This window comes from Corylus avellana, chromosome ca5, assembly GCF_901000735.1.
Source record: "Corylus avellana chromosome ca5, CavTom2PMs-1.0".
NCBI classification, from domain to species: Eukaryota; Viridiplantae; Streptophyta; class Magnoliopsida; order Fagales; family Betulaceae; genus Corylus; species Corylus avellana.
Genome location: NC_081545.1, coordinates 26,939,439 through 27,074,411, shown reverse-complemented (window position 1 = coordinate 27,074,411; position 134,973 = coordinate 26,939,439). Strand labels below are relative to the sequence as shown.

General features: G+C 36.1%; 15 protein-coding genes and 1 pseudogene across 17 annotated transcripts; 11 read left to right on the top strand and 5 right to left on the bottom strand.

Annotated features, from left to right (window-relative positions):
- The first annotated feature begins 10,707 nt into the window (after positions 1-10,707).
- Positions 10,708-12,848, top strand: LOC132182055 (protein neprosin-like). The gene is made up of 7 exons (XM_059595262.1): positions 10,708-10,863; positions 11,275-11,361; positions 11,450-11,638; positions 11,749-11,907; positions 11,989-12,042; positions 12,190-12,330; positions 12,447-12,848. Exons 1-7 carry the CDS (start codon positions 10,708-10,710, stop codon positions 12,846-12,848), a joined length of 1,188 nt encoding a protein of 395 aa, XP_059451245.1.
- Positions 12,849-21,490: 8,642 nt separating this feature from the next.
- LOC132182054 (mannan endo-1,4-beta-mannosidase 5-like) lies at positions 21,491-24,508 on the top strand (annotated as a pseudogene).
- Positions 24,509-30,773: 6,265 nt separating this feature from the next.
- LOC132182941 (cytochrome P450 89A2-like) lies at positions 30,774-32,442 on the top strand. The gene has a single exon (XM_059596311.1). The coding sequence runs from the start codon at positions 30,874-30,876 to the stop codon at positions 32,401-32,403; it is 1,530 nt and encodes a 509-aa protein (XP_059452294.1). The 5' UTR covers positions 30,774-30,873; the 3' UTR covers positions 32,404-32,442.
- An 11,456-nt stretch (positions 32,443-43,898) lies between these two features.
- LOC132183050 (mannan endo-1,4-beta-mannosidase 5-like) lies at positions 43,899-47,096 on the top strand. The gene is made up of 5 exons (XM_059596444.1): positions 43,899-44,254; positions 45,291-45,485; positions 45,882-46,004; positions 46,105-46,310; positions 46,580-47,096. The coding sequence occupies exons 1-5, from the start codon at positions 43,910-43,912 to the stop codon at positions 46,980-46,982; spliced, it is 1,272 nt and encodes a 423-aa protein (XP_059452427.1). The 5' UTR covers positions 43,899-43,909; the 3' UTR covers positions 46,983-47,096.
- An 809-nt stretch (positions 47,097-47,905) lies between these two features.
- LOC132180973 (SCY1-like protein 2 A) lies at positions 47,906-62,486 on the bottom strand. The gene is made up of 14 exons (XM_059593992.1): positions 61,797-62,486; positions 60,861-60,965; positions 59,808-59,918; positions 58,829-59,011; positions 57,327-57,453; positions 56,874-56,935; positions 56,659-56,745; positions 56,356-56,442; positions 54,336-54,449; positions 53,705-53,833; positions 50,693-50,755; positions 49,553-49,714; positions 49,314-49,432; positions 47,906-49,227 (listed from the first exon to the last, which is right to left on the bottom strand). Exons 1-14 carry the CDS (start codon positions 62,286-62,288, stop codon positions 48,294-48,296), a joined length of 2,775 nt encoding a protein of 924 aa, XP_059449975.1. The 5' UTR covers positions 62,289-62,486; the 3' UTR covers positions 47,906-48,293.
- A 5,042-nt stretch (positions 62,487-67,528) lies between these two features.
- Positions 67,529-69,366, top strand: LOC132180868 (DNA damage-repair/toleration protein DRT100-like). Its single transcript, XM_059593845.1, has one exon. The coding sequence runs from the start codon at positions 67,582-67,584 to the stop codon at positions 69,031-69,033; it is 1,452 nt and encodes a 483-aa protein (XP_059449828.1). The 5' UTR covers positions 67,529-67,581; the 3' UTR covers positions 69,034-69,366.
- A 3,176-nt stretch (positions 69,367-72,542) lies between these two features.
- On the top strand, positions 72,543-72,851 carry LOC132182052 (molybdopterin synthase sulfur carrier subunit). The gene has a single exon (XM_059595261.1). The coding sequence runs from the start codon at positions 72,543-72,545 to the stop codon at positions 72,849-72,851; it is 309 nt and encodes a 102-aa protein (XP_059451244.1).
- A 1,040-nt stretch (positions 72,852-73,891) lies between these two features.
- On the top strand, positions 73,892-78,060 carry LOC132182905 (C-type lectin receptor-like tyrosine-protein kinase At1g52310). 3 transcript variants are annotated; one of them, XM_059596272.1, is made up of 6 exons: positions 73,892-73,970; positions 74,138-74,222; positions 74,315-74,351; positions 75,411-75,836; positions 75,963-76,533; positions 77,245-78,060. In XM_059596272.1, exons 2-6 carry the CDS (start codon positions 74,148-74,150, stop codon positions 77,774-77,776), a joined length of 1,641 nt encoding a protein of 546 aa, XP_059452255.1. In that variant the 5' UTR covers positions 73,892-73,970; positions 74,138-74,147; the 3' UTR covers positions 77,777-78,060. The 3 variants fall into 3 exon arrangements, with proteins under 3 accessions (XP_059452255.1, XP_059452256.1, XP_059452254.1); XM_059596273.1 differs by having other exon boundaries at positions 73,939-74,051; positions 74,315-74,345; XM_059596271.1 differs by having other exon boundaries at positions 73,939-74,051.
- A 2,463-nt stretch (positions 78,061-80,523) lies between these two features.
- LOC132182309 (uncharacterized) lies at positions 80,524-83,710 on the bottom strand. Its single transcript, XM_059595512.1, has 2 exons — positions 82,431-83,710; positions 80,524-80,856 (listed from the first exon to the last, which is right to left on the bottom strand). The coding sequence occupies exons 1-2, from the start codon at positions 83,325-83,327 to the stop codon at positions 80,725-80,727; spliced, it is 1,029 nt and encodes a 342-aa protein (XP_059451495.1). The 5' UTR covers positions 83,328-83,710; the 3' UTR covers positions 80,524-80,724.
- A 1,769-nt stretch (positions 83,711-85,479) lies between these two features.
- Positions 85,480-93,535, bottom strand: LOC132180543 (histidine--tRNA ligase, cytoplasmic). The gene is made up of 7 exons (XM_059593418.1): positions 92,118-93,535; positions 91,340-91,519; positions 90,778-91,035; positions 89,606-89,740; positions 88,958-89,239; positions 86,609-86,749; positions 85,480-86,158 (listed from the first exon to the last, which is right to left on the bottom strand). Exons 1-7 carry the CDS (start codon positions 93,462-93,464, stop codon positions 85,859-85,861), a joined length of 2,643 nt encoding a protein of 880 aa, XP_059449401.1. The 5' UTR covers positions 93,465-93,535; the 3' UTR covers positions 85,480-85,858.
- Positions 93,536-95,805: 2,270 nt separating this feature from the next.
- LOC132182051 (probable protein phosphatase 2C 2) lies at positions 95,806-99,228 on the bottom strand. The gene is made up of 5 exons (XM_059595260.1): positions 98,611-99,228; positions 97,838-97,999; positions 97,400-97,570; positions 97,119-97,298; positions 95,806-95,949 (listed from the first exon to the last, which is right to left on the bottom strand). Exons 1-5 carry the CDS (start codon positions 99,226-99,228, stop codon positions 95,806-95,808), a joined length of 1,275 nt encoding a protein of 424 aa, XP_059451243.1.
- A 4,150-nt stretch (positions 99,229-103,378) lies between these two features.
- Positions 103,379-116,729, top strand: LOC132181324 (bifunctional aspartokinase/homoserine dehydrogenase 1, chloroplastic-like). The gene is made up of 18 exons (XM_059594498.1): positions 103,379-103,615; positions 105,015-105,082; positions 105,192-105,566; positions 107,213-107,301; positions 107,411-107,714; positions 107,941-107,993; positions 108,074-108,288; positions 108,433-108,520; positions 108,601-108,714; positions 111,466-111,564; positions 111,880-112,074; positions 112,538-112,620; positions 113,942-114,167; positions 114,470-114,615; positions 114,825-114,960; positions 115,504-115,587; positions 115,675-115,767; positions 116,148-116,729. Exons 1-18 carry the CDS (start codon positions 103,476-103,478, stop codon positions 116,391-116,393), a joined length of 2,754 nt encoding a protein of 917 aa, XP_059450481.1. The 5' UTR covers positions 103,379-103,475; the 3' UTR covers positions 116,394-116,729.
- Positions 116,726-119,423, bottom strand: LOC132182050 (protein PARTING DANCERS). The gene is made up of 8 exons (XM_059595259.1): positions 119,357-119,423; positions 118,501-118,625; positions 118,337-118,425; positions 118,170-118,265; positions 117,982-118,076; positions 117,858-117,898; positions 117,651-117,734; positions 116,726-117,043 (listed from the first exon to the last, which is right to left on the bottom strand). The coding sequence occupies exons 1-8, from the start codon at positions 119,421-119,423 to the stop codon at positions 116,888-116,890; spliced, it is 753 nt and encodes a 250-aa protein (XP_059451242.1). The 3' UTR covers positions 116,726-116,887.
- Positions 119,424-120,757: 1,334 nt separating this feature from the next.
- Positions 120,758-123,692, top strand: LOC132182299 (uncharacterized). Its single transcript, XM_059595502.1, has 4 exons — positions 120,758-120,922; positions 121,021-121,074; positions 121,354-121,405; positions 123,343-123,692. The coding sequence occupies exons 1-4, from the start codon at positions 120,855-120,857 to the stop codon at positions 123,562-123,564; spliced, it is 396 nt and encodes a 131-aa protein (XP_059451485.1). The 5' UTR covers positions 120,758-120,854; the 3' UTR covers positions 123,565-123,692.
- Positions 123,693-125,478: 1,786 nt separating this feature from the next.
- Positions 125,479-131,426, top strand: LOC132183406 (uncharacterized). Its single transcript, XM_059596836.1, has 7 exons — positions 125,479-126,045; positions 127,591-127,643; positions 128,657-128,749; positions 128,839-129,062; positions 130,028-130,094; positions 130,718-130,828; positions 131,205-131,426. The coding sequence occupies exons 1-7, from the start codon at positions 125,604-125,606 to the stop codon at positions 131,226-131,228; spliced, it is 1,014 nt and encodes a 337-aa protein (XP_059452819.1). The 5' UTR covers positions 125,479-125,603; the 3' UTR covers positions 131,229-131,426.
- A 1,367-nt stretch (positions 131,427-132,793) lies between these two features.
- LOC132180312 (uncharacterized) lies at positions 132,794-133,650 on the top strand. The gene is made up of 2 exons (XM_059593095.1): positions 132,794-132,875; positions 133,012-133,650. The coding sequence occupies exons 1-2, from the start codon at positions 132,819-132,821 to the stop codon at positions 133,603-133,605; spliced, it is 651 nt and encodes a 216-aa protein (XP_059449078.1). The 5' UTR covers positions 132,794-132,818; the 3' UTR covers positions 133,606-133,650.
- Positions 133,651-134,973: the final 1,323 nt, after the last annotated feature.

Here is a 134,973-nt window from a genome sequence, read left to right as displayed (position 1 = left end):
GGAGTCACTGAGTACCATGATAGATAAAGCTAATGGGATGGGGGTTTTGACGGGGATTCCTACTTCTAGGAGGGGCCCTTGGGTAAGCCACATTTTTTTTGCAGATGACAGTCTCTTATTTTGCAAGGTTAGTGTTCTACAATTGGAAAGCCTGACTAATATTCTTCAACTTTATAAGCTGCATCAGGGCAACGACTTAATAACAATAAAACATCTCTGTTCTTTAGTAAGAATACGCTTGTGGAGGAGAATGAAGCATCCTGGCAAAGGCAGGCATACCATGCACCTATCCAAAGGTATGACACCTATTTGGGTCTTCCAGCTTTGGTTGAAAAATCCCGAAAAACAGCATTAAAAGGCATAATTGATCGGGTGTGGAAGAGATTACAGGATTGGAAGTTGAAATTCTTATCCCAAGCAGGTAAGAAAATTTTACTCAAGGCGGTAATACAGGCGATTCCATCTTATTGCATGAGTATTTTTCTATTGCCAAAATGCCTTTGTTCGGACATGAATTCCCAAATGTGAAAATTTTGGTAGGGTAATCAAGAGAATGAGACCCGAATGAATTGGTTGAGTTGGGAAAACATGGGTATGGCTAAAGCTGTGGGAGGTATGGGTTTCAGGGATTTCAATTTCTTTAATAAGGCTCTGTTGGCAAAATAAGGGTAGTGACTGTGGAAGCATCTGGATAGTTTAGTGGCGAAAATTATGCAAGCAAAGTACTACCCAAATGGGTCTTTATTGGAGGCTAAGGTGGGTGGTAGGCTGTCTTTTGCTTCTGCATAGCTCTTGTGAATTGTTAGAAGAAGGCTTACTATGGTGCATTGGGAATGGATCGACGGTTCGGATATGGAAGGATAGGTGGCTTCCTAATCCATCTTCTTTTCGTGTTGTATCTCCAATCAATGTCCTCAATCCATATGCTACAGTGAAGGAACTTATTGATGAGGATTTGCATGGGTGGGACGTCCAAAATTTGGAAAGAATTTTCACTAATGAGGAGGCCCAAATGATTCTTACAATTCCCATTAGTAGAACAAATAAGCCGGATGTTATGATTTGGAGAGGTACAGCAAATGGCGTTTTTTTCAGTCAAAAGAGCTTATCATATGCAAATGGAGGTTGCAGCTAGGGAAATGGCAGAGAACTCCTCACGAAAGGGAACTACTGGAGTTTGGAAAAAACTATAGGTTTTGCCAATCCCAAATATGGAAAAAAAATTTCTTTGGCGGGCTTGTCACAATATCCTCCCTACCCGAGAAAATCGGCCAAAGAGGAAGATAATAAAGGATCTAGTGTGTCCGATTTGTGGGTTTATGGTTGAAACTGGATTCCATATCTTATGGCAGTGTCCAACGACGATTAATGTTTGGGGTATGGGCTTAGTGAAATTCCAAAAAAGCTATTATGCAGGTCCAAGCTTCTTGGAAGTGGTGGAAGATATGTTTCGGAAATGCACTCAAGAGGAGATGGCCCTCTTTGTTGGCCTAGCACGACGAATATGGATGAGGCGGAATGATATACTGCATGGCGGTGCTTTTTCTCATCTGACAACATTGCTAAAATTGGCATAACGGGCACTGGAGAGGACGCTCAGGGTAGAAGGAATGCAGCTATGCCCAAGGATGATTTTGGACGTTTGAATCCCTGGTGGGCTTTGGATCAGGGCTGGTTGAAAGCATATTGGGACGCTTCCCTTGATAGTATGACTGGACGTATAGGTTGTGGCGAGGTGATTAGGGACTTTCGTGGGAATGTGGTAGGGGCAAGATGCATTTCTTGCAGGGGGAACTTTTCAACAGCGGCAACTGAATCTATGGCTGCCTTGCTGGCCATAAAGACGTATCGTGAGATGGGGATTACGCATGTTCAGCTGGAAGGGAGATGCCAAAAGTGTCATTGAGGCTGTCAATTGTGAGGAGGCAGATTGGAGTAGACTGGGGCACCTATTAGCCGACATGAAGGTGAAGCTTCAGCTTTTTACTCAATGGAAGATGTGTTTTGTGAAGAAAGTAGGGAATCAGGCGGCACATCGCTTGTCTAGATTTGCCGTAAAACAGGGAGTAGATAATTATTTGGAGCGAGCCTCCTGAATGTATTCGTGATACTATTTTGCTTGAGCAAATTGCTCTAGCACAGAGATTTTATTAAGAAGTCGATAATTTTCTCAAATATATATATATATAATCATTATTTTCATTATTTTTTGAAAATTTTATAGCATTTGTAATTAATGCAATTGGTATGAATGTATTAAGTTGTAACTGCCAAGAACTTGGGAACCCTCGGACAATTCGTGACCTTCGCCATTTGGTTAAGGAAAAGGACCCCGTTTTGGTTTTTCTTATGGAAACCAAAATGCAAAATAAAAATTGCGACTATATCCGAATAAAATTGGGTTTTGATTATTTGTTTGGAGTTGATAGTGTGGGTCGTAGTGGTGGATTACTATTGATGTGGAAAAATTCTTTAAATGTTGCCGTCCAAAATTATAGCCGCCAACATATAAATGCGGTGATTGGTAGTTGTGGTATACAACCCGAATGAAAATTCACCGGGTTCTATCGACACCCAAATACTGTAAAACGGAAAGAATCTTGGGCTCTTCTTAGACATCTCAACTCCCTCCAACCCACTCCATCGGTTTGTATATGGGATTTTAATGAAATAGTGAATCTAGCGGAGAAAAAAAGGGCTCATTATTCGACCTAGGGGGCAAATAGAAGCATTTCAACATGCTTTGGAGGATTGCCGACTTCATGATCTAGGTTTCAAGGGCCCAAAGTACACTTGGAATAATGGGCATCCGGGTAATGAGTACACTTTGGAAATACTAGATAGGGCGGTGGCCAATATGGAATGGAGTGCCTTATGGCGGGATGTGGGAGTGGATGTATTGACTTGTTGTAGTTCAGATCTTCTTCCGATTCTTCTTACTATAAACAAGAGGGAGACACCTAGAAGGAAACAGTGGAGGCCTTTTCGATATGAAGTGGGACGGTCCAAGAATGGAGATTTTCAAAAAAATGTTCATGAGGCATGGGTGGTGCGATATCCTTGTAAGGAACCATGGATGGTTTTCAGATGCAAGTTATAGGGATGTTAGAAGATCATCAAGCAATGGGTCAAAAAACAGCAACCACTGTTAGAGAGAACTATTCTTGAGAAGACAACAGAATTACAAAAAATTCAAGAAGCGGCAAATCCACTCAATACACAAGCTGAAAAGGTGCTCAAAGAAGAAATAAATGTCATGCTAGAACAAGAAAAGATCAAATGGCGACAAGGAGCAAAGGAGAATTGGTTGAGAGATGGTGATCGTAATACCAAATTGTTCCACGCCTGCGCAAATCAGAGACAGCGTCAAAACCGGATTGAGCAAATTGTTGACCGCATGGGTCATACTTGTAGATCCCAAGAATGGGTGGAGAAGGCATTCATTAACTTTTATCAAGACTTATTTACATCGGCGTGATATTGATGATTGCACAGGGGCTATTGAAGGCAAATTGTCGGCAGACATGAAGACTTTTTTACTTGCTACATATTTAGAGGATGAGGTCCATAGAGCTTTGATGCAAATGGCACCCCTAAAAGCGCCAGGTCCTGATGGCTTCTCGACAGATTTCTATCAAGAGCAATGGAAGACAGTTGGCAGGGAGGTATGTACTATTGTGTTACATTTTTTTAAATGGAGCTGCTTTGAATGCTAACATCAATGAGACACATATTGCTTTAATCCCAAAGAAGACAGATCCTGTTTGGGTATCTGATTTCAGGCCAATTAGCCTGTGCAATGTCATTTACAAAATCATTGCAACGGTATTGGCAAACCAACTCAAGTTGGTCCTTCCTTATGTCATATCTGCAAATCGGAGTGCCTTCATTCCGGGAAGGCTAATTTCATATAATATTGTAGTAGCTTATGAAACTCTACACTCTATGCATACTAGACTATGGAGTAAGCTACATGGGGATTAAGCTAGACATGAGTAAGGCATATGACCGAGTGTAATGGGCTTTTCTCGAAGCAGTGATGCGTAAAATGGAGTTCTTGAAGAGCTGGACTAGGTTGATTATGAGTTGTGTTCGCTCAGTCTCCTATGCTATTCTTGTCAATGGCCAGCCCGCTGGAGACATAAAACTCTCAAGAGGGCTTAGGCAGGGGGATCCATTATCCCCTTACCTTTTTCTCTTATGTGCGGAGTCACTCTGTGCCTTATTGTCTCGAGCTGAGAAAAATGGAGTGCTAACAGGGGTTCCTACTTCTAAAAAAGGCCCCCGTTTGAGTCATTTATTTTTTGCAAATGATAGCCTAATATTCTACAAAGCAAATTCGGTCGAGTGGAGAAGATTAACCAAGCTTCTAGAAAAATATGAAGTAGCCTCAGGACAAAAGCTCAACAAGGAGAAAACTTCCATCTTCTTTAGTCGGAATACAAGTCTGAAAAAGAGACAGGAAATTACTCAACTTTCGGGACTCCAAGCTACTCATAACTATGAAAAGTATCTTGGGCTTCCAACCTTAGTTGGGAAATCGAGGACACATGCTTTTGTAGGTATAAAAGACTGAGTTTGGAATTGCCTTAATAATTGGAAGACTAAGTTTCTGACGCAAGCAGGGAAAGAGATTTTAATTAAAATAGTGGCGTAAGCTATTCCAACATACTGTATAAGTGTCTTTTTATTGCCTATAGCTCTCTGCAAGGAACTACAAGGAATGATGCATCGATTCTGGTGGGGACACAAGGAGAACACTTCCAAAATACTCTGGATGAGTTGGGCAAGAATGGGTATTTCCAAGGATCAAGGTGGTCTGGGTTTCCGTGATCTGGGAACTTTTAACAAAGCACTTCTAGCAAAGCAACTTTGGCAACTGCTACAATGCCCAAAATCTTTGGCTGGAAAAATTTTAAAAGCCAAATATTTCCCATCCTGCTCCATTTTGGAAGCAAGCCTAGGTAACCAACCCTCCTTTGTCTAGCGGAGTTTTATGGCGACTCAACCAGTTCTCAAAAGTGGACTTCTCTGGAAAGTTGGTAATGGGGAGGACATTCGTGTATGGGGTGATAAATGGATCTCGCAGGCAACCATGTACATGGTGCATTCACCGCAGAAGATTCTTGATCGGAATGCTCGCGTTTCGAACCTTATTGATCCGACCATGAGAACATGGAAGGGTGGATTGTTGCACAGATCTTTCTAGAAGACGAAGCCGAGGTAATTCGAAGTATGCCCATTAGTCCTTTGCCTACAAAGCACCAACTAATCTGACGGGGTACCAAAAATGGATGTTTTTCTATTCGAAGCACCTATTTCTTGGAAATGGATTGTATGGCCAAGCAAGGTAGTGGAACGCCCATAGCCATTGAAGGGATAGCATGGAAGGAAGTTTGGACTCTCAAGATACCAAACGTGGCTAAGCTCTTTTTATGGAAAGCTTTACATAATCTGCTACCAACTAGGATGAACCTAACAAAGAAGGGAGTAGACCTGGACACTTTATGCCCCATTTGTGGACTAGCAGATGAGACGGTGGCACACATCCTTTGGACATGTCCATCATCGGATGATGTGTGGGGAGGTGGGCCTATTAAATTACAAAAATGTGGTGGAGTGGGTACCAATTTTCCAAATATTTTTGAGTCAATCCGTGGACGATGCACAACAGAGGAAATTGAATTGTTTGTTGTCTTGGCAAGGAAAATTTGGTTGAGGAGGAACTCCATAATTTTTGGAGAATCTTTTCTCCACCCGACGAGGTTAGTACAGGAAGCTTAGCCTTTGGTGGAAGAATTTCAAAGAGTGAACACCATGAGCCACTGCGAGGTAATCACTGACAACAAATTAGAGACGGTGGTATGGAAACCTCCACCATGCAACATGATTAAGATAAATTGGGACGCTGGGATTCACTCTAAAGACGGGCGTGTTGGTGTGGGACTTATAGTCCGAGACTCAACTAGTAAGTTTATTGCAACATGAAGCTTATCTTTGACCTTTCAAACTGATCCAACTTCGGTTGAAGCCCTAGTTGCGGTGTATACTATCATTTTCTATAAGGAATTGGGCTTCAACAATATTATTTTCGAAGGTGATTCCTTGCAAGTTGTCAAGGCTATTGGTTCAGTAGAGTCACGTCTTAGCAGCTATAGGCAATTCATAGAATGTATACAGAACGAGCTGCTCTCCTTGGGAAATGCCAGATTTGAGCATGTAATGAGGGACGCTAATAATGCGGCGCATATGCTTGCAAAATTGGCTACCACCCATGTCACTATGTCTACTTGGTTGGAAAACACCCCACCAAGTGTAGGTGATATTGTACGAAGGGAACAATCTACCACCCTTCTTGTGTGATCTTTTGACGGATCTTTTGAGATAATGAATATTTATAATAGGGTTAAATACTAAATACCCCCTCTGGGATTTCATAACTTTATTTTTTCCCCTTAGGGTATCATTTTTATCACAAGAGGTCCCTGTAGTTATGATAATAAACCAAATTAGTCTTTATGTCAGTTGACTGTTAATTAACTTAACGGAATTCCACGTTGACCAATCAAATATTGACACGTGGCACCCACTTATTTTAAAAAAAAAAAAAAAAAAAAAAAATTGGGAATTGTTGCTTTGGAGCCCAAGGAGGTGGCAGTACCCCATCGGCACCGGATGGGGGTGGTTGGGCACCTCCATAACCAGGGGTAATTTGAGCCTCCCGATTTTTTCTCTTTAAAAAAAGGAAAAGTACTTTTTTTTTACTTTAAAAAAAAAAAAAAAATTTAAATGGGTGCCACGTGTCAACATTTGATTGGTCCACGTGGAATTCCATTAAGTCAACTAACGGTCAACTGAGAGAAGAACTAATTTGGTCTATTATCAAAACCACATGGACTTCCTGTAATAAAAATGAAACCCTAGGAGAGAAAAAATAAAGTTATGAAACTCCATAAGGTATTTAGTATTTAACCCTTTATAATATTCCCTATATATATATATATATATATATATATATATATATATATATATATATATGCTGTTGGTATGTTTAGGTTGGAGAATTTCTATGTTTTATCTTTCTTCATTAATGTCATTATTATTGTGCAATCCTATAAATATTTTAATTAATACAATTGGCATATTAAGGCTGGACAATATTTATGGTTTACCAAGTAATGTCATTTCCTATAAATATTTTAATTAATACAGTTGGCATATTAAGGCGGGATAATATTTATGGTTTACCGAGTAATGTCATTTCCTATAAATATGTGTGTTTTCTAGGATAAAAATATTTATGTCTACACTTTTTAAATCTACAAACTCATATGTGTTTATTGAGCATGGCAGCATGGGTGGACTTAATAGTTTTCTTCCTATGCTTTATGCATCTTAGCAGAAATCTGGTTGAAGCGGATTGGGGATTATCTTTAAAGGAAGAACTAAAATTCAAGAAGCGGCTAATAATTCTTAAAACTTCTGCAATTAAAAGCATTCAAGTAAGATTTTTAAAAGTTATCACTTTTAATTCTTTATTTCTATGCATATTTCAAATATTTTGCATAAGATATTGAACTATTGATAAGGATAAAAATCAAGCTCCTTATCCTAGGACCTCAATATAAGAAATTAAGAGTCATCCATGGGCTCAAGCCACACTTAATCGTAGTAATATAATTGAATGCCATATAAATAATTTATATATCCTATTTTATTTCATATTATTAGAATCCAATATTTTTGAAAATTTATTGGCTAAATCTAAGGAAAAATAGGAACTTTAAATCACATATAGGAAACGTTGAACAATAACAATTTGAAAAGTTCTTTACAAACTAAATTTGTATGAGATCCAAACGGCATACATATATATAAGTTTGATTTGATTTGAAATCTGCAGACAAGAGATGGAGATATATACGATTGTATGATTTCTACAAACAACCTGGACATCATGTAAGTATCATTTTTTTTGGCCCCCGACAAAGATATATTCTTCAAATACATGATGGGTCATATTCAACAAAATTTGTCTGGTCATTATACTATGAAGAAGAGAATTATCTATTTGGTTTTTGGCCCCCCGACACTGTTTGGGAAATTGAGTGAGTTTGGCAATCAAGCTGATTGGGGAGAAGAAGTTTACAGTCCATTAGACAGCCTAGTCCCCCTATGGGTACTGGCCTTACTCTACCTGGGACAGATACAAACCATTTCGCTCATAGTCGGCGAATTGCAACTGCATATGAGAACGCAAAGTTTAATTTTGTCAATCCAATCGATTCAGAGGTGTATGCATCTAACCCAAATGCATACAATATTAAAGATTTAGGATATATCAATGAATATTTTGGACGTCTTATTTGTTATGATGGTCCTGGTGGAATCAAAGGAGCTTGAAACTATAGTTTTACTAATTCCCATTTTAATAATAATTAATGAGTTTTCTCAGGTTATCAAGTTAATTTGTATTAAGTGAAATTTAAAATTCAAGAAAAGCTTATTGACATACATGTGACAAGCAGGACCATTAGCTTCTTTGTTTCTTTCATTTTGTTGGTTAGAAACGCTGATTCTATAATTTCATGTAACTTGTGCACAAGACTCATCTCCACCATTATATAAATAATTTTTCATTGCAATGCCAAAAAATATGATAGGGAATCTACACTTATAAGACATTGATTGCGCTCAATATGTTGTGTTACGTACACCCCGACTTTACCAAGTAAACCATAAGTAAAATTATATGAGAACCCCCATTTATTTGAAAATGTATCTCATCACCCATGTTTACTAAACAACCATGTATGCAAGGTTTTTACAAATGAGTTTTAATAAATGTATGGCTAAATGGTAAACCAAGTTATAGACAATTTGCTACATAGTAATAAGTCAAAATAGTATTTCCTTGCATTTTCTTACTACATAATTAACTTCACATTTCATAATATGAAGCGATAAAATAGTTCATAACATAAAAAGTAAAACATAAGTACTTAAAATCAACATAATTTAAGTACATAGCTTTGCATAACATAACATATCATAACATGACATTTCATAACATACATATCATAATATACATATGAAGAAATTCGTGAGCCTAACTCATCTCAAAAAATCGGTTCAATAAGAGAGGGTTGTCCATTCTTTATAAACATGCCCAAGATCTTGTCCACAGGCAATGTGAGACTATTTCTCAACACCCTTCCTCACGTGCAAGCCGGTATTTTTTTCTGGTCCTTGTTATGGGGTAAGTAGTGTGGAACTTCATTTGTCCTGTAGTAGGCTCTAATACCATGAAGAAATTCGTGGGCCTAACTCATCTAAAAAAAACTGGTTCAATAAGAGAGGGTTATTCATTCCTTATAAACATGCCAAAGATCTTGTCCATAGGCAATGTGGGACTATTTCTCAACAACATAATCCTCTCAATCACAAGCAATTTTGCCGCCTCCAACCTAGAAGAACTAAAAATTGCAAGAATCTCACCTTATTTGAACAAACAAACCAAACCACAAAGAATCACAATGCACAATACTGTGGCTTTGGGCGGATTCTGGCAGCGTCGCTCGGTGGAGGAGGCGTTGGTGGTTTAGGCGTAGATGAGTAGGGGTAATGTAAAACAATTTTTATTTTATTTTATTTTATTTTTTGGTCTATGGGGATCTTGGTTAGCTGATCGAGTGTTTTCATATATAATGTATTTGGTGTTTTTAACTAGCTTGTCAAAATTTTACTAGAGGCTACAGCCCATCTTGATTGAAGGGGCTCTCTTATGAAAAACATTACTAGTCTTGCAACTAGTTTTACCGAAGAAATAAAGTCTTGGAGTTGGAGATGAAAGCAAGCCGAGGAGAGTCATTCTCTTAAGGTGCACGAACCTTAAAAAGCCTCTAAAACCTATATGAATCTCCACTAGGAAGCTGTAACAACCATTGGAAGGAAGCTGAAGCGGGAAAGGCACTATTAAAATTTGATACAGGAGTCGATGAAGAGTGGTACTCTATATCTAGTAGTGCAAGTCTCCACTACAAGATCAAACCATAGAGAGACTAAAACCCAAAAAATCCAAGGAACCCAACAATAAATACATAAAAATAATAATAATAATAATAATAATAATAATAATAATAAAGCAACAAATGGAGATACAAATACAGCAAAACAACAAGTTTATAGAAGAATAGAAAGAAAAGAAAAGAAAAAGTTTATAATAGAAAAACAGAAAATCAACAAAATAATCTTCAAAATAATCTTCAAATTTTAATTTAAAAATAATGGTTGAGAATTGAAAAATCCAAATTACTCACATTTATTGTCAGTTAGTAGTAGTTGAATCTGGATTATTAAAGGCTATATGTCTTAAATGATGTTCATTTAGTTATTGTCAATTTATAAAGAAATTATAATCATCACTTTCATTATTGTCATTATTATTTGACAATTTTATAGCCTTTGTAATCAATGTAATTGGTATGTTTAGGCTAGAGAATTTCTATGTTTTATCTTTCTTTATTAATGTCATTATTATTGTGCAATCCTATAAATATTTTAATTAATACAGTTGGCATATTAAGGCTGGAAAATATGTTTGGTTTACCAAGTAATGTAATTTCCTATAAATATGTGTGTTTTCTAGGATAAAAATATTTGTGTTTACACACTTTAAATCTACAAACTCATATGTGTTTATCGATCATGGCGGCAAGGGTGGACTTAATAGTTTTCTTCGTGTGCTTTCTCTATCTTAGCAGAAATCTAGTTGAAGCAGATTGGGGATTATCTTTAAAGGAAGAACTGAAATTTAAGAAGCGACTTATAAATCTTAAAACTTCTGCAATTAAAAGCATCCAAGTAAGATTTCCAAAAGTTATTCTTTTAATTCTTTATTTCTATGCATATTTCAAATATTTTGCATAAGATATTGAACTAATGATCAGGATAAAATTCAAACTCCCTATCCTAGCACTTCTATATAAGAGATTAAGAGGCATGCATGGGCTCAAGCCACACTTAATCGTAATAATATAATTTAATGCCATATACATAATTTATATATCCTATTTTATTTCATATTATTAGACTCCAATATTTTTGAAACGGTTTTTAATTTATTGGCTAACTACTCTAAGGTAAAATAAGCACAGAGTAATGCTACAAGTCCTTCTTGTGTCACTTTTGTGTCTCTCTAAGAATGATATGACTCTTAAAATCACCATTGGGTTTGTGATTAATCATTATTGGATTTTAATTTGAAATCTGCAGACAAGAGATGGAGATATATACGATTGTATTGATTTCTACAAACAACCTGGCTTTGATCATCCTTTTTGGAAGAATACTACATTTGAGGTTGAACTGTTAATGCAAATCTTTTTTCTTTTCAACTGCTAATTGATAGAATTGATATCGTTCTAACCTTTCAAGAGTATCATTGCAGATGAAACGTAAGTTGTTTTCACAAGGAATGAGAGCCAAAGGGAAATTACCATTAAATATTGGGCTAAAAGGTCCAGGGTGTCCTTATGGAACAGTTCCTATAATAAGAATCAGTAAATATGACTTGGCAAGAGCCAAAATGCTTTCAAAGATATATTCTTCAAATATCGACGAAGAACCTGGACATCATGTAAGTATCATTATTTTTTTTGTGCTAAAAAAAATGTATTACTTTTTGTTAGTGAATCTACCCTAGTGTTAGTGATGCAAGTGAATTAAGAATATGGTTATCTCATGCAGTATGCAATACTTCGAACAAAAATTGACCCCAATAGGAAGCTTGCTGGAATTGAATCATTTATTAGCTTATTTCATACAAAAGGAGTTACTGGGTCTCAGTATAGTGCATTCCAGATGACACTTTCAAATGGTTTTGACACCATAAAAACAGGTTTCACGGTAATTCCCTATTTTAAGATAGTTTATCATTTGCTAATTAATAGACACAAACATATATATACTGAACAAATTTCTTTTTAGGTAAATCCTTTATTGTTCAAAGACAACCAAACTCGGCTATTTGCGCACCTCACGGTGGGTTTTTGTAGATTGTGTTGAGTAATTTCATTTTTGTTTTTTTTTTTTTTTTTTAACTATTTGTAACAGATCAAATTAAGGATTTATATTTCATATTTTTCTATTGAGAGAAAAACCTTTTATTCTATGAACTCCTTCTACCAGATTGATGGAAGAACACAATGTTTCAATCAACAATGTCCTGGATATGTGCAAATAAATTCACAAATGCCTCTAGGTTGGCCAATAGATGTGACTTCTGTTATAGGTGGACCGCAATTTGCCCTTAAATTGCGAATCAATAAGGTATGAAAGGGAATATGTGATTTTAGATGTTCGTTAAATTACTAAACAAATCCATAGCCATGAATATATGTTTTACACTAAATTTTGTTTCATTTTTACTTACTATCACATGGTAGGAAATACTTGACGGGCCATATTCAACAAAATTTGTTTGGTCATTATACTATGAAGAAGAGAATTATCTAGTTGGTTTTTGGCCCCCGACACTATTTGGGAAATTGAGTGAGTTTGGCAATCAAGCTGATTGGGGAGGAGAAGTTTACAGTCCATTAGACCAGCCTAGTCCCCCTATGGGTACTGGCCTTACTCTACCTGGGACAGATACAGACCATTTCGCTCATAGTCGTCGAATTGCAACTGCATATGAGAACGCAAAGTTTAATTTTGTCAATCCAATCGATTCAGAGGTTTATGCATCTAATCCAGATGCATACAATATTAAAGATTTAGGAAATATCAATGAATATTTTGGACGTCTTATTTGTTATGATGGTCCTGGTGGAATCAAAGGAGCTTGAAACTGTAGTTTTACTAATTCCCATTTTAATAATAATGAGTTTTCTCAAAGTTATCAAGTTAATTTGTATTAAGTGAATTTTTTTTAAATTCAAGAAAAGTTGATTGACATATATGTGACAAGCAGAACCATTAGCTTCTTTCATTTTGTTGGTTATAAGACATTGATTGCACTCAATATGCTGTATATAACCAATATTCCCTTTGATATATATCCATTGGAGATTTCCATAAGCATATCCATATATTGATGTTTTCCAAAAAGAAAATTGTATAATAAGTCCTTAAGTCAACTCTCTAAAATTTAAAAATCTTCAAGTTATTTTTTAAATTTAGATAAAACTCATCATCCCCTCATATATATATATATATGTGTGTGTGTGTGTGTGTGGTGTAGCCACTTCCCAACCTTCGTTAATAAAACAATTACAACTAAAACTATATCACCCAAAATAAATAGAGCTTATGAGGCACAATTTGAGTTTCCAACTATATATAGCTACGCTAATGGTCCCAACCAACTAGCCCAATGCAGCTCTGGGTCTGGTGCTGGTGGGGTGATTACCCCAAATGTACGTCGACACTCGGGGCAGGCAACACTTGTTCCGATGGCGACCATAGCCACGAGGCATTCTGTATGGAATATATGTGCGCAGGGGAGGATGCGTAGACTGTCCCCTTCAACCAACTCCATTTGACATATTCCACAGTGAGTGGTTTCAAAAGCACCCACTTCCCCACACACAAACACTAGACTTGGTAACCTTTCTATCACCCGCCTTGGCTCCCCACGCAAGTAAGCAAGCCATGCATAGCGTAGTCCCAAGCTTATAAGGAATATTGCCACGCCCACAAGCACTAAATAAATAACATTCCAGAACAGCTTATTGTCATCATTATTACTAGAGGAATATTGGTAATTAACGTCATTATTTGATGCTGAAACTCTCGTAACAAGGACAAAGAAACTTATGTAGTAGATGATTCCACGAGCCTGCAATAAATTAATAAGTTTAGATTATTTTTAGATAAAAATAAAAATAACATTTGTACGTATGATTTAAATTTTGTTTTTGTTTCTCTTAAGGCTTTGTTTGGTAATGGGGATGGGGTTGGCCTAAACACTGTTCATCACCATTTTTCAAAAAAATCAACATCAAAATATTCTAACTTTTTCACTTTTAATATCAAATCATTCACTTTTTATTATTATTCAAATAAAAAAATTACTACAAAACAATACTTTTTCACTTTTTCATACCACTTTTTCATTTTTTTTATACCAAACATTCTTACTTTTTTTCACATCAATCTACATCAACTACAGTGTTTAGACCACTTCATTTGCCAAACACCCCCTTAGTGATATATCAGCTTCTATCCTAGGCCCTTTTCTTTTTTGGTTTTTTCTTCCCAGTGTTGTGTTGTGTTTATTAACAAGCTAGACATGTAATAGGCGAATAAATTAATAAGTGTACAAGTATTGGAAAAGTAAGTATATAAATATAAAAGGTACTAATTGAATCACATAAAAAAAAGGTCAAGTCGTGATTGACCAATTTACACAAGCTGCGTGTTAAAATTCGAATTATTTTTTAACCAAGATTGTTCTAATTAATATCAATAAATCTTGAATTTTTTTTTTCTTTTATCAGTTTCCAATCTTTATAATTTTCACGCGAAATTTTTAAAAATAAATTCACATCACCATTTTGTATTGGCTATTGTACTTTTTGTTTGCTGCTAATATGTTACAGTACTATAGAGATAATTAATAATATTGATATTGTCTTAAAAATACTTCCAAGGTTATATCTGGACAGAGTTTATGCAATTTATTTGCCTTGAATAATATGACTACATTAATTTCCACTACTTCTCCTCCCCACCCCACCCCACGTTCCCCCTTAACAAAAAAAAAAAACAAAACAAAACAAAACAAAACAAATTAAATAAAACAAAACAAAACAAAGCAAAATGAAGTCAAGAAATTCGGCACCGGTGAGTGAGTAACATATTTACAGATCTCCTAATATTAGTAGAAGAAGATCTTTTACGTACCTTGAGAATATTTGTCCTAGAAAAAGCAAATAATATAATAATAGCCTTCTGCCATGGCGAAATGTAGCCCCTGTACAATTTAAAACAATGCGTTATAACAAAGCCTTGGACTACAAGTTACATCATTTTTTTTTTCTCTCAAAGAAAATACTAAAACAGAACAATAGAAAGAAGATTATGGTCATAGACAACCTCGTCTCTATTTTCGACGTCCCATTCGGTGGCGAAAGAGGCTGATAATGTCCATTATCCGCCGGAAATTGAAAAATAGTCGCTCTATCCGACCCACTGGCCATCAAATTGGTTTCGATCACCTTTTCTTTCAGTTGGGCACGTGCAAAGCTATTGTAGACCCCTGCAGCAAACTCTACATTGCCGGAATCGCCCATTTGGTGAATTGTAGGTGCTCTTGAAAAATGGGATTCACGCACCATGCGCCATGCAGATGCACATGATAGGCCGAGAACTTTGGTTTTGGATTTGGGTTTTCTCGTACTAGCGTGTTTGTCTATGGGGTGGTGTTTTTGGAGGGGCATGTGAGGTGGAATTTGAATTATTGGCGTTTTTGATGAATAATGGATAAACGCCGATTTGCCAAATTTCCGGTACATGGCCGGGGCAACCAGTCCGGTGAAGTTGTTGAGCGAAATGTTCAAGAAGTTAAGGCTGGTGATGAGTGGAGGGAAAGTACCGTTGATGGAGTTGTTGGACAAGTCTAAACGCTTCAATGATTCCACCGGTGCTGCAACCGTCCAAAATGCATCAAAAAATATGCAAAAAGTCTTCATTTCTTGCGCCATGTTGCCTTGGTTCTGAAACTCTCGGCAGCAGCAATAACCTTAAAGACAACTTGGGAACACACGAACTATTCAGAATACTTCAAACTGGTGATCGATGAGAAGCAGAAGATCGAACACCGTCTTTCACATCACAATACAATTAACGCCGTCGTTTATAAAGAAGCTAGAGAGGTGGTCGATTTGGAAGCAGCAAACCCCCACGTACGTGGACCTCTTAATTATCAATTTTACCAAAACAAGAAAAGGAATGACGAAGAAGCTACAAACTTACCCAAAACAAGCATCTTGTTTGTTTGTTATTTACCACGTTGTAGGTGAAATAGTGGCCGTGGTTTTGCGTGTCCATGCTAATTTCCAGTGAACCTATTAAACTCATGAGAAATGCGATCTCAATTTCAAAAAATGCCCTAAATGAACCCTTTTAAGATGGATAAGTTGAATGAGATGGCATCCACTGAGGTTCAACATTTTGGTACCTTTTTTTAATTTTTAATTCTTGGGGCCATTTGCTTATTTTGCACGTACGACAAGAAACAAAATTTTTTCAAGCTACATTGTTATATATGGTTATTTCCTAGGTAATTAACATACTTTTTTGGAGGTAATTTCCTTGGCAGAATGGAGTTTAAAGGGTAGAAGATGAGAGTTATAATTATCATTGTATTAATCGTCTATAAAAGTATTATAACCCCTCTGTTTTTAAATGATATAATTATCAAGCAAAAAAAAAAAACAGATAAATAATTAAATTTCTAAAGACCATATTGGATAGTAATTCTGCTTGATTTCTTGTATGGTTTTTGGTTTAAGAAACTAGTTGCTGATGTCTGATGATACTCGATCGGTCTTCTTGGATTTAAAAACTGGCTATTTTTTAAAAAAAATATATTGGATGCCTGAAACGGTTTTCTCCACACGCGTACGTAATCCCTTATGGATCCTTTGTTGAAGCCCTATGTTGATATTAATGCTGCAGATTAGGTATACCGTATACAGAGTGATTTTTTTTTTTTTTTTTTTAATTTAAGAAAAGGGTACTAAAGTGTTTTGAGTTCTAGCTAGTAGTTGCTTTTCTTCTCTTAATTAATGATCCGTTTAAGGGAGGAAAGAAACGCGTTCGAAACCGTCTTTGTGCTTTTAAGGTAGAGTTATGGACGAAAGAGTTTGGTTAAAAAATGATTAAGGAAATTAACCATTATCTAAGTCTTACTTTGTCTCGTTAATTTATTGCCACTAAGATCGTGGGTGCTTGCTTGAGGACACGCGCGCGTAGAGACTAGATTGGTTTAATTTGATTAATCACATCTTATATTTTTCATCCGGATTTTGTGCCTAATTTCCATGCACATCCTTTGAAAAACAAAAGTAGGGTAATTTTCTACCACAATATAAAGGTGTCAAAAGGTGAAAACTACAAATATTCCAATGTTAATTATTACTAAAATGAAAAAGTAGATTATTTACCTAAACCTCCATGCAATAGAAGATAAGTCGGTGGTGGTTTAGTGATTTTAAGGAAATTCTCATAAGGTTAGGCACGTATTAAAGTGTGGGTTCGATTCTCCTCAATGGAGAATCACTCACACAAATATGATTAGTATTAGCCGTATTAGGAATCATTGATGTCTTTATGAGGTTGAGTCAGGCTAGCTATAACTCAATTGGTCTTGAGGGAGTGCCTACGGCTCCTGCTATTTATGTCTTGCCTTCTTAAGTGGTTTCTGACAGGCATATACTACTATGGTCATGTCCAGATAAAATAACCATTATCGGTCGCCAACTCCTACCCTTTTGATTTAAAAAAATATGAAGAAGATAAGCCCTAAATTAAAACACTTAAAACAGAAAATTGATATGATATAATTAGTGAATATTTTTTGTACTCACCAAAAAAAAACTTGGACATTGAAGGTTGGGTAAAACAAAATAGCATTCACTCGAAAATCGAAGTTGGCTAAATTAGATCACCAAACACGTAGGATTTTCACACACACACACATATATATATATATATGTATATATATATGGAATATTTGAGAATGAAGTTAAAAATGCACAGATCCACAACATGGTACGTAATTTGTAAATAAATTGCTAAAAGTTGTTCTAGTAGTGACGCATGCATGACGTGTGCAACTTTAATTACTCTCTTTGGCTTCACTCTCTAGCTATTTCACACGATTATTCAATATGGTATTAATTTAAAAGATAAAATAAACAAAAGAAAAACAGAAAAAAAGGAAGGAAAGAAGGAAAGAAAGAAAGAAATAGGGTATAAGGTTGAACGAACAGCTAGCTATGAGTAAGGTATTAGGTGCTTCAAAATAGGATACAAGTTTATGTAAATCTTCGATCATTGTGTGAGCTTTGATTCTACTTGCTAACTTTGGTATTAAATGGATTGGATCCGGACATAATTAGGATTTCTCATTTCAAGACAAGAATTCTCTTCGGTTCATTTTAACTGGAGGGGATCCATTTAGTTTTAAAATAGGAATAAAATTGTCATTTTACATATTTTTTGTCTAGTTTAAATGAATCGGAAAGAATTCAAATTCTCATTTTAAGGGCCAATGAGGGGATAAGCCCATTTTTGGTAAGACCAAACCTAATTTTTAAACAAAAAATGTACATATATTTAACTTAATAAAAAATATTTAAAAATTAGTGAGAGCCTACCGCCCTTTAAGGTAGTTCCATCCTTGATCGGATGAATTTTAATGCCTCCTTTTTTCTAGACCTATTTGATATGCTTGTAATAAGGCCATTCATGCCACTTTGGCCTTTTCGATGGCTGGATTCAACATGTTGCATTCGTTGTCCCTGAATATATTTTAGTGGCCTAGATGATCTCAAAGAATGATCACTTCATGAATAATTGGTGATGAATAATCTGTGAGAGGGGAGAAAATCTTATATTTTGTGGTATGGGCCCTTGAGCCTTTTTGGGCCTCTTAGGATTTGATCGGGCTCTTAGACCCATAGCCTTTTCGGTCCCATGAGTATGCTGCAATTCAGGCCACAGTTAATGAAAAGATCGATAATGATTATAGGTGTAACACCCGAGCCCATATTTAAAAGATGAGAAGTAGCTTACATAGAGTGAGTAGTTTATAAAGATTAAAAGTGCTAAGTCCTACATTGCTTAGTTATTAAAAGAAAAAAAAATTGAGTTTTATAATGAATTTTAGATAAACTCCAAATTGACTAATTTTTTTAGGATAATAACGCAAATGTAACTAACACTTTTACTGGGTCGTTACAATAGGCATCATAACCTTGCATTTTGGTCAAATGGAGTGCATGTTTTAATAACTCAAGGCAAGTCTGTTGTTTTAGTCATCACCGATCATGATTTCATGCACTTGTTACTTGGAATCATTTTGGTGCCGAATCCATTGTACTCATTTTAGTTCTTAATACTGAGATGCACTGAAAGAATCTGGTCCATCATGTGACTAATTCTCATTTAAAATGGTCCTTTTTGGCATGTTCTCTTCTGTTTGGCATTTGGCCGAGTGTTTTCTCTGTTAAGAAACATGTTTTTTTTTTTAATGTTGCAATAATCATTCTTTTGTGCATCGTACGATTATCTAATGATACTTGTTGACCGGTTTCCCTTTTTTTTCAAAGTTGATCATCACACTTTATGTCATATAGGCAGCATTGTAGAAAAGCATCAGGGAGTTTTCACAACAAGGGTTCAACTTTGTACACATCTATGTAAAGTCAGTGCCAAAGCCCTTGAAAATTTCATTAAGGTAACTTAGGTCTTGGACTTTGGTGGCATAACCATCATGTTTAAAGTTTATATTTTGCTTGAGTGCAAGCAATTTTTTGGGACTACATCCCTAATTTAACTAAGTCATGTGGTATGAGTGCGTTACACGAGTTCATAATTTATTTTTCATGGGTGGGTATACGAAAAGACCTTATCTTGGAGGGTTTCCTGTCATATAAAAAAAACAATCAGAGATATAGCTTGACTATGTCCTAACCAATATATTTCCGAATATTGCTAATAGGATATGCAATCTGTAAGGGGTTTCTTGAGTTATCTATTAAACATTGGGGTGTACGATTTTTTATGTTGTTTTATATTATTCTATACTTTATTTAAAATCGAGAATGCCGGGAAAAAATAATTTGAAAATTATGTTTGGATGATTTATAAAACAAAATGGAAAAATATGTTTGGAAAGATGAATTAAATTGATATAATTAAAAAAATAAAAATAAATAAAAAACTAAAAGAAAGAAATTAAGTGGTGGTTGGAAAACCACCCCTGGGGTGGCTCTGCCATGGGTACTGTGAAAACTGTATTTTTATTGGTGGATCTTGAATCATAAATTCATACTCTAACCTATGTAGTGTTTGTAATGGGGATCGGATCAATTATTCTGGTAGGAGTAAAGTTAGAAAGACAAAAGGAAATTAATAATGAGAGAGAGTTTTGCAGCTAAGCTTCTTCACAAGCTTACTTGTTCTCAAATTTACACCACCCAAGCTATCATTAATCATTAACTGAGACCATGCTTTTTATTCTTGCATGACGTCCATCTCCACTATCGGTTTCAAAAAAAAAAAAGTGATAATTGAATGTGTTACTTTTATGTGTAAGGATAAGGTTAATTCGTATAAATATAGAATATATACAGGGAAAAGTGCCATATTCTCTTTCAAATTGTATTTCTCAAATTTTCAATTGAGATAATGTCTACTCTGAACTATTAAAAATTGTTAATATATATTCCTCCAATGAAGAAAATGCCTTAATAAAATAGAAATATTTTTTTAAAAAAAAATGGTGTAAATTAAAAGAAAAAAAAAAAAATTTCGAATTTATTAGAATATTTTTGTCTTATTGAAGAAAAAAAAAATATGGACATTTTTTATCTTTTTGCTGACTTTGGGGAAATATTGTCAATTTTTTGGTAGTTCAGGAAAATATTGTCGCAATTAAAAATTTTTAAAAAATTATTATCAATTAAGAGGTAATTTGAAGAGGGTATATACTTCCACCCACATATGGAGTTCCATGTATAAATTCAATTGGTGCGCGCATGCCAATTTCATGCATTGTCTGTATATTACAGGAGGACTTTCATCCAATCTTGCGTTAGAGCTGCCACACCTCCACATGAAAAACGCATGGTACAACTACAACAACAACTTGCAAGTATCAAACAGATAGAAATCAAACATTTAATTGTAGGAGAGGAAACTGGAGGTATTCCCACAACCCCATGTAAAAATATATAAAATGTAAGAGAATATGTGGTATTTATAAAAGAATTAATGTATGTTAGATAGGGTAGGAAATTGATGATAGACTTAGAAGCAAACTAAGTCAGAGTTAATATGGAATTTATTCTAACACCATATCTACCAAATGAAAAATACTACCATTCCTCTTAATATTCTCTTAGTGTTCTTTTGATCTTATCTAAATATTATTTTGTTAAAAAAATAGAAAACAATATTATTCACTTTAGATCAAAAAAACACTAAGAAAACACTACAAAGAACCGTAACATACTAGCATTCCTAGTACCAAATTGTGAGGGTCCATGTATATCATCAAAAACTACCTCACAACAAATTAATTGCAACCATTCAGCCAATTTTTTAACGCTTATAGTCAGAAATTTCGGTTACATCTCATAATATCTTCACCAATTCCTGTTCTCTCTCTCTCTCTCTCTCTCTCTCTCCCTCCTATATATATACGAAGAAACCAACAGAAATTATGAAGGAAAAGCATCAAAACATGTACAAAATAATGGCATGCATTAATGGGAAAATGAAGTACATTTGTGGGGTGTTAATTATCCTCCTTATGGCCGTTGTTTGTGAAGCTGGCGTCCCTGCAGGCGCAGTTTCCGGATTCATTCAAGCAAGAGACGCCCATTTTGCACTAAATGGATCTCCATTCCTCTTCAATGGCTTTAACTCGTATTGGGTGATGGTTGTTGCTTCAGAGCCAAGCCAAAGGTACAAAATATCGAGTGTGCTTCGCGAGGCTTCCACTGCTGGGCTCACCGTCTGCCGGACATGGGCATTTAGCGACGGAGGTTACCAATTAAGCTCTCCAAATATCTCCGGGCATTTATGATGAGCACGTCTTTCAGGTTATATCACTTCTCTCTACTTTCTTCTTTCTTTTTTTCTATTCAAAAATAATATGACAGAATTTTCTTCCAAACTGAATTGAAAGAATTTCTTCCAACTCAATCTATAAAAATGACATGTGTCCTTTGAACATATGAAATGTACATATTTTTCTAAGAGCAGGGACAAAGTTGAAATTAATCTTTCTAAAACTCGTGCATTTTACATATTCATAACAAAAAGGACACTATTTCAAATCCCTCTCTCCCCTCTTGTGCGGACAAGTCTAAAAAAAAAAAAAAAAAAAACAAACAAACAAAAAGGACACATGTCATTTTTATAGATTGGGATGGAAGAAGTTCCCCCAACTCAGTTTGGAGGAGAATTCTATCCAAAAGGATAGGATAGGCTGGGGCGACAAGAGTGGCTTCCTACCTGAGCATGAATATATATATTAGTACCTACTCGCTAAGAACCAATAACAGAAAGGATTTAAAAAGGGAGATTGCAAATGCTCCCTCAAGTCGGTTTCAACCATACTCAACTTTACTCAAAGCACTAGTGGACACTTAGCCGGTGAAATGGGAATAATTCCAAGCCATGCTGGGCGTCGGTCGATGTCGATAGAAAAATTTTTGTTTCATCAAAATGTTGGTAAAGTCGGTAATTTCACAGACTTATTCCTCCAAATTTTTGTCCCAACACTCATAGGCAGTCAATTCGGTAAAGTCGGTATGTGAAAAAATTGAAAATTATCGACGAAGTCAATCGGTAAAATCGGTTTGGTTAACAAATTTTATTTCGCCTACCGAACTGAATTTGTCGAAAGAAAAAAAAATTAAAAAAAATGTTTCGCCTACCGCTCATTGGTTAATCGGTGTCGGAAGAAGTCGGTCGACTATCAGTCGGTAGGCGTCAAAAGTCAGTAAGAGGTGAATTTGCTCAGGCCTAATTCCAAGCGTTTTCATTGCGGGATTTGAATCCCAAACCACTTGGGAGTGAGATAAGTGGCACTAGACCATTGGCTTCGGTGGTTCTTGCCTCTCTACTTGATCATTTGCATGCATAATGCATTGATTTGTAGCTTCTTTGAAATTCTTATTATTACTTTTAGCGATTCTCAGGGACTTGATTTTGTGATCTCGGAGGCAAGAAAGTATGGAGTTCGTTTAATTTTGGCTTTGAGTAACAATTACCAAGACTATGGAGGAAGACCTCAGTACGTGAAATGGGCTAGAAGTGCTGGCGTGGCAGTCAATGGTGATGACGATTTTTACACAAATGCAGTCGTGAAAGGGCACTACAAGAACCATGTGAAGGTAAATATTATAGGAGAGCTGCTTTCTTCGGATATCATTTACATAGAAATAAATGCTAAACCGTTAAACCGCAACTTGTCTCAAAAGCTTTATTAGCTTATAGAAAATTGTAGACTTAATCGTTTAAATTATATTCTAATACATTTCCTCATGTGTGAGCTCAAATTTCCACTCAGCAAGTAAGGCTCAATAAGTAAAATTTTTAGTTGAAATAGAGGATAAATTATAAAGTTAGGGTTTGCACTCATAACATCTGTCTCTGATGCCATATTAAATCACAAGTTGTTTTAAAAGTTTAAGCTAACAAAAAATTGTAGAGTTAATCATTTAAATTATATTCTAACACTAACACGTTGCCTCTTTTTTGTTTTTCCCTTCTTTTTGTCTGTTATATCTATGGTTTTGTCACAGAAAGTGCTAAATAGGATGAACACAATCACTAGAATTGCATATAAAGATGATCCGATGATTATGGCTTGGGAACTAATGAATGAACCACGCTGCAAAGTTGATCTCTCTGGCAAGACCATAAACGTGAGCCATTAGAGCCCTAACTTGACAATTTATATATATATATATATATATATATATATATATATATATATAGACATAGATGCACTTGTAAAGTTATTGTATTTATTCAAACAGGAATGGGTTCAAGAGATGGTTCCCCATGTTAAATCCATTGACAACATACACTTATTGGGAGTTGGCATGGAAGGTTTCTATGGAGACTCAATTCAGGATCGAAAGCAATACAATCCTCAAGGTTTCCAAGTTGGAACAGATTTTATAACCCATCATATGATAAAAGAGATTGACTTTGCAACCATACATGCATATCCTGATGTCTGGTAAGCTCAAAATTTTCAGAAATATTCACTAGCACTCTCATCCGACTAGCCAAAATAACCTAAATTTTGTCTAGCCACAATGCTAAAATGGATCTAAAATGCTATTTGCATCCGGCTCACCAAATTGCTGAAATATTTGGTGAGTGTGAACCGTGCTCACCAAATCTTGATTTTGTTTTTGTTGAGCTGGGTGTAATTAAAATAGAGAATAAATCTATTGAGCCAAATATGAATGCTCTTTATATTTTAAAAATTTCGATAACGTACAAGCTTCTAGGACAGAGCAATTACTCGCGAATGACATTCCTGCAAAAGTGGGTGACAAGTCACTTGACAAACTCGAGGAGCATCTTGAAGAAGCCATTGATTTTCACCGAATTTGGAAAATCAAAGAAAGAAGCCATCCATTACAAGGACTTAAGGAAATTATGTTCAACAGTTTTTTTATCCTCGATGAAGCACCTCAGAATAATGGATGATAGTATTTATCATCATTTCAGAAGTTCAGATATTTAAAGCATCTGAGGTACAGATTTGCAAACACATGTAATGTCATCAAAATAACTCTAATTAAGAATGAAAAAACTACTCTAAGAATAATAAGCGGCAGTTACCTGTGGATCCAGTTTGCTTAGCAAGGGGTACATATTTTTTCAAAACTTCTTCTTGGATTCGAGCATTGTTATCATCATAAGCCCGAACAATCATAGGCAGGACATGTAATGTTAAGTGCTCCTGACTAGTCTACAATAATCACGAAAAGAAAGTATTTTAATTGCATTAAGTTCAAGATAGTAGGACATTCATAAAAGGGAAAAAAAAAAACTTTTAAAAAAAGAAAGAAAGAGGCAGTGGCTTCATTCCAGAGAGAAGTTGTCTCAACTAGAACAAGTAGAATCTTGTAACCAACTGTGACAGCAAGAACAATTGTGCCAAAGTAGTAAATGACTACATTTGAACTTTTAAAGTCATCTAGGTGCTCCTCCTAGACAATTTAATACCTTCCATTTGAGCCTCATGTTATCAAGACACCCTTGAGAAAATTTACGTTATGAACTCATGGCCCTTAGTCATCTCAGCGTTGGAATAATATGATTCCATTGCTATAAATATGGATTATTGAAAGAATAAAACATGTATTAAAAATTTTGTTCATAGCAGCTCATCTTAAGCAGTTACAGACATTTTCATGCAAATAAGATCCTGTTATTTAATAAAAGTATTTGAGTTGAATGCCTCATATTGATAGTTACCTTGTTGATTATAAGGTCTGCATGCTTCACAATCAGCAATAGTGTCTCGCCTGCAGCAGTGCTCAGTACAGGAACAAGAGCTGGTAGTGTTGATAGCTCAAAATCATTTTTATCCTACAAATTATTTTAGGACATGAATACATTTTTCAAATAAAATATCAATTCATTATCTAGATAGATAAAACATAAAAGAGATTCAGTATCATATGCAGATCCGTATTCATTTTTGTAATAAATCATGATGAGTAGTAAAACCGTGATATTAGTCCTTAGTCTTACTGTGCATAATTACAACTCTGGAAACAAAATGAATAAAATGGTTTCGCTGATAAGCACAAAACTACAAGTCAACCCCCACCTTTGGATACACATTCTTTTTGGGAGGGAGATTAACAGCTTTGGGAGTCTTCTAGCAAGATCATAATATAGCATGTTGGGACATTACTCAACCCAAAAACTTAAGTCAATGGGTTTGGACTCAACTATGCTATATTAACCACTCAACTATGGGTTTGGACATTTCTTTGAAGAGTTTGTAGTCTGTTTGGATAGGGTTAAATTGTTTAAGTTGTTTAGCTTTATGTGTCTGTCCTGTAACCTTCTTATGTTTTAATGAAATTCGGTACGTTACCAAAAAAAAAAAAAAAAAAACCACTCACTTGTTGCATCTTTCTTTTTTTTTTCATAAATCTCTCACTAGTTACATCTTTCTAATGTGGGACTTCACATTTTTACACTCACACGTATGTGCTCAATAATCTCTCTCTAACGTGTGAGTCCATCATCACATCTCTACACTCCACCTCAAATGGAAGTTTTATTAATCTTATAGGTCATCTTCAGGATCACTTGTGTGCTATGTAGGCTTGCGTGTTCTATGCACGTTTGCCCCTACTCGAGGGACTCTCATCGATACACATGTCATTCACATTTGTCCTTATTCAATGGACCCTCGACCGTGCCATGCGCACCATCCCCGCTTGCAAAAGGGACTACTATCATCCACCACACCGCACACCACCCTTGGCTATAATACCAATTATTAAAGAATACTTTCGAAGTTTTCTAGTAAACTATTATATGACATGTTAGGATGTCATTTAACCCAAAAGCTTAAGCCTATGAATATTGGCCTAACTATGCTATATTAACTATTCACACTTATGATATTTTTAAATCTGGAACTCAACATTTTTACACTCACACATATATACTCAACACACTCTACATATCACAATTCGTCCATTCAAAGTGAATTGGACAAGCAAATCTTCTAATCGATAATTGGGCCAAAGAAAGAACTTTAATTTAATTAGTTTATTGTTATCTCAATCCCACCCTCCCAGTGCAAAACTTATAAATATGCATATGATTTATAAGCTCCTTGTCAATCACTAGGCAACAACTATACTGAAGGCCTAGTTGTTATTTCCCTCCTCGCAAATGCACAGCATACATGATTTCGCCACGATAATAGAAAACAACAAATAATCAAGAGAATCAAGAATATATAAATTGTCCTTTGCATCATGTGGGGATTCTCCATTGCAAAGATTCGAACCTACATCTTACTACATGCCCTGACCACATAGGAACTTCCTTAGGCCATTGAACCACCACCCTTGATGGTATCAAATTAAAGGTCTTGATATCACATAAATGTTGACATGAAAAATAGTTACATCAGTGAACAGGGCTTGATTTATTTGGTCAAGTTGTCGTGACAAATTTATATTTAGGACCGGAAAGATGCCGTAGGAAATAACATTATAAAATAGGCACAATTACACAAAGACATTAAGACTTACATGATTTGGCTTAGCAAGCTTACATCTACGATTGAAGACGACTTGAAAGAAATTCTACTATAAAAAAAAATTATTGAAAAAAAAAATTGTAGAAATTAGCGGTGACTAAACAAACAAAGTCCCATTATACACCAAAATAACTATCGTCGAAACTCAAGATAACTTCTTTTGCAAAAGAGAATTTCTCTAGTCTTCTTGACACAAATCACAATATTGACCGAAAATCTTCTCTATATATTTTTGGGCTCCTAAAGTTTCTTAGTTCCCTTAGAGCTTGAAAGCTGTGGATTTTCCATGCATAACAGTGTTGGGGATAAAATCACTGTATCCTGCCAAGACCCGTGAGATACGAAAAGAACGAAGAATGTGGAATAATAAGATTAGGTAATCACGCATGAATACATAATTTATGTGGTTCACTGCTAACGGCGACGTCCACAAAGTTGAAGCGAATTTCATTATTTGGAGAACATTACAAGAGGATTACAAAACAAGAGTGTTGTTTAAAGTGTTCAATTTCTAAAACCTCGATAGAAAACCTTACTACTCTCTCTGATGTTTTCTCTCAGTATTTGACTCTTAGAAAAGCATAATTGTAAAGTCTCAACAAAGAGACTTAAATAGGTAGCAGTAGAAATCGCAGGTTATAAGGTGGTGTATCCGAACTGCCTAGCCACCTCGTTCGGATGCGTCTAGGGTTTGTGAACCTGTTACCTTGCCTGTCCAAACATACAAACGCACTATCAGGACATGACCAAACATTGGTGTTCTCAGTGGCTCTCGTTTGGATACCATTAAGGCAGTTTATACATGCTTGATTTCTGGTACTCTCGGTGGCTCTCCCATTTAGGCGCTATAACAGCCCGTTTAGATGCACACGGATATAAACCAAATTTTACCAACTCTAAGAACTAGATCCACTTGCAAGAACACACTAGGTTTATTGTATGGGTGAGATGCCTGTTCCATATTTAAAATTGTTTGATCTTTATTTAAATTTGAAGCACAAAGGTTCATATTTTGTTAGCTCATATATATATATATATATTGTTGTTTTGTACGTAGTGGTGTTTCTCAATGTATATAGCATTTATGAGTTATGATTGATGGTTTTATGAAATTGTAGATGAAGTCTCTGTCACTACTGCAGGCTGCTGAGTTGCTGCTTTCCTGGGATTCAAAATGGACTGCCCGATTTGACTATGCAAAGCAAGTCTTCGGAGAAGAGTCCAACTTAGTGTTTCGTTTGAAACGGCCGGGTTTGCTGTGTGTTTTGCATATACGTTTGTTCCCACGTTTTGTTTTCTTCGTCAATGTCCTTGGGTTGAAAAGTAGTTAAATTAATATGAACCATCTGTTATTTTAACATAAGATTATATGTTATTTTTACATAAGCTGAATCTTTCTAGAAAAGTTCCCAGAAGGGTTGACTATAGGTTAAATTGGGGAATGTAGAAGCATTAATTTTCTCCTACTAAACCGAAAAAATCGGTTAATTCACCAATTTGATAAAGACAATAATAAATTTAGACTATTTCAATTAACTCGGTGTACGTAGTAAGTTAAGTCGCCGGTCAGTTAGTTGTAAGCTTTTTATATTAGACCAAGCCTATTTTTATGGGCCAAGATGAATTGTTTTTGGGGCCATATGGTTTTTATTTTGGGCTAAACAAATGTTTATTGAACATATTTTTGTTCAAAACAAGCGATGCAAAAACCTAGTAAGAGTTAAAGTTAGTTCAGTTCGGTTAATCAATGAAATAAAAATTTTATAAAGTCAAAATAATTTTTTTTACTCCAACTACCGAAAGTCTTACCGATGGCGCGGCGATTTGACGGGGACACTGCAATTGAATATTCTGCCATCCCCTAATTCCCATGATAAATTTTCCGCACTCGTTTATATGCACAAGTTGAACGCAGAATTTTCCATGGCTCTACTATCCAGAGACCAGAATTTTCCACAACAAAATATCAAGAGTCGTACCCACAGATTTGAACATGCATGAAGAATAGCAGCCTCTATAAACAGACAAAATTTTAACCAAAAAAAAAAAAAAAAAGCAGCCTCCGCTAAGTGCCACTCTTTTTTTGTTCTTAATAAGTCATCACTAATAATATAATAATAATTATTATTATTATTGTTATTATTATTATTATTATCATTATTTTAATAAGAAGAAGAACTCAGCGCTAAAGTTTTGGCCTCTTTGTCTTGACCCACAAGAAGTGACATATAGGAAGGTTCTATTGGCTGAAATTTATAAGTTTAATTATTATCCATGGCAGCTACAAATTGCTAAATAAATAAAGTGTGTGAACTTTTATATTAACCTTCGTTTTTTTAGTATTATATTATATTATGTATTTCATATGAAAAATGCTACTTATTCTCTCAATTGTCTGTTTTTTAGTATCCTTTGTGTTCTTCTTTTTTTTGTTTTTCTTTTCTTTAAAAAGAAAAAAAAAACAACTATTGAATAGCATTTCCATATTGGACCCATTTCCATATTATGATATATGTGTTGCCAAACTTTCGCTACCACAAATTAAGAAGCTCTCCATGTTTATCACGAAAAAATAAAAAGAACAAGAAAAAAGAGTCAAGCAAGAACCTTCACTACAAAAAATTTGGTCATTAGCGGCAACTCAAAGTCGCCGCTAATGACCCAAAAAATGGCTGCTATTTACCAATAGCGGGGACAAAGTGACTGCTATTTGGTTGTCGCTAGTAATCGGACGCTGATGCCAAATAGCGGCAACTTTTAGGGTTGCCGCTAATGGGGGGTCATTAGCGGCAACTTTGAGTCGCTGCTAATGACTTTTTTTGTCGCCGCAAAAATATGTTCGAAATAGCCTTAGGGTTGCCGCTATTGGTATACCAATAGCGGCGACCAGAGAGTCGCCGCTAATGATATAAAAAAATTAATAGCGGCAACCAAGAGTTGCCGCTATTCCACTATCATCAGCGACAACTCTAAGAGTCGCCGCTATTCACTATCATTAGCGGCGACTTTAAGGTCGCCGCTAATGATATAAAAAAAATTAATAGCGGCAACCAAGAGTTGCCGCTATTCCACTATCATCAGCAACGACTCTAAGAGTCGCCGCTATTCCACTATCATTAGCTTTAATTCGCCTTTAACTTGCTGCCTTGACTTTTTCTTTTCTTTTTTGTTTGAAAAAATGTATTACCAACTTATGAAATTATGACATATTATTTGAAAACTAAGTTTTAGAGACAAATTTTGTAAAGTGTAGCAGTTTTCTTACAACTTTTATTTTTATGGAATCAGAGGAGTTATTTATTTCGAGATTTGACTAATTAGGTGGTATAAATTTTTTTTTTTTAACGATTTACATTTAATTACAAAAATTTTATAATAAAAAAGAAGAAAAGATATAGTACCGAAAAAGAGGGCAAAGCATAATTATTACGTGGCATAATGAGACCAAGTCATGAACTTAGACAAGTGGCCGAGAGAACAAATATCATAAGCAAGGCCTGACCCACTACACATGCAGCGCCACCATCCCTTGGAGGATGGTGGTCAAAAACGAGACAGTTTAGAGATCGAAGAAAAAGAAAAAGAACGCACAATGCCAAATAGAAAGAGAGACGTACGGATCGAGGCAACTGGCTGATCCAAAGAAGCTTCTTCACACATGTTTGTTTAGTACTTGCATCATTAATGCTTCATGGTCATGGTCTTACAGAGTTGGCCATGGTTGTTGGTTTGTTGCATATAAATGAGGCATGCAGCATATGCATCCATCTTCAAGCTAATTAATACTTGGAGCGAGCTAGCTAACTAGATCCATGGAGTTGTGGCTCATCATCCTCCTATCTCTCTCTGCATGCTTTTCCATAAAAACCCTCTTCACTCTTCTCTTCTCCTCCAAAACCACAAAAAAGAATGAGTTCCCACCAGGACCCCCTTCTCTTCCCATAATAGGACACCTCCATTTACTTCCCAAATCAACAATTGAACTTCGTTCCCTCCTCTCTAACCTCTCCCAAAAGTATGGCCACATCATGACACTCCTCGTCGGCTCTAAACCCCTCGTTTTCATAACCTCCTACCCCATTGCCCACCAAGCCCTTGTTAAAAACAGCGCCATCTTTGCAAACCGCCCACCACTTGTCCCCGTCAGCTACGTTCTCAGCAACAAGCGCAAAGATATTGGGGGATCCCCCTACGGCCTTACTTGGCGTGTCCTTCGTCGTAATCTCATGTCCGAAGCTCTCCACCCTTCTAGCTTGAAATCCTTCTCCTTCGTCCGCAACCGATCCATGGAAACATTGGTTAACAGCTTCAAGCAATGTTCCAAGCAAGAGGGCGAGGCCGTACAACTCTTTGAGCACCTCCACCGCGCTGTGTTTTCCTTGTTCATTCTCATGACATATGGCGACATCGGTGAAGATGCAATTCGAGAAGTCGAACACATACAATATACATTTCTTGTCAGCTACGCTAAGTTCAGCGTCTTCGCTTCCTGGCCGAGATTAGGGAAGCTTGTCTATAGAAAGCGCTGGCAAAGGTATACTCAATTTTTAAAGCGTCAATACGACATCCTGATGCCTCATATTAGAGCTCGCCAGAAGTTGAAGCAAGAGAAGGGCGCCAAAGAAGTGGATTTGGTTACATACACGGACACCTTACTGGATTTGGAAATTTCTGAGGGCGCCGGTAAGCTTGAGGAGGCCGATGTACTGAGCTTGAGCTCTGAGTTTATCAACGCAGGTGCCGACTCAACCGCAACGATGTTCCACTGGGTCATGGCGTATTTGGTGAAGCACCCGCGTATTCAAGCCAAGCTTTTTGGTGAAATCAGCCGAGTTGTGGAACAAGGAGCGAAGGAGGTTAAGGAGGAGGATTTGCAGAGGATTCCATATTTGAAAGCGGTGATCCTCGAATGTCTCAGAATTCACCCTCCAAACACCTCCTTAGTTCCACACACAAACACAGAAGATATGGAGTTATGTGGCTACACTATCCCCAAAAATACAACGGTGCTCATCGGAACAGCAATAATAGGGCGCGATCCAACGGTGTGGGAGAATCCTATGGAGTTTAGGCCTGAAAGGATGATGAGTAGGTCTAGTAGTGATGACGGTGGAGAAGAAGTGGGTGATGTGTCATCGTTTAAGATGTTGCCCTTTGGTGCTGGGAGGAGGATGTGTCCCGGTTACAAATTTGGATCCCTTATTCTAGAGTACTTTGTTGCAAATTTGGTTTGGAATTTTGAGTGGAAAGCTGTGGATGGTGTTGATCTGTCGGAGAAGGAAGAATTCTTGGTAGTTATGAAGAATCCGGTGCGAGCTCAGGTTATCCCAAGAGTCAAGTAGATTGTAGATAGTACAAACGTAGCTGTTAGTTGTTTGTGTATGAATAATTATCATACGTACAAAGTGGCCTCATGTAGGACATGCATGTTACGTACCTTATTTATCTTCTTTTTTTTTTTTTTTTGGTATTGTTTATCTTTCGTTGGATTGATTGTATTAGATCTTTGTCAATAATTGATACCAACTATCGCACCAAAATATCTATATAAATATCTTACCTATTTTCAGATATTTACATCGCATATATATATATATATATGACCAAGTACTTTCAGACAACCTAAGTTTAAATAGACGACTTCATCATAATGAAGGAAAATTTGAGCATTTTCCTATACATGTATAGGACTGTAAATGAACCAAGCCGAATTGAGCTTTGTCAGTACTGGGTTGGCTCATTACAGAGGGCATGTAATCGAGCCGGTCTTGAGCCCTTCCAATATCTGGGGCATCATATCAGTCATATGCATCATAGATCAATCATTCATACAGATTTTTATCTTCTTGTTTTTCCTCAACCATCTATAAAATTTTATAAGTAAAAGTGTGAGTCTACGACTTAGTAAGTTCAAGCAAACTAACCATTTAATATGAGAGCCCCCATGTATTTGAAAATGTATCTCATCACTCGTACGTGTTTACTAAACAACCATGTATGTAAGGTTTTCACAAATGAGTTTTAATAAATGTTGTATGGCTAAATGGTAAACTAAGTTATAGACAATTTGCTACACAGTAATAAATCATAATAGTATTTCCTTGCATTTTCTTACTACATAATTAACTTCACATTTCATAATATGAAGCGATAAAATAGTTCTCAATCACAAGCAATTTCGCCACCTCCATCCCAGAAAAACTAAAAATTGCAAGAATCTCACATTTCTTGAACAAACAAACCAAACCACAAAGAATCACAACCCAAAATTCGGTGGCTTCGGGCAGATTCTGGCTGCATCGCTCGGTGGAGGAGGCGTTGGTGGTTTAGGCGTAGATGAGTGGGGGTACTGTAAAAGGGTTTTTATTTTATTTTATTTTATTTTTTGCTCTATAGGGATTTCGGTTAGCGGATCGAGTGTTTTCATATACATTATATTTGGTGTTTTTAACTAGCTTGTCAAAATTTTACTAGAGGCTGTAAAACTCTTATTTTACAACCCATCTTGATTGAAGGGACTCTCTTATGAAAAACATTTCTAGTCTTGCAACTAGTTTTACCGAAGAAATAAAGTCTTTGAATTGGAGATGAAAGCAAACCAAGGAGAGTCATTCTCTTAAGGTGCACGAACCTTAAAAAGCCTCTAAAACCTATATGAATCTCCACTAGGAAGCTGTAACAACCATTCGAATGAAGCTGAAGCGGGAAAGGCACTATTAAAATTTGAAGCAGGAGTTGATGAAGAGTGGGTACTCTATATCTAGTAGTGCAAGTCTCCACTGCAAGATCAAACCACAATGGCACATAGAGACTAAAACCCAAAAAATCCAAGGAACCCAACAATAAATACATAAAAAAAAAATAAATAAATAAAGCAACAAATGGAGATACAAATACAGCAAAACAAGAAGTATATAGAAGAATATATATATATAATAGAAAAACAGAAAATCAACAAAATAATCTTCAAATTTTAATTTAAAAAAATAGAGAAGGGTTAGAAAGTCAAACAAATGAACCTAGAAAAAATTCTAAATTGACGTGGCAAGGGTTTTTGAATTAAAAAAAAAATGCAATTCACTCTCCCTTGTCTGCCACTCACTGTTTGCCAAGTCAGTTTGAAAAATTTTCTAGGTTCATTTGTTTGGCTTCCTAGCACTTCTCTTAAAAATAATGATTGAGAATTGAAAAATCCAAATTACTCACATTTATTGTCAGTTAATAGTACTTGAATCTGAATTATTAAAGGAGTAATGCTAAGGACCATATTTTTATCCTCCTAAAACTGGTGTAGCTTTCAAAATCACTATTGGATCAAAATTCAAGTATGATTCATCTAAAATTTAATGGTAATTTTAAAAGCCATATCAGTTTTAAGAGGATAAAAATATGGTTCCGAGCATTACTCTTATTAAAGGCTATATGTCTTAAATGAAGTTCATTTAGTTATTGTCAATTTATAAAGAAATTAGAACCATCATTTTCATTATTGTCATTATTATTTGACAATTTTATAGCCTTCATAATTAATGCAATTGGTATGTTTAGGTTGGACAATTTCTATGTTTTATCTTTCATCATTAACGTCATTATTATTGTGCAATCCTATAAATATTTTAATTAATACAGAAGACATATTAAGGCTGGACAATAATATTTATGGTTTGCCAAGCAAGTAATGTCATTTCGTATAAATATGAATGTTTTCTAGGATAAAAATATTTGTGTTTACACGCTTTAAATCTACAAACTCATATGTGTTTATTGATCATGGCGGCAAGGGTGGACTTAATAGTTTTCTTCCTGTGCTTTCTCTATCTTAGCGGAAATCTAGTTGAAGCTGATTGGGGATTATCTTTAAAGGAAGAACTGAAATTCAAGAAGTGACTTAAAAATCTTAAAACTTCTGCAATTAAAAGCATCCAAGTAAGATTTCCAAAAGTTATTCTTTTAATTCTTTATTTCTATGCATATTTCAAATATTTTGCATAAGATCGATATTGAACTAATGATCAGGATAAAAATCAAGCTCCCTATCCTAGCATGCACCTCTATATATATATAAGAGATTAAGAGTCATCCATGGGCTCAAGCCACACTTAATCGTAATAATAAAATTTAATGCCATATACATAATTTATATATCCTATTTTATTTCATATTATTAGACCCCAATATTTTTGAAACCATTTTTAATTTATTGGCTAACTCTAAGGTAAAATTGGCACGGAGTAATGCTATATGTCCTTATTGTATCACTTTTGTGTCCCTTCAAGAATGATGTGGCTCTTAAAATCACAATTGAACTTGTGATTAATCATTATTGGATTTAGATTTGAAATCTGCAGGCAAGAGATGGAGATATATACGATTGTATTGATTTCTACAAACAACCTAGCTTTGATCATCCTTTTTGGAAGAATACTACATTTGAGGTTGAACTGTTAATGAAAATCCTTTTTCTTTTCAAATGCTAATTGATAGAATTGATATCGTTCTAACCTTTCAAGAGTATCATTAGAGATGAAACGTAAGTTGTTTTTACAAGGACTGAGAGCCAAAGGGAAATTACCCTTAAATATTGGGCTAAAAGGTCCAGGATGTCCTTATGGAACAGTTCCTATAATAAGAATCAGTAAAGATGACTTGGCAAGAGCCAAAATCCTTTGAAAGATACATTCTTCAAATATCAATGAAGAACCTGGACATCATGTAAGTATCATTTTTTTTTTTTTTTTGGTGCTAAAAAAAATGCATTATTTTTTGTTAGTGAATCTACCCTAGTGTTAGTGATGCAAGTGAATTAAGAATGTGGATATCTCATGCAGTATGCAATACTTCGAACAAAAATTCACCCCAATAGGAAGCTTGCTGGAATTGAATCATTTTTTAGCTTATTTCATACAGAAGGAGTTACTGGGTCTCAATATAGTGCTTTCCGGATGACACTTTCAAATGGTTTTGACACCATAAAAACAGGGTTCATGGTAATTCCCTATTTTAAGATAGTTTATCATTTGCTAATAAACACAAACATATATATACTGAGCAAATTTCTTTTTAGCTAAATCCTTTATTGTTCAAAGACAACCAAACTCGGCTATTTACGCACCTCACTGTGGGTTTTTGTAGATTGTGTTGAGTAATTTCATTTTTTTGAACTATTTGTTACAAATCAAAGGATTTATACTTTATATTTTTCTATTGATAGCAAAATCTTTTTTTCAATGAACTCATTCTACCAGCTGATTGATGGAAGAACAGAATGTTCCAATCAACAATGTCCTGGATATGTGCAAATAAATTCACAAATGCCTCTAGGCTGGCCCATAAATGCGACTTCTGTTGTAGGTAGACAACTGCAATTCGCCCTTAAATTGCGAATCAATAAGGTAAAATATTTTTAGATGTTCATTAAATTACTAAACAAATATATGGAGGAAAAAATAGCCATGAATATATATATATATATATATATATATATATATATATATATATGCACACACAAAGTTTTGTTTAATTTTTACTTACTACCGTACATGGTAGGAAATACGTACTTGGTGGGCCAAATTCAACAAAATTTGTCTGGTCATTATACTATGAAGAAGAGAATTATCAAGTTGGTTTTTGGCCTTCGACACTATTTGGCAAATTGAATGAGTTTGGCAATCAAGCTGATTGGGAAGGAGAAGTTTACAGTCCACTAGACCAGCCTAGTCCCCCTATGGGTACTGGCCTTTCTCCGCCTTGGAAGTCATCATTATATTTCGCTCATAGTCGGCGAATTGGAGCTGCATATGAGAATGCAACGTTTAATTTTGTCAATCCAATCGATTCAGAGGTGTATGCATCTAATCCACATGCATACAACATTAAAGATTTAGGATATATCAATGAATATTTTGGACGTCTTATTTTTTATGATCGTCCTGGTGGAATCAAAGGAGCTTAATAATGAGTTTTCTCAAGTTATCAAGTTAATTTGTATTAAGCAGGACCATTAGCGCGCTTCTTTTCATTTTGTTGGTTAGAAACGCTGATTTAATTTCGTGTAACTTGTGCACAAGATTCATCTTCACCTTTATATAAATAAATTTTCATTGCTATGCCAAAAATATAATATGGCAATATGGCATCGACACTTGTAAGACATTGATTGCACTCAACATGCTAGCTGTATATAACCAATATTCCCTTTGATATCCACTGGATATTTCCATAAGCATATCCATTGATGTTTTCCAAAACATCACTATTCCCAACATCACTAAGTATGCTTTTTTTTTTTTTGTTTTTTTTTTTAGTGGGAAAACACCAAAAACCTCTTTTCACTTACATTCTCCAGGAAAATGTTTTACAAGCAAAATTTTTTGCATAGAAAATACTAAAACAGAAGGATAGAAAAGAAGATTATATATGGTCATAGACAACCTCGTCTCTATTTTCGACGTCCCATTCAGTGGCGAAAGAGGCCGCTGATATGTCCATTATCCGCCGGAAATTGAAAAACAGTCGTTCTATCCGACCCACCGGCCATCAAATTGGTTTCGATCACCTTTTCTTTCAGTTGGGCACGTGTAAAGCAATTGTAGCCCCCTGCAGCAAACTCTACATTGCCGAAATCGCCCAGTTGGTGAATTGTAGGTGCTCTTGAAAAATGGGATTCATGCACCATGCGCCATGCAGATGCACATGATAGGCCGAGAACTTTGGTTTTGGATTTGGGTTTTCTCGTACTAGCGTGTTTGTCTATGGGGTGGTGTTTTTGGAGGGGCAGGTGAGGTGGAATTTGAATTATTGGCGTTTTTGATGAATAATGGATAAACGCCGATTTGCCAAATTTCCGGTACGTGGCCGGGGCAACCAGTCCGGTGAAGTTGTTGAGCGAAATGTTCAAGAAGTTAAGGCCGGTGATGAGTGGAGGGAAAGTACCGTTGATGGAGCTGTTGGACAAGTCTAAACGCTTCAATGATTCCAGCGTTGCTGCAACCGTCGAAAATGCAGCAAAAAATATGCAAAAAGTCTTTATTTCTTGCCCCATGTCGGTGCTGAAACTATCGGCCGGCAACAACAACCTTAAAGACAACTTAGGAAAACAGAACACGCGAACTTTTCAGAATACTTCAAACTGGTGATGAGGAGCAGAAGATCGACCACCGTCTTTCACATCACAATACAATTAACGCGGTCGTTTATAAAGAAGCTAGAGAGGTGGTCGATTTGGAAGCAGCAAACACCCACGTGGACCTCTTAATTATCAATTTTACCAAAACAAGAAAAGGAATGACGACGAAGCTACAAACTTACACCAAAACAAGCACCTTGTTTGTTTGTTATTTACCTCGTTGTATGTGAAATAGTGGCTGTGGTATTGCGTGTCCATGCTAATTTCCAGTGAACCTATTAAACCCATGAGAAATGCGATCTCAATTTCAAAAAATGCCCTAAATGAACCCTTTTAAGATGGATAAGTTGAACGAGATGGCATCCACTGAGGTTCAACATTTTGGTGCCTTTTTTTTAATTTTTAATTCTTGGGGCCATTTGCTTATTTTGCACGTACGACAAGAAACAAAAAATTTTCAAGCTACATTGTTATATATGGTTATTTCCTAGGTAATTAACATACTTTTTTTGGAGGTTATTTCCATGGGAGAATGGAGTTTAAAGGGTAGAACATGAGAGTTATAGTTATCATTGTATATATATCGTCTATAAAAGTATTATAACCCCTCTGTTTTTAAATGATATAATTATCAAGCAAAAAAAACAGATAAATAATTAAATTTCTAAAGACCATATTGGATAGTAATTCTGCTTGATTTCTTGTATGGTTTTTGGTTTAAGAAACTAGTTGCTGATGTCTGATGATTCTCGATCGGTCTTCTTGGATTTAAAAACTGGTTATTTTTTAAAAAAATATATATATATTAATTGGATGCCTGAAATGGTTTTCTCCACACACGTACGTAATCCCTTATGGATCCTTTGTTGAAGCACTATGTTGATATTAATGCTGCAGATAAGGTATACCGTATACAGAGTGATTTTAAAAAAAATAAAAAAATAAAAAAATTAAGAAAAGGGTACTAAAGTGTTTTGAGTTCTAGCTAGTAGTTGCTTTTCTTCTCTTAATGATTCGTTTAAGGTAGGAAAGAAACGCGTTCGAAACCGTCTTTGTGCTTTTAAGGTAGAGGGAGATGACATGGAGTTATGGACGCAAGAGTTTGGTTAAAAAATGATTAAGGAAATTAACCATTATCTAAGTCTTACTTTGTCTCGTTAATTTATTGCCACTAAGATCGTGGGTGCTTGCTTGAGGACACGCGCGCGTAGAGACTAGATTGGTTTAATTTGATTAATCACATCCTATATTTTTCATCGGGATTTTGTGCCTAATTTCCACGCACATCCTTTGAAAAACAAAAGTAGGGTAATTTTCTACCACAATATAGAGGTGTCAAAATTAAGGTGAAAACTACAAAAATTCCAATGTTAATTATTACTAAAATGAAAAAGTAGATTAGCTACCTAAACCTCCATGAAGATAAGCCGGTGGTGGTTTAGTTTTCTTAAGGAAATTCTCATAGGGTTAGGCACGTATTAAGATGTGGGTTCAATTCTCTACAATGGAGAATCACTCACAAAAATATGATTAGTATTAGCCATATTATGAATCATTGATGTCTTTATGAAGTTGAGTCAGCTAGTTATGACTCAATTGGTCTTGAGAGAGTGCTCATGGTTCCCGCTATTTATGCATTGCCTTCTTAAGTGGTTTCCGACAGGCATATACTACTATGGTCATGTTCAGATAAAATAGCCATTATCGGTCGCCAACTCCTACCCTTTTGATTAAAAAAAAAAATGAAAAAGATAAGCCCTAAATTAAAACACTTAAAACAGAAAATTGATATATGATATAGGTGAATATTTTTTGTGCTCACCAAAAAAAACTTGGACATTGAAGGTTGGGTAAAACAAAATAGCATTCACTCGAAAATCGAAGTCGGCTAAATTAGATCACCAAACACGTAGGATTTTCACACACACACACATATATATGTGGCATATTTGAGAATGAAGTTAAAAATGCCCAGACCCACAACATGGTACGTAATTTGTAAATAAATTGCTAAAAGTTGTTCTAGTAGTGACGCATGCATGACGTGTGCAACTTTAATTACTCTCTTTGGCTTCACTCTCTAGCTATTTCACACGATTATTCAATATGGTATTAATTTAAAAGATAAAATAAACAAAAGAAAAACAGAAAAAAGGAAGGAAGGAAAGAAGGAAAGAAAGAAAGAAATAGGGTATAAGGTTGAACGAACAGCAAGCTATGAGTAAGGTATTTGGTACTTCAAAATAGGATACAAGTTAATTTAAGTAAATCTTTGATCATTGTGTGAGCCTTGATTCTACTTGCTAACTTTGATTTTAAATGGATTGATCGGGACATAATTAGGATTTCTCATTTCAAGGACAAGGATTCTCTCCGGTTCATTTTAACTGGAGGGGATTCATTTAGTTTTAAAATAGAGATAAAATTGTCATTTCACATATTTTTTTTGTCTAGTTTAAATGAACGGGAAAAAATTCAAATTCTCATTTTAAGGGCCATGAGGGGTTAAGCCCAATTTTGGTAAGACCAAACCTAATTTTTAAACAAAAAATGTACATATATTTAACTTAATAAAAAAATATTTAAAAATTAGTGAGGGCCACCACCCTTTAACGTAGTTCCGTCCATGATCGGATGAATGTTAATGCCTCCTCTTTTTCTAGACCTATTTGATATGCCTGTAATAAGGCCATTCATGCCACTTCGGCCTTTTCGATGGCTGGATTCAACATGTTGCATTCGTTGTCCCTGAATATATTTTAGTGGCCTAGATGATCTCAAAGAATGATCACTTCATGAATAATTGGTGATGAATAATCTGTGAGAGGGGGAGAAAATCTTATATTTTGTGGTATGGGCCATTGAGCCATTTTGGGCCTCCTAGGACTTGATCGGGCTCTTAGACCCATGGACTTTTTGGGCCCATGAGTATGCTGCAATTCATGCCACATGCAGTTAATAAAAAGGTCAATAATGATTATAGGTGTAACACCAGAACCCATATTGGAAAGATGAGAATTAGCTTACATAGAGTAAGTAGTTTATAAAGATAGTTAAAAGTGCTAAGTTCCATATTGTCTAGTTATTAGAAGAAACTGAGCTTTATAATGAATTTTAGATAAACTTCAAATTGATTAATTCTTTTAGGGTAATAACACAAATATGACTAACACTTTTTACTGGGTCGTTACAACTTACAATAGGCATCATAACCTTGCATTTTGGTCAAATGGAGTGCATGTTTTAATAACTCAAGGCAAGTCTGTTGATTTAGTCATCACCAATTATTCATGATTTCATGCACTTGTTACTTGGAATAATTTGGTGCCGAATCCATTGTACTCATTTTTGTTCTTAATACTGAGATGCACTGAAAGAATCCGGCCGGTCTATCATGTGACTAATTCTCATTTAAAATGGTCATGTTTGGCATGTTCTCTTCTGTTTGGCACTTGGCTGGGTGTTTTCTCTGTTAAGAAACATGTTTTTTTTTAATGTTGCAATAATCATTCTTTTGTGCATCGTACGATTATCTGATGATACTTGTTGACCGGTTTCCCTTTTTTTTCAAAGTTGATCATCACACTTTATGTCATATAGGCAGCATTGTAGAAAAGCATCATGGAGTTTTCACAACAAGAGTTCAACTTTGTACACATCTATGTAAAGTCAGTGCCAAAGCCCTTGAAAATTTCATAAAGGTAACTTAGGTCTTGGACTTTGGTGGCATAACCATCATGTTTAAAGTTTATATTTTGCTTGAGTGCAAGCAATTTTTTGGGACTACATCCCTAATTTAACTAAGTCGTGTGGTATGAGTGCGTTACACGAATTCATAATTTATCTTTCATGGGTGGGTATACGAAAAGACCTTATTTTGGAGGGTTTCCCGTCATATAAAAAAAACAATCAGAAATGTAGCTTGACTATGTCCTAACCAATATATTTCCAAATACTGCTAATAGGATATGCAACCTGTAAGAGGTTTCTTGAGTTATCTATTAAACATATATTGGGGTGTGCGATTTTTTATGTTGTTTTATATTATTCTATACTTTATTTAAAATTGAGAATGCCAAGAACAAATAATTTAGAAATTATGTTTGGATGATTTATAAAACAAAATGGAAAAATATGTTTGGAAAGATGAATTAAATTGATATAATTAAAAAAATAATAATAAAAACTAAGAGAAAGAAATTAAGTGGTGGTTGGAAAACCACCCCTGGGGTGGCTCTGCCATGGGTGTGAAAACTGTATTTTTATTGGTGGATCTTGAATCATAAATTCATACTCTAACCTATCACCTATGTAGTGTTTGTAATGGGGATCGGATCAATTATTCTGGTAGGAGTAAAGTTAGAAAGACAAAAGGAAATTAATAATGAGAGAGAGTTTTGCAGCTAAGCTTCTTCACAAGCTTACTTGCTCTCAAATTTACACCACCCAAGCTATCATTCATCATTAACTGAAACCATGCTTTTTATTCTTGCATGACGTCCATCTCCACTATCGGTTTCAAAAAAAAAAAAAAAAAAAAAGTGATAATTGAATGTGTTACTTTTATGTGTAAGGATAAGGTTAATTCGTATAAATATAGAATATATACAGGAAAAAGCCTACATATTCTCCTTCAAATTACTATTTAATTAATAATGTATTTTTCAAATTTTTAATTGAGATAATGTCTCCTTTAAACTATTAAAATTTGTCAATATATATTCCTTCAATGAATAAAATGCCTTAATAAAATAGAAATATTTTTTAAAAAAATGGTGTAAATTTAAAAAAAAAAAAATCTTTTTTTTTTCAAATTTATTAGAATATTTTTATCTTATTGAAGAAAAAAAAATTATGGACATTTTTTATTTTTTTGCTGGCTTTGAGGAAATATTATCAATTTTTTGGTAGTTTAGAAGAATATTGTCGTAATTGAAAATTTTAAAAGAAATTATTATCAATTGAGAAGTAGTTTGAAGGAGGCATATACTTCCACCCTCATATGGAGTTCCATATATATATTCAATTGGTGCGCGCATGCCAATTTCATGCATTGTCTGTGTAATATTAGTGGAAGACTTTCATCCAATCTTGCGTTAGAGCTGCCACACCTCCACATGAAAAACGCATGGTACAACTACAACAACAACTTACAAGTATCAAACAGATAGAAATCAAACATTTAATTGTAGGAGAGGAAACTGGAGGTATTCCCACAACCCCATGTAAAAATATATAAAATGTAAGAGAATACGTGGTATTTATAAAAGACTTAGAAGCAAACTAAATCAGAGTTAATATGGAATTTATTCTAACACCGTATCTACCAAATGAAAAATACTATCATTCTTCTTAATATTTTCTTAGTGTTCTTCTAATCTTACCTGAATATTATTTTATTAAAAAAAATAGAAAACAATATTATTCACTTTAGACCGAAAAAACACTAAGAAAACACTACAAAAAACCGTAACATACTAGCATTGCTAGTACCAAATTGTGAGGGTCCATGTATATCATCAAAAACTACCCCACAACAAATTAATTGCAACCATTCAGTCAATTTTTTAACGCTTATAGTCAGAAATTTCGGTTACATCTCATAATATCTTCACCAATTCCTGTTCTCTCTCTCTCTCTCTCTCTCTCTCTCTCCCTCCTATATATATACGAAGAAACCAACAGAAATTATGAAGGAAAAGCATCAAAACATGTACAAAATAATGGCATGCATTAATGGGAAAATGAAGTATATTTGTGGGGTGTTAATTATCCTCCTTATGGCCGTTGTTTGTGAAGCTGGCGTCCCTGCAGGCGCAGTTTCAGGATTCATTCAAGCAAGAGACGCCCATTTTGCACTAAATGGATCTCCATTCCTCTTCAATGGCTTTAACTCGTATTGGATGATGGTTGTTGCTTCAGAGCCAAGCCAAAGGTACAAAATATCGAGTGTGCTTCGCGAGGCTTCCGCCGCTGGGCTCACCGTCTGCCGGACATGGGCATTTAGAGACGGAGGTTACCGAGCTCTCCAAATATCTCCGGGCGTTTATGATGAGCACATCTTTCAGGTTATATCACTTCTCTCTACTTTCTTCTTTCTTTTTTTCTATTCAAAAATAATATTAGAGAGTTTTCTTCCAAACTGGATTGAAGGAATCTCTTCAAACTCAATCTATCAAAATGACATGTGTCTTTTGAACATGTGAGATGTATATATTTTTTTAATAGCAGGGACAAAGTTTGAATTAATCTTTCTAAAAACTCATGTGCATTTCACATGTTAATAACAAAAAAGATACTAGTTCAAATCTCCCTCCGCCCTCTTGTGCGGACATGTCAAAAAAAAAAAAAGAGAACACATGTCATTTTTATAAATTGGGATGGAAGAAGTTCCTCTAATTCAGTTTGGAAGAGAATTCTGTCCAAGAGGATAGGACGCAGGGGCGACAGGAGTGGCTTCCTACTTGAGCATGACCATCTATAGCAGTACTTACTCACTAAGAATCAATGACAGAAAGAATTTAAACGGGGAGATTGCAAACGCTCCCTCAAGTCGGTTTCAACCATACTCAACTTTACTGAAAGCACTAGTGGACACTTAGCCGGTGAAATGGGAATAATTCCAAGCCATGCTGGGCGTCGGTTGATGTCGATAGAAAAATTTTTGTTTTATCAAAATGTTAGTAAAGTCGGAAATTTTACCGACTTATTCTGCCAAATTTTAGTCCCGACACTCATAGGCGGTCGGTTCGGTCAAGTCGGTATGTGAAAAAAATTGAAAATTATCGACGAAGTCGATCAGTAAAGTCAGTTCGGTTAACAAATTTTATTTCGCCTACCGAATTGAATTTGTCGGGAAAAAAAAAAAAAAAAAAGAGTTTCGCCTGCCGCTCATTGGTTAATCGGTGTCGGTAGAAGTCGGTCGGCTATTGGTTGGTAGGCAGTCGAAAGTCGATAAGCGGTAAATTTGCTCAAGCCTAATTCCAAGCGTTTTCATTGCGGGATTCGAATCCCAAACCACTTGGGAGTGAGATAAGTGGCACGCATAATGCATTGATTTGTAGCTTCTTTGAAATGCTTATTATTACTTTTAGCGATTCTCAGGGACTTGATTTTGTGATCTCGGAGGCAAGAAAGTATGGAGTTCGTTTAATTTTGGCTTTGAGTAACAATTACCAAGACTATGGAGGAAGACCTCAGTACGTGAAATGGGCTAGAAGTGCTGGCGTGGCAGTCAATGGTGATGACGATTTTTACACAAATGCAGTCGTGAAAGGGCACTACAAGAACCATGTGAAGGTAAATATTTTAGGAAAGCTGCTTTCTTCGGATATCATTTACATAGAAATAAATGCTAAACCGGTAAACCGCAACTTGTCTCAAAAGCTTTATTAGCTGATAGAAAATGGTAGACTTAATCGTTTAAATTATATTCTAATAAGGCTCAAATTTCCACTCAGCAAGTAAGGCTCAACAAGTGAAATTTTTAACTGAAATAGAGGTTAAATTAGAGAGTTAGGGTTTGTACTCATAACATCTGTCTCTGATACCATATTAAATCACAACTTGTTTTAAAAATTTAAGCTAACAAAAAATTGTAGAGTTAATCATTTAAATTATATTCTAACACTAACATGTTGCCTCTTTTTTGTTTTTCCCTTCTTTTTGTCTGTTATATCTATGGTTTTGTCACAGAAAGTGCTAACAAGGATGAACACAATCACTGGAATTGCATATAAAGATGATCCGATGATTATGGCTTGGGAACTAATGAATGAACCACGCTGCAAAGTTGATCTCTCTGGCAAGACCATAAACGTGAGCCATTAGAGCCCTAACTCAACAATTTATAGCAATATATATATATATATATATAGACATAGATGCACTTGTAAAATTATTGTATTTATTCAAACAGGAATGGGTTCAAGAGATGGCTCCCCATGTTAAATCCATTGACAACATACACTTATTGGGAGTTGGCATGGAAGGTTTCTATGGAGACTCAATTCAGGATCGAAAGCAATACAATCCTCAAGGTTTCCAAGTTGGAACAGATTTTATAACCAATCATATGATTAAAGAGATTGACTTTGCAACTATACATGCATATCCTGATGTCTGGTAAGCTCAAAATTTTCAGAAATATTCACCAGCACTCTCATCCGACTAGCAAAAATAACCTAAATTTTGTCTAGCTAGAATGCTAAAATGGGTCTAAAATGCTATTTGCATCCTGCTCACCAAATTGCTGAAATATTTGGTGAGTGTGAGCCCTGCCCACCAAATCTTGATTTTGTTTTTGTTGAGCTGGGTGTAGTTAAAATAAAAAATAAATTTACTGAGCCAGATGTGAATGCTCTTTATATTTTAAAAATTTCGATAACGTACAGGCTTCCAGGACAGAGCGATTACACGCGAATGACATTCCTGCAAAAGTGGGTGATGAGTCATTGGACAGACTCGAAAAGCATCTTGAAGAAGCCATTGATTTTCGCCGAATTTGGAAAATCAAAGAAAGATGCAAGTTATAATGCCTTCTTAAACACTGTTTATACAAGCATCTACAACTTTGCCAAAAATGGAGGAACAATGGGCGGCGGTTTAGTTTGGCAAATCATGGCGAAAGGGATGGAATCGTACTTCGATGGAAATGAGATTGTTTTGTCCGAAAACCCTTCTACAAGGGCTATCATTGCTCAACAATCTCGGAATATGGCAGTTCTTCAACATTCATTAAATAGCTCAGAAAGTAAGATATTGAGGAGTAACCGAAATAACCAACCAAATGACTAGTGATTATTATGAACGAAAAAGGATGGCAATGGAGCTTAAGCATAAGGAATGGGAACTCTAGGGTTTCAACAAGATAATTAGAAGATGAAATTAATGAGATTTACTTTTCAAGTTATTCTGTCCTTGCTAAAAAGAATATCAATGTTGCATTTCCTTTATTTTTGGTTTTTTTTTTTTTTTTTTTTTTGAATGCCGAGATGAAAAAACTGAGTATTATGTTTATTAATTTTCTCGAATTATGTGATTCTCACGTGATAAGAAACACAATAGTTTTATAGGTTGAGTTAAGAGGAATTCCTTCAAATTTTCAACCCAGTTAAAAAGAAATTTGTCTCTTTTCTCTTTTAACTACTACTCTCCTCTCTACCCCTTTCTCTCCTGCCTCCTCTCTCTCTCTCTCTCAATCTCTTTATAACCACCACAGTTTTCTCTTTCAACTACTACTCTCCTCTCTACTCCTTTCTCCCCTGCCTCCTCTCTCTCTCAATCTCTTTATTAACCACCACAGCCATGGAGATTGGATCCTCCATGGTCATGTAGGTTGAGCCACAAGCAGAGGTTGACCTCCATTGGTGGCGGATGGAGATCTCCACAGGGAGATCGGTCATGGCTCAACCTCCATGGCCATGGAGGCGGAGTTGCAAACGTGGAGGACACAGCCGTGGAGAGAGGAAATCAGAAAGTTCCTATTTAAAAATTCGCACAAATACTAGAGAGAGAAACATGATCAAAATTCAGATCTTAAAATTAAAAATTAAAAACTCAAATCTTTGAACCGAAATGAAACAAAACTGGAGAGATATCAAACATATTTTCCCTAACACCTGATTTAAATGTTTCACGGTCCCCTTTTGAGAAGCCAAAGATAAGTAATCAAAATAGACGTCCTCATACTTTTGAGATGAGGTTCGAATAGCAGCCTATAAAGCTTCAACTTTCTTTATTATTTCCAAACCCAGTAATTGAAGCTGGGACTCTTTCGAAGAATACACTATCCTGAAGTATATTTTCAACATCTAAATGATACAAAAAGAAAAAAGAAAAATTATGAAGAGCTGCGATCCCAGAGAGCTGCAAAACTTGCAATAAACAATAACCTACAAGCCAAGCACAACAAACAATTACATAACAAACCTTGCCATCCCGGAGAGCTGCGAAACTTGCCCGCCGTGTTTTTACGGACTGACGCACACACTTTACAAAATCTGTCTCACAGCATGGAATATTGGCTGATCTACAAGGACTGATCCACAATCTCTTCTTTCTTTGCACTTTATCTTCTTAAAATATAATGAAGTACAACTCCACTTATCATAGCAAATCCAAAAGGGGTGGCTGTTCAGTTTGCGATTTGGCATGACTAGCCCGAGAGGCTGAAGAGGCCGCCCTTCCTCTTCCTCTTCCTCTACCAACGGCAGTTGATGGAGGCGGAGCAAGTCTAAGCGCAGATGGCTCATTCTTGCTGGAAGCAAATATGGATCCAAGATCTGTTGATTTCTTATCTGTGTAAGTACTTGAAGCTGGTATACCCTGACTCTGTTTCAGAAATCCAATAGAACTTTGGGCGATAAGACCCCCACTTCCCAGACTACCTGCAGTCTGTGTTAAATTCAGTTGATTTTGTCGTACTGGCTCAACAGAATTGAGTGTGTCAAAGGCCCAACTGTTATTGCTGTTCATTTGGAAGCTCATACTGTTGGGTGTACTCGATATTGGATAAGACCCATTTTTGTTATTGGGCTGTCCTATCGTACCATTGTTGGTGGGTTTAGCTCCACTTACGGAGCCAGTAGACCGTGGAGGCCAATCAGCAAATATATCATCGAAACTTGAAGTGGACGAAGTTCCTGCATTCAATTGCATCTCAGAGTCTCCTAACTTGGGGGTAACCTCAGTAGATGCCCGAGGAGGCCACTCAATATCAACTGGAGGACATGACAAAGCTGTTTGCTGACTAGATACTGCAGGTGTCGTCGAGAATTGTGATTGCACTGAATTTACTTGAATTGGTTGAAAACCTAGATCAGTATGAATGGAGGGAATATTGTTTCTAGAATTTTGGAGGGAAGTTGCAGTTCCCTTTGCGGATGGACCCCAATCTTCATCCCATGCCGGGCTGCTCTTGGTTGTAGACTTGACAGTTCCACTTATTTTGCTCGGGGCTTGGGAAGTAAGCCCATTAACAGAAGGAGATGGTTTCACTTCAGAGTCAGTCACAGTTACTCCCCGTTTTTCTTCTATCTTCCTGTCAAAAAACCAAGAGGCCACAAGTGATCTCATCAGTCACTTTTGCTCATGATAGCACATGCAAGGGCACAAATATAGTAGTACCTGAGAATATCCTTGACAAAGAGCATATATTTAGCAAACTGCTGTACATTTAACTGTTGAGCCGTAAGAAGAGGCATGAGTAGTGGAAGGACATGCTCTGCAACAAATTCTACTCCATACTGAACAAGAGAAATTGAGCATCAGGAAAATCAGCTGTTATATGCAACAATTTTCTGCCTACTGCTCATGGATATCAGCTGAAGACTCAAAAAGAACAGTCAGGTATTGGGGATTGTTACCTGCTTAAGTATTGAGTTTGCAACACCAAGGGTACACATAAGGGTAGGAGCAGAATGGTCAACAGCTGTACAACGTTGAATTGTTTGCAAGATTTCCAAAACAGCATGTTTATCCAGTGTGGTAACTAAATCTCCTAAGCATAACAAAGCATTGACTCGCACCTACCAATGGAAGCAAACCCAAAAGTTCAGATTAAAGACTTATATTTTGGCCAAACCACAGGAAAAAAAAAATGTAACACATGATTACTCCATTCAAATGGCATCACAAGAATCAAGTGCCATAATGAGTTCACATTGCTAATGAATCTAGCTGCAGCATACCAGCCAAAGCATAACCATTCTAAACAAGAAACTTGTGTAAGTATTATTTTTTTAATTTTTTACCAAAATTTTTCCTGAATGCCATGGAAGGACTTCTTGAATTACAGGTATCAAGAAGTTAGAATTTAGGTGTACAAATAGCGAGATGAGAGTCTTGAAACAGGTGATCTTTTCACTGTTTCCAAACATGCTAAGGTCCAAATGTTTGCTTCCCTAGTTTCAAATTTGTTTTTAATGGAAATAGCTTCTCATCCAAAAGGACAATTGTGGAATGTCCCCATAATACTCAATTCAGCAATATTCAAGAGAATAACTGAAGCCAAACAAGCACCAATGATGAGGAGTGCAGAGTGACTTTTACCCCAAAAAAAAAAATAAAAAAGAAGTACAGAGACACTCGCACACAATCTGAATGATAACTAGTCATCTCAATACAACAACAGAAATTACCACTAGTCTATTACTGTACAGTTTCTGGCTAGATGCAATGTTCTTAGCCAAAGGGGAAAGGGCTGTGGGAGGATAACAAGTACCGTTTGCAAGCAATCAACTTTCAACTAAGCCAATATCCTACAGCCTACATACAGAAAAAGCAGAGAACTTCAAAGCATAGTGGTCAGAATGTCTCTTTCTTCAGGTAATCATACCAATAGACTACAACCTTGATAAAATATGATATATAATGGAAAGAACATATCTCTTACGATCTAAGATGAATATGCAACAACACCCTAATAACATATGCAACTACACCCTAACAATATACTTAAACAGAAAAAAAAAATACAAAATAAACAAATAAGTAAATATACATACCGCAGCAACTGTCGTTTTAAGGGCTAAGCCATGAACACGAGGCAAAATTGCTTGTTTCGCTAGCTGGCAAGAATGAAATATGTAAATATCCATTAAAATCAGTGCCTCCCCCAAAAAGCATGTCAACAAAAGGAAAATAACATCTAATTATTTTTTAAAATAAGTATAACATCTAATTATATTATATCTTTTCGTTTATAGCATTCTTTTTTTTGGGGGGGGTTGTTTTTGGGGGGAGGGGGTGTTCTGGGGCTAACATAAGATAGCTATGTGCCAATATGTAAGTTTGAAAATAAGAAAATAATTCAAAAGAGAAAGTTCTGCAAATGCAATAGGTATCATGAATTAGCGCAATGGAGTTATGCTGTGTGCTGCTATATTTGAAGCTGTTACTGAATTGAGGGTGAATTTGGAAAAAGAACTAGTTCCAGTGGGTGAAACGTTGGGGGTGGGAGATTTGGCCAAAATGATCAGAAAACACTGATCCATTAACCAACAGCGACTCAATGGAATTGTTTCTTCCCTTCAAGTTGGCCACTCGATGCAAAGACTTTGTGCACTTGTCCACCTCCCTTAGCCAAAGAGCCCTCAACTTTTTCCTCCAACTCATCTCCTCTAACAAGGCTCCCTCTCTAACTCACCAATAACACTGTCTTTCCTCCGTTTCTCTTTATTACGCAACACTCTCTCTTTCTCCAAACCATCAAGAACAATTAACTCTCCCAAGAGATTCTTTTTCTGGTTCTCCAAATTGCCAAACACTTGCTCATTCCAAACCTTTAGGTCAGCTTTCAAGGCCTTCAAAATGATAGGAAGACCACCACTCTTCCACGGTCCACAAAACCTTCGGCCTTCAACCACATATTCTCAAACTTGAAATATCTTCTAGCGCTCGGTATTTCTCCACAATCGAGGAGAATGTGATAATGGTCCGAGCTAAGTCTTGGCAACCTTTTTAGACATATCAGGAACATGGGTTTCCCATTCCGAAGAGACTAGGAATATATCAATTTTGAACCAAGAGGGGGGACCCCGATTATTGCACCACGGTAAATTCCACCAACTAATCAAGCCTGTCAGTTCCTCCCATAAGCCCCTCCTACGGAATTAAGCTCATAGATACCCACAAAAGCCCAAGATTGAGAAGCCATCTTCAACGTTCTTAAAGGAGCAGGTTACAGTAAGTACCCTACACAACTTTCTCCACCACCCTTCTATCCCACATAATCAAGATACCAACGGAGGCCCCTCTAGACGCTGAGTAACACCAATCCACGTTTTGGCATCCCCACAAACTATGCACAATACTGTTGGAAATTAGCTCCAATTTAGATTCCTAAAAACAAATAATATATGCCTTCCATTGTCTACGCAAGTTCCTGACTCTAAGGTGCTTGTCAACTTCATTCAACATTTCAACCCTCTCACATTCCAAGATAATCCCTTAGGCTTCATAAAAGCCAATCAAAGCCCTCCCCCTAGCTTTACCTCGACATGTACTACCTCCTTTCGAATCATTGTTGATAGAGCAGGACAACTTTTTTAACTCTCTATTTTCTTTACCACCCAGCTTAGAACTAGGGCCCAACATGCTATGAGATAGACCCGCTTCAATGGCAATTAGCAAGGCCAAAATCCCCACACGATGCCTAATTTCCTTCACTTTCTATATACCCAAGCTGAAGATTTAGCCCCTATACGAGTCTTCAACCAGATGGGGAGGCAGGAACTCAACAAGATGGGACCCACCACAGAAAAAACTTCCACATCCAAGCAAGGCGGAGTTGCATCAACAACAGAGACATTCCTATCCTCAACACCCTCAGCACTCCCCTCCATCTCATAGGAAACAATCACCTTTCCGTTGTCAGTACTAATAATGCCCCTAAACCTCCTCAGGAGAGGAAATTGAGGAAGCAGGAGAAAAATTAGGCTAAAGAATTTTTCCCCTGCTAACAACCAGCACCCATTCAGAACTGGGAGGAGCTGAGTCGAATCCCAAAGATCCCATACCGGATTCCTGATACTTTCCTAACACTACAGCCGAAGACTTAGACCTCATCATTTCCTTTATCAGACAAACAAGGTCAAACAAATACCTTTACTAGGCCCGACTTGCCGAAACAAGCTTGCCAACTCTTCTGACCTGCACACTTTGCCACCACCATCGAGTTTCGGGAGCCTAGTTCTAAGGGGGACCAGAGCTACTGCATCACCGGCCGTGTCTGATGAAGAGGGGAGAGGAAAGTGTTGCACAGGAGCAGCCGTGAACTTTTCCTTGCATGAAGGGACTACTCCAGCCAGTAGTGGCCCTCCCCCAAGCTTTTCCTTGCATTTTTCGCGTGGTTGGCGGCTCTAGGGAAGATCCTTACCATGGACAATCTCAGGAAGTAACACATTATTGTGATGGGTAGATGTTGCACATGCAAGAGGAATGGGGAATCCATGGACCACCTTTTTCTTCATTTTGATGTGGCTTATGCCATTTGGATTGCCTTTTTCAGTCATTTTGGAATGTCTTGGGATATGCTTAGACATATTGTCGATCTGTATGCCTATTAGTGGACCTCTACTGTAGTGTGGAAGATGGTGCCTATGTCTATTTATGATGTTTATGGAGGAAAATGAATTACAGAAGTTTTGAGGACTGGGAAAGGAAGATGGAGGAGATATTATCTTTATTCTTTAGAACTTTGTATTTGTGGACAATTGCTTATGTATCGTTGCAAGCGCACTAAATGGAGCATAAATAGACAGTCCACAAAAGATTACCTAGGGCATCACCATAGCTGCAGTTGGTAATTTATACAAGGACTGAAGGAAATTATGTTCAACAGTTTTTTTATCCTCAAAGAAGCACCTCAGAATAATGGATGATAGTATTTATCATCATTTTAGAAGTTCAGATATTTAAAGCATCTGAGGTACAGTTTTGCAAACACATGTAATGTCATCGAAATAACTCTAATTAAGAATGAAAAAACTACTCTAAGAATAATAAGCGGCAGTTACCTGTGGATCCAGTTGCTTAGCAAGGGATACAGATTTTTTCAAAACTTCTTCTTGGATTCGAGCATCGTTATCATCATAAGCCCGAACAATCATAGGCAGGACATGTGATATTAAGTGCTCCTGACTAGTCTACAATAATCACGAAAAGAAAGTATTTTAATTGAGTTAAGTTCAAGATAGTAGGACATTCATCAAAGGGAAAAAAACCTTTAAAAAAAGAAAGAAAGAGGCAGTGGCTTCATTCCAGAGAGAAGCTGTCTCAACTAGAACAAGTAGAATCTTGTAACCAACTGTGACAGCAAGAACAGTTGTGCCAAAGTAGTAAGGGACTACATTTGAACTTTTAAAGTCATCTAGGTGCTCCTAGACGATTTAATACCTTCCGTTTGAGCCTCATGTTATCAAGACACCCTTGAGAAAATTTAGGTTATGAACTCATGGCCCTTAGTCCTCTCAGGGTAGGAATAATATGATTCCATTGCCATAAATATGGATTATTGAAAGAATAAAACATGTATTAAAAATTTTGTTCATAGCAACTTGTCTTAAGCACTTATACACATTTCCATGCACATAAGATCCTGTTATTTAATAAAAGTATTCGAGTTGAATGCCTCATATTGATAGTTACCTTGTTGATTATAAGGTCTGCATGCTTCACAATCAGCAATAGTGTCTCGCCTGCAGCAGTGCTCAGTACAGGAACAAGAGCTGGTAGTGTTGATAGCTCAAAATCATTTTTATCCTACAAATTTTAGGACATGAATGCATTTTTCAAATAAAATATCAATTCCTGATCTAGATAGATAAAACATAAAAGAGATTCAGTATCATATGCAGATCCGTATTCATTTTTGTAATAAATCATGATGGTAGTAAAACCGTGATATTAGTCCTTAGTCTTACTGTGCATAATTACAACTCTGGAAACAAAATGAATAAAATGGTTTTGCTGATAAGCACAAAACTGCAAGTCAACCCCCACCTTTGAATACACATTCTTTTTGGGAGGGAGATTAACAGCTTTGGGAGTCTTCTAGCAAGATCATAATATAGCATGTTGGGGCATTACTCAACCCAAAAGCTTAAGTCAATGGGTTTGGACTCAACTATGCTATATTTTTTTTTGATAAGTAAGTAACTCAACTATGCTATATTAACCACTCACTTGTTACATCTTTCTTTTTTTTGATAAATCACTCACTAGTTACATCTTTCCAATGTGGGAAGTCCCACATTTTTACATTCACAAGTATGTACTCAATAATCTCTCTCTAATGTGTGAGTCCATCATCACATCTCTACACTCCACCTCAAATGGAAGTTTTATTAATCTTATAGGTCATCTTCAGGATCACTTGTGTGCTATGTAGGCTTGCCTTTGCCATGCACCTTTGCCCCTACTCGAGGGACTCTCATCAATATGCATGTCATTCACATTTGTCCTTACTCAATGGACCCTCGACCGTGCCATGCACACCATCCCCGCTTGCAAAAGGGACTACTATCATCCACCACACTGCACACCACCCTTGGCTATAATACCAATTATTAAGGAATACTTTAGAAGTTTTCTAGTAAACCATTATATGGCATGTTAGGACATCATTTAACCCAAAAGCTTAAGCCTATAAATATTGGCCCAACTATGCTATATTAACTATTCACACGTGATATTTTCAAATCTGGAACTCAACCTTTTTACACTCACACATGTATGCTCAACACACTCTACGTATCACAATTCTTCCATTCAAAGTGAATTGGACAAGAAAATCTTCTAATCGATAATTGGGCCAAAGAAAGAACTTTAATTTAATTAGTTTATTTTTATCTCAATCCCACACTCCCAGTACAAAACTTATAAATATGCATATGATTTATAAGCTCCTTGTCAATCACTAGGCAACGACTATACTGAAGGCCCAGTTGTTATTTCCCTCATCGCATATGCACAGCATACATGATTTCTCCAGGATACTAGAAAACAACAAATAGTCAAGAGAATCAAGAATATATAGATTGTCCTCTGCATCATGAAAATATTAGTATGAGATCTTCACCCAAACTAAAAGGCAATCGAGATGGTATGCACACCCTCAATGGTTGAAACAATTTAAAAGTGCAGGCAAAACAGAAAAGAGAAGTTCACCTATGAATGATTAATATCTATTATTACTTAAGTGGAAACGACAGTTTGGATTTCTCTCAAAAACGAGAGACCATTCATCCAAGAAATTAGTATTAGACGTCTGATGGAAGACAAAGATGACAACAAAAAAAATGGGGGCCAGTGGCTAAAGGCAATCAGGATCATAGAAAATTGATCAAGATAGCCCTAAAAAACACATGGGAACATAAGATTATATATGGATTTGAACAAGGTTGAAAGCAGCAAGCATGTAAAGAAGCACTTAAGTTCTGGTGCAGCCTTTTCAATTACGTAGCATGTTTGATCCTTTTTTAATATATAATTAATATAATCTCACTGAAAATTGGTATTGTCGGACAAGACTCAAATTGATAATATACTATTGATAAAACAATGTTGGTGAATTTCAAGATCTCAAATCAAATTGGAAATAATTGAAATTTTCTATTGTGCAGATTTGCAAAACTGATTTCACCCCACAAACATAAATAAATAGTACCTGAGACTCTGCTATCGCGAGAACCATAGGCAGAATCATTGGTTGCATTACCAAATTCCGAAGTTCTGCACAAAGAGGAGGAAGTACCTGCACAAAAGATAATAAATAAAAAAACAAAAAGGCATATGTTCATGGAGATTGTTAACCAAATTGGGTCATTCACGTCATAAGGCAAAGCCTAAGATGCCCTTCCAGGTAAGTAAAAAATGGTCTTTCACGGTAGTGTTTAATTACTCAAAAAAAGGCTTCAAACAGAAAATTGAATGATCATCGTATCAATAGGACAAGAAAAAAAACGCAAACCTTATACCGCAATACACGGGAGTCAAAATCTTTCCACATATCCGATAATGCTTTCAAGAATTCAGACTTCTGCATGTTATCTCTTTCCTGCAAGAAGAGAAGATCGTCAACAAGAAAGTTCTATTATAACCATATATCACTTATTCAGCATTAGAACTCTGGGGTGACAAGATCCCAGAAGCAAGTGTTGCTCAATCTAATAAGCAAATGCATACAAGCATGTGGTCCAGGAAGCGTAGAGCACGCAACCTAGTGTCATTCCTGAAAAATGGAGAACCTGCAAAGAGAGAACAAGGATCTTAAAAACAATAAACAAAGCCAAACCGACGAAGCATTTAATTCTACTTAGTTTAGTGCCATAGCATTGATCAAGTGCACCAAAACCCATTGCTAGCTGTAATGGTGGGGGGGAGGGATATTCTTTGGCATTTCTGTTAAGATAATTGTCAACGATTAGAGAGTAGCATAAAATAATACTGTCCATCATGCTTTTCTTTTTTCCTCCCATAAAATAATCCTTTAATTTTTTTTTTTTTTTTTTTTTTTTTTTTTTGGCATCACAATGTTGTTTACTATCAGCTTTACTATTAAATTACACCACTATTGATTAAAAAAAAAAAAGAGAACAAAAAGTTATCATTATATGGTCCACGTGGCTCCTGTTTTACCTGTAAAATCCATCGCTGATGGCCTGAAAGACTCATTTACAGAAAGCATTCGTTGCAAATCAGGAACCAACTCAGGAGGAATGGAGGAGAAAGCTTCATTGGATAAGTAAGTCAAGGTATTCGTGTACTGCAGAAAAGGAACACAAGAATTAACTATTATTAGTTAAGCCCGCAGCTTATTATTGTTATATATGATATAAAAGTCAATTTTCATGAAGCTGGGCCTACTTGTTCAATTTTTATTTTGGGCAACTTTATAGTGCTAAACATTGTACAGCAGGTGCATGAAATACTCTTTAATGGAATCTTTTAGTTGAATTCCAAACAAAATTTTAAAAATAAAAAATAAAAAGACACAAAACAAAAAACAAAAACAAAATATCTTTTAATGAATAATAATTTATGAAAAAGAAAGGGCAAAGCCCTAGTACACGAAAAATATACAAGAACAACAACCACAATTTTTTTTTTAAAATGTACTTCTATTACAAAATGAGAGTAAAGCAATTTGATGTGCTAATTCCAAACCGACTAAGCACATCTGCTTGCACTTTTTGCCATCCAAAAAAAAGTGTTTTTGGGGTGGCAGCCTACAACTTAAAAAGTTGAAAATGAAGTGATTTTGGACCCATTAAATGAAATTTTTGTAGAAGTGCCAAATTGACACAAATCCCAAAATTGCTTTTGGATTCCTAAAATCACTTTTCCTATAAGTGCTAAAAAACCCGAACCTATCGTATACTAACAAAAGCTACAGAAGACAGAGCTTTTTACAAGCATAAGTTCATGCTTTAACAGATTATCTGACATACACAACCTAACCAAATTGCCAGCACTAAATGCTTTTGCATAAGGCTACATCCAGAGTACAAAGTTCATAACTCCCCCCTAACAAAGTCCAAAAATCATGCCTCTGTAAATTTAAGCCCATGCCAATAGCCAAGAGTTTAGAGCATGGAACTGAAATATCACAACTGAGACTCTTATGGGCCCCCCACCTCCTCAAATAAGATAGGCATCAAAGAAAAGGCAGGACCCAAGATAAGCATGAAAATGCCTATTTTTGTAAATAAAGCTTACATAAAAATAAAAAAACCCACAAGGGGCGCAACTCTTCTGCCTGGTAAGTATCAAGAGCAACACCAAAAATGGAAAAGTAGAGCCATGAGCGTGGGATCTTGCTGGCCTTTCATTTTCAGACTGTTGCCTCTTGTGAAGTCTTTCGTACACACCCATGTAGTTTGTCTTTTCAATAAAATTTGTATTACTTATCTAAAAAAACAAAAGAGCTTCCCTGTCATTACTTTATAAAGACTAGGTCCCTACATTCATATAGAAATGCACATAAAGGCAAACTAGCAGCCAAAGTTAGAGAAATCCTCCTCGAAAGACAAATAAGCACATAACTATAAACTCTGTTCTTTTAGAAATCAAAGCTAGTTTTAAAGGTATAGAGCAATAACAACATCCAAGAAGAAGCTAGACTTATAAATTAAACATACCATCTTCACATTGTTGTGGCAATCGAACAAAGGCTTGCGAGCTATCAAGTGGTAGGCGAGGCAACCAAAACTGAAAATATCAGAAGAACGTCCAGTAGAAGATGCTTTGCTCCGAACTAGTTCAGGAGCAGTGTAATTCAGTGATGGCTGAAGGGGGAGTACAGAATCTTCAACATCATATTCCTGTACAATCCATAATATATCAAAAAACTATAAGTGCAAATCACTTGTGCTTAGAAATGTGTTCTTACACATATCAACAATAGATGAATGAGCAAAACCTAAAATAAACCTCACAAAAATCAACACTCACACCAACAAGCATAATATGTCATAACCTTGAAACGCGCTAGTCACATGTTCACTATATCCTAAAAGAACTAGTTAAGTTACAATTGGAGCTTCCTAAAATAATTCGAAAAACCCAATTCCACCTAATACACAACCAATAATGGACTTAACACCCATGCAATGCTTTCACATTTCATCAACCAATATGGAACTTATACATATCCATGATCATTTGAGATATCACAATCTCCTTCACTCATATCCCTGACCTCCTCTTCATAGCTCACATTGCACTATAGTGCATCAGCTCTACATGACGTTATTAAGTCAGCTCTAATACCATTCGTCATGATCTAGGGACTTGCTAACCGCATTTATGCTATACCTCAAAAGAACTAATCAAATTACAATTAGAACTCCTTGAAATCACATATAAAGTCTAATTCCACCTATACACAACCAATGTGGGACTCAGCACCCCTGCAACACCTTCATAATGCACCCATTCAATATGAAGGAGCTAGGTGAAAATACCAATGTGAGTTGAAAATACCACCTCGCATGCATATAAAATATCCACTAGAGAAATTGGAACTTAAGTCTATTAAATGATAAAAAAAAAAGGAGCTAGGTAAAAATCAATTTGAAGAATCTTTTATTTACTAATCCAATCAAAGGTTTTACTCACAGCATAATGGAAAGTCTGAACATTGGCCATATCGCCTGAGATCTGATCTGTCGAGATTGCAAAACCAAATCCACCGAGCTTCCAAGCTCCACTTGAAGTAATAAGGACATTCTGCAGAGTATATACACCATCATTAGAGGACATGCATATCCAATATCTCATGGACTTAAGCTAAAACAACCAACACACAGAAATTTTTGACAAGCATTATAATTAAAAGATTCCATACAAGAGACATTTGGTTGTTTGTGTTTTCCCTATTTGGTGTCTTGTAGGTGACGTTGAAGAATGATTCAGATGCCCACATGTTGGCAAGAAAAAATTTGGTCGACAGTAGTGAAAGGTTTTGGAATCCATTCCCTTGTCTATGACATGGACAATCTGAAGAGAAAGGAATAGTAGGACTTTTGAAGGTGTTGAACTTCCTCAGCTTATACATAGGTCTTTATTTTTAATATCACTCTATAATTGGATGACTGCTTTAGGTGGCATATGTTCTATGACTTTTTTGTAATTTTAAGATCTTTTGAATTTCAGAATATAATTCTTAGGAGCAGCTTTGATATACCCCGTGTATATGAGCATCTTGACATATAATTAAGTCTTTCTTTTTAAGATCATTGTATGACTGCTTTAGGCAGTGTCTATTCCAAGACTTTCTGTGATTCTTAGATATTTTAAATTGCATATTATAATTCTTTAAGAATAGCTTTTTCTCTTGTATACTTCATGTGTATTTCGGGTGCGCTTTGTGCTTTTAATGGTATTTCGATTACTTATAAAAAAACATCTTAAAGAGTAGCTTTGATACACTCCCTATGTATATAAGCTTCCTCCTCCTTTGGACAAAATTATCTTTACTTACCAAAAAAGATAAATCCTATTTAAGCAGTATGTTTTTTCTTAAGAACAACTTCCCAAAAAAAAAAAAAAGGAATTGCCAAAACAAAAAAGGAAAACTATAAGTATGGAACTCCAACTTACAAAAATCATCACTTCCACTTAACTTGAAAATTGAAAAAGAAAATAAAAAAGAAGAGAAGAAGTTGTAACCTCAGGTGATATAGCCCGATGAATAAGCCGTGCGTTGTTATGGAGAAAGTCCAAGGATTCTGCCATCTGGAGCAAACCATGCTTAACCTCCAACAAACCCATTTCCTGTCAAATAAATAATAAATAAAACTATATCAGCAAACTACAGGTGTGACTAGATCAATTGCCTAGATAGAATGTGGTGAGTAAAAGATAGGCACTTCTTTATAGAATGACATTTACCAACAATAGCTGAAAAAATCACAGGCCAGTACCCAAATTCTAAACAACAAATGACCAACAGAGCACATCCAGGAAAGTCATTCTTTCCGAAGATCTAGTTATTTTCCTTCTTTGGCAAAATCTTGTTGAATCCTCATCTTGTAATTCTTCTTTCCACAGTCCAATATAACACACACATGTTGGAAAATCAAGTAAAACAGTATAGTAAACTCTAACCATTGTTAAGGTGCTCTGGCATGAGCCCGGGCATGCCAGAGCCATCACAGTATTAAATGGTCATTTTCTACTCACAAAGAACATTCGAAACTAGACTGGCATACACTAAAAATCACACGTCACCATTCAAATTTTCATGCGGGTATTCACTAAAGCACATACAAAACTAAGATCCTTCACACGAGCATCCACTAAAACACACAGAAACACTAAATTGTTCAAGTAGGCATTCACTAAACAAGGTATCAATTCACTCAAATTCATCAAACGGGCATTCACTAAATCGCACAAAACCATTAAAATTCTTCAAATGGACACTGACTCAATTGCACATAAGCTCTCAAATTCAACCAGGCATTAACAAAATTATATAGAACGCATTCATTTTTCAAACGGGCATTCAGTAAATCACATAGAAAGTGTTCAGATAATCACACAGAAGCTCTCAAATTATAAGCTGAATTTGAAATTCAACCACGAAAAAGAAAAATCACCTACCATCCCTTTAAGCTCCTTGGGAACTTTAAGCACATTCTCGACATTCCCCAGCGCGTTGGCCACCGACGCAAAAAGCGGCTCCGTCACCATGGCCATGGCATTCTTGCTCTCGTCCAGGGCCTGCACCACGTGCAACACCCCGGGGTGCCTCAGCCTCACCAGCCTCGCGGCATCGGCCCTAACCAGGTCAAAGAACCCGTCCTCGGCCGCCTTGGACAGGCCCATGCGCGCGCGTACCTCGGAGAGCGCCCTCTTGTCCAGGACCCAGACGCAGACGGAGGGGTACTGTTGGGGCCGCGTGGAGTCACGCGCCTTCGCTGAGTACAGCCTCCAGGCGAGGCCCGGACCCGCCGAGCCGATCTGGTCGAGGAGGTCGTAGTCCTGGAGGGGCTTGGGTCCCGTGACCTCCTGCACGGTGGTCTGTACGGTCTTCTCGATTACTGCAGCGGTCTTCGCTAGCGCTTGGGTGAGGGTTTTCATGTTCAGAGACATTTTGCATGAAATCAATGATTGGAATACAAATATATCTATTTATATGTTTGAATATTTGTATAATATAATTCAAAAGAAGAAGAACAACAAGAACAAGAAGAAGAATGAGGAGGAGGAGGAGGTGGAGGGAATTGAAGAAGCTTCTTTCTGGGATCAAAGAGGACTGTTTTTCCACCTCTCTCTCCGCGACTGGGTGTGTGTGTGGGTCGGTATGTAGTTTCTTTTATTGTTTTTTTATTTTTTTTATTTTTTAATCTCTCTCATTTGCTGTTTTCCGTTGGCTTGATTCACTTCCAATCCATTTGATTTGTTTGCTTAGGTGGAATGGCTCGGTCACGCGTGGGAGATACCCGGGTCGGGATTGTGGAGGGCTGTCAAAGCTTGGGCCGAAGCCCACTGTATAATAACCAAACTAATAACATCCCATAACATAGTCCTTCCGAAAGTAGCAACACCAAGGCCGAAATGGCGGTCATGGGCCTATGGCAATCTCCATAACCACTTAAGACTGCACAAGCGATTAAAGTTTATTGGTTACAACCGCAACCGCCTAGGTAGTTATAGTTATTTTATAACCAATGGTTAGCGGTTATTCAAACCAATAACCAGCGGTTTTATAATCTTTTTTATATATGGGCTTTTTAAGTGTTTTTGATCATCACTAAGCCTATTTTTTTAGCTTTTTTTAAATTTTTTGGGCCAAATTGTTCCCTAAAAGTTGAAAATAACATGTTTTTTGGGCTAGGCAATGTTTTTGAATAAAGCTTGTCCCAAAAAATCACATACCATATTATATTTTACATACATACAGTCATACACGACCAAAACGACGCCGTTTTAGATGTTATATTATAATTATTATTAATATATTTTTTTTATTATTATATATATAGGTAGGAGGTTAGCGGTTATTAACCGTTTTTTCTTACTCCTAAAATCATTAATCATATGATTAATAGTTAAGCGGTTAGCGGTTGATAGGACGATTATAATAATTGTCATGTTTGAACACCCCAGCATGATATGATGTACATGGGCTTATTTGGAAGCCAATACAATCCAACTGGATTTTTTTTTCACGATATATGTTTGGGTCGGTGAAGGCCTAAACCCAACTCATATTTTCACACCCCAACCCGAGTGGGTTACCCGAATTGGGTTTCAAAACCCGATTGCCCTGTGAACTCCATTTGACACTCTGTTTTTCCATTTCCAAAAACCAATGCGAATTGTATCACGTGCTTTCTCATGTAATATTTCTTTCTTTTCTTTTTTTTTTAGAAACTCATGGTTAAGCGAGAATGATACATTTAACAATCAAGCGGTAGAAGAGGGAATACAACTAGCAAACTCAAAGTTAAGTAAGGATAAGTGAACTTGTTTGTAAAAAACGCTCTCTTATCCCTCCTGACTTCAGCCCGGATGACTAAGCTTGAGGAGAAGGGAAACCTTCTCTAGGGGTAGCAAAATGGGTTGGCATGTTGACACAATTACGACCCGTTACTTGATTAACTTAAACACGTATTAGATAAATGAGTTGAACTATCAAACACGAACACGACACGAAAAATAATCAAGTAACCCAATACCACTCGTTTAAAACAACAAATTGTATCAGGTTGACACGACCCAACACGACTTGTTTACTTAAAAGGTAATACGACTCGACACATTTTAATGAAAAAATAGGAAAAATAATGTAATAATAATACCAATGCCAATGAGATTCAATAGAATTCACAAATTACAAAATGATAAAAACATAATAGGTTTAATTGTTAACAAATTGCCATTCAATAAAAACATTCACAATGATTACCAATATTCAACTCCATAGCTCATCATAGCAAATAGCAAATTTCAAAGTACAAAGTTTACATGGTAAATGATTTGGGAATTGCCTCTAATAGGTTTAATTGTCTATTCAAATAACAACTCCATCTCTTAGAATTAAGCATATAAAACAACAAATCACTTATCAAGGTAAAATCATATTAAGAAAAAGATAATAATAATAATAATAATAATAATAATAATAAAATAATTAAAAAAAAAGCTATCAAAAACAAAATGATAAAGAAAAAAGAAACAAAACTCCATCATCATTAGGTTAGGCATTACTCTTTAGTTTAGGGGTTTTATTATTATTATTATTTTTAACGGATATGGCGGGTCAACTCGCTTAACCCACAGGTTGACCAGCCAAACACGAAAAATAACTAGGCCATAAACGAGTGACCCGATTATGACCCGAACCCGTTTAGATCAAACTCAAACCTGATAACTTTGTATCGGGTTCGTGGGTCGTATCAAAATTGTCGGCCCTAACCTTCTCCCACCCCTTTTTGAGTTTCTCTCTTCATGAGAGAACTCTTTTCTCTCTAGAGTTTTTTTTTAGATCTATCCATCGTCTATAACGATTTATCATCGACCCTCACAAAACAGCGGCCACAATATTCATCCATTTTTGTCTGCTTCATCCTTCCTGTGGATCATCTCCTCCAACGCTTCGCCTGTCGGATCTGTGTAGTCTTGAAAATCGACTTTTTCAAAGTCAGATTCCTTCTCTCCATCAACTCCAGCTTGGAACACGCCCCTCCTCCATCATCATCATCGGCGTCTCAGCTCCCCGGCGCAGCTTTTCACAGCCCCTCCCAACCCCCACATGCTGGCGTGTGGGTCCCATGCACTGACCAGCTTCCTCATGATGCCTTCCTCCATCGCAGCTGCTATTTTTTGAGTTTTTCCTGTTATTTTATGTATTTTTCTATTGTTTTGTTACTTAGTGTTTAACTCAATCCGGTTGGGCTTCAAACTCTTTGTCTATGAAATAAATCTTTTTTTCATCTTTATGGTCTCCTTCTAGTTCTTTGAGGTGTTAGTGGTCTACCTGGATGGGATTTTTGATAACCCTAACCGGTTGGGCTTTAGACTCACTGTCTGTGAAGGAAACTTTTTTTGTTGTTGTTCATTTTCATCTAAATCTCCACTGCTTCTTTGGAAGCATGTTTAGATCTTTGATAGGGGTATTCGTACTCCAGATGGTAGTACCCATCATAGTGCGCCACGGTTTTCATCAGCTGCATTCGCAAGTGACCTCCACTTTCTCCTTCATTAAGGTGCTAGTGGTCTGTCTGAAATGAGTTATTCTATCTAAGCTTGTTTTATGCTTTTAGCTGTCAAAGGTTGTTCTGTAACTTCCTTTGATTTTATGAATAACAATTTGTTTCAAAAAAAAAAAGGTTAAGCAAGGAGAATACGATTAACAAACTCTGTGATTAAGTGATGGCGATATGCTTAACAACTCAATTGTTAAGAAGGGGTTAAGCTAAACAAGTCAATCAATGAAATAAGTAAATACTTATGTTATATATATTTGCTTGGGAATATGATATGTAGTTTTAACATGCCGTGATTTATTTACTGTTTTCTAAAGCTGTATCTCATATAAAAATAAAAAATAAAAAATAAACTTTTAAAAGTGACATATTTTTTGTACATGTGAGAAGTACATGTTTTTCTAATAATATTAATAAAAAAAAAAAACTTTTATTAATCAAAATTTTTCTTCTCAATTTTCTCCTCTTTTGTGAAAAGAAGGAAGCCAGCTCTTCTTCTCTATGCAAGACCATTCCTAACTTCCTTAAGACCTCAATAAAAGTGGAAATGATTGTCTCTTATATCTGTCTTATACATACAAAGATATGGGGAATGAGATTTGTAATGTGCCCCACTCCATTTTACACCTATTCACAATATGCCACCACTCATTCACCTAATGACAGATATACATCTTTATCTCTCATTCCTCCACACAAGACCTTTATGGCAAAGACTCAGAGAGAGTGTATCTCTCTCTCTTGCACACATCTCACTCTCTCACATCTCTCTTTGTCGACCCTCACTCCCTCTCATTTAGGGCTGGGTAAAAACTCGCCCAATTGGAAATCCCACTCCGATCCACCCAATTTCTCTCACAAAAATGCGAATCCGAGTTAATATTTAGGATATCTGTGTGGGGCAGGGAGGGTTGCGATTTTGATTTTGTTTGTTATGCGGATACCTGTCCCACCCCACTTGAGTATAAATTAAAAGAACCCTAACCCTAAAAATTTCAATTTGCTGCGCCTCTCTTAGACTTTCTCTCTCTATCTCGTCTCTCTCTCTCTCTCTCATCTGCTCTCTCTCTCTCTCTCTCTCGTTTGCGCCGCCACCCAACCTCCACGGCTGCTGTGCCGCTCCACACCTCCACAAGCCACAACTGATGTGGATCGAGGTTTTCTCTCTCTCTCTCTCTCTCTCTCTCTCTAGACCTATTTCATTCTCTCTCTAGACCTCGTTCATGGAAGATGAAATCATGAATGGGAACCAAGGCAAAACCACCCAAACCCGCATCACCCGCCCCACCCCACAACACCCGAGATCCCGCGGATATTGCTCATTTTAGCCGGGTCTTGGGCTGAAATTTCAGTACCCACAACATGCGGGCTCGGTAGCTGAAACGCCCAATACCCGGCCCTACCCATTCCCAGTCAAATCTCATTTCTTGCATACCTCACTCAACACACACACTAGTTCATGAATAACTATAGGTAAATTTTCATTATCTTTTTTATTTTAAAATAAAGATACTAACTTAAGCATTAAGCATCGAAGAGTCTTCGTCCACAACCAAGATCGTCTAACCTTATTTTTGTCTTGCAAAAATTTTATTGCGGTTCAAAGACTTCTTCACAATTTAACCATAAAAAATTCACCGAATTTCAAATTCTTAAACCAGACGTCGTAGTCACCGACGGTGCACACTTCCTTCACTGTCCGATCTTTGGACAAAACTACATATCTCGTTCAAGGTGGCCGTAAGTCTTAATTTACTACACGACAACGACTGATTTTGAAATATCTGTTGGAGTCTCGGGCCTTCTTCTTGTACCTTTGTTTTTGTTCATATAATAGTACTTATCTTGTTTTTTTCTTTCTTTTAGAAAAAATAATAATAATAATAATAATCTTCTCCCTTCACTTAATCTACTAACGGTATAGACTATAGAACTACTTTGGAGTTTGGAGTGAACCCAGCCGACGGGCTTGACTTTGACCAATGGGTGCGATCCAGAGGATGTTGCCACCATTCATGACCAGTCTTTAAAGCAGCTCATTTATCAAAAAAATAATCTAAGTGGATAAAACTCAGATGCAACGTGTACACGTGTATCCCTACAGAGCTATAAAGGAGCCCCATTCTCTTTCTTAAGTCTACCAGCAAAATCCATTTCCAGTCCCATAAACCAACATGAAGCTCTCTTTCTCTTCTCCTTCCTTTCATTTCCTCTTCTTCTTCTGCTTCTCTATCGTCACCCTCCGCTACCTCACCGTCAATGCAGCCACCTGCCACGTAGACGATGAATCGGGTCTTTTGGGATTCAAGTCCCGCATCACCGCCGACCCCTCCGGCATGCTCACCTCCTGGAAACCCGGTACGGACTGCTGCGCCTGGGCGGGTATAAACTGCCTGGGCGACACCCGGGTCAATAGTATCTCTCTTTCGGGCCAAACTAACAAGCCCAACACCTTCTTATCCGGCCCAATCTCACCCTCCCTCTCCAAACTCAAATTCTTGGGCGGACTCTATCTCCAAAATCTACGAAACATTTCGGGTCCCTTCCCGGACTTCCTTTTCCAACTACCCAAGCTCACATACGTCTACATCGAAAACAACAAGCTCTCGGGTCGAATACCTGCATCCATCGGCAACCTGACCCGACTCTATGCATTCAGTCTAGCCGGTAACCGCTTCTCCGGGCCGATCCCGAGTTCAATCTCTAAGTTGACCGGGTTAACTCAGCTCAAACTCGGTCCAAACCTCCTATCCGGCTCGATTCCGTACGAGATTCGACAGCTCAAGAACCTGACATATCTGACTCTCGAACAAAACCGCCTCTCCGGCCCCATACCCGATTTTTTCGGGTCATTCCCGCAGCTCCGAATCCTCAATCTCTCCAGCAACAGATTTATCGGGAAAATCCCACCGTCGATTTCAGCCCTGGCGCCGAAACTAGCCTACCTGGAGCTGGGCCACAACAGTCTCAAGGGCCAAATCCCGGATTATCTCGGGAATTTCAAGGCGCTCGACACGTTGGATCTCTCGTCCAACGGATTCTCGGGAGTGGTGCCAAGAACCTTCAGGAACCTGACGAAGATATTCAACCTCGACCTTTCTCATAATTACCTCGTGGACCCTTTCCCGGAGATGAACGTGAAGGGCATAGAGTCCCTGGATTTATCCTACAACAGTTTTCATCTGAAGGAAATCCCAAAATGGGTCACGTCGTCACCCATAATTTACTCTCTAAAGCTGGCCAAGTGTGGGATCAAAATGAAGTTGGAGGATTGGAAGCCTGCGGAGACGTATTTCTACGATTACATCGATCTTTCGGAGAACGAAATTTTGGGGAGTGCTGTTGGGTTATTGAATCGGACCAGTTACCTCGTCGGATTTTGGGCCTCGGGGAATAGCTTAAAGTTTAATTTGGAGAGTCTGGGGATTGTAAATAGATTGAAGTACTTGGATGTGTCGAGGAATTTGGTGTTCGGAAAAGTGCCCAAGGCGGTTTCGGGGCTTGCGAAATTGAATGTCAGCCATAACCACTTGTGCGGGCAACTTCCGGCTACAAGTTTCCCGGCAAGTGCTTTTCAAGGAAACGACTGTTTGTGTGGCTCGCCGCTGCCACCATGCAAAGTGTAGCCGAGCAAGTTGTTGGTGGAGATACCACTAGGCACGGATAACCGAATAAAACTTGTAACTTTTTGTTCTTCTTCTTTGTTCAATATGCGATTGACATCGCTTTTGGAAGGCTGAAAGAATTTGCTCATTTCCATTGGAATTCTCCAATGGGGGTTTCATATCTCCGGTCGAGATCCCAATTTTGGAATTTCTAAGAAACAATCTGAGCACAGATTCTCAGCTATTGCCATATCTTTCTTCTATCAATGCCGTGACCCTAAAATCCTAAACTCTCTTTTATAATTGGGTTTGTCTTGGCCTCAATGATTTGCTATCCTAAACTCTCTTTTATAATTGGGTTTGTCTTGGCCTCAATGATTTGCTATTGATTATTATTATTATTATTATTTATATTTTTTTTTGTGATATAATCAAAGCAAGACCCAGGAGACAAAAATCAATTTTGCACCCGACAATATAGTCATCAAAGAAAAATATAGAAAGAGAGAATTAAAATACGTAGCCCTCTGCTTCTTCCTCGTCTTCTTCCTTTCTATGCTTTTGTTGAAGTTCTGCAGATCCTGGTGAAATAAACGTTTGTTTCCACCGTTTGCTTTAAACGTTTGCCTCTTCTTTTCCACGACGTCGTTTGCCTTGAACAATCTGAACCCTCAATTTTTATAACCGCAGATGTGCGGTACTTTTATTTACTGCATGGAAGCCGGGTCCATTAGTTTGGGGAATTATGGATGAACAAAAAAGAAAATTGAGATGCAGATTCGGAAACGGACGGTCTGAATTTATCACTTAAGAGTCTCCTGTGTGAAGGCTGGGACCTTAAATGCGTATAAGCGATTTCCATATTCGGCACGTGGCGACAAGCTTATAAACAACGCAATACAAATTTCATTTCAAAGGCAATCGATATCCTGATTCTGTCAGCCATCTGTACACCCGGCTCTTCACCACCACTTTCAGGTAATCTCTCTCTTTCTCTCTCACTCGCTCGCTCTTTGACTTCGTGGAAGATTTCAGACGAAATTTTTTACCTTTTTCTTTTGGCTTGGGAATCGTGATTTTCAGCTTGGGTTTATAAGGGAAAAATTCTAAATTTTTTGTTCTTAAAATCTGAAAATCTCATTGGGTCTCACGTAACATATAATAGTTAGAGTATTGGTATCAGAGAGTGGAGAGATTGACTTGTTTGCAGTACTCAACTTTGACTTTTTTGGCTTGTGTACTGCATATAAATTTTGCTATGGCGTAATTCAATGGTTTGTTATCTGAAAGAAGGGCGTAGAACTTTCTGACCCCGTTTTTGTTATTGTCTAATTTCCTTGAACAATGCAATTTATGTTGTCTCGTATGCCCATTTTTCAGAGTGGTGGATTGGTTGTTTTGCTGCAAGTAAGTTGTGTAGGGGTTCTCTATAGGTGGGGTTAGTAGCTCCTTGAGTTATAATGGATGGGTTTCCAATGATTTTCGATTTGTTTTGGTAAGTTGTGATTCTTGGATTAGGTGATGCGGGCACCCTGGTTTGAGCTCCTCCAGGACTAGCCTTTCATTTTTTCTGGTTTCTGGAAATGAATTTGTGATATGAGCTTTTGCTCAGTAATGAGATTTTATTACAAACTTATTGAAATGTTACTTGCAATTATATTTCCCACCTTTTTTACATCAGAAATTACTTTTTCGGTTATGTCGGAAGGAACTGTTTACATGTCACATAAAGACTAGATTTTTGAAATATGGCGTGGATTTGAGAGTATTTTGAAAAAGTGTGGATTTGAGAATGCAAGATGAAGTTTTATGTTCAAGTCCTATGTTATGTTCTAAACTTGGCTAGTGGGGGTGACATTTCTTTTTTCATTTTTTTCGGTAAAATTGCGCTACTTCCAGCATTCTATGTCCTCAAAAGAAACTCTTTAAAGCTTAATCATAATGCTTGGTGATGTGAAAAACCATCTTATGTGCCTAATGGAATTTGTGGAAAATCATTTTTGACACTATAAGTATGTAGTTTTCCCCACGTTCTTTTTTTTTAAAAAAAAATATTTCTGCAGTTCATGTTAGAAAAATAAATATAATTCTAATAAAAAATTTTAAGAGCAGATCTTCAGTCTTCATGATCATAGTGTGGTTTAGTTGATTATAGTTGAAAAATGATTAAAGAATGCCATCCTTTTCTTTTTCCTTTCTAGTTTCAATTCTCTAGATCTTAAAGTTGAAGAAGAAAGTTATGGTGCTTTAGTAGAGTTTCACAATAATAAAGCCACTTTTCCCCCCCTGTGAAGTTCATCGATTTTTCTGCAGACTTTGAGTCTTGTGAAAGAATATATTTGTGTTAAGGTTGTTTTTGCCTCTTTCTTTCATGCAAATCATGGTTCTGGCATGTTAAAACCATTGATTTTACAAACTCCTCTTAAAATGTGTCATGTGAGATGTGCAAGCCTCACAAGCTTCTGACCAATAACTGCATTATAGGTGAGTCTTGCAACCAAGCTCTAAACATGGTTCTTTGCATTCGAGTTATGTCTGAAAATTTTAATGGGCACTGGCTTTGTATTGCTACTCATATTGTGCTTTGGCTTCTATATTGGGCACCTCATCTCTGTTAGACACTCTTGTCTTGACACTTGTGTTAATGTGTGCAAGAAATAAACGTTTCTTTCCTTTGGTTTTATTTATTTTCTGTTCTTTTCTTTTTTTAACCTTGAAGGAGAATAGATTCCTGTTTTGAATGGAATCCATTAATCAAATTTTGGGTTCAATTCTTTTGTTGAGCATGTGTTAAAGCTCCATGTAGAAACAAACTTCTATTGTTCTTGGCAGCATGTGGTCATTCTGCAAGTATCTTGAGAAGTGTTGTCTAGATAATGATGGGTTAGGTTCTTATTAGAACCCTAGATTGTTGTTCACTTTTCTCCCATTCACGGTAACTTTGTCCTAATTGAAGAGATAAAACATTTAGCCTTTTGTAGCCTTGATAATGTTGACTGGTTGTTTATAATGTAGACAATGCATGTTTGCTTGGTTAAACCAGGGTGAAAGGCGTGGATATATGCTTGTCAAAATACATGATAATTTAGAAATTTTGCGCAGATTTTTTCTGCAAGATCCTCAGCCATATTAGTGAACAGAAACTGGTTCTCCCACCCACCTTGGGCATGAATTTTACTGTCTAGAATCTCTAAAATTCATCCCTTTTATTTGTGATAATCGGTCTGTTTAGAGTTCATTTACAAGTTTGAATTTGTAATATATTCTTCAAACCATTGGGTCAATGTGGGCATTTTCTTTTCTTTACTCCACAAATGATATCTATTCAGCATCTCTGTGACTGCCATTCGTACATGAAAATCAAATTGGTTCTTGCTTTGATCTATTGTCATTTAAATTTAGCAATTGATTTTTTATGAGTGTTAATCCTTGTCATGGTTCCTATGGATTTGAAATTGCAGTGTTACCATTGTGGGAAACATTTTCAATCTCCAATAATCCATTAGGCCAGGTAGTCTACGACAGATATAATGGAAGGAAAGATTGAGACTCAAACTATGGACGCTATGCCTGAGGGGAAGGAAGGTTCATCTGTTAAGATCAAGGTTCTGTTCTTTGCAAGAGCTCGAGATCTTACCGGCTTGAGTGAGATGCCAATGGAGGTGTCATCAGGTAGTTCTGCCCATGATTGTTTAAATGATCTTGTTGCCAAGTTTCCTAGCTTGGAAGAGATCCGCGGGTGCCTGGTTCTTGCTCTGAATGAGGAATACACCACTGAGTCAGCAATTGTTGGAGACAAAGATGAGTTAGCCATTATACCTCCCATAAGTGGTGGCTAGTTATTTTTCTCATGTAACTTTCACTGCAAAAGGTGTTCATTCAATGTTGTACTATGAAACCCTCGGATTTCATGAAAACAAGGATGTGACTTGGATGTTTATAACATGGTTAGAAATTCCTGTTTATGGCTTTATAGCTCTTTTGCTTCTTTGTACCAAAGTTGAGATGAGAAATAAAAAGCATGTATCATTTTCTTATGTACTTCCAATTCTTCAGTTTCAATTACAACCTCAACGGAGGGATGTATAGACTATTGGCTATGGACATGACTATTAGACTCCCCCACGATGATTGTACGAGTATGAAAAAAAGTTTTGGTAATAAATGGTTTACTCTTCCCATTAGAGTAAACTATTTTTGGCCGAAGTGTGAGGGAGCCCCATATGGAGCTTGAGCTTACTTGCTCAAGTAAGTTTTTGGCTGTCGGAACACCTATCTGGATAAGGTGGGCGCCACAAGGACCCTCTTTCAATTGTCTCATCAAATTGCAAACAGTATGAACAAACAATTACATTAGATCTTAATCTTATCCTTGAATGTTTTCTATTTTTATACTCTTTCTGATTAACTCTTTTTTGTCGCTTTTCTCTTTCTCGCAACTCCTCATATTATATGAAAGTATAATAAATATTTGCAAATTTTTCGTACAAGCGAAAAGCCAAAAAATGTGTTCAGCTAAAATCATTTGTCAATATAAAACATTTTACGCCAAAACAAACAGAGCCTAAAATACACTTTTCAAAATCATTATCAAATATATTCATGATGTACTTTTTATAATGAGTAGTGTTATACACACTCCTTGATTTAGCTTTAAAAATCACATAATAATGTATCACAAATTCAGTAATAATTTTAAAAGTAACATCAAAGGTATGTGAATGAAATTGTGTGTAGCATTTCTTTCGAATATTAGTAGTAGTTTAGCTACATGCATTTTGTTGTTTAGGACCGAAAAAACAAAAGAAAAAAGAAAGAAAGAGGCCGCAGCGGGTCTGAAATCTGCCCGGCCCGGCCCAGCCGAGCTCATGGACACACACCTACCTCCATCCCTGGTTGACTGACCGTACACACTGCATTTACTCACAAAAAAGGAAGAAAAAGAACGGAATATGAAGGTGCGTCAATCTGCTTGTTTGTTTGGTTTCCAAACGGGTGGAGATTTTGTTTTATTCGTAATGTGGTGATATTTTGCTTTCGTAAGTAATTTACTTTGTGAATTTTTGTTTTAACCTTCTCTCTGCAACTGGTTTGGTAATTTACAGTTTCAATTTTTCCTTTCTAGGGTTTCGGAAATGAAGCTGAGACTAGCTGCTCTGCAACTTGTTCTTCTCCTGATTACTTGTGCTCTGCTCCGCGTACAAGCTTCGGTAAATACAGTAGGAAACATTCTTGTTATTACGATTGAGGCAATTCACATTGTGTTAAAAAGCTGAACCGAATCTATTCTTGATTTTTTTAGGGATTTAACGGCTCGAGTGAAGTTGGTAAAGGTGTGTGTAAGTGTGTGACTTTCTGTTTCTATTTTTATTTTATTTTTAACATTTAAATTACTTCCATGAGTTAGTTCTTGTTTGTACTTGAAAATCTTCAGCAATATATATATATATATATATATATATATATATATATATATATATATATATTTGTTAAACTAAGATATTTTTGTGTCTTTCATATAATTTAGGAAGTTTTATGTACAAAACGTACTAGGAATGGCAAAATATGCATTATGGGTATTTAACTTTGCTCTCTGTGATGGCCCTGATGGATGTTAGAGTAGATATATCTTTCTTTCTTTTTCTTTTTCTTTTTTTTTTTTTTGTTCTTTGGGTAGGTTATTTGATTTGTAAATTAATTAAACTTTTAAAGGAAATGGCTCAAGAGAGGACAAAAAAAGTAGTATAATTCACCGGATCACAAAGAGTGAAACTTCTTTACATGACTGAGACTAAGAGATGGTGGTCACTTCTTTTACTGATGAGGAACACGTCTTTTAATTGATAGAATTGTTTCCTTACAGATGTGATGGCTGAAAAGTAGTTGTCATATAGTAAGAGGCATTCAGTTTTATCTCCCCTTGAATATAGGTCACTTGACACCCGCAACAGTTTTAGATGGCATGAACCCATCATGTTGCAAGAGAATGGTATACTTGTGTAAAATCAGCAGAGGTACTTGAGACATTAAAAGATGCACTATGATTACGTCTTTATTGAAAAAAAAAATGCCATATTTTTTGCATGTCTTTGGAAGATACATTATCAAGTTTGCTCAACAGAGATGAGCTAGTAAGAGAGGAAAAGGTGTTGTAGACGCATCGTTATTTTGTCATATGCTCGGCTTATTTGTGTTCTTTGACGTACATCCTCAATTCTGATAACAATCAACTTTTTGTTTGTGCTGTTAACTTTGTTTATCACATTCTATATCAAATAGTATCCCGAGTAGTGACACATAGAAATCTGTTTTGTTGTTATGTGTATGGCTTTTGTTCATGGCTTCTCTCAATTTTGCACGAGCTATTATGTTGAAGTGCTTCATTTTTCTGTGCACAGCACCGTGTCCTAATGGTTGGGTTATTGGCCCTAATAAAAGTAAATGCTTTGGTTATACGCGAAGCCCCCAGTCATGGAATGAGTCAGAGACCCTCTGTAAAGGTTATGGTGGGCATTTGGCAGCATTAACATCATTTCAAGAACTGAGCTTTGCTCATAGCCTGTGTGGTGAAGTTGCCAACAGCTGTTGGGTTGGAGGAAGAGTTATCAACTCTACTATCGGCGTTGGTTGGAAGTGGTCAGATAATACTTCTTATTGGAATGAGTCCATCTTTCCTGATGCAACTGCTCAATCCAATTGCTCTAGTTTGTCCTGCCACATCAACAATTCATTTGATTTATGTACGCTGGTGAATAATGGATCAGCATCTCTTGTTAGTGAGAAATGCAACACATCTCATACTTTTCTATGCATGCTTGATATAGGTATGTACTTTTTCTCTCTCTCAAGTTAATTGCTCATGTTTATGTTCTTTTTCTTAGTTATGATTTGTTGGTTTCTTGCATTTATGATAACCATATGAAGAAGACCTTATTTTCCATTTCTTCCAGGAAGCAAATGCCGCCACATGCACTGCCACAAGGAATATCTTATCATTCTTGCAGTTGTTAGTGGGTTGATCCTCTGCACTACATTAGCTGTAGTAGTTTGGCTTCTTGCATACAAGCGGAGCAAGAAGCGCAGACGGTCTCGCAAACTATCTAATCCAGCAGCTTCTGCACTAGTCTCCCCATCATGGAAAGTCTTCGCCAAAGAGGAACTAAAGTCAATTACAAAGAACTTTAGTGAAGGTAACCGTCTAGTTGGAGATGCCAAGACAGGTGGCACGTATAGCGGCCTTCTACCTGATGGCTCAAGGGTGGCAGTTAAGAGGTTGAAGAGATCTAGCTTTCAGAGGAAAAAGGAGTTCTATTCTGAAATTGGAAGGGTTGCAAGGCTTCACCATCCAAATTTGGTGGCCGTAAAAGGATGCTGCTATGATCATGGTGACCGCTACATTGTTTACGAGTTCATAGTTAATGGGCCCTTGGATAGATGGCTACACCACATACCAAGGGGGGGTCGGAGCTTAGATTGGGCTATGAGAATGAAAATTGCCACAACTCTTGCTCAAGGAATTGCGTACGTATATATTTGTCATTCTGATTCTTTTTTAATGTTTGAGAAGAAAAAAAAAAAAAAAAGAGGAACACTAGACCATATTGATTGGGCGTGATGATACTTTATAGTTGCTCAAGTCTCTAGCATGAGATTCTTGTGAGGAACTTATGTTGGTGCCTTTGTCACATAAGATTAACATGTCATATAACTATTATTGTGAGAGTCATTATCTTTAATTATATATTATAGATAACCTGACATGTATCGCCAATATGTCACATCTTGACTGTATTTTCTAATAAACAAATGATGCAACATGTAGTTGATGCATGCTCTTTGATTGTTTGTTGTATTATCTAAGAAAAATCATATCATACATATTCCCTCCAAACTTCAACATACTGATGGATGCAACTGACATGTTACTTTTTCCAACATTTTCTTCAGCCATAATAAATAATAATATATAGCAATAATAAGAAAATAACAAGAAAATAGAGAATTATATGAAAGTCTAATAATAATCTGAGTAACAAAACAATAATGCTGTTTTTTTTTTTCTTTTTTTTTTCTTTTTTTTCTTTTTTTTCCTATTGGAGACCCTTGTGTTGAAATTCTTTCTTATGAACGTGTTGACATATGACCAATTAATCTTCTCTTGGTGTGGTGGTACAGTTGATGCATATATCATGTGCTTTAATTGGAGTCTTACTTTTTTATATTTTGAAACAGATTCCTGCATGACAAGGTTAAGCCACATGTTGTGCATCGAGATATACGTGGCAGTAATGTACTACTTGATGAAGAGTTTGGAGCGCATCTAATGGGGGTTGGCCTTTCAAAGTTTGTGCCATATGAAGTAATGCATGAGCGGACTGTGATGGCTGGTGGCACGTATGGATACCTTGCCCCAGAATTTGTGTACAGAAATGAGCTTACAACAAAGAGTGATGTATATAGTTTTGGTGTACTGCTGCTTGAAATTGTGAGCGGGCGTAGGCCTGCACAGGCAGTTGATTCAGTAGGTTGGCAGAGTATATTTGAATGGGCCACACCTCTGGTTCAGGCTCATCGCTACCCAGATCTCTTGGATCCTCACATATCTTCTTCTTCATCTTCTTCTGATATTCCAGAGGCTGGTGTCATTCAAAAGGTGGTAGACCTTGTTTACGCTTGCACACAGCATGTCCCATCTATGCGCCCCAGAATGTCTCATGTTGTCCATCAGCTGCAACAGTTGGCCCAGCCACCTATTGTAAAGTGAGTTCCACTAATATTTATTATTTAGCACTCCATACCTAATTATGAATTGGGGATTCATTTCCTCAAATTTTCTATGCCTCAATTATTTTTGCCGAACAATATTAGCAACTAGGGTTTAGCACTAATGTAACTGTGGAAGACAACTTTGCTGTAGTGTTATGTTAATGTAATTGTGGCAAATGTGTATTTCATGCAAATAATGGGCATGTTTAGTCCGATGACATGCATTTAAGCTAGCTACTACCTAGTATGCTGTGAATACAATCATAAATCATTAGATACAAACTGCCCCATGTTAGCCCCTCTCTGCCCCTCCTCTAATTCGCCGTGATTTGAGTTCTTACTATTTACCGTGCAAGATAGTTGAAGTTGGGGACGTGTGCAAAAAGGAGTATTTAAATGTCATCAATAAGCTCTAGTATTCCTTCATCTCAAGAAATAACTCTGTTGGAAGGTATGATCAAGACAAAATTCACAGAACTCGTTTAGGAGTCAACACGTTCAATTGATTTGTGGGGAAAGCCTCTTAAACATCCTTCGTTCTGTCATTCTCATCTGGAAAAAGCACCCTTCAGCCTAACCCACTTTTCCAATATACAGCAATCAGCAGCAACTCCCAATTGAATACGCCTATTCTTTTTTCTTTTCTTTTTTTCTACGCAATACCAATGGAATTAGGTAAGGGGAGAAATGGCGCACAATTGGAGTGGTTTAAAAGCGAGACCCACAAAGGTACTCCATCCAGGCAATTGATGACTAGAAGAGGACTTGTGGTGCTTAAGAACTCATTCATCTCCCACTCCTTAGCCGTGTGGGACAAGCCCCATTTCTTTCTACTCAATACCAATTGAATACACCTACTCAATATCATATAATTTATGGCTCATAAGTTTCACTAATTAGCTCGCTGCTGTCATTAGCAATGCATTCTTAGATGCTAATTATCTCGAGCTTTGTGGAATGAGACTGGAGAGTGGTTTCGTTTGTGGCATAATAAAACGCTGCATCTGGGAGAGAAGTGTTAAATTATCAGTTGATTGCGTTAAATGGCATGCCGCATTTGAATAGGATGATCCTTTCCATTTTTCTCCATTTCACTTGAAATGGAGAGAATTCGAGTCTAAACAGAATCAGCCACTTATATTAAATGATAAATATTAAACGAAATAAACAATAATCGTTATTCTTAATTGTCAATTTAAACTCATTCCTGTAATTTTGGGGTCAAATCAGTAGCCAATGTAATTTTGGGGCCAAATGTTGTGTAAATTGAAATGGATATTATTTTATGCATTAGGCTACCTTTCCGTGCCTCTACTCAAATCTCTCAAGCGTAAAAGGAGATAATTGTGAAGTCCATCATAATAATATCATTTGAAAATTAGACCTTCTTGTTTCCTTTGTCAAAACAGTAAGAACACGCTTGACTTATATTTCTCCTAGTCTACCCGGAATTCAATTATTAGCATTACGGGCAACAAGGGCTGCTAAACGTCTACACTAAGAGTAAAGTCAGCATTTGCTTGCATTTATTCGCCTTCAAAAAAAATGACTTCAGGGAAGAAGACCACCGACCCACCACTTGAAATTGAGTATTTGATAGCCTGCTGTTGAAAGTGAGTTTTAGCCTCACTTATTTGACAAAAACCACTTTTCGTCAAAATCAAAGTAACACTTCCAATTCCACAGCTGCTTTTTAAGACCAGAGGATCGGTTTGATAAACGGTTTTGGTATAATTTCAACTTAACATTAATCTCAAGGGATTGGCCCAAGTGGTGGAGGCTTTGGTCTTAAGGTTTGCTCCTTTCAAAGTCCAAAGTTCTACACTTCATGGATGCAAACAATCTTTTGGGGCTACACCCCTGGGTGAAAAGTCAACGATTTAACCAGTTCCGTGTAAGAAAACTTCGAGGGTGCAGTGCACGGGATTAGGGTTTACTTTACAGGGATGGGTTCGAAGGGCCCCGCCCTGCCTTGAAGAGATTCCTGACATCAAAAAATAAAAAATAAAAAATTCGGCACAACATTATTCATTCTACTTTTTTATTTTTTTAACATTATTACTTTTTATATTACATCAATCATTTGTTATAATTCACATAAAAAAATCACTATAAAACAGATTTTTTTCATTTTTTCATAGTAAATATTCTTACTTTTTTACTTTTTCAAAAAAAAAAAAAAAAACATCCTTACTTTTTTTTCATATCAATCAATTTTTGCTACAATAGCAAACCAAAACGAAACCGTTTACCAAACAAATCCGAAGACTCACCCAACGTATGTGTCGACATTCTCCACCAAATATGTTTGGAAATAAATAACTTTTGAAACTCAAAGAGTAAAAATCATCCTAAAAGGCAAATATTTGGGTTAAAAAGAACATGTATCTCGAGTCCAACGGATTCAATTCAAGAAAAAACTGTATCCAAACCAAATCCTTGGCTAAAGGGTTTGACTGGATCCGATTCCGGGATTTGCTTTAGATTTAGTTTCACTTGAATCTGAACATGTTGGAATTGAGACATGAATCCCATGAGCAGACGCAAAACTATGTCTAAAAGACGCAACAATTTTTGAGAAGCCTGTTTCTGCAGAAGCTGCAGAATGTATTAATGCTTTTTGTTATATATAACATACGAGATAACATGACAAAACATTCTTAGTTTCACATATCGGCATCAAACTCAAACCAAGCCGCTACCGACATCAGGTAAACCAGTTGATGCGTATTCGAACATCGCATGAAATATAAAAAAGAGAACTTTATACACGGAGAGATAATAATAATCTGGACTTGTACACGAATTGATGCAAAAGTCTTGACAGCTACAGAGATCATACATAAAGGAAAAGCTAGTTCACACGGTTTCATACAAAGCAACATATAAATCTTGGATATCATCTGGTAGACGCACTGCCTTCTTTTCGTATCGATTTTACAGAACTCATCTCAAACTCATTGCAGGCCAAGCAGTCACACCAGGGGCTGGCAGCGAGGGTCGTATAATTGGGACTCGCCTCACCACCGAAAAGGCTTCATTAAGACGTGCAGCACGACTCATGAACTGCGACACCTTCTGCAAAAATTGTTCAGTAAAATATGGTTCATTAATCATGCTACATACAATAAACCATCAAAGATAATCAAGATGCCCTTCTCTTGCCAACTGGCTTTGCTTCAAGTCCACAATTCAAGAACCAATGAATATCTCCCTTCAGCTCTAGTTAGCAATATATCACAAGATTCCTAGAACAGACCCGTCTTCGTCAGATTTTCGCCAGTCAAAGATTTTCACCATTGGGATTTTCAGTTCATAAATGGACAGACGAAAAATGAGCCTTAAGCAACATACTATTTTACACTAGAAGCATATTATAGGCCTCAAACATCAAATAACCAAAATGAATCAAGTCTGAAATATGCTGGCAGACTTGGAAAACTCATTCCAACACAACTATCATTTTCTATTGAACTAATCTCGTATCTTTCATCTTCCTTCACATAATAACACATACAGATACCAAAACACTAATTTATGGACCTTTGTCTTTTGGCCTATATTTTACGGACCCTGAATGCCCAGAATTCGTAACGCTCTTTATCATTGGTTTAAAACTTGTATCATTCAGTATTATTGATTAAAAACCATCTTCTAAAACTTCTGCCTCAAATTGCTAAAAACTAAACCAAGTCTCACAACACTCTGGAAGCACCTCATCTGTTAAGCTCCACCTCTATGGCAACAATTTCTAGGATGTGTTACTTCTTAAAATCATGAAAAAAGAAAGAGAAATGGTCAGCTTTATGAGTCAGCTTGACCATCAACCATATCTCTAATCACTAATGTTTTAGAACAACAATACATAAACTTCTTGCAGTGCCACTAAATAAGATCCCCATCCCTTAATGCAAACACTAAATGTACTTCTATCCCGATATAAACTCTGAGCAGGCTTGTGATTTAAATACAACTCACTACATGCAAGCAAATGCTTGTGACAAAATAAACCATGGAGCTTAGCAACATACTACCATTGTTCCATGATTTCCTCAAGAGCAGAATATGGTCTAAGAAGCACCTAATATGCCACGCAACCAACTGAATATTGCAAAGAAAGACTTCATTTCTTTAATTCTCAATGTTTGAGGAGGGGAGACAAAGATATGGTAAAGAAGGACTCCCATTTCTTTAATTCTCGATGTTTGAGGGGAGAAAAAGATAATCATCAATCTTGTCAGTGAGGAGGATGCTAAAATTTCTACATCTAAAATATTGTAACGTTAAGTGTATTTTTCTAAGTAGCACCACCAGAGTGCAAGGGATCCCCATTATGTTTGTACGAAAGCTAAACCTGAACATATCCTTGAAAGAACATCAACTACTTGTTTGATCCACAACTTTAAATTGAACTTTCGTCCATTTCTCACCCCAAGCTACAACTCCAGCAAGAGTAGGCTCTGAAGAATGAAAAGACGTATACGCCCCCTAAAATAAAGTGCCTTGAATATGGGAACTCAGAAGGCAAAGCATTGATAGAACAAAGCGAATTCTCGGTATTATAATTTCAAAAACATTTGCATTTCGATTTCCAAACCTGATAAAAATTCACTGCAAAAAAGAAAAAAAGACAAATAAATGCAAAAACTGACCTTATCATCAATAGTAACCTTCAGCTGCAAGCTCTGGCTCTTCCTCTTCATCTTATACAATCTCCTTCCCAAGATAACGAGTCCCATCACTGCGGCGGCCATGGAGAAGGACCAAACTGGGCTAGCTCTAAAAACACAATACTTCAAGACCTCAAGAGGAACCTTCCACCAAACTACCCTCCTCTTGTCTCCCTCACCGCCCGATTTCGTATCTGATTTCACTATTGCATCCGCACCTGCTTTGTTCTCAATCGAGCCATTTCCACCGTCCAAATCACTCGAAATCTCTGAACCGTCTCGTTGCTTCTCATAATTATTCCCGAATTCCATCGAAACCAAAGCGTCCCCGCCAGAATCGGACCAGAACTTGCTTGAATCCTTATCTTTCGCATCGAACTCCCTAAATTTACTCTCATTGGGGCCCAATTTACCCCAATTTTCATTCCCAGATTTCATTTCTTCTATTCCTTCAAAACCCACTTGGCTTTTCACAGTTTCTGAAAGACCCAGATCGTGTTTAGAATCGAATTCACCCAATTTACGCTCATCGGAACGATCGCTGCTCGAATCGGACCAGAACTCGCCCGAGTTCCTCCTAACGTACCGAGTCTCGGACCCCGGATCGACCCAACTCGGATTCTCCGACTGAACCGAGTCTCCCTCCTCGCTCACATCACCCTCTGCAGCAGTCTTGGCAATCCTCTCCCGATTCTCGAGCGAGAAGTGATCGGACCTGATCATGCCCTCCGAGTCACCCTCGATTCCCTCAAAATTCCTCGGAGTTCCCTCCTTCTCGGACGACTCAACCAGGGCAGCACCCACCGAATTAACCAGGCCAGCATCGTCCGAGTTGTGGAGCAGCTCCCAGTCTAGAAACTCCCCAGCCTCTCCTTCCATCTCGTATGTTTGTTTGTGGGGGGTGTTTAGAGGATCAAACTGAAAAAACAAAGAAAAAAGCAAACCCTATATAAGCCTTAACCCCCAAACAATACCCAACAAAGAATTTCTTATTGGTAGGAAAAGGTAAAGTTCGTTGATGGTTTTCAAGCCCAACCCCACCTTTTTCCTCTAGATTCTGCCCTCAATACTCTACTGCTTTTCTCCATATACATCCACAGCGCAGAGAAATGATCAGAAGCGGGCTACAGGTTCTCAGGACTGAACACGTTTCACTCTAGAACAACATCAAGAGAAGGTCAGAACGAATTTGAAGGACTTTTGATTGGATACGAACCAATCATCTAGGGACACGCAATGTGGAAGAGTGAGATCTGAAGTGATGGAATTTTGCTGAGCGAAGGACTGAGATATCCCTTGATTGACAGGAAAGAATATACAACTAGGCAATAGGTGGGGGAAACAGGACAACCCACGAAGTTTAAGGTGGATAAAGCACCAAAGGTTTTGATCACATGCGACTCCACCTCTTTGGAAGTTGCTGAGACTGCCCAACTGGCGGGAGAGGATCGGGCCAATCTTTTCTGTTCTTGGCAGTTGGCCCACCAACAGGAAGCCAGTGGGAGCCAAGTGTTAGATTATGATTGTACGGCTGCTTTTTGTAAGCAATTTTTCGGATTTGGCTTAGTTAACTTAAAAAATATTATAATTTTTTTTTTTTAATTTTGTCAATCATGCATATAATCTCTTTTATACTATTATTAAGTTGTTTTTGTTAGACGGCAGTTTGTGTACGGCCATTTATTTGCTATTATTATGCTTTGTTTGTTGGGTGTGGTAGGCAGACTTTAGGGGCGAAACTAGATACAACTTTGATCTATTAGCCCTCCTAAGTTTTAAAATTGAAAAATGATTCTTTCCTTTTTTATCCGTTATCTTCCGTTCAATTTTTGCAAATTTATTATTAAATTTGTGCAACTCAATATGAGAGTTCGATTCGTAAGAGTTGAACAGCAGGATGACGACCAATGAAAAGAACCAATAGCATATCTCTTTAAAAAAATATATATATATTCCCCAACCTTAAATATTAGTTGGCTTAGAACATTTAGTAGCTTTTTTCTTTTTTTCCTTTTTCTCGGAACTAATTCCTTTGATCAGTTGATCCATTATATATATGTATATATTTGATTAAAAATTGTTCATCAAACTATACTACAACGTTTTGGAAGATATATGTTTCATTTTTAAAGGTATAATACACACTAAATGTTTTTCTTGATAAATATTTGTATACAAATACATAAATATTTGGGCTTTAATTCTCTTATGGCCATTATAATTAACTTTCATACTAAAGTTGTATTCTCATTTTTAACAACACAAAATACAAATCATCAAACCAATACTTTTTTAATTCCATTTTGACTAGAACCACTTTTTTTTTCTTTTTTTTTTTTTTTCTATTCTTGTATTGATTTTTTTAGTGTGTATACATATATATATATATTCTCTTGTTAGATATTTGTTTCAAATATTTATATAAAGAAGCAAAACATGTGGGTATGTAAATTTTTCAATAATAAACAACTAACCTATTTCAAAATATAATAATATGATTAAATTGAAGAAATATGTGCTCAATATACCAAATCACTCCTTCAGTAAATATCCGACATTAGTTACTCATAAAAATATATCCTAAATTAGTTGACTTTTGATAATATCTTGGAAGATTATAATAAGATAATATACTCATGCTATTAAACTAGAATATAGTAAAAGCAAGAACAGAAAATATGTAATCATTTTTCTTTCTCATAGTTTTTGTTCCAATCTGTAGACTACTCATATATATTTATTATTAATTAATTATGCCTTTTTGGTTTCATTTTTTATACCATTTTTTTTTTAATCCATTTTGGTATATATTGAACCAAATGGAATATGCACACTGTATACATTCTGTCAAGTATAGATTAACCATCGATTTTCTACAAACTGGATTGTAAGAATTCTCAAACCTAACCATGCTTGTCTGCTATTAAACATCATGGACCAAAGCTGGAACTCATGGAAGATAGTGTGGGCCTCTCACATATTAAAGGCATGGAGCTTTTGCTTGCATGTGAAAACTTTTAATAGGCAAGTGTAGAGAAAGTGATACCCATCTTCCCATTAAATATTTCATCCTTACAAACCAACCCCAAAACCTTTAAAAAAAAATAATAAAATAAAATAAAATAAAAAGATATAAACGATGCTTTTAATTTCTGCCTCCAAATTTCTGCCTTAAAAAGAATCTGGATTTTAAGCTGTCTCATGTGCTTCCACTAATACTCACTTTCATGATTTTGAAGGTGCTGCCAAGACAAGCTTAGCATTTACTTCAATTTTGATATCCAATTTCATAATCCAGAGATGATTCCAGCATCATGTATAACCTCTTGTATCTGCCACACCCTCAAAAGCATGGAATAAAACACAGGATGGTGTTAGGTTTGGAGTTGTTCCTCTGCCGAATATTGATTTCATCGGTTCAACCGTCTTTTAAGTTCCTCAACAACCCTACTTCTAGGAATTTTTTCTTCTTTGGCGGCCTCGATGTCTTTTAATTTCACAATCCCTTCATTCATTTCTTGTTCCCCCACAATAACCATCCATGGGATCCTCGAGTCTTTAGCACGGTCAATGTGCTTCATCACTCTTTTATTGACAAGATATTCGGCTCTCAGTCCGGCATCCCACAGCTCACTTACCAGTTCTGCAGCTTGAGTCAGGTCATCCCCCAGTATACTTACCAGGACTTCAGTCTTTGTAGCTCGTGTTGTCTGCCAAAACACGCAAAAATAGAAGGAAACGGCATACATAAATTTACTTAATATATGTTATACTGATCACCAAATAATTATCTGATAGCCCTTAGTTGATGCTAAATCTATTACATGGCAAGATTTATTATGCATATGAAATAATAAAGTTAAATGGTATAGACTTCTTTATACACACACACACATGTGCATGTATGTGTCAAGGTATATATGTATATGTATATATCCATATATTATACTATGCACCTATCACCAGCAAACCAGTACCTGTAACTCATGCCCTCAACCTTCACGCCTTACTCTAGGGAGGAGAAAATGTCTATAAATTATACATCTTTTGAATGGATTTTTTTTCACTATTATATGTCTGATAGTGCAAAAAGTTCAACCAAGTGACCAATTTACTAATCATATAGGCGAATTTAGAGAAACACCGAGTATTATTATCACCTGGTTCTGGTCTTTCTGAAGCTGCTCCATTATAGCAAATACTCGCTCGATTCCAAGACTGACACCAACTGCTGGAACCTGCTTTGTACCAAACATACCTATAAGGTTGTCATAGCGTCCACCAGCAGCAATTGAACCAACCTGAGGAATGCACAAATCAATCACATTACCCTGGAAACACATACGAGGTAATACAAGGCAGCAATTATAAGATGACATAAGAGCTATGACTTGCGATTCATGTAACATATTTAGGAGAACAGAGGGGGGAAAGGCTATATTCTTCCATGTTTATTCGTTTCAATACCAATTTAGCTTTATTTCTTAATCCAACAGGAAAATTTTGAAGAGGGAGTCTGGATCCCATCCTGTGAGCATGCTTTTATTGTAATAAGAATTGCAAATCAATTGGATCAATCAACCCAACTAAATAAAAGCTTGGTATTTTCTTACTCTCTTTGATAGTGATTAACAAATCCTCAGAAAACAAAAGTACATGCAGAAAAAGGATATTGGAAAGCATTCTAAAGAATTACCATTGTATAATGTCAAGAAATAGACCATTCTCAGGAAGCATCAACTTCTTCTTTTTTGGCAATGTCAAAGTACATGCCCATGATTGAAAATTAACTGAGAAATGAGTTCTCAAAATTGAAATTTTACATTATTTCTGAGTTTATCTGTGGATTTTTCTTTCCCCTCATTTCCACTACCAAAGCAGCACTTAGGAACTTCAGCTGACTTTAGGCTAAAAATCTCAACCCAGCTGCTGTGATGCCTGTAACCTAAAGAGCATTTCATTCACTAGATTGAAATGCTACTTTTGCCACCATAAAAGCTCCCAAATGAATAAGGAAAAAATTATTATTGGCATTTCTGAGACTTACCAAGTGTGCTTCCAAGTTCTCTAACTATATTTTTCACACTTCACAAAGATTTCAACTTCTTATGATTGAATCTGTTGTTTACCCTACCTGAAATTTTTGAAAATGCGGGATTAGGCCTTTGGTGTTCAAGGAGAAGGGAGGATCAAGATAAACTTCAGACTCCTAAGACACCCAAAATATGCTCCTAAATCTTCCCATCACTTCCATATTTAACTAAAATGGGGGGTGAACTGTAGAGTAGTTAAGGCTCAAACTCATGACTTATGCTCTGATACTATTTTTTTTTTTTTTTATGACGGGGAACCTCGACAGGGCAGGGCCCTTCAAATCCACCCCTGCAAAGTAAACCTCAGACTCGTGTACCACACCCTCGGAAGTTTCCTTACATTGATCAAGGTAAATTGTTAGCTTTTACACCAGGGGGTGTGGCACCAATGAAGAGTTTGCATTGAGCAAGTCTCGAACTTGGGATCTAAGGGGTGATACTCCCTAAGACCACAAGCCCCAACCAATATGCCAACCCCTTGGAATTTAAGAACATGATAAAAATATCGAATCTCGAATGTCCGCCTTTTGGAGGGGAGCCAACATATGCTATCCTCACCCTCTTTGTTCAATAGGGTACAAGAGGTTGAAGAAAGAGGTGACCATGCCTAACTCTCAATCATGTATGGGTCTGATAAAGGTGATGTTCCACTGAAAGATGTTCGCCACCACCATATGGTCTGATATTTGGGCCTCCTTAAAACAGGCAATACTATATAAAACCGGGAAGCTTCCTTAAAGGTTTGATCTCGACACCAGACATCATGCCAAAACCGAATATTAGGCCCATCTCCCACCTCATATCTCACAAATTTGAAAAACTCCCCCCATCCCCTCCCAACGAGTAAAGATGAAAACAATTAAGGACAACAAATCTTAACATTCTAGTAGAAAACAAGGACCTTTATACATAACATATATAAATGGATGTAAAAAAATCATTGTCATCTTAACTTTGTTTTGCATATCCCAATTTCCAAGAAAAAGTAAAAGAATTGAGAGGAATACCATCATAAAATGTTTAATGCATAATAATAAACCATATAATGCATTCAATACAAAATCAGGCACACGTATGGCAGCAGCAATCTGGTAGGAGGGAATGCACGGGTGATGCCGGCTCTAAATACACTGTTATAGCAAGGAATAGGCACAAATCACCGCAATGTTGAATATCACAATTTAATTCAATGTCTACTTGTTCCTACTTTTAGTGTTTTGGCTAGTTAATCCCTATTTGTTCAGATAATGAGTAATATGATACTAATCCATAAAAAAGGTCATGGTTTAATAAGTGAAAGATCCATGGCCATCCTTATGGATAGAGGGTTAGCTATTAAAGCATCACCAAGTATTCGGGTTCCCAAACAAATAAAATGAAGGCAATGGAAAATTGAGCAGTTTCTTACAAAATTACCTGTGCACCGCCTTTAAAAGCAGCTTCAAATATGACTCCAGTATAATAATCAAGACCTCTGGCAAGACTCAAGTCAAAAACCACTTTGTCAATACACTTTGATTTTTCCAGCGCCTTAAATAAAATGTCCAGTTCATTCAGTGCATCGACAGATCCATCATGTCCCAAGAACTTGCTTCCCTCCTGCTTAAGTTTAGACAATAATTCCAAAGGTGATCCCCTTTCCTTCACAAAAGCGCCAATTTTATCTGCCGTCTCAATTGTTAAGCCCTTCTCCTCAACCTAGCAATAATTAACAAGAAACATACATGACCAGCCATACAAAAATTTATCCAATTCTAAAACCTGGAATACATAACAAAAGTTATCAAACCAACATATTTACAAAAAAAAAAAAAAAAAAAAAGATGATCATAGAAATATCCTTAAATTAGTGAAATTGCAATAACTAGGTCCACCATTACTCACAATAATTGTGTTAAAAGCTGGTACGAAATCAGAAGATCATGTAACATTACTATGGAAACGAATTTTTATCATTACATCATTTTTACATGGTTTCAAAGCCCTCCCCCAAAGTAGCAGTGGGGCAGGCCTCCAGTCACCTATATACAGAAGATAACACCATATGCATACAAGTGTTCTTACCATCTCTTTTCTTATCTGTTGAAAAGATTGCTTATCTAATTTGTCGATACTCGAACATATGGTTCTGAATTTTTCTGGTGGCACTCCACATATGTCCAACATTCCATCAAGTAACTTCCGGTGGTTCAGTTTTATCTGTGGAAGAATAAAACAGAAAGCAATTAACATTTATATATAAATCAAATGTATGTATACATGTTCATAAGTTCTATAAGGTTTTAAAGCACTGTATGCAAGGAAACATGTCTAATTAGCACCTTTGACAAGGTAATGGTACCAAGACTAGGCATTACTCATAAGTCATTACTTTGAAGCTATTCATCTTTTCTTTTTCTTTTTTTATAAGTAAGCGAAATATCGTTACTAGCGTAAGGCACATATAGGTAGACAAGAAACATACAAGAGAAAACACCTAGCTAGCTAGGAGAAAAAAGAACAAAAAAATCATGATAACGTTTTTGGTAAGTAATGTAAATGCATTAGAAGCGTAGAGGGGCGTGCAATCCTAGTAAACATGAAGTATACAAGAGAACCCTAAAGAATAGAAAAAGAATAAAATTCCAAAAATAATTAATTAATTAATTAAACAGGCAAACTATTTCATGCTACTCTCCATGTATAAAGGGATTGTAACATCATCTTTTTTAGCTTTTGTAATCCATGCTCATGTTAACTAAGCACCAAAGGATAAACACAATACATGCTCATGATAACTAAACACCAAAAGATAAACAAAAGCAATTGTCCAAAGATAAAGCGTATAAAATAAAAAAGACTCGAGCTACTCCAACGTCCTCTCGCGGTCCTCAAAACTTCCATTATTCTTTTCACCCCAAAGACACACAAAAAATCAAGAAGGCACAATCTTTCACACAACAGCACCCCTAGTGTTACCAGGAGTCCACCAACAAGCAAATAAGTAAATTACATGGCTAGACATCACCCAAGACAGCCCAAAGTGACTGAAAGTCATTCATCTTTTTCTTTGATATTTCATTACTTTAAATTCTTTCATGTTTTAAAATTTAACTGTTCTACTAAATGTTTGGATGCAGGAACTGTGATGCACCACCACATGTGAATATCAGTATCAAACAGGATATAATACGTAATAAAATCCAATGTGTGAAACTTTTTACTGACACAGATAGGAGAAGAAAAAAATAAACTACCTCATAATCTCCAATGTTCAGTTCATTGAGAAGTTCCGTCAAAATTTTTACAATCTCAAAATCTGGCCCCATTTTTTCATATTGGCCAGCAATGTCAAAATCACATTGATAAAATTCACGGTATCTTCCCTTAGATGGGTTGTCCCTCCGGTAAACCTTGGCTATCTGGTACCTTTTAAATGATGTGAGACCATTCATGGCCACAAACCTAGCAAATGGTACAGTTAGGTCATACCGCAAAGAACAAAGCTCTCCACCCTGGCAACAAGTTGGACATAAAATTACATTACTTTACCAAAAGATGAAATGGAGTGACTAAACAGACTTTTTTTCATTATAGAAAACTAAAATCAGCTCCAAGTTAGCTGTAAAAAAGCCAAATAACAGTCTTTACAAGACAGCTTTTTAATTTTTCCGATAGAGATGATATATAGATACCCAAGGTACTCAAATAAATAACCACATAAGCAACAACCCAATTAAACAAACGAAAATTCCCAAAAAGGGAAAGAATTAGAAGAGATATATGACTTAACTAATCAACTAAATATCAAATATTTACCTGGTCCGCAAGATCGTAAATCAACTTTGAATCTTCCCCATATTTTCCCATGAGAGTTTCTCTCAATTCGAAAGCTGGGGTATCCAAGGCCGTAGCACCATGCCTCTCAAAAACTTCCTCGATAATTGAAAAGGCTCTCTTTCTTATTGTCATTTGTTCTTTCGCAAAATCACGAGTACCCTAATTTGTATCATAATATGCCACGGTAAGCAAACTAGTTATGCATTTAAGGGGAAAAAAAAGTGATAAGAAGACAATCAGAAATAGAAGATTTTCTTAACCAAAAAAATAACATAACAGAATGTTAATAAAATTAAAATGAACAGAGTGTGAGTACTGAAAATTTGATTGATTAAAAGAGAGAAAAGTACAAATAGCTCTTGCTATGTACTTTCTTTTTTTCGTCCATAAATTAGAAGTTTCTTAACCAAAAATTGTATAAAAGTACAAACAGCCCCGAAGAGCACCTACATCAATAAATAAACTCAACAGGTTAGCTCAAAAGCACACAACAGAATTACAGAAAAATTGAACTACGCTGTCAACATACCTAACTTCTAGTATAAACTTCTAGTAGCCATGTTCTCCATCAATTGAAAAATAGAAATGCTCTATTGTTTGCACCATAAGATAAGAAGAAAAACTCAAAGCTCCACCGCTCAGTTCTTATAAGAATACTGTTCTTATTCCTCCCATTTGTACAAGGGAAGTAAATATAAAGCAGAAAAAACCATTCAAAGAAAATTGAATAATGAAGAATTTTCCGGAATGTCGTCACCTTTGGAAGCTTGGGCAGTCTTCTACTTTCATTGCTTTCAACAATATCCTTCACTTTCTGCAGCAAACTGTCGAACTCCCGGTCCTTTGGGTCCAAAAACAACGAAATATCATCCACCCACTTCTCCAATAACCCTGAACCATCACTCCCACCTCCTCCCTTACCCTGCAACCTATCCTTGATCAATTGCACAATCACACTAGTCCCCTTCCCCAACACCACCTTTTTCTTCTTCTCACTCTTCCTCTCCACCTTCACATTTCCTCCTCCATTCGCCTCAACACCCTTCTCACTCTTCTCACTCTTCTCACTCCATTCCACACCCTCAAGCGCAATGAAACCAGTCATCGCCTCCCACGCCACAATCTTCCACACCATTCCCAACAACACATTCAATTCGTACACAAACTTCTCATACTCCTCTTCCAACCCCAATTGCGAAACCAACTTAACCCCATTTCTCAAATTCTCACTACTCGGGCATTTCCCTTTAAACAAACCAGCCAAACTCGACCGCAAATCATCGGTACTGATCACATCCAAATTCAATTTAGCGCGGCTCAAGCTACACACACCCAAGTCATAGAGTGGAAACAACACGGCTCGTACCGCCAAACCCTCCGCATTCGCTAACTTAGCACGCGAATTCAGCTCGGCTCGCGTCTTGGAGTGCACCAACTTCACTATCTCCCTGAAACTCCCGTGAACTTTAGGGATTTTCGAGACTGACTCGCTCTCAACCTTGCCCACCAACTTCGACCCATTAAGCAAAACCTTCATATCACTGGCTACCCCAACCTCCTCCTTCGCCGAAAACCCGTCCCCGGAATCCACTGAACTGAACGCCGCCACGTCGGCTCTGGACGCCTCGCACGAAATCGCGGCGACGGCGTCGGCGATCGCCGATAACGCGGTGGATTCGTGGTCCACGATGGCGGAAATGCCGAGCAATGCAGCGGATGATTTCTCGAGCACGAAGAGCTCCTCTTGGGTCACATCGAGGGGTTCGAACTCTAGGATTTGAGGCTTGGAATTCAGGGCCTCGGAGATCCGAACCGGAAGGGCCGTACGGATATTTGAGGAACCAGAGAGGAGCTTGCCGAGGAGGACGGTGAGGAAAGCGCGGGATTCGAGCAGGGTTAGTGTTTTGGGAAGGTTGATTTGGTAATTGACAAATGGCGGGGGGGTATTGGAGGAGGACGAGGAGGAGGCGAGCCTTTCGAGCGCGGATGAGTCGAGGCGCACCTGAGCGACGCCGGTGGCGACGGCGTAGATGATGGATGAGGAGAGAGATAAGCCCTTGCCTCCTAGGGTTATCACAGAGATTTCTTCGCCTCTCTCCGCCATTGCTTTTGCTTCGGAGCTCAGAGAGAGAGAGAGAGAGAGAGTGTGTGTTTCCTCGGACAGCAGTACATTGGAGTAGGGTTCCGTTTTTCCTACGTTGTAAATGTAATTCCAACCTATTTTGAGGTTTCACTTTTTCTTTTTACTTTTTTTCTAAAATCAACTGTTAAATTCAGGGCCGGCTCAATGTATTTGGGCCTTAGGCGAAATTTTGAAGTTGGACCTTATTTTGTTTAATATTTAAATATTAATTAAATAATATTTATTTTAATAATATTATTATATTTTTATAATATTATTATTATTTTCATCCTCATTGTTGTTTCATGACTTTTAAGTTTAACTTTTAACTAGTTGCTCAAAAAAATTGATGTGGCATATTTGTTTTTTTGGGTTAATTAATCTTATTTTACAATGGGCTTATTATATTGGGGCATTATTTTAGAGGCCTTAAATTTTTATGGGAAAAAATTGTGGGCCTTATTTAAAAAAAAAAAAAAAAAATTAGGCCTTAAGTTAAAATAAAATTAAAAAAAATTTTAGGCCTTATTAAAAAAATTTTTGGGCCTTATTAAAAAAAATTTTGAACCTTACTAACCGGGAGTCCTAGGCGACCACCTCAATGGCCTAGCCATTGAGCCGGCCCTGGTTAAATTAGAATAACAAATATAAAAATAATTTAAATTATCTTAACGCGAGAAGAATGGATCCTCTTTCGAGTCTTTTCACATAAAATGGTGATTTAGTCCTTTTATTTTATTTTTTATATTTAATCGTTGATTTTCATAGAATATTAAAAACTAAATATGAATCTTTAACAGAATTACAGCTATTTTTTTTTTTACAGCCCCAAAGTCAAATACGAGTTGAAAATTGCATTGAATTCAAGTTTATAGTTAAAGTTATATACAAATGTTAATTTGTGGGAGATTTTTTACCCTTAAACTTATGAAAGGTAAAAGTTAATGGTTACTTTTGGATCATTTTTCATTGTTTATTATTGGTCTCAAATTGATTATCAAATAATTGGTTAAATACGAATAAATTGGCAATATAATTATGGTTATTTGAAAGAACTTTTTTATTCTTGTATTGGTTTCTTAAACCCTTCTTTGGTTGAAGTGGCTTTTAAATCGATTTCATTTACATCAACCAAAAATGAGTTTTATAATACATTTGATTGAATCAATTAGAATGATACAAATGAAACATGCCGTAAAAACAACTGTATCTTAAACAGACAACCAGTAAAAAAGCCTTGCCATTTTTTTGGAGATTTATTACGAGTAATCGTTAAAATTGCCAAAGTCGCCTCAATTATGTCATGAGGCATAGTTTTTAGCCGGTTGAGCTATTTTTTAGAGACCAATGTTACCAATAATTATGAGTTTGTTACGAAATACTTTGTTAAATCAAAGACTGTCTGTCTGATAGTTGCTTCAACAAGACGGGTAGAAGACAGATGTTGCCGCCATTATGTTGCCTTAATAATTTTATTTCGCGACACCCTCTTTGTATCGAGTCACCATTTAGATTTCTACAACCATCCTCATAGCCTTAGTAATGAAATGTGACACTTGGTATACACGCGCTTGTGAAATTTCAGTCGTATTGAGATATGAGTATAAATAAGATTATATAGATAATCATAATTTGATTCATTTGATTAAAACGGGTTAAATTTATCAATTCTAACTCGCTAATTTCGTTCGTACCATTTTTGTGAATCGTGTAAAAAATTATCAGCCTATGTTAGGTTCGAGTCATATCAGACATATATAAGACTATATATAGGTCAACTCTAATCCGATCTATTTAATTAAAACAGACTAGACATTTTAACCATAATCAGCTATTTTCGTGTCGAGTTCGTGTTCGCAAATCATGTCAAAAATTGTTAGTTCTACTGAGGAAAACACTTAAATAGCTTTCTTTTTTTAGGGAGATAAATTTTTTTTTTTTAAAAAAAAAAGATCAACAAGACCCAAATCGAAATAAATTTTCATTCCTGTGTGTTGTATGCCAAAATACTGCAGCCATAGTTCCTTCTTCCATGCATGCAGACCGGTCTGACGAAAATTTACTGTAAACAACACATCTTCCTCAAATACTATTCACTTCATTCATTTAAAAAATCAACATCAAAATATTATTACTTTTTATATCACATCATTCACTTTTTACTACTATACAAATTTTAAAAAAAAAAAAAATCACTATAAAATAAAACTTTTTCACTTCACAGTACCATTTTTTCACTTTTCCATACTAATCATTTTTTTTTTTTTTTTTAACAGTATGGTGGTGTTTGTCATATATATATATATATATATATATATGGAAACTACACAAAATTTTGAAGATTGATGACCATAACAGTTATGTCATCCATGTTTCCTCGGCTACAAGACATATCGACAAGCTTTTTGCAAGACATCAACATATTCTTCTCTCTCAAAACCACATCAACTGCCTCCTGATCATTTACCTGCAGATTCACATATAAGCAGATTAATTTATTTACCATTAAACGTTTTATTTGCTCTCACACTTTCGAATCGTTTGACAACGGGCAAAGTTTTTTTCTAAACTAAGCTAAAAAAAAGTTCATCAAATTCATTCTATTAAACTATTGCCATAGAACTTTTAATAGCATTGACAAAGTACATTTTTATAAATATATACAAGAATTACATGTTTTACGGTAATTTAATATACTTGAGTGAAAAAAGAAGAACAACAACTTCACTTATTAATTTTTTATTACTTTTGCAATCATACCCTTAAACTTTAAAAAGTGTCAATTTGAGTTACAATCTTTCAAAAGTTTGCAATGTTAATCGTCTTGTTCGGCTCAAATTCAATGTTAAACCTTAAGGAGGGAAGTTAAATTCTCAAAATACTCCTACCCAAACTTAAAGTATTTTTGTAATTTTATTAACATCGTAGGAGTATTTTGGGAATTCCACTCATCAGCAGTTTGATTTAATGTTGAATTTTGATAAGAGGGTTAACATTGTAAACTTCTGAAAAATAGTAACCCTAAATTGACATTTTTTTTTAAATTTAAGGATATGAATTGTAAAAGTGATGAAATTAAGATCATAAGCATTTTTACCAGCCTCACAAAATTTTACTCATCAAAAGTAATTTTTTTTATATTTTAACTATCTACTTTTTTAAAACACCCCCAGCAGCCTCATCATTTTAATTATTAATTTTCACTATTCAATTTATATATATATATATATATATATATATATATATATTTTAAATACTTCTTTATATGTTTTTTAAAACTTATTCAAAGAATAAGGAAAGAGAGAAAAAATTTATATTATTTCTAATTCACTTGATGAGTGAATGGTACTCACCATAGTGAGTTCTGTTCTCTCACAATTTATTTTGGGTTAAAATGGTAAGGTGGAAGAGGCAGGATTTTATCTGCTTTCACCAAAATAACTAAAAACTGATTTTAGTAAGGTTGCAAAAAATGCTCTTAGGGGTGGTAAGTTTGAAAAAAAAGTTTTGTCCAATAACCATTGATTACCATATTTTAAAAAGTATGGTAATATTAACTTTATATATACCATTAGATATACTAATTTTAATTAATGATTCTAATATCTTGCTATATAGCCTTTAACAATGGTGTACCTTATCCCACAGTCCATCAGAAGCCATAATCAAGAACTGGCAGTCGGAAGTTAGACGGAGCTTTTTAATCTCCGGTTCCGATATGATCCATTGTTTCAAATGCAAATCCCCGATGGCTCTTGACACTGCAAGCGTCCCTTGAACTCTCCAAGCTCCATTGCAGCAATTCACAAAACCACCCTGCATGCATTGTTATCAGAGGGGGAAAAGAACAAAGAAGCATATATATATATATATATGTATAAAAAATTAGTAAAAGGAAAAACCATATATTAACGTACGGAGCTTTCAATACGACGCCGCTCGTCTTCTCTACTGAGACGGTGCTCGTTTGTCAGTGCAGTAGCTAATCCTTTTCTACTCAAAACTACTCTGCAATCACCAACATTTGCTACATGTAACTCTCCTTCCTTCAACAGCACGCTAGCTGCACAAGCTCCACTGCTTACTCCCTGTAAATCAACAATTTTTTTTTTTAATCAAGATAAAATATTGGTGGAATATATATATATTCTAAGAAAAATTTGAATTTTCTTCTTCTTCTTCTTATCTCAAGAATTGAATTAAGTAAAATATTCAATAACGGATGCAGAACGTTTGTCCAGAACCACCGAGTCTTGTAAAGATTAAGTCAAATTATTTGATAGTTTATGAAGGCAAAGGGTTGAAATGTTCATGTTCATGTACATGTGAATTTTATTAATTAATGCAGTTATTACCTGGCTAAGAAATTCCTTGTCTGTGGCCAAGTAACCTCTACGGATAGCCTGTTCTAGCCGATCTTCCTCTCCGATGTATTTCACAATGTTCCTTCCCAAATTTTCAGCAACATAATCTGCCGCTGCATGACCTCCATGTCCATCAATCACAGCAAAAAGTGCCTGCGGATCATCAAATGTATCCAGAATGTCATCAACCTTTATCATCGTTCAATATATATTGAAAAACCAAAAAAACAAACAAACAAACACATTCTTAATGAAGAAATGATAGTGATTATGCTTTTGATTAAGAGTTAATTACATTTTTAGTACCTAAGTTTTCACGTTTTTTATTTTTATTTTTTTCACCCCGATTTCAATTCATATCACATATGGTACTTGATTTATGGATAAATATCAATTTAGCATCTCCGTTACCATTCCTTCAAGCAAACTAACACACTGCTATGAGGTGGTTTCAACCACCACTGCAACTCGTCTGAGGGTGGCCGAACCACTCTCAAGGCTCTTGGGGGTGGTTCGGCCACTCCTAATGGCCAAAAAGGTGGCTGAAACTACCCCAGATTGGTTGTAGGGTGGCCGAAACCATCCCATTATACCGTCAGTTGGTTTGGCTGGCTGACAAAGGTATTAATTAAACTGATATTTATTCATAAGTCAAGTATTATTCATAATACAAATTAAAAACTTGAAGAAAAAAAAAATCTAAGTATTAAAAATTAATATTAATTTGTGATGATCAGAAACAATATCAACGTATGATTACTCACCTGCTTGGGATCTCCGAGAATATCAAGCATAACACCATACCCATCTTCCATGACCGTCGTTCTTCTTCCTTTCTTGCTTGCCAAAACGAAATTTCTCCCTTCCACCTCAAATTCCTTATTCGTCAACTTCCGACGCATTTCACCAAATTCCATCTCGCCGCTATACGCCGGCACAACCAGCTTGGACGGCCTCTTTCTCACCTTGAGAGCGGCCGCCCTGGCGCTTCCAAAATTCACCATTTCCAAAGAATCCGATCCTTGGATTATATCACCCAACAAAACACCTTTAATACTACGTACCTTTTCTTTCATGATATTCCCTTCATGGCTTACTATATCATCAACAACCGTGAAAATGCCTGCAGATTTCTCATTATTCCCTTTTTCGCCGCAAAAATCCGTTGCGTCGACGGTGTTGATCTCTTCTTGGCATGCAGCACGAGGAAGAAAATTCTCCCGATGCCAGCCGCTTTCTTCAGGAGATAAAGGGAAGCCCGAGATTTCTGAACTCTCAAGATTCGAACTTTCAAAGACTAAAGACCCTTTTTTTCGCCCGACAAAAATCTCGCCGACCCATGAAAGAGGACAAGATGTAGGGGAAGAAAGGGTTAAAGCCATGTGATGATGACGAAGAAACGGAGACTCCAAAGAAATTCTTGCAAAACTATCATATGTGGAAATCTTGATAGTGTGGCGCCAAAACTTTGTTGTGCAGGTGATGTATATATGTTGAAGAGGGGATTTGGTTTTCACATGATGGAATTATGGGATTTGGCCGGGTGTGAAAAAAGGGTACCTAAATGGAGGCAACAAAAGTGTGGGGGAGAGGATGATTGCCATTGACGGGTCAAAAGGGAAGACTATATCCAACGGCAATTCGAACAGTACACATTGTTTACAAGGAAACCCAATCGAGGTTTTGAATGTTTCAATGCTGAGAGGTAATTGGAACAAGTCACACAAAACTTCTTGTTAGGAAATGTCCAAAATTTTTTAATTCCATTTTGCTTTTGCCTTTTGCTGGCCTATTTGACTTGTTACCTTAAGAGGAAAAACCATTGTTGACTTGGTTTGGTTTATCAAATTATCAATCATAAGAATTGCATATTATTATTATTATTATTTTATATTACATTTAGACAATGTCTTTCCAACTTTCAATTGTTGCAACATTTTACACTCCCCCCAAAAAAAAAAAAAAAAAAAAAAAATCAATTTTCTTGAATTTTTTTGTATTTATTTCATTTCTCTGAATTTGTTATTAGGATTATTTTTTTCATTTTTTGCACAAATTAAAGGAGAACATTGCAACCATAATAGTAGTTTAACGAGACATTGCAACAATTGAAAATTTGCGAAAAACATTGCAAATTGTTTTATAGTTACGGGGTAAACATGTTGCATTTTTTTTTTTTTTTAAGGTAAATGCTTATATGACAAACATACGTTACACCTGATCACTTGAGTCTACAAAAAGTAATCATATATATGTTCAATATCACGTCATTTTTTTTTATTTGAATAATGTTATTTCACACTCATTTAATATTGATTGATGTGATACGTTTTAAGTAATTTTCTTTTTGTAAGTGAATAAATAGTGTTACAGTAGCCCGTATAACATGAGTGTAAGAAATAAATATAAAAGGTTTAGAAACAAATTATATCCATGTATAAACAAATAAATTTTCTTCTAGAACGTAACGCACCATTTCAATCTAATTAGATTAACAATATATTCCATATCACAGCACTTTGTCGACACAACGGGAAGACAATGAAGGGTGACGAAGCAAATTAATAAACTTGTTCCACATACAGCCAAAGTGGTTTTTATGAGGCCTGCCATAATAGTTGACAAGTGAAGAAATGTTGTTTATTTTTTTTCCTAATTAAGAGCTGGTGTTGAATGTGATTGTGAGAGTAGTTGCACCAACTACAACTCATGTCACCGTGTAAAAAAAAAAAAAAACTAATACATAATGGCTCTGATTTGGCAGACAACTTGGTTACCTGATATAAACATTTGATTGTTAAGGTTGTTTTTTATACAACGGAGGGGATCATGCATTATGGTAATATTGCTGCCACTTTTGTAGCTGAGTTGAATATAAATTTAATTTTGTTTATTAAGAAAGAAAAATGCTAAATATATCTTTCTTTTTTTTTTAAAAAAAAAAAAAAAAAAATTTATTTTAACATGTTCACACAAGAGGGGGAAAGAGATTCGAACTAATAGTCTCTGCTTCATGAAGCGTGGTACACAGTCGATTGAGCTACTCCTTAAGAACAATGCTACATATATCTACGTTCAAATCATTGCCTGGTATTGTACATCTGTAGATCCAATCTAATAATGGTGTTTTTTAAAAGAAAAAATTGGTTCGAAAAAGTAAGAAGTTTGTTTTTTGGTTGATCCACGATTAAAATGTGTTTTATATATTGAATAATTTGTTATTGATTTAAACAAAAAAAAATGTGATTTTAATTTTCAAAACATAAACATATTTTCAAAACTGTTAACAAACAAGCTCTCTCCTTCACCACAATGTGTGAAGATGCCATCTCATCTTAAATGAATAATGTTATAAGTCTATTTTGTGTATCTCTCGTGTCATTCTAAAAATAATGTGATTTTTAAAATTACAATTCGATTAAAATTTAATAGTGATCAATCATAAGTTCAATGTTGATTTTACAAGTTACATCATTTTTTGATTAACACAATAAACTTATCTTAAATAGGACCGTGCAAAAAAGATAAATGTTAGTGATTAATAAGTTCTCTATATTTGGCCCATATTCTCTTACAAATTTAATAGACCAACTATTAGATTTGTGGAGTTCACCATTAACTTATGTGGGGTTCACATAAGTCCACAAATCTAATGGTCGATTTATATAATGAGATTGACCAAATATGGAGAAAATATTGATCACTAACATTTTTCGTGTAGAAACTTGTGAAACTTGACTCAACCTAATTATTCCAAGAGAAATGCTATGGGTTAATAAGTTTTTAATATTTGGCTTATATTTTTTTTATAAATTCAATAGATCAGCCATTAGATTTGTGTAGTCCACAATTGATGTATGTATGATCCACATAAGTCCATAAATCTAATGGTTGATTTATAAGATGAAATAGGTCAAATACGAAGAAAATATTGACTCGTAGCATTTTTCTTATTTCAAATCGAGCTCACTTGGTTCAGTGATCGGTGTATTAATTTGATTTTCATTACATTTTAGACTTTTATAAGTTCATAAATCTCTAAAAGGGATCAAAATTTAATAGTCCTCAACTCGAGAAATAATTACTTTTAGGAATACAAATTTAACCAAACAAAGACTAATCATTCAATTTTAAACATTTATTCTACTCACCAAAGGTACCCTACATTCATCTTCCTCCCCCCATCTGCTCAATTGGGTGAATTTTAATGGATTCTCAACAAAATGGATGGAATCTATTATTTCAAACTACAACTTGTACGATTATTCGAATAGAATCATGAGCAGAATAACGTAAACACGTGCCTAATTGGATGGTAAATGAATATCGAATAGTAGTTTTTTTTTTAAAAAAGCAATTAAATATTTAAGAATTAAGATTCACTATAATTTTAATATTTATTTATTTTTAAGTGGAGTCACCATCAAAAGGACCATTGCAGAGCATCAACAAACACAAAAAAAACACGAACTGAGCTACTGACACGGAGTGAAGGACTCTGATAGCTGATAAGTGAACCTTACGTGGCAAGATTCTATTGGTTCACCCTGTGTACAATAATTTATAATTCTACCAATAAAACGGAAATTACGATAATAAAATTTAAGATAATAATATCTGAAGTATATAATTAAAAATAGGAAAAAAATATAATTTAGCTCCTCAAACTACTTGTCATTTTTATTTTAGTTTCTTAATATTCAAAAAGTGATAAAGTTACCTTCAAACTACCAAACAGTTGCAATTTGACCACTCCGTTAGTTATTACCGTCAAATAGGATGACAAATTCAAAACTATGTCGTTTTAGCAAAGTTAATTACTAAAATGCCATTTTGAAAAAAAAATCAATTAAAAAAATGCCCCCAAAACACCGTCATTTTGAGGAAAAGAAAGAAAGAAAAAAGAAAAAAAAAAACGGTGGTTTAGAGGTGGCTCGTTGGACACCCCATGGCCTGAGGGTGGCTCTCTGGCCACCCCTAAATCACCGTTTTTTTTTTTTTTTTTTCTCTCAAAACGACGTCGTTTTGTGGGATTTTTTTTTTATTTTTTTTTATTTTTTTTTTATTTTTATCAAAATGACATTTTAGTAACTTAACCTTGTCAAAACGACATAGTTTTGAATTTTTCATCCTATTTGACGATAATGACTAATAAAATGGCCAAATTGTAACTGTTTGGTAGTTTAGGAAGTTACTTTATCACTTTTTGAATATTAAGAGGCTAAAATAAAAATAACTGATAGTTTGGGTGGCCAAATTATATTTTTTCCTTAAAAATAATAGCAAAACTTTTAGCAAATGAATAATATCTGCCTGGAGTGAAGTGTCTTTTTATAATAATTAATTGACCAAATTCTTAATAAGAAAGATATGAAATTGACCTGTAAATAATCAAATAATTTTAAATTTATTTGCACAGTTAAATTTTAATAAATAGGAAAGTAAATTAAATTTTATTTAGACAATTAAATTCCCATCTGAATTAGGAAACTGCCAAATTGTTTGATAATTGATGTGATCCCCATTCGTGGAGCCGAATCATTTTCATATACAAAAGCCGCCAATACACAGAGTCAGAATCCAGACTCTCTCTCTCTCTCTCTCTCTCTCTTTCTCTCGTAGCGCAGCCATGGCCTCGCTCTCAGCTGCGATCTCTCACTCGCCGCACATTCTCTCTCCGAAGTCATTGCCTCACCACGCGAAGCCTAAGAAGATCTGCCAATCGCAATGCCGTGCACTCCCCCTTCCTCGCCGCTCCCCTATTTGCAGGTATGCTCACTTTTCTTTCACCTTCCTTCGTTGCTTTTCCAGCTTTATTTTCTGTCTGGTTCCCGAGAAAGTGAAGCAAATGAATGAAGAGATTGTTAAGAAAAAGATCTCAAGTTTGGGTTTGGGTTTGGTTTATTTTCCTGCAATTTCTCACCAACCAAACGGGATTGAAGTTGTTGTTTGTTCAATTTTAGATATAAGCGTTATAGTTGGATGGCTTGGCTGTGTTTTTTTATGGTTACTTGCATGCGCCTCATGCAATCAGTTTATCGCAGTATGGAATCTGACCATAGCTAGAGCTGAATTCATGTAGGAGATGGGATAATACTTGGGCGCCATTGTCTGATGCAATGGTATAAGTCTTTGGCTATGAAGAGCAAGTGTACAGGGTTGGTTCTTGAGAGCGGCTTCTTTTTGCAAAATGAGAAAGAATAATTTATTTCAGTTCACACAATGAAAGGAGGTCGAGGGAGGCCGCAAACAACATCAGAGGACGATATGAGAAATGTAATGATAAATAGGAAGGTAACAAAGAGTATAATTTTGAATAGGATAGAATGTTGGCCCGACCCCTATCAATTGCCAAAAGCTACATATGCACCAATTTGATTGGTTTTAAAGCTTAGTTGAGTTGAGTTGAGTTTTAAAATAAGGACTGTATCTAGATCTTCATTCCCAGGATTCGCACTGAATAATGACCATGAGAGAATACTTGAGTTGAAGTTGTGTGTCCAAGAGTGGTTGAATTTGATTTTGGGGACTGAGAGGGAGACTAGTGAGGTTTGATTAAGAAATTGATTAAAAGTTGGTTATGCTGGAAAAGAGAAAGGGTTGGTCTATCTTCCTTAATGTACGTACACAGACACAGACACACATATTGCTCATTAATTTAACTCATGCACCCTGCGGGATTAGAAATTTTCAGAATACCTTATTTATTTTGGAAAACCACTAGTGGTTTCTCCATATAGTTGCAGAAAAGGTTTCTTTATTTGAACAATATTCAATTATGAATGAATTTCAAAGTTTTAATTCCATGGTGTATGATTAGTGATAGTACCAATACTTAATAAACAGGTTGTAGCATGTTTTGCGTATGCTTCATAATTTTATTTGTATTGTCCAATCATTCATACTATTGGGTTGCTGCAATTTCTTATTTGAACAATATCTTCCTGTTCAGATAGGAAATTTAGTATCTTATGTGGATTGCATTGTTACCTCCTCACATGTCCTTTAATTTTTTAATTTTCGTTTTTTTATAATGTTTCTACTTCGTAGATATCCAGTGTCAATCAAAGTTTACCCTCTAGGTTTTCTTCAAATATTGTCTCCCACTATTATGCTGTTTATATATTTATGAAGCTTTTTATTTATTTATTTATTTTAATTTTATCAGAATGAGTTTTGTTTCTCGGTGGGAAAGCAGAGGGACATCAAATACCCACATTTTTACTTCAGTTAGAGGTTCGTTATCTGCCCTCTGTGTCATAGCATATTTGAACTTTGCTTATGATCTTGTTGAACATAACTGTAAAGTTTTGTCTGTCATACCTTCCTCTCCATGCACTGTTAGATGTTTTACTGGATGAATCTGCGGAAAAGGTACAGCTCCCCAAAGGTGACACATGGTCTGTTCATAAATTTGGTGGTACCTGCGTAGGAAGCTCTGAAAGAATTAAAAATGTAGCGGATATTATTGTTAACGATGATTCAGAAAGGAAGTTAGTGGTTGTCTCTGCAATGTCAAAAGTCACAGATATGATGTATGACCTCATTGACAAAGCTCAATCACGGGATGAGTCCTATATATCTGCATTGGATGCTGTCTTAGAGAAGCACAAATCAACTGCACTTGACCTACTAGATGGGGATGATCTTGCTAGTTTCTTATCACGGTTGCATCATGACATCAGTAACCTTAAAGCAATGCTTCGTGCGATATATATAGGTATGAGACTTTATCTCTCTCTCTCTTGGTATTTACATGTGTGTGTGTGTGAGAATATAATTTTTGGGCCTAACCCCTATCCTCTTAATAATGTACTATATTTCAAACCCATGCCTGATATTGTACTATTCAGCTTAAAGATTGGAACCAAGCCTGTATCATAATCGCTCATATGCAACTGGATCTGTCATGTTATCTTGATATTGCTTCTTATTTATTTGTTTATTCATTTCTTGTTGGTGGTGAACATCTTGAAATTGGTGGCTGTCCAATTCATTCACAATTCTGAATAGAGTTTCTTGGAAGTGGTGGGCGTGAATCTATCAGTGAACTCAAGATAGTCAGGGAGTTCATATTTATAATTATCATATATATTTGTACCACTAGCTACATGACATGACATGACATGTGTTAGCCAGAGAGAAGTTGTTTTCCCTTTTCATTGGTTCTCTTTTCAAGCAAGTATGATATTCTATCTCTATTACATTTATGGAATCTTAAAGAGCACATACTTTAAACTTAGAATATACAAATCCCATCGGACTCGTAAGTTAATTACCAAGCAAAAAAGAAAAGAAAAGAAAAGAAAAGAAAAAAAAAAAAAAAACTTTTATGGCTTCTTTTACTACATTTAAGATGAATCTAGTTCTTCTTCAATAGTGCGGGATGTGTATTGAACACACCTTTAATGTTAGGATATAACCTTGGAATTCTGCTATGGACAATACTTCATAGGTGTATTAAAAAAAACATGTTAGTCGAAATTGTGATGAAGGATATGGCTTCTGATAGAGCTGAATGCAGAAAAAGAGGATTTTTTTTTTTTTCTCTGTGAGTTGAATTTTGACTTGCATTAAGGATGTATATTGTGATACTTAGAAAGTTTGTCCCATGCTGGGAAGATGAATTGCCCAAATTGAGTGGCTTGATTGTCTAAATTGAGTGAGTAGATTATAAAGGTGCTCATAGGTGTTAAGTCTCACATTGGTTCCTTACTAGGTGTGAGACTGGCCTTTATAAGTGATTTTAGGGAGCTCTAATTACAACTTGACTAATCCTTTTGGCTGGCGTTTTCCCTAGATCGTTACAAATGGTAGTAAAGCAACCTAATAATGCCATGTGACACCACATAATGTGGATCCTGATGAGAACGTCAAGGATTTGAGTACGGGAGACTGGGCTTTTATAAGTGATTCTAAGAAGCTCAAATTGCAACTTGACTGTGCACTTTGGGTTATGTATGGAATTAATGGTAATGATTGTGCTCTTTGGGTTATATCTCTAGGTACATTGGCATTTCTCTGTATTACACCTTAGTCAAACTTTTAGTATTAGATATGCAATGTTCTTGCTAGTCCAATAATAATATATGCTTTGAACTTTAAGAGATGCACTCTTAATTCTTGGTTCATGACTTTGGCTTAAAGTACAGTTTGATATTGCACTTACCAAAAAGATGTTGCTATTTTGCTGCAACTTTTAGCTGTTTGTAAATGATTCCTTCTTATTTGTCATTTTCTGATTTCATTTACTGACCTGCATGCACACTCATACCATACAACTATTGATTTTTGGTTCATATTGGGTAAGCTCCCAAGTTAGGGATTCTACATATAATATTGACTTCCATGCTTTGTGACTTGCAGCTGGTCATACAACAGAATCTTTTGTGGATTTTGTTGTAGGACATGGAGAACTATGGTCTGCTCAGATGTTGTCATCTGTTGTTAGAAAGGTCTGGTTATTGTTTGCTCATTATTTAAAGTGTCTGCTAAATGTAACTTTTCCAATTATCTTGTATATACCTGTTGTATTTTGCGTTCATTTTCTTTTTTCTTCTGCAGAATGGAGTGGACTGCAACTGGATGGATACAAGGGAAGTCCTTATTGTAAATCCTACTAGTACTGATCAAGTTGATCCTGACTACGTAGAATCTGACAAAAGACTCGAGAAATGGTATTCCCAAAATCCGTCTAAGATAATCATTGCAACTGGTTTTATTGCTAGCACATTGCAAAACATTCCTACTACCTTGAAGAGAGATGGAAGTGACTTCTCTGCAGCTATCATGGGTGCTCTATTCAGGGCTGGTCAAGTCACAATTTGGACAGACGTTGATGGTGTTTACAGTGCAGATCCCAGAAAAGGTTTGTGCTGGCCCTCATTTGATGTTTGTCTTCCATGTTACCAATTACTTGTATTTTAGAATGTATACTTGAGAATTTATCAATGGTTGTAAATGTTTACAAGAGATCTATCTCTAGCTATGTTGCTTGCAAAATCATTCTAATAATGGAACAATGCTTTTCTGGAATGTTCTAAAGCAACATTAATGTGGGTTTGATTCAATGCTGAGGATCATCTCTTCTGCAGTTAGTGAGGCAGTGATTCTGAGGACACTATCTTATCAAGAGGCCTGGGAAATGGTGAGCTTGACCACACATCTCTCAAAGTTGTTGAGAATTTCTAAATGCACATTTTTAACATTAACTTCAAAAAAGTGCAGTCATATTTTGGGGCAAATGTATTACACCCTCGCACCATAATTCCAGTGATGCAATATAGCATTCCAATTATAATAAGGAATATTTTCAACCTCTCTGCTCCTGGAACGAAGATTTGCCACCCTTTATTCAATGACAAAGAAGGCGCCCCAAATGTGGAGTCTCTTGTCAAAGGATTTGCAACGATAGACAACTTGGCCCTTGTAAATGTTGAGGGGTGAGCCATGGATCACAGTGATTGTTGCTGCCTATTTCTTTGTCTTTATAAATGTCTTATATTTATACATAAAAATGTCCTGTACTTATTTTTTATCCCCATTTATAACATTCCTTCTAACTCTTCATTGTTCACTTTTCCCAGAACTGGAATGGCTGGTGTTCCAGGTACAGCTCATGCTATTTTTGGTGCTGTAAAAGATGTGGGAGCCAATGTTATTATGATATCTCAGGTTCCTCGGTCTTCTCTTTTCAATTTTATTGTAGTTTGAAATTGTACAACATTGATGATGCTCATTAATTGGGTGTTTAGGCTAGTAGCGAGCATTCTGTGTGCTTTGCTGTGCCTGAGAAGGAAGTAAAAGCTGTTGCTGAGGCATTAAAGTCTAGATTTCGTCAAGCTTTGGATGCTGGGCGTCTATCTCAGGTGATTAACTTTGATTTATACTTCTTGGCCTAATTATAGGAGATTTAACGTTTAAGAAACTATTTAAAATTTACTGGACGAAACTTTATTTTTTATTTTGCATGTTAGGGTGCATTGTGGTTTATTTTGTTTTTTCCATAGAAAATCATCATTAGTATGTTGTCAAGGATTCATCAAACTTGGAAGGTTTCTTGGGTTGGTCACCGATCTAGTATGTGTCATCATACTTGGGGGATTGCTAGGGAAATGGTTAGGAGTTGGCGATTTTATTTGAGGAGATAAGTTGGAGGCAAACATTTCAGTGAGGTAGGTCCAAGGTGGTGATAAGCTACTTAGAATTGATAGTGTTTCACCCCTATGTGCTCATCAATGAAATTAATTATATATAAAAAAAGAATTGATAGTATTGTAGTAATTTTGTGTGGCATGAATTTGTACTACTATTGTATTAGTAGCAATGAGAATTTTGGTTTAATTGATTCAAAGATTCTATAATGGGGTGGGTCTCTGGAAATTCAGTAGCAGAGGTTGGGGAGGAGTGTTCTTGATTTACTAGATTTGAGGTGGGTGACGACTCTAAGATTAGTTTTTGGCATGATGTGTGGTGTGGGGAGCAATCCCTTAAGGAAGTGTTTCTGGAATCGTTTAGCATTGCTTGCTTAAGGGATGCTTTTGTGGCAGATTATCTTTAGTTCCTTAATGGCTCTCTTGAGTGGACATTAATTTTATAAGAGCAGTGCATGATTGGGAATTAGAATTCTTTATTTTGTTCTTCGATCAGTTGTATTTCATTAGTTAAAAACAAGATGGTGTAGACAAGTTTTGTTGGAACCCCTCCAAGAAAGGGTTGTTTGATGTAAGAACATTCTATAATGTCTTAAGCCCGCATGACAACATTCCTTTTCCTTGGAGATGTATTTGGCAGAGTAAGGCCCATTTGAGAGTGGCTTTATTTGTTTGGTCGGCTGCTTTTGGTAAGATCCTCACTTTGGATAACTTGAGGAAACGACATATCATTGTGGTAGATTGGTGTTGCTTGTGTAAGAAGAGTAGGGAAATCGTTGACCACCTTTTACTTCATTGTGAAACAGCTAGTGCCTAATGGAACTCTTATCTTCAGTTTGTTCGGTTTAGCTTGGGCCATGCCTCATTGAGTGAGATATCTCTTCGCTTGTTGGAGATGGCAGTTTGGTAGTCCTCAAAGCGAAGCTTTCTGGAGGATGATTCTGCTTTGCTTGTTGAGGTGTATTTGGAGAGAGAAATTTCCGAAGCTTTGAAGACAGTGAAAGGACGGTGGCAGAGTTAAAGACCTTTATTAATACCCTTTTCCTTTGGATGGTTGCCTGTGATTGTTCTCATAATTATAGCTTTCATGATGCTTTTGCCCTTTTTTTTTTTTTTTTTTGTTCTGGTTAGGTGTTTTTCTTGTATACTTCGTGTACTTAGGTGTGCCATTTGATTTTAATGAATTTCAATTACTTATAAAAAGGGGGAAAATATACTTTAGCCCCTGAACTATTAGCACCTTTACTCTTATGCTACCAAACTTTAAAAAGTGACATTTGGACCCCTTGAACTACCAACCCTTGTCAAATAAGCCAACCCGTTAGTAATTGGTGTCAAAATAGATGGAAAAGTAGTCACCTGCGCTGCACGTGACTACTTTTGAACATTTCTTACCAAACTATCCTTCAAAATTATTAAAAAAATGAAATAAAATAAAAAACTCTTACACTGAATTAAAAAAGGGGTTAAATGCTATTTTAGTACGTGTGCTTTGGACCATTATCAAATAACCATTTTGGTTTCAAAAACTATCACACTTGGTACTTGAAATTGTCTAATTATCGGAGTTAGAAAAAAAAAGAAAAAACATGTATCCTCATTTTAGTAGCAAATGGGTGGGTATCATTCCAATTCCATGACCATGATGCATTGTTCTACATAAATGTATTCACTTATATTGAGTGCTCGGAATAAAATAGAGCTTGCCCCATTTCTTTGACCATGTAAGGAAAGCCATGAGGTCTCTTAGTTGATCACTTACTCCTTTGCCTGTTTGTGTCAGTCTTATCTTTTTTTTTTTTTTTTGTCAGTTTTTTTTTTCTTAAACTAAACTTGTGAGCTCGAGTGCTACCTTAATGGCTTATGAACTATTTAACACTTGGCTTATTAATGTGGAAATTAACGTTCGAACATTGGTTTTTGAGTTTCCCCCTTGGTTCTGTGTCTAAGACTCTAAACTTGAACATACTTTCTTGTTCTTCCTGTACCTTTTTTTGGCTTGCAAATACTTAAGAACTTGCAACTTGGATATACTGTTAAGTATTGGTAAAATTTTGGTGTTCCTTCTTTGTTATCATCATTGATTTTTTATTCATTTAAAACAATAATAATCATTGTGGTCACATTAAGTGGATTAAACTGACACAGATGCTTCCCCTGGTTTGGATACTATATTTCTGTGTTTATCACTCTTAAGTATGATATGGTGATGGGCTCATTCGTGCTTGTTCCTTCATTAAGTGCTTGCCATCAACATATTTATATTATGTTCACATTTGTTTGACACACTATCATATGATAATTCTTTCTTAGCTGAGTCCCTTTTAGAAATTTAGTCTCAGAGCAATGCTTTTCTATATATTTTTTTTAAATTTTTTTTGATATGATATGAATGCTTATATTCTTGATTGTATTTGTTTATAGTTTTCTGAATTCCTATTTGTCTATTTTAATTACCTTGCTCAGGTTGCAGTCATCCCAAACTGTAGCATTTTGGCAGCTGTTGGCCAGAAAATGGCAAGTACTCCTGGTGTTAGCGCCACCCTTTTCAATGCACTGGCGAAGGTTAGTGTGTCATCCATGTTTGCATGAATCAATATGATAGTTGTCTTGATTTATGGTTGTTATTTTTTAATGTAATTCTGTATGTGTTTTTGTCATCTTTGAAATTTGAGGCTTATTTGATCTGTGTGCTCAAACAAGTGATTTGTGAGAAATCATTGATGAAGTTGCACTACAGCATTGGGCTTTTCTCTTTTTCACTTTTTTTGTTTTTTTTTTTTTGGGTACTTGTTTTCATGAGTGAAGTTATGCTCATTATTCAATTTTCTCAAATTTCCATGACAAAGTCCAACTCTTTTCTTAATTCAAACAATGCAGGCAAACATTAATGTTCGTGCTATAGCTCAAGGTTGTTCTGAGTACAACATTACTGTAGTAGTCAAGCGAGAAGATTGTATAAAGGCCCTAAGAGCTGTCCACTCTAGATTTTATCTTTCAAGAACCACCATAGCAATGGGCATTATTGGACCTGGATTGATTGGTAGCACATTACTTGAGCAGCTAAGTGATCAGGTGCTCTTTTTTTTTGGATAAATTTTCTCATATTCTTCATCATTTTTTCCTACCATCTTTCACTTATATGTGTTAGCATGCCTCATACCATGTCATATTATTTTTGGACATTAAATTACCTTGATTTTTCATATATATTTGAATAGAACATCTGGCAACATGAAATAAATTCACATTTACGGTATACTTTTAGGTTATCTCATATATGTATAACTTTTGAGCTTATTATATTAAAATTAGAGCAGTTTTAACCTTAATTCTTTTTTCGTTAGTTAGGGGGGTGAATTCAAGGCATAATAATGCTTCTTTATTTATTTATTATTTTTTTGGTCTCTTGCGTAGTCAGTGGTTTGGGTTTTAAAGTTATGAATCTTAAGGCTGTTGAATTGCTGAACTTGAAGATGTTTTAATTTTTATGTCATTCATTTATTTAAGACTTCCTTTTTTCTTTTTTTGGGTGCAGGCAGCAGTCCTTAAGGAAGAATTTAATATTGATCTGCGTGTTATGGGAATCACTGGCTCAAGGACAATGCTTTTGAGTGATGTGTAAGTGAAAAACTTTGAATTTAAATTTCTTACTTTCAAAAGCTTTGTATCAAGTAAATTCAAAAATGGGAATGGTTGTTTGAGTAGAGCATGGCCCCCTTTGCTTTTCCTGTTTTGCCAAAATGTAACATTGTAACCCATGTTGAGAAGTTCATCCAAAACAGCATACAATATGACAAACGAAGCCTTAAAAGAAATCTCTGAACACCCCAGACAATTCTGCTTGCACAGGCTCCATGTGTTATAGAATGCATCGTATGGAAGGAACCTTCATTTTGAGCATTTTAGTTTTTGGTCAGTATAGGCTGAACTAAGTGCCTACTTAAAAAGCACCTGAATTACTTGGTTGACTTGAACTCTATTTAATTGGTTCTTGTTTCTGGATTCAAGTCCAACATTCTGCCTTATTCCATTAGTTTTCCTTGGCATTGCTGTCTCTTGAAATCTCAATCCTGTCACTACAGCCTCATGGCATTGCCCAGTACTGAGGCTAAACTAAATAACACATTAATTTTTTTTATTATTTGAGGGGCACAATTGTATTTTCATGCCCTTTTTGTTATCTATTTTATGGAAAACATTAATAGAGGTCTCGATTTACAAATGCCTAAAGCACGAGACTTGATTTCATGAAATTGAAACTGAGATTTTACTATAAAAAAAGGTGAAAGCATGAGGGTTATGTGACATAATTTCCCTTTTAAAGATGATCATAAAGGTGCTGTTACAAAAGATAGACATGCACATCTGTAATATATTTTACTGTTTTTGCCATTGAAAGCAGTTATGTTTTAAAGCCTCTGCTTGACATTATAGAACTTCTGAGAATAGATATATGACATCCGAATTTTTTACCTTTTTTTTAAAAAGAAAAGATATATCCAAATTTCCATTTGGAGCACATGCTACAGCAAATTGTTGGAACCCCTGACCACCATTATGGCATGATTTCAGCCAGGGTGAGAAATGCTTCTTCTTGTCCAATGCATGTTATTGGTTTTATAGCTATTGGCATTAATGTTCTTACAAAGCAGTCTTTAAGTGCATTTAGCTTCTCACCTGGCTCTGTATTCTAGTGAACAAAGGAAAAAAATGGTTTTTTCTCTTCAAAATTTGATACTAAGAATAAACTCTCCTCCGAGTCTAATGAATGCCTACTACCGAATTTTGTGCTTAAAAATGAGTAAATGTTGTGCTTTAACGTATGCTTGGACTTGTTTGTGGATTAACTAGATTCCTGTTGCCTGTTTGATTCATTGTGATTCAGCCATTTTTCACTCTATGACTATTAATCTTGAATCTGTATCATTTCTGGTTGTAGGGGTATTGAACTATCTAGATGGAGAGAACTTCAAAAGGAAAAAGGAGAAGTGGCTGATTTGGAGAAATTCACTCAACATGTGCATGGGAATCATTTTATTCCAAATACTGTTTTGGTAGACTGCACAGCTGACTCTGTCGTTGCGAGTCATTATTATGATTGGTTGAGGAAAGGAATTCACGTAATTACCCCTAATAAAAAGGCGAATTCAGGACCACTTGATCAGGTAATATCAGTAATTTGATGTCATAGACTTGCAGGATGAGTTGTTTCTTATATTGTATCAACAATATAAAGCCAAGATTTGAACTTTAAGGAATCTTCCATAAGTGCTCAGAGGTTCTCATACATGATAAAAAACGAAATTCCAATAGAAATGAAATCACAAGGGTAAACCAATTCGTCTAAGTGAGAGACCTGTATACTAGAAAAAAAGAAAGTGATAATTACTACAATAATATATTCCATATTTTTCCTTATAATTATTCATGTTGTGTCTATTGTGACATCTTTGCTGTCCAATTCCAGTACTTGAAGCTGAGAGCTCTTCAACGGCAATCCTATACACATTACTTCTATGAGGCTACTGTTGGAGCTGGTCTTCCAATCATTAGCACTTTACGAGGTCTTCTAGAAACTGGGGACAAAATATTGCGCATTGAAGGCATCTTCAGGTTTTGTTATGTAGTATCCCTTTTCCCTTTTTCTTCGTCTTTTAGATTTTGAAGGTAGGGATTCAATGTGAACAGTGTCAAACATCACCCACCCTTCCCCTGGACTGAGGAAAAAGAAAAGAAAAAGAGAAACCTAATGCGCTTTTTAAGACAAAAAGTATTGATGGTTAGATGTGTACCAGATACTTATATTTTATTTGCTATTGCAGTGGGACTTTGAGTTACATCTTCAACAACTTTATTGGTAAACGAGCTTTCAGTGAGGTGGTGGCTGAAGCAAAACAAGCCGGTTATACCGAGCCAGATCCAAGGGATGATCTGTCTGGAACAGATGTTGCTAGAAAGGTATTATCTATTTAATTTGTTGTCTGCTGTATACTTGGGTTGCGCCTTTGCGCTTTTTAATGAATTTGCAATTACTTTTAAAAAAAAATTGTTGTCAGCTGCATTTTAAATGGAACAGAATTTTGTACGTTGTTTGCCACCACTTATTGCTAAATGTCAAAAAGGTGCATTGAATCTACACCATCCCTTGGATATCCCTTTGGGAGCAGCTCGATCAAGTGTCTAAAAAATTGATTATGTTCCAGGCAGAGCCACTTAGCTTAACCTAACAATCAAATTTCAAAGTTTCTTTTGTGAAAAATATAGTTAACTTGTTGCCCTTTTCCTACTGCTGATGTTTCAACTTTCTACCATGGGTGAGCTTGAGCTAGCCTGGTAGCTGGTATGTCCCCATTGTATTGAATACAAAATTGTGGCTGCTGATTGAAGAGGCCTGTTGTCAGCATATGCCGTTTTTTTTTTTTTTTTTTTTGCTGCTTAATAATACTTAATTACAACCCCAAACTTAACTGTTAACTGTCTCATTTCTTTTATCTGTCGCAGGTGATAATCCTTGCTAGGGAGTCTGGTTTAAAGCTAGAACTATCTGATATTCCCGTTCAAAACCTTGTGCCTGAACCATTAAGAGTAAGAACTATCTTTGTCAACCATAGAGCGATTTACCGAGTACATAAATACACCTTTGATATGGATATCCCTATGATTTTGCTGCAGGCTAGTGCTTCAGCTGAGGAATTTTTGCAACAACTGCCACAGTACGATCAGGACATGACCAACAATCGACAGGTTGCCGAGGATGCAGGGGAAGTGAGTATCTTTAAGACACTACTTGTTTGAACCTACTCAAAAGGGTAGCCGGATGTTATTGCTAAACTAACCAGCCATTTTAAATGATCACGGTTTATAGGTGTAATTAGTCTCTCTAAATGTTGAATGAAGTGAACTGGTTAAACTCTCACTTTGGCATCCCCTGGGATCATATAGCATTTGAGTGTCCTATCATTCGTGCAAAAAAAAAAAAAAAAGCATCCATTAGAGTTGTTAGTTTTTATAATTTGTTATTTACACAATTTTGGATTTTTGCTACCATTGATGTTGATGGTGCCTTCTATTTTATTTTTCTCTAATTCTGCTTTTTTTTAAAGTATTTTCCCTCTGTTCCTGATGAGCTTGTGATATATTTCAAGGTCTTGAGATACGTCGGGGTTGTGGATGTGGTTAATCAGAAAGGTCTAGTGAAGCTGCAAAGATACAAGAAAGATCATCCATTTGCACAACTCTCTGGATCAGATAACATTATTGCTTTTACCACAACAAGATACAAAAGCCAGCCTTTGATAGTCCGAGGACCGGGTGCCGGGGCTGAAGTCACGGCTGGTGGAATATTCAGCGACGTATTGCGGCTTGCCTCTTACCTTGGTGCTCCATCGTAGTAACATTCATTCACAAGGCCGTAGTCCATGTCCTTCAGGCCCTCTAAGTTATGTTTTTTTTTTCTCCTGTTGGACATGTGGTAGTTAATAGATCCTTTGTATGCCACTGTTATTTTATGGGTACTATAGGTTGATCTACGAAGTGGCTTTAAAACCAGGAGGTGCAACTGTAGGAAGCATTTTGGCCACTGGAAAAGAGTAGTTTTTAAGAAAATAGGTTCCGTTACTGCTCTTTTCCTTTCTCGAGTACATAATGGCTAATGCCATGTGACCATCCTTTTGGTCTAGCAGGGATATATTGGTAATTTAATAAAACTTTTTTTTTCTGCGAGGTAATTCTATTACAGTAATGCAAACAACCAAGCTGCTGATTTAACCAACAACTATTAATCTTCATATTCAAATTGCAATATTCTATGGGTCATCTAGTAAAAAATATCACCTCTAAGACTGCCTGACAAAATATTTCAAAATTTCATTCAAGTAAGTTCTTTCTATGATGTATTGAACTTGGGGCAGAGGTAAAACTTTGGATCTCTGAAAAACCTAGAAATTGTTTCTGCCTTATCAGCTGAAAGGTCGGTGTTTTCCAGAATGTACTCCTTCGATGCCTTTGCAATTGCTTCAACCGAACCAATCGCTTGATGAAGCTGCAGAGAAATGTCAGGATAAGAAAGTCCAGAAAACCTCAATGAGCACATCATATGAATGAATAAACAGAAACAGTGAGAAACTATCCAACCATTAGGTAATGGTTGCAAAAGATTTGCAGATGATGCCAGGCCCATTATATGCCAGAGGATATGCAGGAATGAGCCTATCAGGATCCTTCTAATAAGTTGTATGGACTTTTTTGTATCATTAATCATACTTTACTTTCTTTGACAGACCACTTAGAAGCAAATAAATTAAAGTCTTGCAGAGGACTTTGGAGAGGAATAGGATCCTCTCAATTTCAAGTGAAAATGGCCAAAATTTTATTCTATAGATATAATGGTGTATGTGATACCGCGGGTGAATATGTTGCCACGCCATTTAATTTTAAATAACATGACATCATATACAACGTTTGATTTTCTAGAGACTACCTTTGCAATTTGGTTTAAAATCGTACCTTTTGTATGTGAAATCATAATGTCAAACACACTCTTAAGGATCCAAAACCATGGTGATAAATTTGGAACTCTGGTTTTCACGACCATATAGTTATTGAATATGTTTGAACAAGTTGGTTTCATTATAGTGGGTTAAAATTACCGCATTCGCATCATGATTGTCAATGCTTGGTATGGATGTGACAACTCTAAGGAAAGCGTCCATTCCCTGCACTGAGCGTTTCCTCTTCACAAAACAAGAGAAGATAAACGCGCACTTATGTGCATCTTGAAAAAACAATGAATGGTAATTTAGATATTTAATTTTGAGTACAAAATAAAAGCAAGAGAATAGTTCTAATCAACTGACCTCAGCTTTCAATTTTGCTATGACATCCGTTTGTTTGCACACTGCAATTTACATGTTTATTTAGGGAAATCACTTGGGAGGAATCCATTCAACCGAACTTCAAATGATAAGCTCTCTTACTTACACCCACGAGAGAGAGCTATCTTGACAATCTTCTCAAAGCCCATCTCCAAGCCTTGCACAGGCACAAAGGTTGGCTTACCAAGCTCCATGCCGTATCTTTCACAGAGCCAAACAAATCCAAGTTCTTTAAAATCAGTCAAATGCCCCAAAATAAATCAATTATGACATAATAAGTTTCATATGACTCACTTGAAGTAAGAGCGAACAAACAAATCATATTGTTCCTTGGTTGATAGGATGACAACAACATAGAGATTTGCAAATTGCCCCTTCAGTTTCTTAACTCTGCATAGAATTGATCAGATTAAGCATTCAACCAGGCAAGAGGTTCAAAATCTACAACAGCATGGATATACCTGCTGAACACTGGTGAGATGAATTTGGAATCCAAGTTTGTCACAAACACGAATGCCACTGACAAACCCCCACAATTGAAGATGAAATCCTAGAAATAAAACCGCCCAAATGAGCAATAATGTGCCAACTTTACTCAGAATATAAGCAAAATAGATGCATATACCGGGGCGATTGGGACAAAATTCAGGCGGAAAGAATTTGCACTGAGGAAGGAGGAGACAAAATTTATGAAAGATGGGTGTTGTTCATTTCTCCATGTGGTGCGCATCATACAAACCCCACCACAACCTGCAGTAGTCAAACAAACACTGGCTCAAACTACGCCGTTTCAAAAAGACATACAAATGAATGCCACACCAAATGTTTAATGCAACTCACAGTGATCAGCTTCAAATCTTTACACAGAATCTCTCATGTTAAAAAATTACTAAAGATCATGAGCTAAATATGCAAAATTCAAAAAAAATTATTATCGTTATTGTTTAGCTAGAAAAAATTCTAAGCCTCTTTGTTTTTAAGCAATGATGCGGAAAACTATGATCATGTTGTGGAAGAAGGTCATGGAAATTTTATGATGTTTAACATCTCTCACTATATTTTTACATGTTTCAAATATTTTGCAAAAAAATTGTTACTGAACTAAAAGCAGCAAATCTCCGTTTGGTTCCTAAGAAATTGAACAGTATAAATAACTTGCTGAATTTATCAGGCACAATTATTCCTGCGGATCTTCTCAGGAACCAAACAGAATTTAATGCTCTCTTTAGATGCTGAGAGAATCTGATAGAGAACAAAGAGAGAGAATGAATTTGACTCTTGACAAAAAAAACAGAACTGAATTTTTTTAAATTCGACAACCGATTGCGTTTTCCTTTTCATTTACAAAGTAGCCGTGAGATTCGTAGTCAAATTTTGATTTCTGGTTCTACGGTTTCTGAGGAGCCAAACAGTGCGCAACTGGAACGAAATGGAGCCAAACAGAATAATAACAAAGCATTGAATTGCGAGGGAAAAGGAACCTGAGTTGGTAAGCTTTGATGGATTTTGAGCCGTCGGATCTCTGTATCTTGTTTCAAAATTCGCCATTTGTGAAGCTGAAAAGAAAGCTCTAGAGAGAGAGAGAGAGAGAGAGAGAGAGATTTGAGAGAAGTGGAAAGAAAAGGGAGAGCCTTGTTGAGTATTGGAACTATGAGAGAAAAAAACGGTTTATTGTATGAATCGCAAACCCGCGCAACCTTGGTTTAAAATTCACACGTGTTTCTTCTCTTTGTTAAATATGTACATTTTTTTATTTATTAAAATAATATTTTATTATTTTTAAATGTTGATACCTAGGGGTGGTTTGGTCACCACACTCAGGGTATCATTTTTTAAAAAACCTTTTTTTCTAAAAAATAATAATAATAATTTTAATGGTATTTATGTAAATTTAGTCTTTAAACTTGTAATATTTTCGTCATTTTACAATTTTTTAAAACAATTTTGACTAAGGGGGAGTGCAGTTTTTTTAAACAAAATGATAGTTTAATCCAGCTGAGTATGATAACCTAAAAAGAAAATCAAATTTCTTTTTGAAAACCCTTACTTTCTCTTGTGAGTTAGGTGAAGATGGAACTAGTCCTCTATAACGAATAATGATATATCTCCACTACACTAATATTTTTTGTCGGGTGGACGGGGTGGAGCCACCCCCACTGCCCCTTTTATGGGGGTGAAGTCACCATTCACGGACTCCTTTTGTGGGGATGGAGGGTGGTCGCGTAGATTTTTACCCATCTTTTTTCTTTTATATAAGTTTTTTGGCAAAATTATTTACTAATAGGCATGTGTATCAAAATATAGTTGTCATGTCTTCATTGGTCTAAATGGACAATATGACAAGTGAACAAGTTATCCATTAAAGACCACATATGCAAAAGAACATCTACCTCGATATTTTTTCATCATTCTCTATTTTTTATTTTTTTAAATTAACCATTAAATTTTTAAGATTCTATGAAAGAGCAGATAGATACTATAGCATTTCTCTATGCAAAATTCAGGAATTTTGGGATTTTTTTTTCCCCCTTTTTACAAGCAATGGTTGGTCTTCATAAAAAATAAAAAAAAGGAAGAAAAGAGAAGGCAGGACCGACTCTAAGGGCATGTTTGGGATTGCGTTTGAGGGGCTTAAAAATATTTTTAACACTAAAAAAATTCGTTTAAAGAAAAAAAAGTATTCGTTTGGTAAAAAAATTAAAAATGCTTTTAAGGGTCTAAAAAGCTTAAAATAGCAAAAATACACTTTTAACAAAAGCTTAAAAATAAAACTTTTGCTAAAAACTCTTTTTTAACTTAAAAACTTTATTTCTTAACTTCAACCTAAAACAGGTGTAAAAGCAAAATGAAATCACAACCCCAAACAGGGTCTAAAAGCAAAATGAAATCTCAGCTAAAAGAAAAGAACAGAAAAAGCACTTCCTCTCATTTCATCTTCCATTCTACTGGAGTCTCGACGACATAGAAAAGGATTCGAAAATGTCCATGGCAGACTCCTCCGAACCACCCTCCAAACGTCTTCTTTTCGATCGTCGTTACGGTTGGGTGTAAATATTGCTCCTTCTCTCCCTCTCTCTATGTATATACGTATGTAAATATATTTGAATATACAATAAAGCATATTTGATAAGTTTTCACTTTGCAGAATTGATGAGTGGAAAGACCCATCAAAAGAAGCTCTAGCCGGAGGCCGAGGAATGTAAGTTTTTCTTCTTTACCCATTTATTTCCTTCACAACCATCCATTTGGTTACTGAGAAAAAAAAAAGAATTAAAGTTTTGGGATTTTATGCTTTCGGTGGTTTTAATTAAAAGACCCAATTCAGCTGAGCCTAATAGTTCTACTGGGCTTAGTGAACTGAGTTCCGCTCATTTTCATACAATTTCTCAGCAAGCAAACGAATATGTATATGAATTCTATAATTTTGCGCTTATCTAAACTGCTTTTGTTTTTTCTTTTATTTTTCCATCCCAAAAAGGTTTTGCATACTGCCTCTAACAAAAGCTTTGACGAAGACGGTTTCTCAGTCGGTATGATGGCTTTTTTTATTTATTTATTATTATTTATGCACATTCTCCATCATCTAGATTAGGTGATTCTACTTAGGGTTACTTAGTTCTCTACTACTTTCTTGATTCTATACTCTATTGTGTTTAATTTGTTAAGTTGATGAGAAGTTCCTTTTCTTATGATGAACGGAAATTTAAGCGGTGTATATGTCAAAAACTTAATGCTTTAGTTGCTTTAGCAAAGGTTTGCTTCTATATTCTGCAAATGATTTTAGTCCAAATGTGTTTCAAGCATTGTAATTTGGATTCCTGTGATTTTTCTCAAGTAATACATGCAAATCAGCTGCTAGAAGAAGAAAAAAAGAAGCAAAAGTTGTATACTTTTGAGATGAAAACATGAATATTCTGAAATGCGTGTCCACATCTAAATGCATTAGCTGAATCCTTGTGAATTTGTTGCTAAGGGGCCAAAAAATTTTGGTTTTGTTAGATTTAGCACTAAATTGTATTTGGTGGTATATATGTGTGCTATTAAGTTTTGGCAACCTGTGTCTAGAATAAGGAGTTGGACATCTCGTAGAAGGAAGGAGAAGAGGCTAATTAGGAAAATTGCATCTAGAATATATGGTATTTTGCACGGACATCTGATTTGCCTCAATCAAATTTATATAATTACACATTTCATCTAAGTTTCAGAATTGTAGGTTTTATTAAACTTTGGCCATGACGTAGTCTATAACATAAACCTTTATGCACAATGGTTCAAATCCTTGTAGGACTCTCTTCACCTTTTCTCTGGCTGCTCACAGAAAGATATCTTCCAAAGTTCAATGATAATCTTATCACTTAATGATACTTATCAAAAAAAAAATCTTATCACTTAATGATGTTAAAGAACTAACCATTTTTTTAAACAGTGCTATACCCTTGCTTTTATTTAGTATTGCTTTTTTCTTGTTTTTATGTTATATATGATTACCTCTAGCTTATAATATGCACAACCCAACCCCAGCATTCGATTGTGCAAATTGGTTTTGCACCTTTTTTTTTCTTTTTTTTTTCTCTCTCTCTCTCTCATAATTTTCTTTACTTGCAACACCTGTACATCCCCTGAGCACCAATCAAGTATAAATGCATCTATCTTATGTTACTTTATGATTTATGTGTAGTGAATGCTGCAAAATTCTCAGGATAGAGTTGTGTAGAATCTCTGAATTCTTTGTTGTTAGGAAAATCACATATATAATAACATTCAAAGGTTCTTCAATGTAGTAAGTAACAAGGGATAAAATTCTCATTTAACTCATGTTTCATCATTTCATTGAGAGTACGGAAAGGTTTAACTATAAGAATGCAGGGCTACAGAAAAGATACAGGATTTTGTATATCTTCTGACTTGTCTAAATTGAATAGCCTTATAATTTCTCTTAAAGATCATAAAATAATCTTTGAAGAGACGACCCTAAACATGATGTATTCTAAATAATTCAAGTCCTTGCACAAATTGGACTTCCTTCGCATTTTCTCTAGCTACTTGAAAGATAACCTTAGAAATATGCCTGATTATATGTAAATATGTAGTAATAGTCACGACTCACGATGTTGAAAGACTGATTGCCCTCTATCTTTTACCCAGAGTTAGCCCTTTCTTTTTATAGCATGAATAATTATCTGTCCACTCAACATTTACTGTTTCAAATTCGGTTTGGTGCCCCTGGTTTCTTGTTGCTCCCTTTTATAATTTGTAACACCTTGACATGTCTTTTCTTTTGCACCAACAAACGCAACTGCATCTGTTTTGAATTGTGTCTAGTTTAGTCTCCAAATCGTATAGAATCAATGAATATTTTGTTACAATGTAGTGAATGTACAATACGGACATAAGATGTAAAGGTTCTTTGATGTGGAAGAAGGATGGATTTTTCATTACGTTCATGTTTCCTCTTGTTTCCTCACAGATTAGTCTTGCAGCGAGCTCTGCAGTGAAAGCTATGGAAAGGACAGAGCTGCTATTACCTCAGGTAGTGCAAGATGGTCTGAATAATCGGCTTCACAAGTTCATGTCCTCGTTACAGAATCCAGAATTCAACCGTTTCAACCTCAAAGGAAATTTGCAATCACATGCTACCAGTCACTCTTCTCATCTACATATAGAAAGCAGCGAATCACAAATTGCTTGAAGAAATTAGATTTGACCAATTTATTTCTCATGAATATTTATCCTTCATTACTTCAGGTTTATTATGTATATGGATTTTTGAATATTACAGCAAACTAGATGATTATGATTATAATGAATTAGTTTGTGTTTGGATTGATTCATGAAAGCTTTAGAGTGTATTTTTTTTTTTTTTTTTTCCTACCAAATAATGTCTCCTGGATTATAATGACTTTGGAAAGTTGCATTCTAAATTAAAATGTTGAATGGCAGCTGGAGCATTTCTAGTTAGTTAGCCTACCAATCTTTGTGATGTTCAGTATGTTAAGTTGTGGCTGGCTTTTGATGTGTTTCCGTGAATTCAAAAGACCAATTCTTCATTGATTGAAAAAAGGTCAACAATTGCAACACCCCAGAACAAGGTGGCATCGGATTTTGAAACTTCCTTCAAATCCATAAACAGGTACCAATACAGAAGATTTGATAGAAAATCAACCACTGATTCCTCTCATCATGTAGCTAAATAAGCGTCGGCCGTCTTTACTGACCAAAGTGGAAGCATCTCTACTAATTTTGTCTCGGTTATAGCTGAGGTGTTTGTTTTTCTAATAATGCAACCCTTCACACTTATTTATTACTTATTTTATACCGATTGATTTAAGTATATTTAAGTAGTTGTATTTTTTTTTTTTTTTTTTTAAGTGGCTAATATTAAATGTCTCTTGAAAGAAGTATGTTAGTCAGTTGAGAGCGACTTGGGTGCACCTGTTGTACAAAAGTCACAGTTTGTGCTATCAATAAGAATCTAACACATCAGCCAATTTCATTAGACTTATACTTAAAATAAAAATTCAACCATATCAGATATACTGTAGATAAAATAAAAAATTATTTTTTTTAAAAAAAAGAATTGAAGGGGTAGTTGGTTGCCACCCCAAGCCATGGGAGTGGCCGCACCTGGGAGTGGCCGCGCGGCCACTCCCATGGCTTGGGGTGGCTCGCCGGCCACCCCATAGCCCGTGGGAGTAGTCGGCAAGCCACTCCCATGCTACCACCCCAAATTTGAATCTAGGGTGGCGGCCAACCACCCCATGGCCTATGGGGTGGCCGGCGAGCCACCCACAAGCCATGGGAGTGGTCACGCTACCACCCCTAGGACAAGGAGTGGTTGCTGGCCACCCCAAGTGGGGGAGCCACCCCTTCAATTTTGTATTTTTTTTTAAAAAAAATATTATAGACAATTAATTTTTTTATTTCATATGTGCTATTATTTGGTGTAGTTAAGCTTTTGTTTTAAAAAAACCTAAGTTTGGTAAGTTTGACTTAGGTGTTAACTTCTAATTGATTGCACAAAATCACATTTTGTACAACCTCCCTATAAGTTATTGTCTAGTCAATATTGGGTGAGGAGAGTATTATTATTATTAATTATTTTTTTTTATATTTTTTTTTATGGGGTCTATCAACTGGTGGTGCCATTCCAAATCTATGCATCGTTTTATAACAGAAAACGTATCTTTTTGACCATACCAATAATCAACATAGCCTCCACCGTTGTCTCCAACCCATAGGTATACACAAGCGAAATGCTCCAGTGTATTCTCTGCACCATCCACTCACCATCTATGTGTCTTAAGCATCTTCAAAACAAAAAAAATTAAAAAAAAAAAAAATATACAAATTAAGACACATAGATGGTGAGTGGATGGTGCAGAGAATGCACTGGAGCATTAGCACACTACATGGCACTCCCTCAACCACTGCTTTGCCAAGGAGGAGGAGTGCACGATAAGAGTTCTCTTCTCATTTGCTCGTATTCGTATTAACGGTAATTCCACGTGGCGTAAAACGACGTAAAAAACATGAAAATTCAATGCATCTTGGAGCCAACAAAAACAATTTTCTTCTTATCAAACACACAATCGTGACAAGCTCCTCCAAATCCAAACCAACCAAAAAAAACATGTAAAGAAAATTCCCAATCATACATGGCACTACTTCCTCAACACCTAGTGGTAAGAAGAGCCTTTCCTCTTATCCTACACCTCACCGACCCATAAAATGCGTTCCCTCCTCACTCTCAGGCCACCACCGCCCCCATGCCTCTTCAGCTTTTCTCCTTCCTCTCCTTCTTCTTCTTCATTCCTCTTCAGCTTCAGACCCAACAAGCGCTTCCACTTCTTCACTCCCTGCTCTTCTTTGAAACAGACCAAGAAGCAGAAGAATAGCACCGCTCCTAGTACTGCTCCACAGAGCCTGAGGTGGTTCTTTAGCAATACCAAGAGCGAAGAAGAAGGCGGCGGTGGAGGAGGAGGTGGTGATAAGAAAGGAAAAGATGATGAGGAGGAGGGTGGGTTGGAGTTGGAGGGCGACACTGCGTTTAAGGGTACCATTTTGGCTGGTGTGTTGCTGGTGGGTGTGGTTGGTGGGTTTGCCGCTGTTGGGTATGTCTACAAGGACCCGATCAATGCGTTCCTTAACCAATTTTCGACTTTCATCGAAGGTAATTTTGATTTAAAAAATAAAAATAAAATACAAATTCTGTACCCTTTTGAAGTTATTTTCCAATTTGGGTTGGATTTTGTTAGTTTGTGATGTAATAGTCAATGTGGGTTTCTCTGTATATTGCCACCCTTTTTAGGTTTTGTGGATTCTGTTGAGTGGTATTGGAATTCCATACTTTATCGGGCTTTGTGAAAATCTGGCATGGTTTTGGTTGATCCTGTTACTTGAGGTTTCATTGATTGTAGTTTTGCTAGAATACCCTGTTGACATTTTTATGTGAACTTGCGGTGGTGATCCGTATTGGAGATTCTGGATTTGAGTTTCAGGGAATGCGGTTTTGCAAGAATCCGAGATCCATTTGACAATTTGAGTTTCTATAAGTTTGCGCTTGTCATTGCATTCCCTTGCCAATATGCTCTAGCTCAAATGACACCTTCTCCCGCATAGAATGGGGTTGTGAGTGAGATCGGAGGTTCAAGACCACTGAATGTATGTGTAAATTAGCTATCAAAAGAAAAACAAAAAAAGAGAAGACGAGGAAGAAAAAAAGAAAGAAAAAGGGAAGTTTCCATTTCCTCAAAAAGTTGGCCTCTTGTCAAACATCCTGACTCATTACCGACTATTTTCTGGCATGCAATTTGCGCAATTACGTAGAGAAGCAGGTTAGGTCGAAATGTTTTTACTAAATGCAACCTATTGTCATGAAATAGCGAGAGAATAGAAATCCCCCATTAATTGTGGCCTTCCAAAGTATGTGTCTGAGGATGTTTTGGGTTGGGCAGATCCATAGAGGTTTGTGTGAAGCCTTTTTTGGATGCTTTTGTTTACCAGAAAGGGAAAGAAATGCCTTAGAGCATCTGTGAGGAGCTAATCTGTTTGGGATAAGTTATCATTTTTAATCCTCGAACACCCCCCAGAAGGCCCTGTAGACACGCTTTTGCTTACATGTAATGTAACTTATCTGTTAACTCTGGATGTGAGCTCTAGTCTGATTTGCACGTTTTTCCTCCATTGTACTTGTATTTTGAAGTGGATGGAGAAGCTAATTGAATTATCCAACATAAACAAGGTGACAACTTGGTAAAAAGGAGAGCTTTAACATGTGAAACACTTGATTTCAGCCTGATGCTACCTATTTCCTGTATTTAAACCTGAGGCACCTTATGCCATATCCCATATGTGTGCCCTGATAATACTGCAACCTAGAGTCCTGTGCTCAGCCATATGATCTAATTTCGAAGTTCATGCAGTTCTAAAATTGGATATAGTTTTGCGTGTGACTTTGGTTGGAGATATTTTCCAACCTATACCAGAATGAAAATGCTTGCTTTATCTTGATGATAAGAGACCTGACCTCCTCTACAAATTGAGTAACTCTTTTCCTGATTTTTGTTGCCATTAAACTCCTTAACTGTGTTTCTTCTTAGCCCTTGCTTGCAGCATTTTCAGATGGTGCCTCTAGATAGCAATATAACTTTGAACTCATATTTACAAAAGAATGCACTTCTTTGTTTAATTTTATAATTTTTTTTTCACTCAGCAGGTTATGGCCCGGCTGGATATGCTTTATTTGTAGCAGTTTATGCAGGATTGGAGGTATGCAACGGAAATGCTTTCTTGAGTATAGTATCTAAGAAGCACTGCTATCCAACACGAGACATTGGATAGGATGATACGGCAATTTTTAGAAAGAAAAAAAACTAGGATATGATACAGCTATGACACGTTAATTAATCAATCAATAAATATATGTTTGTGTTTATATATTATATGTATTAATTAGAAGATGAATAATAAGCAGATAAGGTTGAAAAAACATATATCAAGTAATAATAGATAGGAAAGAAAATATGTTTAAGGTATAAAATAACTACCATCATGTTTAGCTTTCACATCCATCCTGAAAATACACCATTCATCAATTTTTTTTGAAATAACATCAATAAGTTTGTTACTCGACCCTCCAAATTTTTAAAATAAAGCATTTAGATCTTATTTTCTTGCACTTGATCTCAAAGCATTTTAGAAAACTATTTTCATTAAGAATAATTATTTTACCCTAAACGTGTGTCAGTTGTGTTCCAACCGTATCCCCACAGTATGTTGCCATGTCTCAAAGGTATCCAAATTTGAAATGTAGTTTTTCTAATTCATGGACAAGTATCATACACATACTCGGCTGTGTTTATGCTGTATCCATATTCAATATGTGTCAGAAATGGATACCTCAGCACTTTTTAAGTATCTGTGCATCCTTGAATAGTACTAAGATTATTTTCATCAATTTTTTCAGCCTTAGTATGGATGAAAAAATTCCATCTAGATATGCATGTTAGTAGATGTTTAGATCTTTATCGCGTCAATCCAAAATGTAATTAGGTAGGCATTTCTATTTGTCACATCATAAAATGAGAGCTATTTAGTGTCTACATAGTCTCTAAAGTTGACTGTATTAACTCAGAACCAAGGTTTTCCATCGGCTCCTGAACTTTTGCTCTTTGTCGCATTAATATCATATCAATGTCCAACAGTTTTTATTGCTATACACACGCACTGATATATACAGCTTTTATCTGCCAAAACTGACTTTGAGTAATTTATGTTCCTAGATACTTGCGATTCCAGCCATTCCTTTGACCTTGTCAGCTGGTCTTCTTTTTGGCTCTCTTATTGGCACTATTATTGTCTCTATCAGTGGAACTGTGAGTCAATTTCTTTTGCAAGTTAGAACAAAATTACAATCATGGTCGGCTTTATTTATTTATTCCCTAATATCTTAAACCTGTTTCAGATGGCAGCCAGTGTGGCCTTTTTAATTGCTAGATATTTTGCTCGTGAGCGAATTCTTAAACTCGTTAAAGGAAACAAGAAATTTCTAGCAATTGACAAAGCAATTGGGGAAAATAGCTTCAGAGTTGTTACCCTCCTTCGTTTGAGCCCTCTACTTCCATTTTCTTTGGGGAATTATTTATATGGATTGACATCCGTGAAGTTTGTACCATACGTTTTGGGAAGGTCTGCTTCTTGTTGATCCATCCTATGATGCTCATGAGTCATGACTAATGTTTTTTGTTTTTGTAAATGTTGTTTGCTGGATTTTCTTGTGACCTTTTTTGATTTTTATGAATGCCATGTTTATGTGTGTTAAATTACCACTTATCCTACAAGCTTAAGCAAATAGGAATAGGTAAATTTAATTGTATAATCTATATTTTAACAATGTGCATCTGAATTCCTCTAGATCATTTCACTCCAGAATGTAGAAATACCATCTCCTTTAGGTTCAAAATCGAAGAGATTTTGGCCTAATCTTTAGTAGCAAATAAGAAGCTACAGTTTTTTTTTTTTTTAATATTATTTTTATAAGTGCAAATAAAGAAGCTAAAAGACTATACTATGCATGGGCTGGTAATTTTTTCCAGAATCATGGCTCCACTTGTCAATTTAATTTTCATTTTCTTTTTATTTCAAGTAATATTTATTAATATATCTGGGGCAAAGTTTGGGTTTTCCATTCATTAAACTTTTCCTGTTCAAAAAGTAGAATGAATTTCACAATTATGAGATTGTGATTATTTCAAAATATGGAAATTAGGTGTGTAACGTAGCCAAAACTGAAGGGTTTGTGCAATAAAGGTTATCTATGACTCACTAGCTACTTTCTTTTGAAGAAATGTTATAAATTTCTTAATAATGCAGAAAATCTTGTTATTTGGCAGATTTGTGGTGCAAAAAAAAAAAAAAAAGATAGAACAATGTTTTGTTTTGCTGTTATTGATACTTGTCGATTTAATATATAATAATAAAAAAAGATAAAAACAATACCTAACTAAAACTTCTTTATAAGCTGACTTTAAGATAGCGTTCAGGAACTTTCAGAAAATATAATCACTTAGGATGTTGTAAGTTTCATGTGTTTGTAAAATCCCTGTGATCTTCAGCTTTCTAAGCCAAATTCAATTTCAATTATTGTTGTGCAGTTGGTTGGGGATGCTTCCAGGAACATGGGCTTATGTGAGTGCTGGTGCATTTGGGCGAGCCATTATTGTGAGTTTTTAATTGGTTTTTCCTCTTGCTGAAAATTCTGTATGTATATATGCTAATAGTTGAAATATCACATGTAGACTCTATATATATATAATTTTTTTGATAAGTAGTAATCTCTATATTTTTTTAAATAAACATGCGGAAACTACACTTAACCCTCTCAATTTACCACCTTTGTAGCAATGTCTCTCAATATTTTAATTTGATTAATGCACCCTACCAATCTATCATTTGGGTAGCAATGTCCGCCCTTCGCATGAAAATGTCCATTATACCCTTCCGCCGTTAAGATTTAACAAAAAATCGACACTGTTGAAGTTTTAAAATGCAATCCTGAAGTGTAAACAAGCAAAGTCTGCTAAATTAATTGTCTTTGGAGATTGATTTAACACATTTTAATGAGAGCATCGGCATTAGGCTTTTGATATTGTAAAAATTTAGCAGTCATTCATTCTTTGGCACTGTTTGTGCTCGAGTTTAATCCATATCAGCCAATTATAAATTGAATTAAAGTCTCTGCACTCCTTTTATATCAAGATCTTCTATTAATAAGGATGATTTGTAGTCAGATTCAACCTGATCGCCCGCCTTTTGATTTTTTTTTTTTTTGGGTGATGTTTCAGCAAGAAGAATCTGAGATTGGTTTACCTGGAGGAAACGGTCAGCTACTTACACTTGGGCTGGGACTGTTGGCCACAGCAATTGCTGCAGCTTATGTGACTCGGCTTGCAAAGGTAATGCCCTTTGTGTATAGGATTTTCTTTTTCACAGCCAGTGATGTTTGTGGTTCCTGTCCTGATTGCCCATTTGCCTACGTGGTTAATATCAGTGAAAGAAACTAACAGTTATGCATATCTGTATATGTGAGAGGGGAAAAATTGAAGAGTAATGCTAGTCTTGACACCCGTGGTGAACACTTTTGTTTGTTTTTGTATGTGGCCGACATGGGGAAGCCACTAAAAACACGCCATATCGGTCAGTGTGAAATAGGTGTAATAAATGGGTGTGAAGACTAACATTACCCAAAATTGACGGATTTCAATTGTTACTATGGTTATCAATTTTTTTTCACGAGGCTGACTCGTTTTCATTGTGATGCTTATGATGCAGGATGCTGTAAAAGATATTGAGTAGACACAAATAATGGGGTTTGCCCTATTAGTGGATAACAATCCTGAATAGTAGCATTGATGGGTGCACCAGTCTTGTAAATTTGAGTATGTTAATCAAATCAAATAGGAACTTTTGATTTTTGATTCTTTTCAAGTGTATCGTGTATGATATGCTACATAAAAGTAAATAAGCATTATGGTTATAGCTTGCCACTTGTCATTTACCTCGCCCATTTCCTTTATTCCCATTCTCTTTAGTGTTGGATTTATTTCATTTGAAAGTTTGAATATCCGTCACAAAACCCGGTAGAGCTTGTAAAAACCAAGGGTCATAAAAGGAATTACCTCGAAATAACAATAAATTGAGAGAATCTATATTTTATGATCAAGATTAGATTATATGTTGGCACATCAATTTTAAATGATGTGGCACAATGTACATCATTAGATGCAATACAATAAAATTTTAACCGTTGTATCGTGGATTAATGATTTGAGGAAGACGGGGAAGAAGGGAGAGGGATGTTGGATTAAGGTTATAAGAGGGTGATCCATTCATTGATTTAATGAATTCTTTAGATAATCAGTCAATTTGCGATGTCTAAAAACAATTACTCAACCTGGAATAGTCATGGAATTCCTACCATTACTTTGGCCTCTGAAAAAAGTGAAAAAATAAAAAGGCCGAAAGAAAAGAAAAGAAAAGAAGTCTCACGTGAACAATTATCGAACTATTTTTTTGCCTTTTTAGCTCTTTATTTTTGCACTCGTTCAAGGTATTCTTTCATGAATATGCCAGTGTCTTAAACAATTTGATTTATTTATCCCTCCCCAATTTGATTTTGCAGCCATTTAACTGTTCAAGTACGTGGTGAACTAGGCATATTTGCTCTTTGCTTAAGAAACCTTTAAAAAATAACAAAGAATCACCAACACATTACTACTATTCCGAGCCTCCAATGATTACGAGGGGGGCGGTGCTGGGTAAGTTTTACATCAAACATTTTTTTTATGAATGCATGATCCATTGCGTATGGGTTGTACTCGAACAAATTATTAAAAAAGGAAAAAAAAATCTTCAATCCTTTTTTATGGGCACTCCGGCTAGGACTTGTTTGGGCAGTGGAGTCATTGTCAAGCTCTTGGCTACTCTCAGCTGCAATATTGCTCTCATTCAAAACCTCCCTGCACTCCACGTTTCATTTTACCTTCATGTCTGGGCGGCGTAAACCGCCAAGTGTCTTCTTGTCCCTATCTTGAATAACGTACGAAAGAAGCAACCTCAAAGCGTTTGATCTTTTGCAGCCAGATGGTCCATATGAAACTGCTCAAAAGCTGCCACGACTTCACCTACATGCAAATCATACCCCCTCAGATATCTTCACAATACGACACTTGTCCTGATGTCTTAGGATCCAATGCCATATGCTTCCAAAACACCCATAACTGGCTGCAAAAACAACTGAAAAAACCGACATCAAACAATCTTCCAAATGCTATAAATATGGCCTTAGCCTCTTGTTTGTCTCAAAAGTACCAAACATTTGGTTGAAGCAATTTGAATCTCTGATACATACTCTTCTTCGATATTTGCACTACATTTCCTTTGACAATGGAGTACTGGTCTCCTCAAGATGCCATGAAAGCTTACCTACACACTCTTCAGCTGGTATAAATTTCTCCCTCTAATTGCCTTTTTGTGATCACACATGTCTCTAATATTTTGATAATTAATTGTAGAACTTAGTGATTTTTTTTTTTTTTAATCAGCCAAGCCTGATTCCATAGTGTGATTGATTCTGCAGTGCAAAATCCACAACTACAAGGATTGTAATGGTGGAAACTCAAACTTGATTGAACCCAAATACTTCGAGTTTATATCAGCTTTGGCAGCTGGAAAGAGAGCTAGATTAATGGTGGAAATCACCTCAGATGGCATAACTCCATTAACAATAGCACTAGCTGTTGCTGCAAAGCAGACAGGTGGGCGATTCGTCTGTATTCTTCCTGAAGATTGCGTAGAGAAAAATAGAGCTGGGCTTATGGGAAATGATGATGATCTTGAAGACATGGTCGAATTTGTGTATGGAAATCCTTGTAAAGTGATCAAGCAATATGTGCATATTGATTTTGCAGTGATTGACTGCAAGGTTAATGCAGATCACCAGAAGTTGTTCAAGTCTATGAAGCTTAATCCAAGTGGGTCTATAGTGGTGGTGAATAATCTTCACCATAGAAGGGAGAGAATATCATTTCCTGAAGTTGTCAAGGGAAGGATTGGTGGAGTTAAATCTGCCACTCTTCCTATAGGACAAGGAATGGAGTTAACAAGAATTGGATCAGGTGGTAAGCGAGAGAGAAGGAGATACAATAGATTTCATGTAACATTTGAGAATTAAAAATTTCATGCTATGCTAGAAATTGTTCACGTGATATATATATGTAAAGAGAGAATTATTGAAAGCAAGATCCACGTCATTTTATTTTTTATTTATTTATTTTCTTAATTTTTAATTTTTTTTTTTTAATCTAGTCGATCTTTTGTTTGGGTTTTTGGAGGTCAGATGTACTGCAAAGTCACAACCTTTACCACTCACGTGCACCGCGGGTCTCCGCTCAACCATCCACGTATTATTGTGACGCGCACGGGGTTACATACACCGTTACTTTAATTTGTTTGGTCTCATGCGATAGATCTTCTCCATCACAGTTCTTCTTTGTAGAGCCCTTTTCGTTCATCAGAAATTTTAAAATTGAGTTTAAACCTAAAACAATATTCAATTTTTGTGGTTCTCTGCCTCACTGCCCCAGATGATGTCTCTTTCACTATTATACATCTACTTCAATTAGTCTTCCCAACTCCCTCATAAGTTGGATAAGAGCTAAGCTAAACATGTTTTTCTTTATTGATACTCACATCGTACGTCCATCATGAGTCGCTACAACCAGCTTTTCTGATCGACAACTTTCTTGATTGCCTTCTTCGCCTTTGAGGATCACCTTAAAAAATCCTCAAAGGCGGAGAAGGTGAGAAATAGGAGAGCTTTGTCTTGCAATCTTCATACCATGCAGATTGCCAAGGTGTTCTTTCTTCAAGATAATCTAGATAAAATTTCAAATCCTAAAATGAAACAGGAAATGAGAAAGATGATCTCTTTGCCTAAGTCCATGAAGGGGTTGGAATTTACAAAGGGGGAGCCATTTAACAAAATTGAGAAAGAAATAGCAATAATGCTATTTAACAATATTGTTGAATCCAATGGATTCACTTGAAGTTAAGACTGAGATTGAGACAGAATTATGAATAGGGGCTCTTGGTTTCCAAATTTTCTTTTATTTTCTAAATCAATGTGTGTTAATAAAAATATGTTTTGACCCCTCATTCATACTTTAGCTCATCTAAATAAATAAATAAATCATGATTTTGCCGCTCCCAACGTGTTAAGGATTTTGAGAAGAAATTCTCATTTCACATAATCAAAAGCTAGCTAGCCTTCTCTATGTCCAATTTTAAGGCCATGAGACCCTATTTCCTTGCTCATGTTTCATGGTATGGAAAATGAACAGATCTACCCTTTGCAAAGGCAAATTGGGATTAGATTAATTATTATTATTATTATTATTATTTTGTTTTTTATTTCTCAATCCAAAGTCTAAACCAGCACATATTTTCACGAAGGGCAACTTTGTCAATTGACACCTCATATTTAAGCGAGTGTTGGCCCTTTTTGGCCCGCGGAAATAGTCACCCTCTTTCTTTTCCTAAA

Bases quoted from the DNA above. Each gene is read 5' to 3' on its own strand.
- LOC132182055 (XM_059595262.1), top strand. From the start codon at position 10,708: ATGGCGGCAAGGGTGGACTTAATAGTTTTCTTCGTGTGCTTTCTCTAT. The intron at 11,639-11,748 runs GTAAGTATCATT...TATCTCATGCAG, and splicing joins ACGAAGAACCTGGACATCAT to TATGCAATACTTCGAACAAA. The intron at 12,331-12,446 runs GTATGAAAGGGA...ATCACATGGTAG, and splicing joins TTAAATTGCGAATCAATAAG to GAAATACTTGACGGGCCATA.
- LOC132182941 (XM_059596311.1), top strand. From the start codon at position 30,874: ATGGAGTTGTGGCTCATCATCCTCCTATCTCTCTCTGCATGCTTTTCC.
- LOC132183050 (XM_059596444.1), top strand. From the start codon at position 43,910: ATGGCATGCATTAATGGGAAAATGAAGTATATTTGTGGGGTGTTAATT. The intron at 44,255-45,290 runs GTTATATCACTT...AGCGATTCTCAG, and splicing joins ATGATGAGCACATCTTTCAG to GGACTTGATTTTGTGATCTC. The intron at 45,486-45,881 runs GTAAATATTTTA...GTTTTGTCACAG, and splicing joins ACTACAAGAACCATGTGAAG to AAAGTGCTAACAAGGATGAA.
- LOC132180973 (XM_059593992.1), bottom strand. From the start codon at position 62,288: ATGTCTCTGAACATGAAAACCCTCACCCAAGCGCTAGCGAAGACCGCT. The intron at 49,715-50,692 runs GTATGTATATTT...TTCCATTGGTAG, and splicing joins TTAAAACGACAGTTGCTGCG to GTGCGAGTCAATGCTTTGTT. The intron at 49,433-49,552 runs GTAACAATCCCC...TCTCTTGTTCAG, and splicing joins CAAACTCAATACTTAAGCAG to TATGGAGTAGAATTTGTTGC.
- LOC132180868 (XM_059593845.1), top strand. From the start codon at position 67,582: ATGAAGCTCTCTTTCTCTTCTCCTTCCTTTCATTTCCTCTTCTTCTTC.
- LOC132182052 (XM_059595261.1), top strand. From the start codon at position 72,543: ATGGAAGGAAAGATTGAGACTCAAACTATGGACGCTATGCCTGAGGGG.
- LOC132182905 (XM_059596272.1), top strand. From the start codon at position 74,148: ATGAAGCTGAGACTAGCTGCTCTGCAACTTGTTCTTCTCCTGATTACT. The intron at 74,223-74,314 runs GTAAATACAGTA...TGATTTTTTTAG, and splicing joins TGCTCCGCGTACAAGCTTCG to GGATTTAACGGCTCGAGTGA. The intron at 75,837-75,962 runs GTATGTACTTTT...CATTTCTTCCAG, and splicing joins TCTATGCATGCTTGATATAG to GAAGCAAATGCCGCCACATG.
- LOC132182309 (XM_059595512.1), bottom strand. From the start codon at position 83,327: ATGGAAGGAGAGGCTGGGGAGTTTCTAGACTGGGAGCTGCTCCACAAC. The intron at 80,857-82,430 runs GTCAGTTTTTGC...CAATTTTTGCAG, and splicing joins AGGTTACTATTGATGATAAG to AAGGTGTCGCAGTTCATGAG.
- LOC132180543 (XM_059593418.1), bottom strand. From the start codon at position 93,464: ATGGCGGAGAGAGGCGAAGAAATCTCTGTGATAACCCTAGGAGGCAAG. The intron at 89,741-90,777 runs GTAGTTTATTTT...ATTCTTCCACAG, and splicing joins TGAACATTGGAGATTATGAG to ATAAAACTGAACCACCGGAA. The intron at 86,750-88,957 runs GTAATTTTGTAA...TGCATTCCTCAG, and splicing joins CTTTTAAAGGCGGTGCACAG to GTTGGTTCAATTGCTGCTGG.
- LOC132182051 (XM_059595260.1), bottom strand. From the start codon at position 99,228: ATGGCTTTAACCCTTTCTTCCCCTACATCTTGTCCTCTTTCATGGGTC. The intron at 98,000-98,610 runs GTGAGTAATCAT...GATGATCCGCAG, and splicing joins TTCTCGGAGATCCCAAGCAG to GCACTTTTTGCTGTGATTGA. The intron at 97,299-97,399 runs GTACGTTAATAT...CAATGCATGCAG, and splicing joins GGCGTCGTATTGAAAGCTCC to GGTGGTTTTGTGAATTGCTG.
- LOC132181324 (XM_059594498.1), top strand. From the start codon at position 103,476: ATGGCCTCGCTCTCAGCTGCGATCTCTCACTCGCCGCACATTCTCTCT. The intron at 112,075-112,537 runs GTGCTCTTTTTT...TTTTGGGTGCAG, and splicing joins TTGAGCAGCTAAGTGATCAG to GCAGCAGTCCTTAAGGAAGA. The intron at 112,621-113,941 runs GTAAGTGAAAAA...TTCTGGTTGTAG, and splicing joins ACAATGCTTTTGAGTGATGT to GGGTATTGAACTATCTAGAT.
- LOC132182050 (XM_059595259.1), bottom strand. From the start codon at position 119,423: ATGGCGAATTTTGAAACAAGATACAGAGATCCGACGGCTCAAAATCCA. The intron at 118,626-119,356 runs GTTCCTTTTCCC...TGACTACTGCAG, and splicing joins ATCAAAGCTTACCAACTCAG to GTTGTGGTGGGGTTTGTATG. The intron at 118,266-118,336 runs GTATATCCATGC...AATTCTATGCAG, and splicing joins ATCTCACCAGTGTTCAGCAG to AGTTAAGAAACTGAAGGGGC.
- LOC132182299 (XM_059595502.1), top strand. From the start codon at position 120,855: ATGTCCATGGCAGACTCCTCCGAACCACCCTCCAAACGTCTTCTTTTC. The intron at 121,075-121,353 runs GTAAGTTTTTCT...CATCCCAAAAAG, and splicing joins CTAGCCGGAGGCCGAGGAAT to GTTTTGCATACTGCCTCTAA. The intron at 121,406-123,342 runs GTATGATGGCTT...GTTTCCTCACAG, and splicing joins CGAAGACGGTTTCTCAGTCG to ATTAGTCTTGCAGCGAGCTC.
- LOC132183406 (XM_059596836.1), top strand. From the start codon at position 125,604: ATGCGTTCCCTCCTCACTCTCAGGCCACCACCGCCCCCATGCCTCTTC. The intron at 126,046-127,590 runs GTAATTTTGATT...TTCACTCAGCAG, and splicing joins ATTTTCGACTTTCATCGAAG to GTTATGGCCCGGCTGGATAT. The intron at 130,829-131,204 runs GTAATGCCCTTT...CTTATGATGCAG, and splicing joins ATGTGACTCGGCTTGCAAAG to GATGCTGTAAAAGATATTGA.
- LOC132180312 (XM_059593095.1), top strand. From the start codon at position 132,819: ATGGAGTACTGGTCTCCTCAAGATGCCATGAAAGCTTACCTACACACT. The intron at 132,876-133,011 runs GTATAAATTTCT...TTGATTCTGCAG, and splicing joins ACCTACACACTCTTCAGCTG to TGCAAAATCCACAACTACAA.